Below are 126,936 nucleotides of genomic sequence, written 5' to 3' on the forward strand. Positions count from 1 at the left end.
AAGGTAGGAATTTAAAGTAAACTGTCCTGTCCACATCAACATAGACGCGATCGAAGGAAATCGAGTAGTGATAAATACTGCAAATAAGTTATTATCTGCCCCACTACTTCTTTATTTTTGGCGGTTGTACGTGACAACGAGTGAGGTCGCCTGTCCAACCTCGTGGGTTTTCTCCGGGTCCTCCGGTTTCCTTCCACTGCTAAAGACCCCTACGCGCAAGCGAATTATGGAAATAAAATTGAACCATGTATTAGTCCCGAAATGACCTAGTTTGTGTCGAGTGGACGTTAAACTCTCATTCTCTCTCTCTCTCTCTCTTTATTTCTGGACCAGGAAGTGGTCGTTAACCGCTACCCATCTTGTTCGTCTTGTTCTGGTGGTGACGCTCTTCGAAAAAGCCTACGGCTTCGCCAGTTCAAGTCAGATCGACATGAAAATTGACATGTTTGTTCTTGTAACAATTCTGCATCGATTAGATGAATTAGATTTTTGAATTTCATCCAACAACATGGCCAGTTCCTGGTCCATGGTACGATCGTACTTATTTTACAAAACACTGATCACTATTAACTGTACAAAACAATAAACCTGTCCTGCTAAACACAGATCCTATTTCGTTTCGTTTTTTATAGTTCAAAATTTCGTTTTCCTTGTCTTTACTACACCAGGGTCTGGAAGAGGTGCTATATAACCCGCGTTCTGGATGATGTGAGGGATTAGCCAATGAGGTTTTGGCGTGAGGTGCACGGAACTTTGGGTAAACCACTAGAAACATCAAGGCTGATTAATTAATGTCTACGGCACTTTACTCCCCACCCCTACTTTATCGGGATTGATATCGAACCTGTTGGTTACGGGCCAGCCCCTTAATTACTGACTCACCGTGGCTCCATCGCGATAATGATTAAAATATTAAGAAGTGGGTATAATGGTTTAACCCATCAATTAAAAAAACACCTTGTACACACTCTGAAATAATAAACGACCGGCCATGATATACGCAATCAAAGATGGGAATCGATACGGCGTGTAAAAATATCGTCTTTTAAAAATGCACCTTTACTCATCTATAGAATTGCAACATGGCGGATTCCTTTCAATATTTGCGTTGTATGTCTTCACCATAGCAATAGTCAATGTTGATATGGCTACTATTCTTGTTGTGAAATCATCAGTTTTAAAAGAGAAAATACAACATGTCTATGATAAATATTGATGTGGTTTTAATGTAAATAAAGTCATCATTGATTAAAGGCTCGAGGATACAGTTGTCGTACTAAAAACGATTTATGATTGCCATGTCGTGTAATTCTCCACACATCTTCCGTTTGTTTTAATCATTCAGAGATCAAAAAAATATACGATGAATTTTAAAATAAAAATAATATGCGTGTGTAATCAAGTATGTCAAGGAAATCCAATTTATGGCGACGAGGCGATAAAATGAAATTGGTTTGGGAAGATGCTAATTGAAGGCCGGTTCGGGAGGTTCGGGAATTTCCGGTCTCCACAATGGCCGCTTTATATAAATGATTATTTTGGAGAAAACTAACCCTAACCCTTTTTAGAAGACTGAACCCGGATCTAATTTATCTTTTACCTCTCTAAAAAAAGGTTCGGGTTAGGGTTAGTTTTCCCCAAAAGCGGCTAATGTGGACTCCGGAAATTCCCGAACATCCTCAACCGGTCTACAATTATAGCATCTCCCAATGGGATTTAAGGTCCTACTTTTCTGCTCCATCCGGGCTTATCAAGACTGGTTCATGGCGACCATATCAAATATTTTATTAAACATACATTTAGCAAGAGCTAAATCTGCATATTGCAGGTCTTTCTTTAGGCCTGAAATGTTATCTAAATGATTAATTAGACATTAATTAACTTATTCAGACCATAATCAACTCTCAATGTCATCGCTAACCTGCGATATTTACTGGGTTAGGATACGATCTGCTGCTCTACGCTCATTCATGATTAAATCAAGAAATGGATACTCGAGACTATGTATTTTATCGTACCGACGTTAGTAATGATGATCGAGGCTAGGCCCAAATTTCAATCACAAATTCTCGGTTCAGAGTGGATCAATTTGACTGAAATTTTCAGCAAATTCCCTTTACATTATCTAGTTTTTAACTATTATAGTGGAAACTGCCAGCTCTTTATCTAATCTCCCATAATGCCCTTTAATCAGTAGTCGACTTATTAGTATAAACTATAAAAAAGTGTATACTTGAACAAAATTAATTCTTCTCGCCCATCTCACCAAATATGCCCTGTCCACATGATCTGCCCCCCCCCCCCAAAAAAAACGCTCGTTCAGGGATCCGTCCCCGAGAGTTAAAGGCCCACTAGACACAAACTAGGTCATTTTGGGACTAACACATGGTTCAATTTTATTTCAATAGTTCGCTTGTGCATAGAGGTCTTTAGCCGTGGATGAAGAAAACCCACTGGGTTGGACAGGAGCCACAGTGAGGTTCAGATTATCTTTCCTATTAGCAATAAAAACCCTTAAACTAAATCTAAACAAATGATCGTCTCATTTCCTTTGCATCTTTCAAGAGATGTATATGTCATAATAAGACCTAGATGTCGTGTTACCAGGTAATGTACATCTAGTATCAATCATAGTCCATTCTGTATAATGACAGTTCATCACAACATGGACGGGAAATTAAAGTTTACCGATACCTAGAATTTTGTCGTTAAATATAGCCTAACACGATTCTCATACAACAATTATTGTCACTGGAGTCCTGTATCAAGGAAGTATTTGTAAACGGAAAGCCATCTTGTTGTAATAATTTTACATGGAAGTGTATGTAGACCGACGTTGTACTGTCGCCTATATCTGCCCATACTGTATATGATCTTCGAAATGATCTAGTTTGTGTCGAGTGGACGATAAACCCCATTTCTTTCTCTCTTTACCTTCTACATCTGCACTACGGGGGTTGGGGGGTGGGCGAGTGGTCTATATCAACTATCTACCCATGTTGTACTAACTACCCATGTTGTACTATTCCATGTTGTACTATCTACCCATGTTGTACTATCTTCTATATCTACCCATGTTGTACTATCATCTATATCTACCCATGTACTATCTATCCATGTTGTACTATCTTCTATATCTACCCATGTTGTACTATCTACCCATGTTGTACTAACTACCCATGTTGTACTATCTATCCATGTTGTACTATCTACCCATGTTGTACTATATTCTATATCAACCCATGTTGTACTATCTACCCATGTTGTACTATCTACCCATGCTGTACTATATTCTATATCAACCCATGTTGTACTATCTTCTATATCTTCCCATGTTGTACTATCTACCCATGTTGTACTATCTACCCATGCTGTACTATATTCTATATCAACCCATGTTGTACTATCTTCTATATCAACCCATGTTGTACTATCAACCCATGTTGTACTATCTATCCATGTTGTACTATCTTCTATATTGGCATGGACAGATATAGAATATAGTGCAATATATTTTAAACTTTCTCTTAAAACGGGTATAGGTCAACGTCAATCTGACTTTGTTTTAAATGACTGGATACTAATACATGTATAGGATAACAGTAACACAGAATACATTTTAATTTTAATTTTTAAATAGAAATAAAATACGTGCGATAAAAACTAAACTAAATCGACATTTTTTTTATTGTGTATATCAAATACATATTTTCCTGGATCGACATTTTCTTTATTGCGTAGACCAAATACATATTTTCCTGTAAATTGATGCTTTAATAACGTACTATCTTAAAATAGAAAAATCGATTTTTGAAAGTGTTGATCAATTGTATTCGTTTTTAATTTCATATTTAGACTGGTGATTTAGAAATAGGCCTACGGCCTGATGTCAGACTTTGATGCGATTTATGTTTTTATTTGTCCATTGAATATCAAGTCAATAAAATTTAAAAATTCAATTGATTAAAAGCGTGAAATTTATATTCGTTGTTCAATTGATTACTCTGCTTATATGATTGGGTTCATTCTGGTTCACTTAGAGTACAGGCAGGGTGGATCCAGAACCGAGCATGACGTCACCGCATCCATCTAGAAAATGTGAAGTCATATAAAAAAATCGTAGCCATCAAGCGATGTGCCATTGCTCAAGGAACAAGCATGCTAAATTTCACACCGATTGTACTTGAATTAGCGGAGCTTGGGGCTTTTTCGAAGAGCCCCCCCCCCACCCCGAGAAGAAGAAGAATGGTAGGACGCCACGGCTTCTAAGTGTTCGGATGGTACGAATACACATTGGCGAGCTCGTAAAAGAACGCCATTGACAGTAACCTAGAAATGAAACGCGGACATTAAATTCCATTCCATTGCATTCAAACGGTTATGGCATAAAATACTCAAAAAGCAAAATCATCCGTTTTAATAAAAAGTAAAAACAACATCGAACCATTTTGATATTAATAGTAAATACGACGTGCTCGTATGACCTGTAAGATTTTAATATAAAGTAAAACCAACATGAACCATTTTAATATAAGTGAAAACAGCTTGTAGGGGCCTACCATTTTAATATAAAGTAAAACAACATTTTAATATAAAACAACATTTTAATATAAAACAACATTTTAATATGAAGTAAATTAAAACTTCATTTTAATATAAAGTCGAACAAATATGTACAATTTTAATACAAAGTAAAAACAACGTGTATTACTTAATATAGAGCAAGAGAGAGAGAGAGAGGTGGGGTTTAACGTCCACTCGACACAAACTAGGTCATTTCGGGACTAACATATGGTTTAATTTTATTTACATAATTCGCCTGCGCGTAGGGGTCTTTAGCAGTGGGAGGAAACCGGAGGACCCGGAGAAAACCCACGAGGTTGGACAGGCGACCCTACTCCTTGTCACGTACAACCGGGGATTCGAAACCACGCCAGTCGACTCAATGACAGACTTTATGATACAGCGCGCGCACGCTAACCATTCAGCCATCCAACCCCCCTAATATAGAGCAAGCACAACATGTACCAATTTAATATGAAGTAAAAAAACAACATTTACTATTTCAATATGAAGTAAAAACAACTATTTCAATATTTGGCTTTGATTGCTCAGTTCTCCAGTGGTTCAGATCCTATCTTTCTGATCGCCAACAGTATGTCAATATTGGCGACTCTAACTCAGTGCACAAGTCATTAAATTGCGGAGTCTCTCAAGGATCAGTGCTTGGACCGATTTTGTTCACCCTCTACACTAAGCCACTAGGGAGTATCATCAGTACATCAGGCATTCTATATCATTTATGCTTATGACACCCAGTTGTCTGATAAATTCTCTGTCGAGAATCAGCATGAAATTCTTAATAAGGTGGAGCAATGCCTTGTATCTGTGAAATCATGGATGAGCAACAACATGTTAAAATTGAATGACAACAAAACAGAATCGATGATCATCGGTCCTTCAAGACGTCGAGAGAAAGTAAAGCGTGATGGTCTAAACTTTGATCAATTTAATATACCATTTGCACCATGTGTTAAGAATCTTGGAGTTTATTTGGATGCCTCCCTAAACATGGACAGACAGGTTTCGGAAATAGTGAGAAAGTGTTATTTCCACTTGCGAAATATTGGCAATATCTGTCACCTGTTGACACAGTCCGCTGCCGCAACCATAACCAGATCGTTAGTTATCTCCAGAATCTTGGAAGGCATCTCTGCTGAAAACATTCATCGCCTCCAAAAGCTTCAGCATACAGCTGCACGAATCGTCACCATCTCCAAAAATGATTGCCATGTTACTTCACTTTTAAAATCTCTTCACTGGCTCCATGTTCGACAAAGAATACACTTTAAAGTTCTAACCCTAACTTATCAGTGTATACACGGCACAGCACCAGGCTATCTATGTAATTTAATTCACAAATACGCTCCATCTAGATCACTCCGTTCTGGTTCCCAGTGTTTATTAACTGTTCCAAAGTATAACCTGAAAACTTTTGGCTGCAGATCATTTGTCTATAATGCAGCACATACATGGAACTCACTGCCACTACATCTACGGACTGCTCCATCTCTAAGCATCTTCAAACAAAAACTCAAAACTTACTTGTTTCAGTCTTCATTTTTATAACTGTTTCCTGTAAACTTTGTTAGCGCTTTGAGCAAACAGTACTGTTTGGAGTCTAGCGCTTTATAAGAACCCTTATTATTATTATTAAGTAAAAGCAACATGAACTATTGGATATAAAGTAAAAAAAAAAACAACAATATTTACTATTTTAATATTAACTTCAACGGAAAGGATAGCAATAAGCCCAACACACAACACAACAACGACACTATCCTTAAAGTAAGAGAGAGTGAGAAATGAGGTTTAACGTCCACTCGACACAAACTAGGTCATTTCGGGACTATTATATGGTTCAATTTTATTTCAATAATTCGCTTGCGTGTAGGGGTCTTTAGTAGTGGGAGGATACCAGAGTACCCGAAATACCCGGAGAAAACCCACGAGATTGAACAGGCAACCCTACTCCTTGCCACGTACAATTGGGGAATCGAAACCACGCCAGCCTTAAAATCAGCCAAGACTAATCCATTCAAGTAAATGCAATAAACTGGGTTTTAATTTCCAACTTTTCTACAGTAACCGGACGAATGAAAACGGTCGTTCGGTAGGTAGTGTTATGGGGGGGGGGGATTTTGCTAGGACAGCGGCATTTCCACCTATATTTCAACTGTTCTTTTACGTTCACGACAATGTGTTGACAGGGCCTCTTTTTTTTCCACATCTGAACTACAAGACACTACTCCTCGCCAGGCCCTCTATCTTGTACCTAGGTCTGTCATTGAGTTGGTACAGGCACGCAGGGCATTAGCTCCTAGCTCGGCTGGTAAAGACAAGTTGGACATTAGTTCCTAGCTCAGTTGATAAAGACAAGTTGGACATTACCTCCTAGCTCAGTTGATAAAGACAAGTTGGACATTAGCTCCTAGCTCAGTTGGTAAAGACAAGTTGGACATTAGTTCCTAGCTCAGTTGATAAAGACAAGTTGGACATTAGTTCTTAGCTCAGATGGTAAAGACAAGTTGTACATTAGCTCCTAGCTCAGCTGGTAAAGACAAGCAGGGCATTACTTCCTAGCTCAGTTGATAAAGACAAGTTGGACATTAGTTCCTAGCTCAGATGGTAAAGACACGTTGGACATTAGTTCCTAGCTCAGTTGGTGAAGACAAATAGGACGTTAAACCGAATACCATTTCATTTCACCCACAACACCAGATACCACCATTCAGTAATCACTGACAAGAAACAGACCATCAGTAAAATAACACACTACCTACATTCCAGCTGTAAACGTCGACAAAGGTCACTTTGCATAAGTGGTAATTCCAAACTACTATCAAAGACGGTCTAAGTAGGGGACCGTTAGAGTTTTTGCGTCCCTCTCAAGTGATCTTCATCACTCCCTAGTCATATTGTTTAACCAGTGTCAAAAATATACCCTACCTCATAGTCATATTGAGGTGGGGGGGGGGGGCTGGGTGGATGGCTGAATGGTTAGCGTCTGCACCTTGTATCATATGGTCTGTCATTGAGTCAACTGGCGTGGTTTCGATTCTCCGCTTGTACGTGACAAGGTGTAGGCTCGCCTGCCCAACCCTACGCGCTTGTAAATTAATGAAATAAAATTGAACCATATGTTAGTCCCGAAATGATCTAGTCTGTGTCCAGCCGATGTTAACCCCCCGCCCCAGGCCCCCCCCCCCCCTCTCTCTCTCTCTCTCTCTGGAGGTCGGTCCCGGTGTTGATTGGAAAAGTTTCCCGGAATTTTCCAGCGTGGTTTTCTTTCTCTTGTCAATGGTGCAGCGCGGAGGCATTGGCAAGGAACAGTGTCTAGTCGTTTAGATGGGACAAACAGCCGTAGTCCCGTGTACACATTGACGTGTACGTTAGAGAACCCTTGGCAGTTGGTAATAGAAATAAGAGGAGGCCACAGCGCTGCTTTGCGGGTAAAATTTCCCTCATAGCACACTCCGTGGCGTTACCACGTCTCCATTAGCTCAGTCGGTACAGAACAGTAGGACGTTAAACCCCATATCATTTCGTTTTATATCCAGTGATATGGTCGACTCGGGATATTTTTATGATGGCGGTATTGTTGTTAAGGGACGTGAACAATCTCCAACTCAATGATAAATATTTAATACGCGGCTATTCTGGCTGATCAAATATTAATAATGTATTGATGAACGGTGAATGGAGAAACTACCTGAGGGGACAGGTGAAATAACTCAATGAAACAACAGGTGATCAGTATGTCAAAGGTAAACGTGCATACATTACAAATAAATCTGTCTTTGGGTTTTAGTGTTTTCAGTAAAGAGTGCATTCGGGACCTCGGTTTTTCACAGCGTACGAACGACTAGACGCTGTCGTCCGTCCTGCATCAATGACCGCACGCCGGAAAGCAACCCTAAGACGAGAGAGAGAGAGGGAGAGAGATGGGTTTAACGTCCACTCGACACAAACTCGGTCATTTCGGGACTAACATATGGTTCAATTTTATTTCAATAATTCGCTTTCGCGTAGGGGGTCTTTAGCAATGGAAGGAAACCGGAGGACCCGGAGAAAACCCACGAGGTTGGACAGGCGACCCTACTCCGTGTAACGTACAACCGGAGAATCGAAGCCACGCAAGTTGACTCAATGACAGACTTTATGATACAGCGCGCACGTGCTAACCATTCGGCCATTCAACCCCTCTCCATGAGACGATACACGAGACTTGGATTTATCGTCCCATCTGAACTAATAGAACTGTTTCGGTCAACACCAGGACAAAACCGCGGACCTCCTGTTTAGTAAGCCAGTGCCTCAATCACTGGGCTACCACGACTCCAACATTAAAACTAAATCTTTCTCTGTGTTTTAGTTTCGCCAGAAAAAAAAAGCATTTCGTTATAAACGAAATTCTGTACAATACAGCTACGGATTATGTTGGCTGAGAAACGTCCGCGGGTTTATTTTCAATGTTGTTTTCCTGGTATGCTTAATATAGAGACCAGCGAGCATGGCAAACCAATTACCTTATTTCCGGTTTTAGTAAAAAAAATAATGAATTACTCGCTTACAAAAACTTTCTGGGTAGTGTAACATGGGTGATAATCTCTAATTATTTAAAACTAGAAGAATGCCCGGCTTCGCTCGACCCATGTTACTCCCCGGTCCGAGCTACCCGTATACCCCAAATTTCAGACTCGGGGCAGACCTAGTGTAGCCGCCAACCCCGAACAGACAGACAAAAGACAGTCACAAATATTAGTATAGATTTATGGAAACCTTGTTGAAAATCGCTGGTTAAGATGATGTTACAATCCAATTTCTTCTTTTGACTCAACTACATCTACAACTTCATTTTATTTCATGGCGTTAATTACACCCACCGCCTTTTGCTACGACCGTCCCACCACGCCGCTGTTTTCTAAATTGAGTTTTGACTAAAACTGCATTTTATTTTGATGCGATGTCATGGCACTGAGTAAAACTTGCACCCACCCTTCACCCCTTTACTACGACCGTCCCACCATGCCGCTGTTTTCTAAATTGAGTTTTGACTAAAACTACATTTTATTTTCATGCTATGTCATGGCACTGGGTAAAACTTGCACCATTCACCCCCCACCCTCCACCCCTTTGCTACGACGGTCCCACCATGCCGCTGTTTTCTAAATTGAGTTTTGACTAAATTTACATTTTATTTTGATGCGATGTCATGGCAGTAATTATAACATGCACGGATTGTAAAACACTTGGTTTGTCGTTTTTAGTTCATCAAATCTATGTCTGATCTTACAATGGAATATATAGCACGCTGCTTAACCGTAGACAAAGACTTTTATGTTTTTCAATAAACCAATTGTTTTTTTTTATCGCATACAATAGGTTATATAAAGTACCATTAACAAGCACAATGGCAGCTAATCAAATTCCTTATGTTAAATGTCGATTGGTTCAATGTTGCATCCAATGTTTCTATTGTTTCAATTTATATAGTCCTCGGTCAGCATCGCTGCGACACGAGCATTAATATTTGTATCTTTCATTGGTTGCTTAGCGACGAGATGATTTTAGTGGTTGTGTTGAATATTTTAGCTAGCATCGTTCCATTCTCTGAGCGTTATGTTGTTATAAAATCAACCATGCATATCATATATACTTCTGGTAATGGCCATGGGGTTCGATCGAGTTCGTTGTTTGCATAGATAAAATCATAGACTACCGTCTAACCGGTGTTAATGGATCCAGCTACGGGAAGTAAATGTTTGAGACTCCAAATGGATATTGGATCATGAGTTATAGTGTTTAATGATACAAAAGTTCGCCAACAATCACGGGCCACAACCTTATTTGCATCTCAGCGACCTGGACAAAAATTGAGCTGGCCTTAACTTTTAGATTTAGTCGTGTTAATGGATCCATCTACCGGAAGTAGATGTTTGAGACTATAAATGGTTACAGATCACTAATGATTTCCCCATTGACTTTAATGTTAATTCTCGGGCCTTAGACAGGCTATAACTTTTCCCAAAATTTTCGTTGGGTAGAACGCTTTCTACCACAGATGGAGCAACATGTGAACACTATTTGCTCAAAAGCAGGTATGAGGTTCACCATAGAAAACTTGAGATACACAAACTGAAGTAAAGATCACAAAATATGCAATTTTGCGCCCTACATGTCAACCTAACCAATCTCTCAACTCTCGTACCTCCCGTCTCAAAACCATGAATATTCACCAAAACCCGCCAGAAAATGTATTTTCAAACCCTTTTATTCGATTCTACACCAAAATAGCTTCAAAATGTAGACCAGCATGAAATGAAATGGGGTTTAACGTCTAATTTCTCGGCACCAACCGGAATAATCAAAATGGGCATAAGCCGTGCAGTGTGCTATGAGGAGAATTTTGCCCGGACAGCGCTGCGTGTAACTGTAAACAGGGTCCCGTTGTTCGTCCCATCCATCGACTCGACATTTTTCCGTGCTACACCACTGTCAAGTGGAAACCTGGAACACCCCAAGGGTCATTCTCGGCCATCACTGATATGTTACTGGACAAGGGATTGTGGTAGTCGGGCGGTCGGGTGGTCGGAGCACTGGGAAAAGGGACTGTGGTAGTCTTGGGGTCGGAGCACTGGGACAAGGGACTGTGGTAGTAGGTTGGTCAGGACACTCGGAAAAGGGACTGTGGTAGTCGGGTGGTCAGGAAACCGATTTCACAGATAGAATATGCGGGGTAGAATCGGGGCTTGGACTACTATGAACCTTCGCGATTGCTCACGTGTTAGGGGTGGCAGTTGTGGGGCTTACAGGGGAAATTATCCCTGGTCGTCCGGGTGGAACATAAAACATTCCATGACAGTTGGAAATCAAATCGAAGAATAGTAGACGAGAAACTCCGCTACCCGGAGAATCTTCTGATAACTCCACTTACATAGTAACCATATGGCTCAAAATGACCGCTGAATAGACACTCTTCCATATTTACTGAACACAGAACCCAAATTAGTTTAACCATTGGTCTTTCCCAGTGGAGTTCTTTCTTGCTTGGGCAATCAAACGATTATTTTTAAATCCCAGTAGAATTAAAAATTATTTCCTTCTTGTTTGGGCAATCAAACTTTCATTTTTAAACCCTGGACGAAAGATGTGCATGCCTAAGGACTACTCTTTTGCACCAACTGGGCTAATGAAGTGTGATCAGGTGAATTCTATCCGTACAGCGGCGCTACGAGACCAACTCTTATTTCGAATTCCAACTGGTAAGAGTTCTTTTACGTGTATATTTTCCATCCAATCCGGTACGTGACAAGGAGTAGGGTCACTTGTCCAACCTCATGGATTTTCTCCGGGTCCTCCCACTGCTAAAGACCCCTACGCGCAAGCCATGTATTGAAATAAAATTAAACCATATGTTAGTCCCGAAATGACCAAGTCTGTGTCGAGTGGACGTTAAACCCCATTGAATAAACAAAAAAAAACCCAGCTAATTTACTCAAACGAGAACATCATCGAAGAAAAAACTGGCGAATAAATACCATTTTGTTAAAAAAAACCCAAAGATCAAAAAAATATCCATAAACGGATTTTATATATTTAAAAAAATAAAAATGAAAATTACAAAAACAAACTTATTTTAATCTGTCCTCGAGTTAGACATCTTTAATTAACTGATTAAACCTTCGGGGCTTTTACTTCTTTGTGTATCTTCTCATGTACTGGTGGTTTTCCAGACAGGTTTTCTTTATTTATTGTTTCTTTTAAAATATCTTGATTGAAAGGCTTGCTTGAAAATCTTTTATTCTGAGCGTCCTGTTAACCATGACAACATCCAAATAATCCCCTCTGTTTATTTGCTACGGTTATCAACATTTTATGAGTTCTGCCATTAAAAAAACCCTCGCGTTTCTATTACTGACAATCAATTGCACCTATTAGCATCAATTTGTATAGAAGAGGATAGATTGTGTTTAAGGCAACGTCTGTAAGCTTCAGGAATTAACAAGACCATTAGTAGTAATTATATTTAGCTTACATTTATGAATATTAGGCGGCTTGGTATTTGTGTATAAATAAGGGGTTGGGTATGTTATAAATATAATACACTTTCGCGGGTTGAAAACAGGATTTAACGCCCTACTTTGCTGCGCCAAGGGGGTTGGATGATCGAATGGTTAGCATGTACGCGCTGTATCATAAGGTCTGTCAATGAGTCAACTGGCGTGGTTTCGATTCCCCGGTCCTCCGGTTTCCTCCCACTGCTAAAGACCCGTTCGCACAAGCAAATTATTGAAATAGAAATGAACCATGTGTTAGTCTCGAAATGACCTAGTTTGTGTCAAGTGGTCGTTAAACCCCAATTTCTCTCTCTCTCGCTCGCTGCACCAAGACGAGCATACAGTATAATATGTGCAGTGTGTTATGAAGCCAGTTTTTTTCACTTGAGGGGGGCGCAAAAACTCTAACGATTCCTTACCTAGACCTTCTTTGACAGTAGTCTGGAATTACCACTTATGCAAATTGACCTCCAAGGGAAGGAAGTCGACACCACATAGCTGTATCCAGTACCGAAATTACCACGCGGTAGGAGGAGGGGGGGGGGTGCGCTCACCAACTGATCTCAGCTAGGAGCTAATGTCCTACTTGTCTTTACCAACTGGGCTAGGAACTAAAGCCCTGCTTGTCTTTACCAGCTGAGCTAGGAGCTAATATCCAACTTGTCGTTAACAACTGAGCTTGGAAGTAATGCCCTGCTTGTCTTTACCAACTGAGCTAGGAAGTAATGGCCTGCCTGTCTTTACCAACTGAGCTACGAGCTACTGAAGACGTGCTTTTTTGGTAGATGGATTCTTGTGAACTGGGGCCTGGTTGAAGGATATCTGTTGCAGAGATTTGTGGGTGGTTATTGGCTGGAGCTGGCATGTGATTTTTGGTTTGATCATGGTCGCATGTGGACGGTACTACTGGGAGTTACTGGTGGAAAGATGTGATGTTTTGGTAGTAAAGTGATCCTGGTCAGTAATTAGTTACTGTAAGACGATTCCTAACGGACGGAATTTTCTGGAACTGCAGTTTCAGTTTTAGAACTAGGCACCCTGAATCAAAATTCTGAAACTCTGAACTCCGGTTGTAATTACATCACCCCACCCAATGGTCAGTAAAAGTCCCAGATTTCGGGCAATTCATTTAGCGGGATGGAATAATTTTCATATTTTTCCTTTTATATTCATTGGCTAATCCACCACATCAATCAGAACACGTCAATGATAACAACTCTTCCGGAACCTACTGTGGTAGAGACAAGTAGAATGAAATTTTGAACTATAAAAAACGAAACGAAATAGGATCTGTGTTTTAATCAAATTGCATTTATTATTGAACTTATGTTGTTCGAGGGCTGACTGAAAAGTTCTAAGTCGGAAAAGGATAGATGAATTGGGTTGAAACAAACTTTTGTCACCAACAAGTACAATTATTGAATGAATCATAGACATAAGAACTGCAACTGTAGTGTTATTATTGTCTTCGTACCAGACCATCTTGTGAACCTACCAACTGAAATTACCACAAAACTGGCTATAGAGCAGTCATCAAGTACTAGATAACAAACCTTAATCTCTCAACCCTCCGTGTTTCGAGATAAGACATGAGGCCATTACCGTCAACGTAGCACATGCGGGGGCGATTCGCACCCGGCATTTGTAAACAAAATTGACAACATTTTTAATAAAAACAACGATTGATTATTGTTATTTATAATATTTCTGCCAGACCCACCTACAATTAAGCATATAATCCTACCTGAAACGGGTACAAATCGTCGTTTTTAAAATCGAGACGTTAAGCTGTTACTAAGACCGCCATCTTTTTATAACAGCCAATCAATAGGGCAATCTAAAGCTCTGTAACTATGAATGGATTTCGATGGCGGTTAATGTCAGACAAAAACAACGCTTCATTAATTTAAACGCGAATATTTGGAGTTAGGCAACAGTTGTCCCACTACATTGGCCTCTGTAAATTTAATTAATCATAATAGCATAAACTTATCTTATTTTAAAGATGTTACATGCATTAATAAAGAAATTGAGTTTGTCACTTGGAACTAAAGGCATCCAATCGTAGCTAAAAACAACGACATCAGTATATCTCAACGTTTTTAGCTACGTTCTCGTAGCTAATCAAGTACCTGCAACTGAAAAGGACTAACCCCAACACAGATACGTGCTGACATGGTCTCCAATTCAGGGGATGATGCCTCTTCCTTATCCACAGTAATAAAGTGGATGATGATGCCTCTTCCTTATCCACAGTAAAAAAGTGGACTTCGGGGTTTAAGCGCGTCAGAAAGAGCCTTGACGATGACCCACATCCTGGAAGGCCATCAACAGCAACCATTTACGAAAACATGGCTGATTGACCATTCGACATATTGCCAGTGTTTTGGGTATTTCTCATGAGACGTTTGAGTACATTATCGCCAATGAGTTAGAAATGACAAAAATGTCTGCAAGATGGGTGCCAAAGCTCTTGACTGTGGATCAGAAACGTGTCAGATTCCTGACGTCCAGTGACAATCTGCACCGTTTTGAAGCAGATCCTGATAATGTTTTGGCCAGATTTGTAACCATGGATGAGACCTGTTTCCAAAAATGAAAACGGAACTAGCCATGATGACGTCAAATGGGCTGTGAACGACTTTTTCTAGGGTGGCTGAAGACAATTTCTTCCTGACCAGCACCCAGGCCTTGCAGCATAGTTAGCAAAAAAAAGTGTGTACACCTCGAAGGGGCGACTTTTCAAAGATAGGCTTAGAATTTTTTAGTCAGCTCTGGGGTTTAACATCCTACTGTTCCGCGCCGGAACATCCCGGGATGTAACTATCTGTAAATTTGATCTAGAATTTAATAATAAAGCTAAGATTATCACAATATTGCAAAGAAACTTACGCAATAAAGAATAATATAAAGTTTTAACATCTCTTCAGATATTGGGAGCAACGGTGGCTAAGTAGGTAAGACGCTGGCTCGGGATGTTCCGACGTGGTTTCTCCTTGTCAGTGGTGCAGGACAAGGACAGCTGTCTAGTCGTTCGGATGGGACGAAAAACCTAGGCCCCGTGTATACATTTGCATGCACGTAAAAAAATCTCTTGGCAGTTGGAATTCGATATAAGAGTAGGCCATAGTGCCGCTACCCGGGCAAAAATTTCTCTCCTAGCACATTGTATGGCGTATACCCGTCTTTATTAGCCCAGTTCGGGGCAGAACAGTAGGACGTTAAACCCCATTTCATTCATTTCATTTCTTCAGAAGTTTATTTGAGGTTACTTATATAATATTTATATTGCGACTGAATGAAGGGTGTGTCGTTGAAGCCTGTCAAGTGTGTGCTGTCATAAGGGTCACTTGCAATATGCATAAGACACGCCGATGCTTGCCTTCAGCGTGGCGCGGTAGTTTTAAGTGTCTTGTTTCATTTGCGCAGATCAATTCTAATCGAATAGAAACTACGGAACTCATGTAAATAATTTGTGAACGTTATGCACGAGTTGTTTTTACTTGTTGAAACCCCTCTTGACATATGGTGGTTAGTTCGTCACGGATGGAAGACATATTTTGAATGGAGGAAAACTGGTGATATTTTGTATAAAATACTGGCCATAGAATTCTCCCCCTTTCCACATCGGCAACAACAAAACGCTAGTTTATTAACAACTCTATATTCTTTGGCTATTTCCGTGTGAAACTATATTAAATGTTGTCAAACTAGTTTTGACGTTTATCAATAGACGCACACACAAAAAAAGCGAAACGAAAGCAAAGAAAACAGTGGAAACATTTATAGATTGAAGAAAGGGCGGCAGCTTTTCTTTAGAAAGGCATCTTGTCTGCGTCAGAATTATAAATTCATTAACATCCCATAGTAACGAAAGTGTTTTAAAAACAGTAACTGGTGGATTTCAAATTGATGTCTAATTGTTCCGATTGAATACGTTTGCTGCTGATTGGATGATAGTTGAGTCCCGCCCGTCAATTATCGAGAAATAACATATCATTTGTTATGGTGATGTTCGGGACGCTGAAGACATCCTCGGCTGCTTCTCACACTCTCTCTCTGGGCTCCATATTGCTTTTAATTGTCCGGACCATCATCACTTTAGGTGAACTGTAGACTAATTTTGTACCTTATAATACGCGGCCGTTAGCTCGTCTAGTCGCGTGATTATGTACAATCAGGTAGATAGATCTAATCAGAGAGATTTGACTCGGTCAGAGGAAAGGTGAAAAGCAGAAGTTTAAGATATACGTATGTATAGCTTAAAGCTATAAAGAACATGGCAAGACAGGTGAGTTTTAGACAAAACTAATTCGGTTCTCCATTCTACCCTATAAAGTAAACGGGCCGGTATATGTATATAATTTATGCTCACGTTTAGGTGTAAAATTGACATAACGTGAATCACACCGATCACCATGTCCAGGTAAACGTGCCATTCGGTATGTAAAATGAGTCGTGTCTTTGTAGCGGTGCCAAGCTGGTCAATGTAGACCTACTATCTGACCTTTCTTATATATATGTATATACTGATCTGTTTCGTTTATTTGTTTAATGGTAAACTGAAACGCGTGTTAAATCAATTGAATTAATTAACTGTTAGCAACCAATCTTTTGCTTAATCGTTGTGTGTTAGGTATTTATTTCATGGCTTCATTTTATACTCGAAGAAAACATGAATTAGCAATAGGCTAATCTCTTTATTTGCCAAATAATTTGGGTTAGGAATTTCCAGATTTAGGTCACTAACTTTCGGATATGGTTACCGTCATTTCAAATAAAAGATTTAAAATTACAATATTTTTTATGTAGTAAAAATGATGTAGGAATTTCTAGTTTTAGGTCACTATTATAACTTTAGGATATGGTTACCGTCATTTCAAATATTAGATTTAAAATTACAATATTTTTGATTTACAAGATTTAAAATTACAATATTTTTGATGTAATATAATAATGAATGACCATATGCTGTAAATCCATATGGTGCCATACAAGACAATAAATTGCTATGATTGATAATCATCATTATAAATCCAATCGTTAAATTCATAAACATTAAATTGGTAATATCTTAAGTGTTGATTATGGAAGTGTGAAATGAAATGGGGTTTAACGTCCGACTGGGCAAATGAGAGAGAGAGAAAGAGAGAGAGAGAGAGAGAGAGATGTTAATGTAAACCACCAGAAGATAATATATTCTAGGGATTAATGTTCGAACTTTTGTTTTAAATAGGTCATTTAGTGATAATAAATAATCTAGATAACATTATTGTGGTAAATTATCCATTAATAAAACAAAACAATGTTAGAGATCCATTATTAGATTATTATTCGTTTATTTGGGAATGTAATGTGAATAATTTTGTTTAAAGAAAAAGAGAAAAATAGTAAAAAGTATCCTTCATATTTCATACATTACGTCATTCATTACGTCATTCATAAAAAGCCACCGTCATCTAGGATGAGAATGAAGACATTATAATGTCGTGTGAGAAATTAGCATATTTGTTAGCCGTTCTTTGTTAGCGCAAAATTGTTTTTAATTTCATATGTGATTAAATTATACTACAATAATTGTACGGGAGTCTTAAAATTAGACTGCATCCAATATTTTAGACAAATCGGCATTGCTATCAGTCATAGAAATATAGACGTTTTTTCTTCACTTTACGAGTCCTAAAAAATATTTCAGCGACTGAACGAAGGCTCATGAAAAACACCTGCTCAAAGTAGGTCAAGACCCGCATTTTTCGATAATTAAATGAACACGATAATTTTGGATATATTTTTCCGTCTTTATTTAGCCCGGTTGGTTAAAAAAAGTAGGACGTTAAACCCCATTTCATATGAATCCTTTGGAATATTATTCATAATGAACTACATTTAGAATGAATAATAATTTTTATGAAATTATTCTAATTGAAATATATGACTTTTTTTGAGGCGGGAGCAGAAAAGTATAGTAGGACATTAACCCCATTTGGTGAGGGTGCAGTATCGTACAGTAGGACGTTCACCCCTATTTCATTTCTTTTTTTAGTTGGCGTGTCGTCACTTTAACCTCGCGGGACTCGTATAACAAGATATAGCCCATTTTATCTATAACGGTGTACTATATTTATAGATAAGAATATAGATCAAGAATGTTAGCGAGTTAATATTTTAATTTTAAGATTGTATTAACTGTGTAAATGCATAATAAGCTGAAAGTTTATTTGATAAATGACCTTTAAGGGGGCAAGGGGTTGGGGTACATAGGTGCACGCTAGAATAAATTGTTATCATTATTCAACCTTTTATCGTACAGTTGTTGAAAATGCATATTAATTTAGGGCGTTAGATAGCCAAATGGTTACCGCGTGCGCGTTGTATTATAAAGTCTGTCATTGAGTCAACTTGCGTGGTTTCGATTCCCCGGTTTATACGTGACAAGTTGTGAGGTCGCCTGTCCAACCAGGTGCGCTTTCTCCGGGTCCTCCGGTTTCCTCCTACTGCTAAAGACCCCTACGCAGAAGCAAATGATTAAAATAAAATTGAACCGTATATTAGTCCCGAAATGTATATCTCCAATGTATATCTATTTTTTTTTATGGTCGTCAATTTTTTCACGGGGGGGGGGGGCAAAACTGTTTGCAGGGGTGCGCCCCCCCCCTACACTCCCCTCCCCTCCTAGTTACGTGCCTGCTTACTGTAAACAAGCGTTTTTTGGTGACCAACCAATTTAAGAATTAGAGTATCCAAAGGTATAATATAATATGTCTAACTTCATGAAAAGACAACTCGTGATTGTTTTTTTTAAAATAAATTATTAATAATATTACTACTTTAACGATATTAATGGGGTCTTGGGCTGTCATAAGGAGTGTTTTTAATTATCTGTATTTTATTAAATTTATAACATTTCAAGTTGTTTTCTTTAGAAACTTTTATAACGCACCATACAATAAGCAAGGGTGTAGAAATATTTTCATTAATTTATAAAAACCAACCGCGTTCAGTCTTTGTTAAAGTAGCAATATTATCGTTATTAATTTATAGAAACCAACCACGTCCAGCGTTTGCAATGAATTAAAACATACAATATTAGAATCATGTGCAAACTTGTTGAATCTTACTACTCTTGAAATGAAATGAAATGGGGTTTAACGTCCTACTGTTCTGCTCCTATACTGGGCTAATGAAGACGGGCATACGCCATACAGTGTGCTGTGAGGGAAATTTGCCCGGACAACGGCACTACGGCCTACTCTTATATCGAATTCCGGCTGCCAAGGGATCTTTTACTTGCACGCTAATGTATACACGGGACCTCGGTTTTTCGTCACATCCGAACGACTAGACAGCGAATAGTCCAAATTAAATGGCAGTCTTTGGCGTCTGGTTATTCCAGTCTACACCAATAGTATTCTCCTGTGGGATATATTTAGCCTCGTTTATCGAGTCGCTCCATTACAAATGGCGCTCGAAAGCATTCTGCACGCGATTCGTGTGCCAATTTTAAAATGTTCATTGTGTCTAAAATATTGGATATCAGAAGCCCATCTTTTCACGGTAAGATAACAAAATCAATGTTGATTTAAATTGACCAATAAGTCGTGTTTACAATGTCGAAGACTGTGGGTGATATTGAGTTACAGACTTGCCTCCTTTAACGCGTGTTCTGTTCTTATGGATATAATGAGAAAACATTTCAAAAATACACCAGACATTTCTAGAGTGGCTCATTACCTTGAGAAAAACATTTTTTTACATGGCAAATTCTTAACTCAAATTCAAGACTACTGACAAGACTCGTAACTATGTGCCACGTCGGGTGGTTAACCTAGTTAATTCGTATACGACGGCATTTTAGACAGTTTTATCGCGTTGTATAATACGCTACATGCTGTCATCGACCATTTTTGACAGCTTAGACCGACTTCCTATTTGAGAAAACAAAACCGGAATATCAACTGTACAAAATCCCCGCCCCCCCCCTCCACCGACGTGGATTAAATTTGACTAAATCAAGGCCCATCGAAAATTTATGCAACAATTACAGGGGGCGTTGTGGTTGCCGAATGTCGCGATATTTTCAATGCAACATACCGTTGTATAAATAATAGGCCTACTGAACTGAAATGAACCCTTTTTTGGCTTGAGATTTATATTAAACTTGAAGATAAATATATAAGAGTGTGTAACAAATGGCTTCATCATGAACTCTTATATATCAAACTCAAGTTTACTAAATGTCATTGTGCTTGATAACGATAAGCGGATACTTGTCGAAACGTTGTGCTTTTAGAATAAAACCAGTGATTGTTTCCCATAAAAATTGTGTTCTGTTAATGAGATCCGACTTACATAATAATGGATTTAAAATCACCCAAATGGCGATCAGCAACTCTATACATAGAAATGTTCACAACTGAATGAATTTTCCTCAATTAATCAACGGTTTCTAAAATTGCATATCTTTTGGGTGGTTAATGAAATGAATTTCACCGCCCTACTTTTCTACAACCGCTTATTTTGGGTGTCAAAATTATGTAAACCATACGTAATATACAATAAAACATAGCCCACCTTTGCTTAACCAGGTGTAACGATTAAGAAAAGGGGGATATGATTTACAAACTGTTATATTATAGTCAGACATGGGTTTTTATTATAGTCGCTTGGGTTCGTGGAAAACACCTAAATATACCAATTCAACAGACATTATTCTTTTTCCAAATTAAATATTCTCCACCCAAATTTTAATTTCGTTTCTTTAAAATGTTATTTTATCATATTGAAATCAAAAGATTCGGAAGAGTGAGTGGGATGGGATATTTTGACAGCATTCAGACTGAAAATGGGCGAGGCACTTTATTTTTTTGATTCGGGTAATAATCTTTATTACAACCACTGAGTAAAAAAACAGGATTCTTTAGAAATTTGTTGAAACGAAACGTTTAAAACTTTAATCGAGAAACTGTGTATTATGAAGAATATTTGAGATATATCATCGAAGTTGTATTAGGCATCTATACGCCTATACACGAACCCAAAATTTCATATGACAATACTTTTCATAAATCTGAAATCGGACCAATTTTTAATAGTAATTGTCTGACCGTAAACCAACAGGCTGAATCTATTTATGAAGGTTACTGAGATGTAAATAAGGTTAGGGCAAGTGATTGTTGGCGAGATTGTATGTTAGGGTTAGGGTACATTGGGGCTAGGTCGAGAGTTAGGGTTGGGATTAGCGCTAGCCCTGTTTACATCTCGTGACCTATGACGAAAAATTGAGCTGGACTTATCATTTAACGTGATCCAGCATCCATTTTCGGAAATATTCCGTGATATATTTAGGTAGATACGGGAATAAAAAATAATCTTTATATTTAAAAAACAAAAACGGTAATATCTGGTTTACAGAAATATTGCCTTTCGACGTAGGGCTACTGTATAAACATATACTTGTCCGTTTAAATATATAGGCCCTACTGTTATCTAAAAATAATTTTCGAAAAGGGCTTTGAAGTTTTGGTGACCTGTTATAGATTTAACATTTTCTGTAAAATTTCCACTCATTATTGGCACCGCTCATTTGTCAGTAGTAAATATGTTAAAAAAAATAAAAACACGGGTTTTTTTTGTTATAATTTTTAACAAATATTTCTAAAATTACCGTAATTAGCGATAAAAGATCTGTTGAATAATAAATTAATAAACAGATTAGATTTAGAAAACCTGATCGTATGAAATGAAATTTAGGTCAATGGCCGATAAATTTAGATATTATGAAGATCAAGCGAATCTATAATGGATTTTTACTTTCATTGCAGATTGGCGGCAAGATAAAAACCCGACGTGGCAGTGGGCGGAATTAACAGAAGGCGCATCTAATCAGATAACGGCTATCCACCGATTGACCAATGAAATCCAAGAATAAAAATACCCCCCTCGAGTGAGTTCCTGCTTTCTGTGGAATTGATTGGTTCGTGATAAATGGCATCGGTTTAATGACATTTGAGGACACGTGGCCAATAAACGACCAAGTCTAATTGAAACTAAGATCTAATAGTTTGTATTCTAAAATCAAAATATACATAAAACACTTAAAAATTTTATTTAAAAAATTTGAAAATTAAACTTAAATATACAAAATAATTAGTGTAGTAATATGTATGATATTTAAGCTTTCTCCTCTCCCAAGGTAGGTATTTGTATTCGTATCCTATTTTCATTTACCTCATTTCAACTACATGTATTACGGGTTGTGGTTAGAATCTTTGGGTTTTTTTTGGTTTTGTTTTTTTAGGGTGGGAGGGGTGCATGTTTTTTTTTTAAAAAATGAGACGCATGAGAAAAATTGTGTGTGCAAGAAATGATATACAATATACAGCACCAATCTATATAACAACATAAGAAAATGATACGCTAGTGAAACTTGGATTTGTATTGTTATTTTATGCAAATAAATGTATATTTATATCGTTCTTCTGATATATTTTCCATGGCGATAAAAATATACATTTATTTTCAATGATGATAATGCAAATTCATTAACATTTTTGTTATCATTTTCTTTTGTCGTACTAAAAGCATGCATTATTTTAATCACAGCTAGATTACATGCATCTATCGCTTTGTTATTATTTTTAAGGCGTGGCGTGTTTTATAAATGAATATCAAGCCATTTTTGTTTTTTTACAACTTAGGTTATAATAAATAGGCCCATATAGGCCAAAGTCTAGAAAACGGTGAGAAACTTGAATTCATTTTGTAGGGCCTACCTTTAATTCAAATAATTTATTTTATCTCTCTCATTCTTGATATCATTAAACCATGTCACGCCTTAATCGCATGATTGAGATGAATTAGTCAATATTCAACCTTCTTTATGTAATATTATACTAGGGTGTTACGAGTTATCTCCCTTATATCAATAGTGTGCTGTTGGCAAAATGGCATACCTGTAACGGTAAAGGTAAAATATAGATAATGTCATTGGCTATTGGTGGATTGAGCTTTGTTAACATTAATCAGTATGATTCCGCTTGAATGAGATTTATATGAGCTATTTGGTAGCATTTAATTGCCTTCTCTCAGTGGTTAAATTGGTTTCTTAAATTCGAAAGTAGATTTATGACTTCTGGTGCAATTTTTGGAAATTTAATATCATTGGTTTTTAATTAATTGTGTGGTGTCTGTAAACCTATATTGCACTAAAATTAACAGTAACAGCACATCTGAACTCTGATTCAGATAATATGAGTTTTTAAAAAGGTCAATGGTGAAAAGGTCAAAAGATCAGCGAAGCTTCATTATCAAGAATATTGATTGGATCGTCATCTGTCAAACAACCAATAAGGACAGAGTTCTTGTACGACGTAGGGAAGTGTTTTGTTATTTCCAAGGCGCTGGAGATGAAAACAAATGTTAGTCATATAGTTTATATGGCAATTAGACATTAAAATACGTCTGTATTTGCATGTGTAAAAACATTAAGGCTAATATTATGTAAGAGACAAGTAAAATATGACGAAAGCTTAAATCCCTGAAAAGCAAGTCAAGCGTTTTATTTAGTTTTAAATGTGGCCTGATGTAAAGAACGTCTGACATGGCCGACATCGCACGTTCAGATTCCCCACATTTTAGAGATTCTAAGACTCAATTAGTCCAACAGTCAAATGAAATAAAGAAAAATGAATTGGAAGATAAGAACATTAGTTCGTTTAAGATTGACGTTGACACTGAAAAGAAATGTAAGAATATAAGTTTGCAAGAAGCATTTAAGAAATTCAGGAAAGCGAGACAGGTAGGATAATTTACCTGACTTTTTTTTTTTCAATTCGACATCTAAGTTTTAAATAGTCAATATCAATATTTATTTGACAACAAAACTTAAAATTCTTTATTTTAATTTAAATATCTTCGACCAACCGACAGTTTGTGAGTGAAAATTTGATTATAATTTATTAATGGGTTGTGTAATTTAAGTAATTAGTCTTAGGAAAGAATAGGCTGCACATAATATATAGGCCTAGTGTTTTATAGAGATGGAACTGTTATTCCCAGTTATGTGCAGTTGAATTTACGTGCACCTAATTATTTGAGTTTTGTAACCTACTGTAGTGTTTCTGTTTAAATTATAAGTTCCATGGATTTACAGGTTTTTCGTGGAATAAACTTACATGCAGCCAGAAACTCTCAGGCTACTTTTATATATAACTAGGCCTACACATTAAATAGTATTAGTAATTTATTAAAGTGATGAAAATTTTATGATGCATGGCATATTTTCAAGCTTAGTTATTTGATTGATGATAAGTGATCATAGTTCAACTGTCAATATACACTATGGCATTGATGGAATTCATTAATTTTTTTAAAAAGTAAATTAACTGACTGAAAAATTACTTATTTAGTGTAACATCAGATTTTCCCCCTGTATCATAAATACATGTAGCATTATCATTTTTCATGAATTTAAATAATTTATATGAAGTACCGGTACTTAAACTGATAGTCTTTACACTAAAAAAAATGAGTTAATTGTTAATTGATTAAATTTGCTTTTGACAGCACCATTTCCTACTGCAGGCAAGTAAGAAAATAAATCTTTTGATGATTTTCATGTTAGTGTAAAAAATTATCCAGAAATGTATATTTTCTATAATTCTTTGAAACACAGATATCTAACAAAAAATGCTGTATTTTGAAAACACAAAATTTCAATTAAGTATTTGACAGGCTTCTCTATGAAAGTACATCTTTTGATGGAAATGACAAGAAACAGAGCCCAAGACATGCAGGAAATTAAATTTTGTTAAGCTAATAAAACAGCTCCATGTATCATGGTTTATAGAAAAACGATAACCAATAGGCGCTATTACTTGCCATCCCTGGTTAATAAGCTGATTGATTTGTTGATGACAATGTGTGCGAACTGATGCGCTACCATTGTGTCTGGTCACATTGATATATAGTTGCTATGGTTACTTGAATCATCGCCATTTATAAATATATACTTAGATATTGGCATAGTTTATCAACGTTTCTTAGTAACACTGACAATAAATACTTTTTATTGCGTTAGCCATCATCTGTGACCATTTTTATACGATTGAACGCCAGTGAATGGGGGTGGTTTGTCCCATAAAAGGGGATGATATGAAAAGGTTGATGTACAGTACTTTTGTACGCCAACTGAAGTTGCGTGCTTCACCGATCACATTTGAATGACACCTTGAGTTTCACCAAAAGCCCTGAAGGAATAATGTTCAACGCATACCTGTTCGAATAGGACAGATTAGGCAGAAGCAAATATTGACGAAGAGAGATAGTCTTGCAAGCCGTCTTTTCTACTGTATCGGCCTGACCGCCGAGTTATGCGACCTTTTCAGCTACTCTTTCCATTTTAATGAAGAGGTGCCTGTCGAACTGGTTTTTACCGAGCTTCAAAATCAACAGTACAAGCAAAGAAACTAATGAATAGGTGTGGTTCAAAGGTCACCTATGTCCTCGTTGGATTCTGTTTGCATCCTATCAATTGTGTTCTCTCTCATCTCTGGGTGCGGTTGACACAGGATTGGTGAACAGAGAAGTGAAACTGTTGGCTCGTTGGATTTTAAGTATTGTATGCGTAGGCCGGTTTCACTGCTTGCTCACATGTCAGTTTCAATCAGGTATATAGTTAGAATTAGGACATAGCTCGTTAGTTGGTTTGGTATTTATCAAGGTAGCTGAGTGTGCTTACTGTAACCATTCATTCGTGTGTCTGTCTCGTCGACACAGATTTCATGTCAGTTATACCAGTCAGTGTGTTAGACGGTCTTACGACTGACAGTCATATAGTTTTGTTATCAATGACAGTCTACACAACAACCACAATATTTATGGATTTTTTTCTCTCTCTCTCTGATCACATGGTTGGCTATTGGTGTAGTAGGCCGGTTGTCTACCTTGTCACTGTCACTGATGCTAAACATGTACGAAGATCAGACAGATGTCATTGGCTGGTGTACTTTTCATGTACAGTCACGGTTGAATGTTCGTAGAAAAGGGTGGTGGATTTTATATTTGGATGTTCTCTTGATACCTCTGTGCTGATTGTGTTTGTTCATTATGAGTGATGAATACCTTCCAGCTGCTTGAGGGAGACCAAGCCTTGGTCATTCATTACCCGTTCACCCAACTGTGAACAGTTGTTTTAGATGGAAGATGAAAAGGTCCTAAGTGAATTATCACTAGCTAAGGGATGTCCAAGGAGAACGATGGCCTGTACATACGAGGAGGAGACACCATACACCATTTTGAAGTGGAGAGGGAGAGAGGGGGAGACTAAAACTGAACAATTATACATCTTTGTGAAATATTCTCTGGATTTGAGAACTATTGTTTTTATTTACTGATTTACAAGGACTTGTCAGATGTTAACTATTCTGATTATTCTGATTTTTTAATTTTTAAAAGTTGTTGAGGTATGTAATATCTGTAACAGGGAAGCCATATTGAATTCTGAGTTGAAATGGTTTGATATAGGCAAGAGTTTTTTTTGTGGAAAGATTTAGAGAGGTATATAATTGTTTATTTGATGATGCTACGTGTAAGTTGTTGAAAATAGAGATATTTCCTTTGCTCTGATGGTAATATAATACAAGATGTGAATATATGAGGATATTTGAAAAGGCTGTCTATCTAGCAGTGATCAATTGAATGTGTATTTGCCTCTTGGGAGTATTTGCTCAGTCATTATCATGTCTAACGCTTTCAACACTCACTCGGTAAATACGTAGGAGAGGTTCATTCGCTTGTTCCCTTTGAGTGATCGAGGTTGGGTTTTATTTTAGTAAAGGCAAATGTTTCATTTCTGGAGTGTGATGCCATGGTTTTTCGTTGGTATTTGTTTGTTAGGTTGTTTAAATACCGTGTCGAGATAAAACTCCTAACGTCTTGTTGATGGTGGGATTTACGGAGGGAATTACACAAGCTATGTTTGACTCACTGGGTATGGTAACTGTGTGTAATGTTGGTCAATGAGTAGCTGAGTAGTCAATTGATATAGGGGGCTAGTAATAGAAGGCATTCAGAAAGTTAAAATTAGGCTTTGATCTTACCTGTTGGCAATAGTGGTTATTACTGGATGTAGATATCTGATGCTCTATGTACACATTATCAATAGTTTTAAGGATTTAGGACATTTTATATTAGTTATTAGAACTATTGAAACTCAGTTTTTAACTGATTAATTTAAGACATTTCTGGGATTAGATACACCTGTAATATTGTTATAACTCAATTCTAGTTTAGGAATAACAGTTTTTCCGTGATTTTATTTTGCACTTCTTTTGTAACAAAAGCTTAATTGAAATTTGCACGTTCGTGGCTTTATTCAGCATTCTTCTATTCACTGTTCACTGTATCGCACCAAGCTGGCCGAGTCCAATCAGGAGACTAAAAGGAACACGTGAGAGCGAATTCTGATGTCATCTTACCTAACAGCATTAGACTTGTAATTACATTTTCTAATACTGTCAGGTAAAGATGTCCACAGAGTGCGCGGGTCATCAATTATGGGACACGATTTTAACAACGCCAGTTAATCTCTGTGGATCATCCAGCTGCACTATTCACATCTTTCTACAAAGATTCTGCACCTAAACATTGAAAAACAAAACAAATGACATTCTTCCAGGATTTTTTAGGAGTATAAACGTCAACCAATTACAACATCTCAACCCGAACTCGACGTCATAAGGAAGTAAGTATGTTAAATTGTGCCAATGTCAACAATCTGATGACAGTACGTTTCACACAGGATGAAAGACGCAAAGTTTTGTGATATGAATGTATGCAGTTATCATAACAAGTTTAATTCTAAGCAAAATATCGAAATATAACTTTCTTAAAAAATCTGAAAAATTGTTTAAAATTAAACAGAAAAACATTTGAAACTGCTCAAAAATGCATTATCAATTTATCCAAGAAAAGAAATTAAATTTATGTATCATTTAGAATATAACCTTATTGATTCAAATCTGAGAATTGATGAAGCCCAGCTTTCATTGAATTCCTTGAAAACAAATACCAAGTATGGACAAATTTTAACTTAACATGTCTGTATCAAATCTAAGGATTAGTTGAATTGTTTCAATTGTTTCACTCAGACGCTGAATTTAAGCAAGTCATGAATTTAGTGAAATCCGATTATGTCTAAAAAAAAGAATTATGATTTTATCAATGGTTGAAAATGCCTGTTTGACCTATTTCATATGATTTGGGAAATGAAGAAAGCGTTAAGGACCTTAACAAAGGAAGAATAAAATAGAAATGTGTGTTACGGTGAGCTTTATTGAATGAATGAATTCAAATACTTGAATATATTTATGGCCATTAGAGGAATAATGTTCACAATAAATGTGATAATAACACTTTCATTGATGATCAACATGGCATGAGTAAAACTTTCTCAATATAACTTATTTTTATAAAATCGTAATCACAAAGTCGGGTTTCCACAAACAGGATCAATAGAGATAATACTAATAGTCAAACATTATAAATATTAATAGAATAAATTATGGGTTATTTTAGATCAGAGACGACAAATAGGTAGGGTTTTTTCACCAAGCCTGTTAATCCAATCCTTAAAAAGTATACAGAGTATGGTTGGACAGTAATTTATGGACGCTAAACCATACCTTTTGGGGTGAGAAAGTACACATTGTCAATTGATGACCATTTACTTTGACTTTTATTATCCTATATATAGCCAATTATTATATTTGTGGGGTTTCTTGCTATAATTTCCCGGGCGATATACCTTAATAGCCATGGTGATCATTATAAAGAGCAATAAAACCATTAATATTCTCCATAAGATCAAAGTTCATGGCTTTTTATTCTAATTTAAAGTTTAAGACAGCTAATGAAAATCAAAATCTATCGAGTTCTTGGTTCGTAAATTGCAGAATTCATGAATATCGATTCCAATCATTGTTTTGAAGACTTTTTACTTATAATATTGATAATTCAAATTTCTCTAATGAGATAAATATCAGTGCTTTTAGAATTGATTATCGTACACTTGCTGTTTACAATCGATTCTTTTGCCGATAAATTTTGCGTGGTTTTCCTGGAATTATCTAATACTGGCCCAAAACTGAAATAATATTGTTTTATGTAATCTATTTTTGACATTCATTCGAGACATTTATTTGATCCAGTGAATATTTTTTCATTAAAAATGTAAATTTTTACCATTGGAAATTTAGATCATAATTGCAACATATTATTAGGGGTCATTTCCTGTTTTGACGATCCTTACAAAAAAACGAATTAATTCAGTGAATTTTCGTTTTTGCAAATGTAAATTTTACGAAATTTATATCATGGTAAAATTCAAATTAGAATTATAACTTATAAGAACAATTAAGATATTTCAAGATTTCAGCGTACTTTTGGCGATCATTTCCTGTTGTCAGGGCGATCCTAGCAACCAATTTATTTAAATTCAATAATGGAAAACCCTGAATGGCTGATAATACAACCGCTAACATTTCAATTCAACTGATAAAAAGTAAAATCTGTACGGGGATAAAGGTTGAATGGTTGTCATACGACTCATACTTGGTGTTTTGAAACACTGTGTTACAAATCTCGTCGGTGATATAGCAACATTCTGCATAGCAAGCTTTTTAAGAGCTGTAAATATATCAGTCGTAAAGGTTACAGCCATTACTTACACTGTGTTACAAATCTCGTTGGTGATATAGCAACATTCTGCGTGGCAAGCTTTTTAAGAGCTGTAAATATAACAGTCGTAAAGGTGACAGCCATTACTTCTCAGATGAAAAATTTAATATCCATATGCTTTAGTATCATCAATTCTTGTTAGATATAAAAATACGGATTAATATTGATCGTAAAAGTTCTTTTCTTTTTTCCCTGTTAATCAGGGTATGTATGTACTGGTAACTAAATATGGCCGACATGGAGATATGAATACATACATGTCGGTTTTATATTATTTAGCTACAAAACATGATCGTTATTTGTATGGTATTGAAAAATCTCAAGCCTACAAGAATGTTGAACACATTCTTCAAAGTTGCCTAAAGCTTTTTGATGTGTCGCTTGACTGATCAGACTTAAAAAGGAAAACTTTTATGTGAGGTGTACTGTATCGTACCAGTATAGGTAACTAGTATAGGTAAATTTACGATCACAATCTCAAATAAATACCAATCATATTTCGACTTTTTTTTAATGCATGTACTCGTGAAAATTCAACCTTCGCTTCGCTGAATTCATGTTTAAAAATAGACTCCTTTGTCTATAACATCTTCTGAGTACAAAAAATATTCTTATCAGAAATAGAAATGGCAGCTGTCCTGTTTGTTCCCCCCTCTATCCCTTTTAATTGTTGGCGTAATATATCATTTTTGGCAGGACATATGGCAAATGTAATAGGGTATGGGAATTATCTCAGATAAAATCCTCCATTTCAAATATTTAATTTAAAAGCAACACATCAGCAGGTGTCTCGGTGTAAGGTACATGTAGCAGACCGGTTTCAAAACTAAAGACAAATTTTGATTAATATCTGACAGAATTTGTAGGGTACACCGTGTGTGACCTGCCATCATGGCCTGAGGCATAAGATGCATACATTTGAATTTAAATATTAAGTATTTTATAATTAATTAAAACGTGGCCCAATAAAGATAAAATATTTCTTCTTCGAAAGATCCTTACTTTAAAATTACACGATTAGGTTTGATAATTATTAAGAATTTCAGTGAAGTCTATTTAAATAATTGTAACAGAAAATAACTGAAGGAAATTCTATCAGTTTGGGAAATAAAAGAAGTGTAAGAAATTTCCTTTGAACTTGAAATATGAGAAACTGTAATAATAGGCTAAGGCCTAATCCTAATCCTAAAAAATGTTAAGCTCGAGAGATATTTAAACAAAATAAAGCTCTTGTCACTTGAAAGATAATAGAATACAGCAATACAGCTGTAGTATACAAATGAAATATTGTGGAGTTATTTTTTTTTTTTTTACGTAAAATTGAAAATTACTTTGAAACGGAAAAGGAAGTCTGTTCTATTCCAAGTTTAACAAGCTCTCAATCTCATCCGTTGGTAATTATCGTATAAATATAAAATATTGTCGAGATATTTTTGGTGTTTTAATTTATAAAAATTACATTTGAAAAGAAATGTGTCCTATTCGTAGTTTTGATTGAACTTGATATTAGAGATGATTATAGATGCACGCACTATATCCACTTTTAGCTTCCTTGGTATGGATACATAATTAAAACTTGACTTCTGACGCAAAATTCAATTAAATTATTCGACATTCAGAGAGTTTGATTAGGGCAAAGGTAGAACTTGGATGTCTTTATATTCCAAACAGAAAACAGCGAAGACAATTTTCCAATTAACCTACAACAGAAACATGATAACTGGCAATAAAAATTAATTATTAAAAGTGACGGAAATAAATTGGCGTTGTATGTCGGTGTTGGCACTGAAGGCATAATTGATCTCTTTCGTTGATAGGCATAAATAAATTATGTATTTTCATTCGGAATGAATCATTAAAAAGCAGACTACTTGTGTTGTCAATGGATAAGAGTGTTAGCTAAATAAATTCTATATTAGGCAGACGCCAAGCTGATGCTGGCATTGAAAGATCATGAATATGTATTATTCCACTTCAGGTCTACCTCTTTGATATTTATCTGTCTGATGATATAAATCAGCCCGAGTTAAACTGATATGATAATATAATATTTATTACGGTTTAAAATTGCTGATCGTCATTTGCATTTATTGTACCATATCAAGTTTCTCACAACTTAATTCATGCTAAAATATATTCAAATTTATTGTTAAATATTATTTAATTAAAGATACATTATGGGAGATAAGATAAAGAGATGGCAGTTCGCGCTATAATAGTTAAAAACTAGATAGTGTAAAGGTAATTTGCTGAAAATTTCAGTCAAATTGATCCACTATTAGCCGAGAAAGAAGCGGGTGAATCTAATCCAGCCAACATCGAAGGCTAGCTTTGACATCGAGAGTTTATTATGGTCTGGATAAGTTAATTAATGTCTAATTGATAATTTAGATAACATTTCAGGCCTAAAGAAAGACTTGTTATAAGCAGACTTTGCTCTTGCATAATGCATGTTTAAGAAAACAAAAACAAAATATCAATGGTGGGTAATCTCCTGGCTTGGATTTGATTGTTTTTAGGGGGTGGATGGCCAAATGGTTAGTACGTGCGCGTTGCATCATAAGGTCTGTCATTGAGTCAGCTGGCGTGGTTTTGATTCTCTTTTGTACGTGACAAGGAGTAGGGTTGCCTGTCCAACCTCTTGGGTTTTTTCCAGGTCCTCTGTTTTCCACCTACTGCTAAAAAACTGATATTCCATTTAAAGATTAAACAATATCCTTCACATAATAACCAATAAAAATCATTTTAAAACTTTGAATAGCCAATAAAAACCAATGTGAAACTTAGGATAAGTAATAAATATCATTTTTAAAACTTAGGGTAATCAATAAATGATATTGTAAAATTTTCTTTGTTTTCATGTGAGTCACAATCTTGAAACTCCCTTTGTCAATTTCTAAAGAGCGTCGGTAGCTCTGGCATTTCACTTTCATGTTAGTGAAGAACATGGCAAAATTAATTTGGACGGAGATCCAAAATTCCGCGAGCAAACAAAAGTGTTTCTTTATCTTACGACAAGCGACTGTTTCAGTTAGCAATGGCAAATCATACAGCCAGGAAGCCATGATCAGTCCTCATTTAATAGCCTCGGCACGACCAACAAGAGACGTTATGTTTGCTTTGACTTGTATGAGGGATGGTACGGGGCAGCAAATTCCCTTAACACACTCGAGCAAAAGTTTTACATTCACCTCAAGTTGTGAGAGAGTAAACATACCAAGTACGTCTAAAGCAGACGCCAGTAGGACATACCTCCATTTTTACCTCCTTGACACCTTCTCATCCGTTTTAATTAGCCGCAATGTTGTCCAGTCAAACAAACGTCTGAATTTTAATGACCAAATTTGAACAATTCTTCTTGGTCGCAATTCTGTTATGCAAATTTCCCCAGTGTCAGTTTGAATTAAAATTTACTGTGGAAACACTTTTTCTTCATTTTTAAGGGGGAATTATGTAAGATTTAGATAAAGAGTTGGCAGTTCTCACTATAATGGTTAAAAGCTAGATATGTAAATGGATTTGTTGAATATTTCAGTCAAATTGATCCACTGTGAACCAAGATTTTGGGCCTAGAATCGATATCATTACTTAAGTTGGTACTTTTAAAAAAGCAGTCTCGATTATCCATTTTTGGATTAAATCATCAATGAGCGTTGAGCAGCAGATTGGATTCAAATCAAGTAAATATCACAGGATAGCGATGACATCAAGAGTTGATTATGGTCTTGTTTTGTTAATAAATGTCTAATTAATAATTTAGATAACATTTCAGGCCTAAAGAAAGACCTGAAGTAGGGAGATTTAGCTCATGCATAATGTATGTTTAAGCTTGAAATCTCAGATAAAAAGTTTACTATATATCTCTATAAAAGAGAAAGTTTGTGGGTGTCTTGACTATATAGAAAACCAAACAGTTAATTGAACTTATAAATTTAAAATAATTTCATCAATTAAAGGTTTTTGACAAGAATTTGAACAATGCTATTTATTTGGGACAGTATTTTATTACGAAATTGACAATTTAATGAGGGATGATAAAAATATTTGCTGAAAAACTCTACCCGTGCAATGCCGGGGGTAACACCACTAGTATAAAAATGAAATTGGGTTTAACGTCCTACTGTTCTGCTACGACTGGGCTAATGAAGATGGTCATATGCCATACAGTGTGCTATGAGGAAAATTTTGCCCGGGCAGCAGCATTATGGCCTAATCTTATATGGAATTCCAACTGCCAAGGGATCTTTTATGTACATGCCAATGTATACACAGTCCTCACTTTTTCGTCCTATTGAATGCAAGCCGAGAGATTATCTAGCATTAGTAATTTGATTCTGTTGTCTTGATTGAATATTAAATTTAAACATATACATGTATTATGCAAGAGGTAAATCTGCCAATTGCAGGTCTTTCTTTAGACCTGAAATGTTGTCTAAATTATTAATGATACATTAATAATCAACTCTCGATGGCATCGCTAGCCTGTGATATTTACTGGATTAAAACCCGGTCTGCTGCTCCTGATTAAATCAAAAAATGAATAATCAAGGCTATGCTTTTTACTGTACCGACTTAGTAATGATGATCGAGGCTAGGCCTAAATACTCGCTAAATACTTGGTTCAGGGTGGATCAATTTGACTGAAATTTTCAGCATATTCCCTTTACATTATGTAGTTTTAACTATTATAGTGAGAACTGTCAGCTCTTTATCTAATCTCCCATAATGTATCTTTAAATAATCAATCTGAGTACATAGTGTGTATTAATTTGTGAGAAATTTAATATTTTAGCGAAAAATGCAAAAGATGCATCATCAAGCCTTTGATATATCCATAGGTTTTAAAAGTCATATATATTTCTGTAGGGGGTTCAAACAAATTAGGTAACTGCTATGAATTCTGAAGTTAATTCACCATTAATTTTAGGATCTCAAACTTCTACAAAAAGAGCCGTAATTAAAATCCTGTTGATTTATGTGAAGTAATGAAATTTATAATGTATGGCAATAACAATTAAAATGTTGATCTATAAGATCATAAATTGAATTCTCTTAGGGGAAGGTAATAAACAGTTGGTTTTATGGAAGAAGAGATTTCAATGCCCAAAGCTTCAATATTTGAATGAAGAAATCGTAAATGTTATAAAGATCTATTGATGAAATGTTATTAGATCTATTGTACATCAGAAACGGTTGTACATCAAATCTTAATGGCGATATTTGAAATTCAGACTTCATACAAGAAGATAAATGGATTTTAAATGTACTCTTATAATTCAATGTTGAAAATTGTTTATACAAAAATACAAAATAATTGTTAATACAAAAATTCAAATTAAACATCTATTATGCAAGAGCTAAATCTGTCTATTGCAAGCCTTTCTTTAGGCCTGAAATGTTATATAAGCTATTAATTAAACATTAATTAACATGAAAAGACCATAATCATCTCTCGATGCCATCTTATGTGTCAGATTTTCATGGGATTTGAATCCCGCTCAACGCTCATTGATGATTAAATCCAAAAATGGATAATCAAGACTATGTTTAACGTACCGACTTTAGTAATGATGATCAAGACTAGCCTAAAATTTAAAAGCTTATATCTCTGTTGAGAGTGAAGTAATTTAACTGAAATTTTCAGCATATTCCCTTTACATTATATAGTTTTAAACTATTATAGTGAGAAATGTCAGCTCTTTATCTAATCTTCCATAATGTCCCTTTAAGCGATTTCCTCTTATTTAAAATATTTCAATGGATTTCCTCGTGTTTTGATGTTTCTAATAACATTAGGACCTGCCTTGACACACCTTAGATTAATAAAACTATTCATGATGATGATCGTCCATGGTAAATACAAATTCATTGTTGGCCTAAGCCTGTAGTTTTATCAATTTTCATTTGCCACACCTTAGTGCTAACAAAAATACACAGTTCCAGTAGCATAGAAACAAATAACCTGATAATGACTAATATTGATTGAATAAGGGATATCTAAGAAAATAATCCATAACTTGTATGACAGACATTTGTCGAGTAGGATTAGAGTTTAAATTGTCGTATTATCACAAGGTGTGACGACAGGGATATTTGTAACAGTTTAGGTGTATTTAAAGGGTTAATCCTATTGTTAACTTTACAATGACTATTGTATTGGATAATCTTATCGTTAGGTGTTTCTCTTGAGCCAGGTAATATTAGATGATTTCATTGAAAATTATACACACACCTAGAATTTAAAAAAAACAAAAACCATGTTTATTTACGAATTATTGAAATTATACAAATACCTAGAAAAAAATGACTGTATTTACGAGTTATTAACAACATTTCTCTCCAACCAGGTAATATTAGATGACTTCAATTTAAAATCATACACCTAGAATTTTAAAAAAGAAAACCCAACAAAAACCAAGTTTAATTATGAATTATTAAAATTATACAAATGCCTAGAAAAATGATAAATGAGTTAATTCATGAAAGAAACATAGGAAAAAAAAAAACGAGTTTTTATTGGGAGTTATTAAAAATTATACACACACCTACAATTAAAAAAAAAAAAAAAAAAAAAAAAAAAAAGTTTATGAGCTACTAAAAATTATACAAACGTCTAGAAGAATCCACAAAACAAGTTAATTTACGGAAAAAAAAACCACGTTAATTTACGAGTAACTAAATAGATACACACACCTAAAAAAACCCTAAGGATAATAAGGAGTGAATACAGCAAGGGGACTTGGAATACCACTATGCCAAAAAGGGCCAGCCCAATGAGGGTCCAAAAAAGTATGCCCAGTCGATGCAGAAAAGTATATTTTATAAAGTCAAATATTTTTCATATTGGATTATTTGTGCCTGTTGATTAGTGTAGTTTTGGGTTAATGATTTACAACTATTTTGGTCTGTAAGAAAGGCAATAATTCGCTTATGTGTAGGGGTCTTTAGAAGTGGGAGGAAACCAGATGCCCCAGAAAAAACCCACGAGGTTGGGCAATGGACCCTTTAACGTCCACTTGATGCAAACTAGGTCAATTCGGGACTAACACATGTTTCAGTTCGGAGAAAACCCATGCGGTTGGACCGCTTCAAATGAATCCGGGAACTACTGTATATAGTCGGTTTTAATCGAGACTAACATATGGTTCACATGATTTGGACGGTTTGAGGCACTATTGGAGTAGGTTCAGTCAGGACTAACATATGGTTCACATGACTGGGGTGGCTTGAGGCACTAGAGAGAGCAGTAGTTTCAGTCGGAACTAACATATGATATGACTTGTACGGTTTGAGTCGGGTAAAATGCTAAAGGGTGAAACAATATTTTGATCCGAATTACAATAATATGATTAAGATTGATGGTGACATATTTACTGAGATAAAAACATGCAAGTATACTTATATATATACATATATGTGTAGGAATGTTTGGGGCCGTGGGCAATGTCCCATTTGTCTCATTATTGGGAATGGCCCATTGGTGATCTTATTTATACTGTCATCATGCCAACATCATCTCGTATCCACTCCTTCATTGGTTTTCCCACGTGGCTAAGTGGGTAAGACGCTGGCTCACTAGCCTAGAGGTCGTGTGTTTGACCCCTGCATTAGTCGAGAAAGTTCATCAGGATTTCCGAATTGTTTTCCCCTTGTCAGTAGTGCAGGACCAAGAGCCTGACAAGCACAGCTGTCTAGTTGTTCGGATGGAACAAAATATCATGGTCCTGTGTACACATTGGAGTGCACGTAAAAGATCCCTTGGCAGTTGGAATTTGATATAAGAGGTGGCAATAGTGTTGCTGCCTGGGCAAAATTTCCCTCATAGCACACTGTGTGGTGTATGCTCGTATTCATTAGCTCAGTATAGGAGCAGAACAGTGGGACGTTAAACCCCATTTTATTTCATTTTATTTAGTTCAATCATATTATTAGTTCTTTATTATTTATTACCCCGGTTAATGCTCACAAGTATAGGATGTTAAACTTGATTTAATTTCATCTCCTTATTTCTTATTAGCCCATTTGGTGCTGGCGAGTCAAATATTAAACTTTATTTCATCATTTATTTATTATCGTTAACATTTGCCTAATCTTTGATCAGATTTGCTGTAAGATAATTTTGTATGTAACATGTGGGGATCAGTGGATATGAGAAGAGTATTTTTGATAAAGAATGTTTGTGTCTAAAAAGTAATATAGACAGAATAAGAATAGAATTACCATAAACATGGATATTATTATACAATCATCTTTATGTCATGACGTGGGTGGTCGTTGCATTTAAAATAGGACATTTGATTTCAGAGACATGTTTTTTTTTTTCACAGATCACAAACATCCTTTTGAATAGATTAAAACAGACCACGGCCCAAACTCCTTACAATACGAGCGTAGATTAAAACTGGGCTGTTATTTCATTCATATTTCCCGGTCCTTAACTGACTGACTGTAGAAATTTACCTGTCTTAGAATCTCAAAGAATTTTAACCTAGAAAAACAGTAAATACAGTTACTTACAGTATAGAGTTTTTTATGTACAAATTTAACACATTAGAATAATGCTAAAACTTTCACATCGCAATCTTTGGAAAAAAATATCTTGTTGATTTGAATTTAACACTTTGGAATAATGTTAAAATCTTTGGAAAAAATATCTCTTTAATATGAGGTTAAAAATTAGAGTTAAATTTATAGTTTTTATATGACGTATAGGCCTAAATATAAAAAATAGTATATGCTGAAAATTATCTATATTATGAAATAATATCCTGCTCATCCAGAATAAGCAAAATATATCAATCGTGGGCCGTAGATCCAAGGAAATATATGTTTCTATAAGAGGATGAGATTTCCACGTCAGCACATTTTACAAATCTCAAATCTTTTGTTCAAAGTAAACTTATTAAAACAGTGAATAAAGGTAAAACATTAAATTTTTGAATATTTGTTTGTTAAAACAGTATAGGACATGTATGAAATTTGTTTGTTAAAACAGTTTAGGACATGTATGAAATTTGAGTGAATGTGTGCAATATCTTTGTGAAACGTAACTGTCATGGCACAATTTATATACTTTTAAATTAAAATCCTGTCGAGACCATGAGAAGAGACGCTTGACTTGATGTACGACTTAGTGTCCGCTATCTTAACCTGGAGTGATATCACAGACTCTATGAAAAGAAGCTGGTTATTTCCGTCTGTATAGCTGTTGAAGTAAAGTTTAGTTTTAATTCCCATGTAAACTTTCTTCAATTTTGTTATACTGTACAGAAATTGATTTCAACTTGGAACTGGATTGCAGAAACCAATGTATTTGCTGACAATATAGAAATATTCTTTCTTCAAAATAGCAGTTTGCGTAACATTTGTTCGATGGTAATCAATCTTTAGACTACACCAATTTAAATTTTTGTTCTGCAAGAACACTTATTCAAAATTTTGCTTCTTTTTGTGTTTGGTTGCTCTTCCCAAAAACTTTTAGTACAGATTTTAAGTATTGAAATTTTAAACAAAACATTGTTTGCAATGCTCTAAGAGCAAGATTCTAAAAAACTAAAACTTATTTTGGTTTGGTCTTAGATAATTGGTCTTGTAAAGTTATTTTAGTGTAGTAGTTTATTCGTGTGCTTACTTACCTTGGAACACCTGATTTTACCTTTCATTTATTCAACACATTTTGTTGTTGGTTTCTTTTATTAACCAAAGCTGGTATATTTGTTATATTCTTTGTAATGTAAGTATTATTTTTTTTAATATCATTTTATTATTTAATATATTGATTTGTTCTAGATGTTATATAAAACTAATATTTTAGAATTTTTGACTCCAATATTTTAATTTTTAACTGAACTTATGTCCATTTTGTAATATGTAATATAATATTCAACTGAATTTATGACCATTATCATTTAATGACATTGATTGTTTTAAATCAATTATATTTGAATGTATAGATGCTTTCAGTAATAAAGATATATTTTAAAAATAGAAATGAGTTTTTATTGTGAACTGATCATTCTTATAGAAGGGCAGTGTACCAATGGCAGGACCTCTAGGCTTCAGAGCTTCTTTGGGCACCTCTATATCCCCTAACGCCCCTCTTCCCCCGACCCTGCACAAATTTCATGCTCTCCTTTAATAGCATTAACATTTAATTAGAATTCAGTGGCATGACCATAGTGTGAACATTTAACACTAAAAGAAAATAAAGGGTTGCGTGGGTCCCTGCTTTTGGCTTCAGCCAAGTTAGCCTTTAGGATAATACGACACTGCAGAAAGTGATTAATAGCGTGAACAGGAAAATTTCACCACACATAGAAACCTAGAAGTCAAACTGATAGGAAATAGAGAAATAGCCTCTGAATTTTTAATGTGACGATATTTGATAATAGCTGCATCAGATCAATGATTTGACAGTCATGGTACTGTACTGTCAGGAGTTCTTTTACATGCATGACAATGTGTAAACAGGACCTCAGGTTTTTTTGTCCCATCAGAACAACTATACATTGTCCAATGCTAGGACTATACATTGTCCAATGCAAGGAGCATACATTGTCCCATGCCAGGAGCATACATTGTCCCATGCCAGGAGCATACATTGTCCAATGCTAGGACCATATATTGTCCCATGTCAAGACCTCTGTCCTGCACCACTGACAAGGGGAACCATGCCAACACCGTCTCCACATTCTGGTACCGTAAACACTTGAATATCTGTTGCTGGACAAGCTAGTTAGTCACGACCAGCCTTCGGAACTAGGATCCCCAATTGGGAAATATTTTGGGGGCTTGCAATTAACAGTTAAGCTGGAAGTACGGGAACCCTTGGTAACTATTGGTCCAACTGGCGCAAAGCCAATCCCGTTCACATCATAGGTGTTTCAGTAAACCAAAGCAGTAGCAATTTCAACCTAGGCCATCCCGTTCTCAATGCGGGGCGGAGATCATATGATAAAGACTGGATGGACGATTAAAGCTCCATGGGTTGGGAATGAAATGAAAAAGGGTTTTCTAGACTAACTGGGTGAAACGCAGTGTGTTATGAGAGAAATTTTGTCTGGACAACAGTAGTACTCTTTCTGATTGGATGGAAAAAAATGAGGTCCTGTGTATGTGTCGACATGCACGCAAAAGAACCCTGACAGTTGGAATTTAATTGCTGTCCACCATAGTACACGTTGGTGTATGCCCATCTTTATCAGATTGGATGGTGCATAGAAATATTACTTAAACCCCCTTTCATTCATTTATTCATTCAATCATTCATTCATTCATTCATTCATTCATTCATTTATTCATTCAATCATTCATTCATTCATTCATTTATTCATTCATGGGGAAGAAAACATGATATCCCACATACCATATTCGCTGTCTATACCATGTTGCATTGTATAGTATAAACCTGTTCTAGCCAATCCCTGCAATGTCTATTGGTAGGGGGAGGAGGAATAACTGTATCATAGACCGGAGGACCATACCCATGACTCAATGTATTCTCTAAGAAGACTCGATTCTCAATGTCCAGGATCTTGCAGGATCTTGATTCGTAACCAGTGAAAAGGGTGGATTGTATTGGCAACAAAATATGCTGAGCATGCTAAAGTATATACGTCGTAAGGCTCTTCCTATCATTTGCTATCAATATCAGGTAACTGGAAGGATGCCCGGCTTTGCCCGAGGCCCAAAGCCCAGGGGTCATAACTCCGAAACCCAGAAGTAATAGGCCTATGTCCGAGGTAGCCCAATACATCATATTTCAGCCCCGGGACAACCTCAGTGTAGCTGCCAAACCTGAACAGACAGACAGAGAGACAGACAAACACAAACAAACAAACGAGTCACAAATATTAGTATAGATTATTGAGGAATATTATTGACATGAACTTTAAGCCAGTATGTGAATTAGATATGGAAATTTCGAGGAGCATCTATTTTTCTTTATATTTTTGTGGTTATGATAAATATTATTCATAATGGGATAAACTACATAACATAGGAAATTATTTGATGAAATTTGGTTCTTATTGACGACTTCTTGTGACCCTATACTGGCTTCTGCTAACCCCAAATTAAAATGTCCGACAGGGAAAGCTTTGAAATGGAAACCCTTGTCGAAAAGCTGTGTTGGAAGAGTGTTTCCAGTGATGATTTTAGAGCTATGCTGGACAGGCGATCCTACTTCTTGTCACATATAACCAGGGTATCAAAACCACTCCAGTTGACTCATTGATACAGCGTGCAAGCGCTAACCATGCGGTATCCACCCGCCATTCCAGAGAAAACTGCTGAATCATTTTATTTGGAATAATCAGGTGGCTAAGTGGGTGGGTAAGATGCTGGCACGCTAGCCTGGGGGTCACATATTCTATCCTTGCATTGACCAAGAAAGTTCATTTGGATTTTCTGACATGGTTTTCCCCTTGTCAGTAGTGCTGTGTATACATTGGTGTGCATGTAAAAGATCCCTTGGCATATATAAGAGTAGGCCATAGTGCCGTTGCTGGGGCAAAATTATTCCAGTCAGAGCAGAACAGTAGGACATTAAATCGCATTTTATTTCACCATTGTTCAAATATTTTCACTGATCTGGCGTCGACTTCCATCCCGAGAAAATTGCTGAATCATTTTGTTCTTGATCTTTCGGTTCTTGTGCAATCTGGTTATTAGGATCTTGTCAATGGAAATGCTTTCATAGGCTGTCTAAGCATATGACCTGCTGTCAGGCACGTGTTTCAATGATCACGCAACTAAGTACTTTCAATTAAAAAGACTACCATATTGCCTGTGTTTGTCTTGGGCCAGCTAAACCTAAACTAATCACATGGAATGAATATAATTCAGTTTTCATGCTTTATATGCAAGATCCGTCGTCTTCATTAGCCCATCAGAGCAGAACACTAGGACATTAAGTTAAACCACATTTTATTTTTTATTTCATTTTTATCTGCATTTATTTAATTATCAGGGGGTTGGATGGCCGAATAGTTTGTATGTGTGCGCTGTATTATGAGGTCTGGCATTGAGTCAACTGGTGTGGTTTCTCGAATCCGAATGGTTAGTGCGTGCACGCTGTATTATGAGGTCTGTCATTGAATCAACTGGCGTGGTTTTGATTCCGAATGGTTAGTGCATGCACGCTTTATTATGAGGTCTGTCATCGAGTCAGTTGGTGTGGTTTAGATTCCGAAAGGTTAGTGTGTGCGTGCTGTATTATGAGGTCTGTCATTGAGTCAATTGGCGTGGTTTCGATTCCGATTGGTTATTGCGTGTGCGCTGTATTATGAAGTCTGTCAATGAGTCAACTGGCGTGGTTTCGATTTCAAATGATTAGTGCGTGCGTGAGGTCTGTCATTGAGTCAACTGGCTAGGTTTCGATTCCCCGTCGCAAGTGAATTATTGAAATAAAATTGAACCGTGTGCTAGTCCCAAAATGACCTAGTTTGTGTCCAGTTGACCTTAACCCTCTCTCTCTCTCTCTCTCTCTCTCTTTCTCTATTTGTTTATGAATGTCAGACATTCTCTCTGAGCTGAGACCTACAGTACTTTTACCAATTTACCTTGGTGGGGACTAATCAGTTATGAGTTTGTGTATAGAATTCTATGAGCTTAGTGTGTGTATCTATCTACTAACGGTGTTCTGTTTACACAAGGTGGGACATAGTTTGGTCAGTCGAATACATCAACAGAAGCACTGGATCATCACCTCCTGTCTATTGACATTCCCTGCTTAATGATCTAGTCTCACTTTACCTCTATTGTTTATTGACATTTCCTACCTAATAATCTAGTCTTCAAACTCTCACTTTAACGCAATTATAAAACAGTAAAAGCCTGAGGCATTTGTTACATTCCGTCATTTTAACGTATTTCAGCTTTATCAGAATAATCATACCGATTACTGAATCGTGACTATGCGAAAATTTGTACTCAATACCAGATCTAACAGTATGTTTAATAAGCTTACATCCACGAACAAAACTATTTATAGATAAGTCTGAACATAAATGGTATAAATAGGAGAGATAGAGAAATGCGGTTTAACGTCCACTCCACACTAACTAGGTCATTTTGGGACCAACATATAGTCCAAGTTATTCCAATAATTGCATAATGCCTGTTTCAAAAACTGAGGTCCCGTATACACATTGGCGTGCACGTCAACGAACCCTTCGACAATTGGAAATCAAAATAAGAGTAGGCCGTCTGAGTAAAATTTCCTCCAAAGCACATTGTATGGCATATACCTGTCTTGATAAGCCCAGTCAGAGCAAAAAAGTAGGATGTCAAATCCCAATTTATTTCATTTTGAAATATGAGGAGGATATAGAAATTGTCACGATACAAACTGAAAAGAGAAAATAAGTATATTTTTTTATAGATGTTAACAACAATGAGATGATGATGTTGAAAGTGTGGTGAAGTGGTTCTACCAGGTACTTGAACTCTACTTAATACACATCAATTTACATATCAATATACATGTACACTTAACCTAGGTGTATCAACAAAAATACCTATACCGCTTATCTATATTTTAATCATTGTTTATATGAGAGAGAGAGAGAGAGAGAGGGAATGAGAGAGAGATGGTGGGAGAGAGAAAATCCACAAGGTTAGACAGACCACCCAATGCCTTTTCATCTACAAGCTGGGAATCAAACCCACACAACTTTATTGACAGACCTTTTGATCTAAAGTGCATGCGTTAGCCCATTCAGACACCAAAACCCTATTTAACATAAGATAAATACATTATATGGTGCTGTATTTCATAGTCGGTCTACACATAAAATAGCTAGTGTCATGTTAATTTATTGATAGGAAAGCATGTAATAATTCATAGTCAGCCTACACTAAGTGTTCGTTCACCTCATGAAATTGTTATGGTCACTGACATAAATATTTAGTTCAATTGATAGGAAAGTATATATATAATACATGATATAATTCATAGACTGTGTTTCAGAAGTTAAACACCCATTTCATTTCATAGTTTACTTACAAAAAGAATTTCGTCGGTGAAGTATCAAAAGGGTGTATCTCGGGAAATTAGTTAAATGCACTTTTTTGCATTTTTAAACTCTCCCAATTAATATGCACATTTCTGTGCACATAAGCTGTGTATCTCTACGCCAATTAGAACTGTTCTGGGTATCATGTGTCCAAATGTTGTATCTTGTTTTGTGGAAAATTTTGAAATGCAAAAGGTTCTATTTGTTAATCTTTAGAAATTCTTAGATAGGCCTACACCCTTTTGACACTTCACCAACAATTTCAATGTAATCGAATGGGAAGTATGTAATATTATTTATAATATAATACATAATCGGCCTACATTAAGACCTTGGCTTATAAAATATTCATGATCATTTATGCAAATATTTTGACCAATCGATAAGAAAATATATATAATACATAAAGAGAAAAAGACTAACGATTACCAAAACGTTGAGTGAGTGTATTTGAATGACAATGACCATGACAATGGTATGGGCTAGGGTCGTCAATAAGTCTGGTAGTATAAGTTTATAAGCTTACTATACATGTCTATTGTGTAGATTATAACCAAATAAAATATATATTTGTATTCTATTATTGTTTGTATATCCGCGGGATCAGGAACTTAATCTCGTATTCTCATTGATCATGTGTGTATGAAAAGATCTCTCAGTTTACGCCAGTTTTCAGAACTGAACCCATAAAAATAGCATTTTAGATTCACAAATGAACACTAACAATATTCTTTCAAAAATTAATCTGGACTATTTTATGGGAACTAACAATCGGTTGTCACACTGAAAGGAAATAAATCTTACTACAAAAAAAAGGTTGATATAATTTTCTAAGGATATGAAACCCGAGCTGGTGGTTGTAACTGTCTTTCTCTTCACACCAGTAACTTGAGCATATGGCAATGCAGTGTGCTTCCGACGTGGTTTCACCTTGTCAGTGGTGCAGGACGGAAGGCCTGACAAGGACAGCTGTTTAGTCATTCGGATGAGATGGAAAACCGAGGTCCCGTGTATACATTGGCGTGCACATAAAAGATCCCTTGACAGTTGGAATTCGATATAAGAGTAGGCCGTAAAGTGCCGCTGCCCGGGCAAAATTTTTCATAGCACACTGTATGGCGTATGCCTGTCTTCATTAGCTCAGTTGGAGCAGAACAGTAGGACATTAAACCCCATTTCATTTCATTTCATGCAGTGTGCTACAAGGGAATTTTTGCCCTGACAGCAGCGCTATTTCGATTTACATCTGTCATGGGATCTTTAACAACCTGCCAATTGTTTAAGCAGGATCTTGGTTTGTTGACATGTCGGAACAACTAGAACCATCTGTCCTTATAGAAGTATGTTTTTTCTCCTGATATTCCCTGGTTGTACGTGACAAGGACTAGGGTTGCCTGTCCAACCTCGTAGTTTTTCTTCAAGTCCTCTGGTTTCTTCCCACTGCTAAAGACCCCTACACACAAGAGAATTATTGAAATAAAATTAAACCATATGTTAGTCCTAATATGACCTAGTACAAGGACGTGGATTTGTCATAACTTTTTGGGGGGGGGGGCGGACGAACCCTGGAACCAAACCAAAATAATAATTACGAACAGTTTACCAGTGCTATTTCGATGAAAGCTGTAACTAGGGGTAATATGATGACGATATAGTAAAATTGACTACCTACAATTAAGGAGGAAGATATCGTGAAGATGGTTTACTGTGGCAGGACCCAAGGCAGTGGTTAGATAGCCTTCAAAACGGGACATTCATGTGGATATAAACTTGAAAATCTGTCCTTGTGATCAAAATCATGGGGGGGGGGGGGAACAGAGACCTAGTCGCCCCCCCCCTTACGATTCTAAGGGGGCGACCACGCCCATGACCTAGTATGTGTCAAGTGAATGTTATTAAACCATCTCTCTCTCCCCAGAGATTTATAACAATATGATTTTGGGACACAATACAAGGTTAAGGATTAGCTAACTATTTTATTGAAATGTGTTGGAAAGTTGACTAGACTGCATCTAGATTGTATCAGGCACGCTTGTACGTGACAAAGAGGAAATAAAAGTTGTGTGTCCAACCTTCTGGGTTTTCTCCATTTTTTCTTACTGTTAAAGACCCCTATAGTTTGTTATGTGTGGACATTAAACTTCATTTCCCTCTCTAATTAACTGTTTTATTGTAATGGGATTAAATGAATTGGAAATTTAACCAGACTTTATTTAGGTCATTAGGCAATTCATTCACACACTCTGGTACAAGAATCGTAATCGTTTATTCATCCTTTGTTGTTAAACACAGTCATGTTTTAGCTGACCCATGGAGATAAAAAAGAATGTCCTGTAAACCTTTTAATTTTTTTTAAGCTAAACATCACAAGCATGACAGGTGGTCTTTGTCAGGGGGTCATTCAACTCGGTTTGACAGTATAAAGCTTGTCCATCATGATTATAGATCGTATCATGTGATTATCACCTTCCTTCTGGGTAAATTGTCAAACGCTTTTTGTGAAAGGTCAAGGAGTCAGGGTTTGACCAAAGAATGATTTGTTCACGTTTTTATTTTTTGATCTAAAGGTGAGGTTAAGTTGAGTTTGTCAGTAGGTGCATGGTTTTCTCATTTACTAATAGTTGTTGTGTACTTCAAGTTTTCATGGAGATTTCTTTTCAATCGTTTTAAAAATGGAATAAAATCTCTCGTACTTCTGCTTTCTTATATTGATGTCTGCTCTCTCACTCCTTGCAACAGTTTTTAATCCTTCTTTGATTGGCATTTAGTAATTGAATATATTAACAAAAGGTACAATTTTATGTATACACAATTAGGCTACTGAGTTTAATACTAAGTGAAGTTTCGACATATATATATCTCGTCTTTATCAAGCAAATGATACAGGTATGTGAATAGTAGGCAAATATATACAGAATATGCAACAAAAATAACAATCAAATACAATTAATATCACTGCATTGCATTAAAAAGGTCAAATTGTTGTAAACTCTATGGGGATTGGATGGCCAAATGGTTAGCACATGCGTGCTGTATCGTAAGGTCTGTCATTGAGTCGACTGGTATAGTTTCGATACCCCGGTTGTACGTGGCAAGGAGTAGGGTCGCCTGTCCAACCTCGTGGGTTTTCTCCGGGTCCTCCGGTTTCCTCCCACTGCTAAAGACCCCTATGCGCAAGCAAATTATAGAAATAAAGTTGAGTCATGTGTTAGTCCCAAAATGACCTAGTCTGTGCCGAGTAGACGTAAAACCCAGTTCCTCTCTCACTCTCTGTAATCCACTGGTACTCTGATTTCACAATCTGTTTCATTAGTCTGGTAACTACAATCATTTCAACAAGGAAATAAATCTCTCGTCTCACCACTGCCTTGTATCAGTTTTTAATCCAGCAGCAACACAGATCTGATTGGTTTGTCTAGACTCTGCTTCTCTTTTTAAGATAAGGTAGATTTTATTGCATGAATACGCCCTACGGAGGGAGCAGCATACAATTACATAAATCACATTTTGACAATGAACATACACTTATATAACAAACAAATGTACGTAATATAAATACAATAAGATACAGCGATAATTTCATATTTTTAAGTTATATTTTTAAAATATATTAAAATAAAGCCTTAAAATAGATGGTATCTATAAACAGTCCTACCTTGTTAAAGAATAATCCTATTAATCCTATAATTCACTATTGCCAGTTGAGAAATTGGCAAAAATATCATTTCCAACTTCAGATTCAAACGTTTGAAGATAGCTGTTCCATGGGGGCAATCGAAACACAAGGGAGGTAATTGTGTTATTATTTCTGGGGTCAATGATTTTTAAGTGTGAGAATGATACCTATGATCATATAATAGTGAGTTGACAACCAATTGAGCAAAAGACATAGTAATATTATGTTTTGATTTTCTTAGAAAATATGAAATTCTCACTTTAAAGAAAATGGCTTTATGGGACTGTTTTGAAAATTTGTTGACATTCGGCATGCTCTGTTATAATCTTTTGATGGGCATCTTTTTATTCCTCCCGTAGGCCGAGAAGGACGTTAAAGATTTGTCAAGTCAGACCTCACTGGTCGAACCACCGAGAATCAAATTTCTACTCCCTTAGTCAGTTCTATAAAAAGAAAAGAAAAAAGGGGATTCTGGTGGCTCAGTGTGTATGACTTGCTAACAAGGAGGACCCGTGTTCGATCCCAGTGTTCCGGCGTGGTTCCCCCTTGTCAGTTGTGCAGGAGAGAAGACCTCAAAATGATCATCGTGTAGTTGTTTGATTGGGACGAAAACCTAAGGTACCGTGTACATATAGGCATGATTTTTAAAAAGTCCTTGGCAGTTGGAATTCAAAACAAGAGTAGGCCATAGCACGCTGTCCAGGTCAAATTTTCCTCATTGTATGGTGTATGCCCGTCTTCATTAGCCCAGTATGACATTAAACCCCATTTCATTTCTATGAAAGCAAACCGGAAAAAAACTGATGAAATTAGATGGAGATTATTCTGCTTATGTCCCCATTAACACATTTGGATACAGGATCAGACACAGTTAATCGGGAACCCATGCAAATATTCATTGTCACTTGATGAAAGCTATTCTTTACTCAAACAAATCAGCCATGTTTGTTTGCTTAACAAATTTCACCTAGGTGCCAATTACTTTCACTCTCATAAATTTGAATACCTTTGGCTGTATGTGTCATGAAGTACATGTACTTTAAATTTTGTATTCTCTGGTCGGTTGTTTATTTGGGGGAGAAAAGTGAAATAAATACAGTACTGGAATTTAATGTAGTTTTTTTTTTTTAGAAAAGTGAAATAAGTTCAGCTATAGAATTTAATGTAGTCATAGATGAACACTGGGGTCATTTTTTTTTTGTTTAGAAAAGTGGAATGAATACAAGCTATAGAATTAAATGTAGTCATTATATAGATGAAAGGTATTCATTAATTGTTAATCATGAATATGTTCATGGTTCTTGATTTTCTGGTTGACCAAGTCTACCGTGGGATATCATCCAGTGAATAATTAAGATGACTTTAGTGGACTAGGTTGAAAATTAGTTCTCTCCCACTCTCACCCTTCCTTTGTGAGTTGATGACATTTCATGCCTACAGATAAATGTATAAAATGTGTAAATACTTGTTGCATGCCTTTACTTTGAAGGTGAATAAAAGAAACAAGCTATATTTAGACATTGATTGAAAAGATGCTACTCCCACCAGGGTGTGGTTACTACGACAACTTCTACACAAATAATTAGATAGACAGCATGCAGATATTAAGGCCAAACCAACTTGATTCTCCGTTATTCTGGACCTAGATAAATATATAACCACTTGAAGCATGTGAAAGATGTTTTGTTTTAACTTTCAAAACTTAAACATTTGGAACTAAAAGCTTTTGAACAGTGCAACCAAGTACGTTTGGTGTTTAAATTAGTCTTTTTCTTGAAGAAATAAGAAATGAAATGCAATGGGGTTTAATGTCCTACGCTCCTATACTGGGCTAATGAAGACGGGCATACGCCATACAGTGTGCTATGAGGGAAATTTTGCCCGGGCAGCGGCACTATCGCCTACTGTTATATCGAATTCCAACTGCCAGGGGATCTTTTACGTGCATTCCAATATATACACGGGACCTCAGTTTTTTCGTCCCATCTGAATGACTAGACAGCTGTCCTTGTCAGGCCCTCCGTCCTGCATCACTGACAAGGGGGAACCACGCCGGAAAATCTGGATGAACTTTCTCGGCAGCGATCAAACACCCGACCTCCAGGCTAGCGAGCCAGCGTCTTACCCACTTAGCCACGTGATCCCCCTCAAGAAATATAAGAATTTTTTTTTAATGGTGATCCTGAAGAACACAAAATCAAATTGTTGTGGCTTAAAATCTGATTGACTGAACCAAATTTTTCTGTGTGAAATATTTTCTAAATGCTTTAAGGGCTTGATGCGTCATATATATGTCATATGCATTTTTGCTAAAATGTCAAATTTCTCACAGGGAGGTTGAATGGCCAAATGGTTAGCATGTGCGCGCTGTATCATAAGGACTGCCATTGAGTCAACTGGTGTGGTTTCGAATTTCCGGTTGTATGTGACAAGGAGTAGGGTCGCCTGTCCAACCTCGTGGGTTTTCTCTGGGTCCTCTGGTTTCCTCCCACTGCTAAAGACCCCTACGTGCAAGCAAATTATTAAAATAATAAAATTAAACCATATGTTAGTCCCGAAATGACCTAGTTTGTGTCGAGTGGACGTTAAACTCCATCTCTCTCTTTCTCTCTTTCTCTCTCTCATTCAAATTTCTCACAGCTTAATACAGGCTAAATGTGTAGTCAGATTGATCACTGAACTTTTGATTAAGAAAATTGACTTATCAAGTAAAAAACTTTTAGAAAGCTAGATATGAAATGATACCAATGTTTTAATACATAACATGATGAGAGCAATGGATGAACAGTGATTAATGCACTGGCATACTAACCAGGAGTTCCGCAAATCAGTCCCTGTGTAGGAGCCTCTAGATTTTCAAATCTGGTTTACCCTTGTCAGTGGTGCAGGATGGAGGGCCCGACTTGGAATAATGTCTAGTACTGTATATGTAAAATACTCTACCTTAGGGCCGAGCAACTAACTTAATATATTTATACCTGTCAGTCTTCATCTGGAAATGGAGACAGGTGTCCCAAGCTGTATTATACAGTGCCTGGATAAAACCAGACTTTTACTTTACAAAAATAATGTGTAGTTGAAATTTACCTTTCGTTATCAAGTACAGCCCGTGGTCAAGCAGAACACGTGGGTTAAGCACTGTATAGACCTCTAAAGGAACGGCAATAGATTATCAGGCCACCCAACGAAAAATTGACCTGAAATCTTGAAAGGGTTACATGTCCAGTAAAGTGGTTTTGACGTCCACGTCCAAGCGACTGAATGTTTTAAGTTGAAAGTTTGAGATGATTAAATTTCATACATATTTATTTTGAACTTTTAAATTCGGGATGGTCCCTTTAAAATTCTGCGGGATGTCCGATGTATTATTGAACATGTCACGCAATATGGTATTATGATAGTATTGCACAATCAGTCAATACTGTTACACTTAACAAAGATATCGGCAGAAAGGTAAAGGAATATTATTGATGAACAAACTGTGAACATAATGCAAGCGCTAATACACGATTTTGATTGCTATGTATTTGTTTATAGCAACAAGCAGTTGTCATATATAATCACACTAATGTATAGGCGTATGGAACTATTTGTGAGTGGGGGCCACGGTGGCTAAGTGGGTAAGATGCTGGCTCGCTAGCCTGGAGGTCATGTGTTTGATCCCTGCACTGGCTGAGAATGTTCATCGGGATATTCCGGCGTGGTTTCCACTTGTCAAGAGTGCAGGGCAGAGGGCCTGACAAGGACAGCTGTGTAGTCATTCGGATGGAATGGAAAACCGAGGACCCATGTATACATTGTCGAGCACATAAAAGATCCCCTGGCAGTTGGAATTTGATATAAGAGTAGGCCATAGCGCCTATGCCCGGGCAAAATTTCCCACATAGCACACTGTATGGCATATGCCCGCCTTCATTAGCCCAGTCGGAGCAGAACCGTAGGACGTTAAACACCATTTCACTTCATTTCATTTTACATGTATGGAACTATTTGATTTGCGGGGGTGGGGGCACTGGTTTTATATTTTTTTGTGTCTGGACACCGATTTAGCCGAATATATTCCAAAAAGTGACTTTCACAGTTTTTGAATTGCAGGATATAAATATTCTTGGTTCAATAGATCGGCATATTTTTCTTAGAGATTCGTTATGAATTTGACCCCTAATGTTCAAAAAATATTCAGTGCAATAATTTCCCGAATCTCTCAAGATGCGTTGACCGAATTTCAAGTCATCCCACGTATTTATTGCACTATGACCACCCACCAGCCACATCTCTGGCCTTTACGCGACAGCATTAAAGCATTAATAGCATAAATATATTTTTAAAAAATACATCATTAGCTCGGGTAAAAAAACTGTAGTAAATCGATTAATGAATAGGTTGTATGAATTTGTATTTAATATTTATTTTCAATACCGTAACATAATACTATTTAGCGTGGCATGATTTACTGTAAAAGATACTTTATTTAAACAAACTTCTAGATGTATAGCCTCACGTTTATAGCTTACTACATATATACTATACTATACTCAATGTTAAAATCTTTTATACTTTACTTGGTAGAAAGGCCCCTAAGTGCAAGCGACTTATTGAAATAAAATTGAACCATATGTTAGTCCCGAAATCACCTAGTTTGTGTCGAGTGGATGTTAAACCCCATTTCCTTCTCTCTCTTTATGCTATTGCAAATGTTAAAATCTTTTATACCATTACTATACTCAATGTAAAAATCTTTTATACCATTACTATACTCAATGTAAAAATCTTTTATATCATACTACATATTATACACAATGTTAAAATCCTTTATACCATACTACATATTATACACAATGTTAAAATCCTTTATACCATACTACATACTATACTCAATGTAAAAATCTTTTATATCATACTACATATTATACACAATGTTAAAATCCTTTATACCATACTACATACTATACTCAATGTTAAAATCTTTTATACCATACTACATACTATACTCAATGTTAAAATCTTTTATACCATACTACATATTATACACAATGTTAAAATCCTTTATACCATACTACATACTATACTCAATGTTAAAATCTTTTATACCATACTACATACTATACTCAATGTTAAAATCTTTTATACCATACTATATACTACGTACTATACTCAATGTTAAAATCTTTTATACCATACTATATACTACGTACTATACTCAATGTTAAAATCTTTTATACCATACTACATACTATACTCAATGTTAAAATCTTTTATACCATACTACATACTATACTCTGCTGTGTTAAAATCTTTTATACCATACTACATACTATACTCAATGTTAAAATCTTTTATACCATACTACATACTATACTCAATGTAAAAATCTTTTATATCATACTACATACTATACTCAATGTAAAAATCTTTTATATCATACTACATACTATACTCAATGTTAAAATCTTTTATATCATACTACATACTATACACAATGTTAAATTTTTTTATACCATACTACATACTATACTCAATGTAAAAATCTTTTATATCATACTACGTACTATACTCAATGTAAAAATCTTTTATATCATACTACGTACTATACTCAATGTAAAAATCTTTTATATCATACTACGTACTATACTCAATGTAAAAATCTTTTATATCATACTACATACTATACACAATGTTAAAATCTTTTATATCATACTACATACTATACACAATGTTAAAATCTTTTATATCATACTACATACTATACTCAATGTAAAAATCTTTTATATCATACTACATACTATACTCAATGTTAAAATCTTTTATACCATACTACATACTATACTCAATTTAAAAATCTTTTATACCATACTACATACTATACTCAATTTAAAAATCTTTTATACCATTACTATACTCAATGTAAAAATCTTTTATACCATTACTATACTCAATGTAAAAATCTTTTATACCATTACTATACTCAATGTAAAAATCTTTTATATCATACTACATACTATACTCAATGTAAAAATCTTTTATATCATACTACATACTATACTCAATGTAAAAATCTTTTATATCATACTACATACTATACACAATGTTAAATTTTTTTATACCATACTACATACTATACTCAATGTTAAAATCTTTTATACCATACTACATACTATACACAATGTTAAAATCTTTTATACCATACTATATACTACGTACTATACTCAATGTTAAAATCTTTTATACCATACTACATACTATACTCAATGTTAAAATCTTTTATACCATACTACATACTATACTCTGCTGTGTTAAAATCTTTTATACCATACTACATATTATACACAATGTTAAAATCTTTTATACCGTACTGTGTTGAATATGGGTTAATATTTTACTTTTCTACACCAAAGTGGCCTACTCAAGACCAGCACATGAGGAGAATTTTGCATGGCTAGCATACTATTTATTTAGATCTCCTGCTGTCGAATGCGAGACATTAAGTAATATATTGATATTGCACGAGTGCGATGGCACAAGGGCTATATCTATATATACTATTCAAAAAAAGTAGGGGATATTTGATTTTTAAGTGTTATTAAAGTCACCTAATGAAACTGACGAAGAAACAAATGACAAAATGAAATGAAGTTCACATTCATCGATTTATTCCAAATGATCGTTAGACTAAGTAAGGCACAGACTGACCATTATAAGGGTAAAATGATACCCGGGGTCAAACAGCAAAGTTACCACAGCATCACAACCAAGTCAGTAACGGGTAAATCCTCCTCTGTTTGCCAAACAAGCATTGATCCGACGTGGCATACTCCTAATGAGACGTCACATCTGAATTTTAACTGCACTTATTAGAGAATATATTAGAACAGTAGACTAGGAGCTTTCTGATTAAAATACAGGGACCTGTTTCTCGAAATCTGGGGGTTGGATGAACGAATGGTTAGCATGTGTGTGCTGTATCAAAAGGCCTGTCATTGAGTCAACTGGCATGGTTTTGATTCCCCGGTTGTAGGTGACAAGGAGTAGGGTCGCCTGTCCAAACTTGTGGGTTTTCTCTGGGTACTCCCTAAAGACCCCTACGCGCAAATGAATTATTGTAATAAAATTAAACCGTATGTTAGTCTCGAAATGACCTGGTTTGTGTCAAGTGAACCGTTAAACCCCATCTCTCTCTCTCTCTCTCTCTCTCTCTTTCTCTCTCTCTCTCTTTCTCTTTTTCGAAATCTCAACTAAAGATAAAATCCAAATATTAGTAGAAACTTCAATTTTGATTGGCTAAGCACTAAAATCAATCTAATATTATCCAATCAAATTACTAACATTTGGATTTTATCTTAGTTCAAATTTTGTGAAATAGGCCCCAGAATCCAGATCTATATTTCGTTTCGTTTTTTTATACTTTCGATGGCCTCTACTACATGAAGATCTGACCGGTTGTAGCGATAGGTTGCGTCAGAGGTCATACGACTGTCTTTTGACCATATGATGTCAGATATTTGGTTAACCAATCAGTGTTGATGTTTCTAGTAAGTAACCCACAGTTCTGTGCACCTCATGCCAAAAACATGTCGTAACAGACCATTTCATTTAGCTAATCCCTCACATCATCCAGATCCTAAGTAAAACGATATTTTGAACTATTTTTTAAAAATGAAACGAAATAGGATCTGTGTTTTAATCAGATTATAAGTGTATGATGAGATAAAGATGGTCGTTTAGTAGTACGATGTAGATAGTACTGTCGAGTAAATCGTGATCTGAAAGCTGTATCTCTTCAATATAAACACATAAAACTATATAGGTATATGATAGGTATAGGTTATAAATCACCTCAATATTTACTCAAACGTTGTATATAGGTATATATATTATGCAGGTATAGAGGTATATATATTATATAGGTATTAGGTATACAGGTATAGGAATACAGGTATAGGAATACAGATATATTATGGGTCATTGAGTCAAGTGGTGTGGTTTAGAGTCCCTCGATCGTAGGATCGTCTGTACAACCTTGTAGGGTTTTTCCAGGTCCTCCAGTTTCCTCCCACAGCTAAAGATCCCTACTATCAAAGGAATTATTGAAATGAGATTTTTAGTTCTAAAATGACCTAGTTTTCACTGAGTGGACATTAAACCCATAACCCATATCTCTCTGTCTCGCCTCGTGGGTTTTTTCAGGGTCCTCCTGTTTCCTCCTACTCCTAAAGACCCCCTACTAGCAAGCGAATTATTGAAATGAGATTTTTAGTTCCAAAATGACCTAGTATTTACTGAGTGGACATTAAACCCATATCTCTCTCTCTCTCTCTCTCGCCTCGTGGGTTTTTTCTGGGTTCTCCTGTTTCCTCCTACTTGCAAGCGTTTTATTGAAATGAGATTTTTAGTTCCAAAATGACCTAGTATTTGTTGAGTGGACACTAAACCCATATCTCTCTCTCTTTCTCTCTCTCTCTCTCTCTCTCTTGGGGGTTTGGATGGCCGAATGGAATGGTTAACACTTAACACGTGGGTGCTGCGCTGTATCATGCGGTCTGTCATTGAGTCAACTGGCGGGGTTTCGATTCCCCGGTTGTACTTGACAAGGAGTAGGGTCGCCTGTCCAACCTTGGGGTTTTCTCCAGGTCCTCCGGTTTCCTCCTACTGCTAAAGACCCCTACGCGCAAGTGAATTATTGAAATAAAATAGAACCATGTGTTAGTCCTGAAATGACCTAGTTTGTGTCGAGTGGAGGTTAAACCCATATCTCTGTCTGTCTGTCTGTCTGTCTCTCTCTCTCTGGTATAATATATTATAGAGTAGAAATATCTTACAGGTAGATATAATGTATATTATTCAGGTACATGTAGACATATCTTTGATATATAAATATTATATTGGGACATGTATACAGGTAAATATATCTTACAGGTGTGTATGTATACACATCAAATAGATATCCTCAGGCTCTCTCATTTACAAATTACTCTTTCTATATTCTTGGCCTATTTCATATTCAAATATTTCCCTCCTAGCCAATGGAATATACCTGTCTTCATTGGCCAGGTTGGAGCAGAAAAATAGGACATTGAACTCTGTTTCATTCATTCATTTACTTTTTGAAATAGAATATTCCCTGAGATGAGACTTATGTAATTGCATACTACAATAATTACAGATTTATACTCACTGTATATAATTACAGTGTTAATATATTATTAAATGATTTACATTTTACTTATATTACAATTCTAAAGGTACAGAGGAGGGTTGGATAGCCGAATGGTTTGCGCGTGCTGCATCATAAAGTCTGTCATTGAGTCAACTGGCGTGACAAGGAGGGGTCACCTGTCCAACATTGTGTTTTTTCTCTGGGTCCTCCGGTTTCCACCCACTGCAAAAGACCCATACGCGCAAGCGAATTATTGAAATAAAATTGAACCATATGTTAGTAGGGGTGATGATTTTCCGTTTCAGAAAATAGCAAATTCCGTTTTAAGTATTTTTAATTCCGTTATTTTCCGTTTCAGAGCTGACCATATTCCGTTTTTTCGAGATAAAATGTTATTTTATGAATAAATGAATAAAACATCTTAAAATGCCTTTTATTACAAAACGGATCATTTTAAACCAATGATAACAAATGTTGAATTGTGAATGACTTGTAATGTTCAATGACTAGTTATTCTTTAAACCTGTTTCCCGAATTAAATAACAGAAAATTACATCTTGTGAGCTCGTTTCATCTTTTTAGCAGACGAAGTCATGTTTCTCAGCTGCTAGGTGTAGTCGCGATTTATCCAGACATCTTCGTAGTTACTACCGTTTCTTCGAGAATAAGGGCTGGATTCACAAGGCTACGGTATATTTCTGATGTCACGTGGTTAATGCGGATAAACACGAGTCACGAGCCCGGCAGTAAAATAAGAAGTAAATGAAACGATTTTTACTTTTATGAAGTGACAGAAGTTTTTTTAAAGACATATATATACATTACAATGTTTAATTCAAGTTAAACTACAGAGTAATTTTATAATGGGATACATGAAAGACGGGTTTTCGTTTCGATTAAAATTATGATTCCTAAATGATGAAATGAAAGTAGCGAAATACTAAAATAGACAGTAACAAAACCACGCGATATCATTCAATATTTCCGATTTTTATGAATAAAAAGATAAAATACTTGGATAACTGCAAAATTATTTTGAGTTTGTGTTTAGTATCAGCAAATATCGGCTTTTCCGTCTTTTTCCGTGTGAGATTTCAAATTCCGTTTTGAGTGGACAATTCCGCGATTTCCGCGTTTTTTCCGCGATCACGGAAAATCATCACCCCTATGTTAGTCCCGAAATGACCTAGTTTGTGTTGAGTGGACGTTAAACCACATTTCTCTCTCTCTCTCTAAAGGTAGATCATGAGTGGCAAGGAGAAGGGTCTTCTGACCAACCACGTAGGTTTTCTCCGGGTCCTTAGTTTTTCTCCACTGCTGAAGTCCCTAATTAGGGCTCCTTAGACATCCCCCCCCCCCCCCGCCCCATTACGTACAAAGCTGTGGCGCACGCAAAATAGTCCTGTAATACAGAAAGCTATTCATGTGCATAAATTTAGCACTAATTTCTTTCACATACGTTTAATATCAAAGCTTTGCTAAAAAATTTATAAAAATTAATTAAAATCACCCAAAATTATCTAATTTGTACTTGTGTCCAGTTTAAAGCTGACTGATTAATTTTGATAATGAGTGTCCAATTTACAACTGTTTAATTTCTCCATCACTGTTAAAAAATAAACAACCCAATTAATTATTGATGTATAATGATTAATTTTTGAACAGTGGTCAGGACATTAAACACTTGTAAATTGGACACTCATTATCAAAATTAATCATGTGAAAGAAATTAGTGCTAGATACACAAGATGAAATGATACCCAAGTTACAGTGTCAACATTTATATCGTTATTTCCAGGAAAGTGTCAAAGAATCTAGAAAAATGAAGGAGAGACAAATGGATCTAAATTCTGACCCGGAACGCATGGAGTTATTACGAAACAAGTTTATAGAACAGACCAAGAAATATTTTGGTGTGCCTTATGCCAGAAAATACTGGGCACCAGACAGTAAGTGGAGAAGTTTTATAAAATATTTAGATGTGCTTTACTCAAGAAATTAAGTTGAATAAACATTTGGCTCACTGATATATTATGTGTCATTGAGTCAAGTGGCATGGTTTATATTCCCTCGATCGTAGGGATGTCTGTCCAAATTCGTGGGTTTTTTCTGGGTCCCCCTGTTTCCTTCCCAAAGCTAAAACCTCTCTCTCTCTCTCTCTCTCTCTCTCTCTCTCTCTCTCTCTCTCTGGTGGGGGGTTGGATGGCCGAATGGTAAGCACCTGCACACTGTATCATAAGGTCTGTCATTTATTTGTACATGACAAGGAGTAGGGTCGCCTGTCCAAGTTGTATAAACATTTGGCCCACTGATTTGATTTAAAGTGGCATTAGGTCAGATTAGATAAAAGAGCTGACAGTTCTCGTTATAATAGTTAAAAAATAAATAATGAAAAGAGAATATGCTGAAAAATTACTTCACTCTGAGCCTAGACACAACAATTATAGCCTAGCCTCAATTGTCAGTACTACCTTGATACAATAATAAACAAAGCCTTGATTATCCATTTTTACAGTAAATTCATCGACCACAAAACGTGTTTAAATCTACTTATATCGCAGCCATCTGATGGCATCAAGACTTAATTAATGTCTAATTAATAATTTATGTAACATTTCGAGACTAAAGCAAGACCTGCAATATCCACACGTGTGTGTTGTATCATAAGGTTTGTCATCGAGTCAACTGGCATGGTTTCGATTCCCTGTTTGTACGTGACAAGGAGTAGGGTCGTCTGTCCAGCCTCGTGGGTTTTCTCTGGGTTCTCCGGAAGGGCTGGGGTAATGGTAATTGGTAATGGAATGTAATCATTACATTTTTTAAATAATGGCCATGTAATGAGTAATGGAAGATTTCAAAAGTAATGAGTAATGGAAATGTAATTAATTACATTCCAAAAATCATGTAATGGTCAATTACATTTCAATTACTTTTCAATTACATTTTATGACATATATAAATATTTCCAATATGACAAGCCTCAAATTTTATAGCACCAAAGAAGTAATTAAGTGTATCTGACACAAATCCAATTCATTATAATTCTAAAAAAAAATGATTTAAATCAGTTTTAAAAAATTATAAGAAAAATAAGAAGGCATTAAACATTTTCTTTATTACTTTTTATGTAGGAACCTTTTTTAGACATGTAACCTAAGAAGTGGATTTCTGATAAGATGTATATTATAATTAAAGATTAGTACTAATTTGCAGCCAATCAATCAATCAACCAATCAATCAATCAATCAATCAATCAATCAGTTAGATTAAAAGACAATAAATAGTCTTACTGCACTTTAATCTTAATCTCAAGGCAACAAGTGACAAACCAAACAATGATCTTCAAGTATCTCATCATTTTATGGTTACTTAAAACTAATATATATTTTGTTTTAGAGTCATGCTGAATAATTTACCATTTATTATACAATATATTATAGAAAAACTATTTGGACTGATTAAATTTTTTTAAAAATTACTTAAAAGAAAATACAGTTAATTAACTATAGTTTCGATTCATTTTTCAAGTCATAGAGTGAAAATGTCAGTTTTTGTCACCACTGCCCGTCACTATAAAATTTGCCTTGATGTTATAATTGCTAGAAATAATAATTCATAAACAAATATCTATTAAGTGAATCAAAGATTATTTTGAGTTTGATTTTGTAGGTACTTCATGGCAGAAAAATAATGTTGTCTTTTTTATTTCTATGAAAATGTTTTTTTATTTATATAGTCATAAAGTAATGGGTAATGGTAATTAATTACTTTCAATGTAATGAATAATGGTAATTAATTACATTGCTAAAAATGAGAAAGTAATTGTAATGATTACATTTAAAAAGTAATGGTAATGTAATTAATTACATTGGCAATGTAATGGCCCCAGCCCTGTTCTCCGGTTTCCTCCCACTGCCAAAGACCCCTACGTGCAAGTGAAGTATTGAAATAAAATTGAACCATATGTTAGTCTTGAAATGACCTAGTTTGTGTCGAGTGGAGGTTTAATTACAACTTCAAAATGATGTTTAATAAGAATCATAATTACCAGTACAACAACTGATTTCCACTTTTCAGCCAAATTAAGATCAAATAAATACGATAGACTTGTATTTATTTGTCCGGGAGGCCATTTCAGAAGGACCTTGGTTCAATCGTTTTTACCTGAAATTGATTGTTCCACAGAAAGCTTATACAATTTGCTACCAGATGGCGCCATTAACTGGGGTTCGTTTTGTTTGTTATACTTTCGATGGTCTACACTACATGAATATCTGACCAGTTGTTTTAGGGGGTCGCGTCAAAGGTCATACAAGCGACTTTTGACCCTATGACGTCAGATATTTGATTAACCAATCAACATTGATGTTTCTAGTGGATTGCCCACAGTTCTGTTCAGCTCATGCTAAAAGCTCGCCGTAACAGACCATTTCATTGGCTAATCCCTCACATCATCCAGAACATGTCAATGATAACAACTCTTCCAGATCCTACTAAAGTAAAACGAAATTTTGAACTATAAAAAACGAAACAATATAGGATCAGATTGCATCAACTCGACACAAACTAGGACATTTTGGGACTAACATATTGTAAAATTTTTTCAATAATTCGCTTAAAAGTAGGAAGAAACTTTAGAAAACACACAAAGTTATGCAGGCGACTCTACTCCTCATCACGTACAAGCCTGGGAAAGAAACCATGCCACTTGACTCAATGACAGACCTATAGCACACACGTCAGCTCCTTCGATCACCCATGGCAACACGATCAATTGATTCTGATTAGAGATATGAGAATAAAAATGAAGAGAGAGAGAAATGGGGTTTAACGTCCACTCGACACAAACTAGATCATTTCGGGACTAACATATGGTTTGATTTTATTTCAATAATTCACTTGCGCGTAGGGGTCTTTAGCAGTGGGAGGAAACCGGGGGATCTGGAGAAAACCCACGAGGCTGGACAGGCGACCCTACTCCTTGTCACGTACAACCGGGGATTCGAAACCCAAAAATGAAGAGAACATTATTTGATTCTTTCAGCTCCCGAGTATAATTCACCAATATTTTTAGACTGCTGTGGTTTAGTTCGTCAGGTATTGCGGGATCTGTCCAAAGAATTTGGTTTTTATATCGGACCTTGGAATCAAGCCTACATGTATGATACTCTGCCCATTACCATTGATAAAGAGGAAGATATGAGACCTGGTGATCTAGTCTTTATGTCAGGCATTTATACAAACCCTAAAAGTAAGAAAATATTGTATTCTACTAATTTGATTTTAATTTTGAAGTCAGGTGTTGTAAACTTTTGAACCTTATCCTTTGTTTGTCATAATCAATATTTGTACCCATGTACCATATGTATCCATATACAATATGCATTAATGTACCATATGTATTCACATACCATATGCATTTGTGTACAATATGTACCAATAAAATAAAACCAAGTACGAACAATCCAAACCATAAGACAGAATTCTAAGTCCTAAAAAACGTTATAGGCAAAATAGTGTATTCAAGCAAAATAGTGTAATCAGCAAATGGACTGCTCCTCGTGTACAAATTACACGACAAACAGTGGTAACAGGTGTCCGGAAGAGTAATGTGACATATGTACAGTATGTACCATGTAATTACACCATGAATATCCATATTCCATATTTATCCATATTTATCCATGTACCATGTATATCCATGTACCATGTGTATCCATGTACCATATTTATCGATGTACCGTGTGTATCCATGTACATATACCATATGTATATGTGCCATATGTATCCAAGTATTCATGTACCATATGTATTAATGTACCATGTATATCAGTGTACCGTATGTACCCATAAATGTGTACCATATGTAGCAATGTACCATATATGTATGTCATGATGTACCGTGTGTATTTTACAGATAAGAAACAGCGACATGACATGACGCATGTTGAAATCTGGTTAGGTGATGGACCTAAAACCATTGGTTCTCGGTGGAACAACGGTAAAGTTCAAGTATTTGATAGTTACAGCTTCCAGGCCAAGAGTTTCCACAGCGAAAAATATTATTTTAAATCGATTGATACCTGGTTGATGGGGGTGTGTCACAGGTGAGAGTTTTAAAAATAATTTGAAAAAACTCTGAAATAAAGTTTGATTGAGTAAAGTCATGGGTGGGGGGTTTATTATCAATTATGAAAGCAGGAATAAATGTCTTACATGCAGTTATTGATCTTCAGAACCATTTCCCATACACAAAACTAATCACTTTCCAATATCAGATCACTCTCCTTAATTTCTAAATCATTATCGAACTGGGAGAGCGATTTTTTCAATTTGTTGATTAAGGGGAGCGTTTTTCGGCTCTCCTCTAAGATACAAATAACAACAACTGCACCATACTTCGGGCATTTTGAAGGTTTTATTTCTATTGTCGCATGCAATGATACAGGGGAGGAGGAATTTTGCACAAACATCAGCTTGTTTTGTTTTTTTTTACTTCAATCGTCATATGAGCAATGATGGGGGGGGGGGGGAAATTGCACAATCAACAGCTTGTTTGGGGGGTTTTACTTCTATTGTCACATGAGCAATGATCGGGGAGAATTTTGCACAATCAACAGTTTGTTTTTGACGGTTTTACTTCTATCATCGCATGTGCTATGTATGGCCGGGGGTGGGGCGCAGAGGTGCATGAACAGCAGCTTGTTTTTGAGGATTTTATTTCTGTTGTAGCATGTGCGATGATTAGGGGGAGGGGAGGGGGGGATTTTGCACAAACAGCTGCTTTTTTGTTCACTCTTTATTGTATGACCTTTATCATGTCAAGTGGACTTTAAACCCCATTTCACTCTTTGTTTCTCCAACCTCATGGGTTTTCTCAGTGTCTTTGGTTTTGACCCATTGTTAAGGACACATATGCGCTAGCTAATTTATGAAATGAAAATTGAACCATGTGTTAGTCGCGATATGACCTAGTTTGTGTTAAGTGGATGTTAATTCCCTCTCTCTCTCAAAGGAACACCATCTCAGTGTTTTAATACGAACTCTCTCTCTCCCCCCTGTCTCTCTCTCTCCCCCCTGTCTCCCCCCTGTCTCTCTCTCTCCCCCCTGTCTCTCTCTCTCCCCCTGTCTCCCCCCTGTCTCTCTCTCTCCCCCCTGTCTCTCTCTCTCCCCCCTTCTCTCCCCCCTGTCTCTCTCTCTCCCCCCTGTCTCCCCCCTGTCTCTCTCTCTCCCCCCTGTCTCTCTCTCTCCCCCCTGTCTCCCCCCTGTCTCTCTCTCTCCCCCCTGTCTCCCCCCTGTCTCTCTCTCTCCCCCCTGTCTCCCCCCTGTCTCCCCCCTGTCTCTCTCTCTCCCCCCTGTCTCCCCCCTGTCTCTCTCTCTCCCCCCTGTCTCTCTTACATTCATCATCTATCTTATATACAATTACGCCACTTAAACCATTAAATCAACTTACGTAATTAGAGTGTTTTAAAGAGTGTTTTAAACTGGGTAACCCTTTTAATGGTTTTTTCTTTACATCTGCAGCTGTCATTTTTATTGTGCATCTGCTTGTTGAGAAGTGTACGCAAGGAATTTATGAATTATGATACATTGCATTGTTTATTGACATAAGAGCCTGAAACAAAATTTGAACTGAAAATCATGTGATGCATACATCTGCATCATAAGATCAAAGCTATTTAAAAAATACTGCTGGACCCTTGGTTCTCCCTTGTCAGTAATGCAAGACGGATGGCCTGAAAAGGACAGCTGTCTAGTCGTTTGGATGGGACGAAAAACCAAGGTCCTGTGAACACATTGGCATGCATGTAAAAGATCCCTTGACAGTTGGAATTCGATATAAGAGTAGGCCGTAGTAACGCTGTCCGGGCAAAAATTTCCCTCATACCACACTGTATGCCCGTCTTCATTAGCCCAGTTCAGAGCAGAACAGTAGGACATTAAACCCCATTTCATTTCCTTTTATCCGTCGGCAGTGGAGAATGTCACAGGATTAATACATATATCAATATTGCACTTGCATATTTTATATCTGTGTATTGCGGTTGTCCATAGTTTGCTCTTTGTGAATATTTTATTATTGTTATTTTATTTAGTTTTTGTCCTGATCACCCATGGAAAAAATCAGTTTTTCAACCTGGGAAAAAATCCATCTTTAACCCTGATGATGAATTAGGTGATGAGGATGAAAGAGCAGGAGATTCAGATTGCGAGACAGATGTCGTCTGTGAAGCAGACGGAACACACAAAATGAAAAAAGAGATGTCAGCAGTAATATCTGTAAAAGCAGAAGATCGAGTACAAAACAACCAGAATCCTCGTCATTCGTGTTATCATAAACAGATTGATGTATCACATGGTAGCAGAAACACAGAGAACTTACCTGTACAAATAAATAAACCAACAGAGAACTTACCTGTACATATAAATAAACCAACAGAAGAATTAGAGGATCAGAACACAAAGACTAAAGCTACGGACACATCAGACACCTTTGATGTTGCAATCAAAATGTTGAACACATTTGAAAGTAGTGATAATTCACATAAAAATGATCGGACAAAGACTAAAGCTACGATCACAACATATACTTTTGATGAAATTGATGATTCAATCAAAATGTTTAACACATTTGAAAGTAGTGAAAATTTAGATGATGAAGATGATAGAACAAAGACTAAAGCTATGATCACAACAGATACTTTTGACCAAACCGATGATTCAATCAAAATGATTAAAACGTTTGAAAGCAGTGATAATTTAGATGAAGGTGAAAGAAAAATAGCTAAAGCTACAATCCCATCAGACACTTTTGACCAAGAGACAGAAACATTTGAAAGTTGTGGTAATTTAGATGAAGATGACAGAACAAAAGCCGAAGATACATGGAAGAAGATTCCAAAAGGCTTTGAGCACTTGAAAAGCTCAGATGACGCACTGCCTTCTCAAACAGTAACAAGAATTGATGACATCATTCTATTTGATTCAAAATTAGCATGTCAAAAATATGAAGGACAAGACAGGGAAATGTTTCATGATCATCAACAAGGAAGCCATTACTCAGAACCCTTGGACAACATAAAATTGGAAAACCCAGACATCAAAATAAAAGAAACATCAGAAGTGACAGATGACATCTCTGTTATCCACCCAAACAGTTTGAACCAGGCTAATTATTCATCTGTCATTCGAGATACACGCCAAATAATCCGTGATGACTGTCTGTCAAAAGGACAAGATATATCTCATTTCATTTCTTGGGCTGATAAATGTTCCACCACCAGTTCTACTAACCCACTAACAACATCTCATCACCATCAATCAATGCACATGCAGATGTCAGGTTCATACGAGGACAACAATGAATTGAAACATTTCAAACACACATCTTTAAATTGTGAAGTTAACTCTGATGTTCCCACAGTTTTAGATGAGTCCAACCAATTGAAAAATTTCCAATGGTCATCTTTGGATTGTGAAAGTGCTTCTGATGTTCCCACGGTTGTTAAAAGTCAAGAATTAAAACATTTCCAACACACATCTTCAAATTGTGAAGTTAACTCTGATGTTCCCACAGTTTTAGACGAGTGCAACAAATTAAAAAATTTCCAAGGGACATCTTTAGATTGTGAAAGTGCTTCTGATGTATCCACAGTTGTTAAAAGTGATAAGAATTTTCTGGAAGAGATTCCCGCGGACAATTTGTCTGTTTCAACTTATGACAATCAATCAATACACATGCAGATGTCAGGTTCGTATGATGACAACGAATTGAAACATTTCCAACACACATCTGTAAATTGTGAAATTGGTTCTGATGTTTCCATTCTTGTTAAAAATGATCAGAATATTCCGGATGAGATTCAATCTGACAATTTTTCTATTTCAAAGATATCTTCCGATGATGAGCAAATGTCTGTTAGTGATTCTGAAGATTTTGATTCTCCAATGTCGTCTGATTCTTGTTGCTGTAATTGTGAGTGTGACAACTGTCTTCAAGATGCTCCTGCATTTCAAGGAATAGAAATATGGAATGGCCTCACGTTTACAGAATCAGATGGCCATGGACATACTGATATGACTATTGACAATCCAACTTTCGCTAACAAAATGTACTGTTATGGATTGGATCTTAATTTGAATCAAGTTCAACCGTTGAAAAATGACAATGATGATGATGACTACTCGGTGCCTTCAGCTGATGGGAATCAAAAATTTATAAATGTTAACCAATCAAATGTGTGTATTAGAGTGAAAGAGCCAGGTGGAATCGTTGAATTTCCACAAATTCTAGCAGATGAATTTGGAAGTAAGAAAGTTATTGTTGAAAAGATCCAGTCCTGTCCAATTAAGAATGTCGCTCAAGATGAACCTGTAGATAGTGATAGAGGTGTTTCTGATGGTAGAACTTTTTCTTCCAGTGATATTGAAGCCAAAAACGAAGGTAAGCAGCAATACATCTTCTTTTTTTTAATAATCTTTCACAATGTATGCAAGTAAAGTGATTATCTCTGTTGCAGTAGAGGATCTTGGTAGAATCTATTTTCAAGTCGGTTTTAACAGGATAAAATATTCCGAACTTTTCCAAGGATATATTGACCAATCAGATGTTAGAAGGCAAAGTATATGTTTACTCCTAAGCTTGTAGATAGCTGGTTCACGAGGTCTTCGTAGAAATGCCTTGTTAAACAAGTTCTTTGTAGTGTCTTTCCTTACTTTTCTTGTTTGTTTGTAGAAGCAGATAAAGACTTGACTGTTTATTAGCCATAATTGTGTTTTTGTCTAGTGGGGGAGGCTAAATCTATTTGTTAAGGCCAGCCCAATTTTTGTGAAGGTTGCTGAGATGTAAATAAGGTTAGGGCATGTGATTATTGGCGAGATTGTTGGTTAGAGTTAAGGTGAGCATTGGGGCTAGGTCCAGGGTTAGTGTTAGGGTAGCCCTGTTTACATCTCGTGACCTATGACGTAAAAATTGAGCTGGCTTTATCATTTAGCACTAATTACCTAGTGGGGAGGTAAATGTTCCTTGAGCATTAACTTTGATGGAATGGTGCAGAATATACTATTCAAAAAAAGTAGGGGATATTTGATTTTTAAGTGTTATTAAAGTCACCTAATGAAACTGACGAAGAAACAAATGACAAAATGAAATGAAGTTCACATTCATCGATTTATTCCAAATGATCGTTAGACTAAGTAAGGCACAGACTGACCATTATAAGGGTAAAATTATACCCGGGGTCAAACAGCAAAGTTACCACAGCATCACAACCAAGTCAATAACGGGTAAATCCTCCTCTGTTTGCCAAACAAGCATTGATCCGACGTGGCATACTCCTAATGAGACGTCTAAGGTCATTTTGGTCCAGATTGTCCCATTCCTGTTGCAACGCAGCAGCAAGTTCTTGGACATTGGCAGGACGTTGTTGACGTTGACGTAACCTCTGTCCAAGCATGTCCCAGACATGCTCGATGGGGGAGAGGTCGGAACTCAGTGCTGGCCAAGGTAATGTGGTGATGTTCTGTTGTTGGAGGTAACCTGTAACGATCCTGGCCCTGTGACATCTTGCGTTGTCATCCTGGAAGATGAAACGGCGGCCATGACGTCGTGCGAACGGCACAACATGGACTGCCAAGATGTTGTCCCGGTAGTACTGGCCTGTAACACGCCCTGCAACAACATGTAAAGCCGTTCTTCCAGCAACAGTGATGCTTCCCCACACCATAACAGAACCACCCCCAAATCGATCATGTCTGATGACGTTAACGTCTTGGAAGCGCTCGTTTTGACGACGCCACACCCTCCTACGTCTGTCCAAAAAATTAAAAAGTGAACCTTGACTCATCTGAAAACATCACATTGCTCCAGCGTCGATTATCCCAGTGTTGACGATCCCTACACCAACGACGTCTTGTCTGAATGTGATGATCTCTCAAACAAGGGATCACGCGAGGACGTCGGGCGCGAAGGTGACCCCTATGCAGTCGATTCCGAATCGTCTGGCCACTCACTCTCACACCAGTGTCTGTTTGAAGACGAGCGCTGATCTGATTTGCTGTGATGACACGATTTCTCAAGGCCAAGGTACGGATAAATCGATCCTGGGCTTGAGTTGTCGACCTGAGCGTGGTCTGTCCTGTACAGATTGTGTATCACGGTATCTGGACCATAGCCTGCTTATGACAGACTGAGAAACATTCATCGTCCGCGCCACAACCGCCTGTGTTGTGCCGATCTGTAGCATGCCAAGGGCACGTAACCTTTCATTTTGGGTAAGCCGACGCATATCAAAATTTGTTTTCTGGTCACTAAAACAATTAAACTGATGTTTCCACCCTGGAATTCAATGCCACAATGACTGTAACATTCAAAGTCAGAGTCGTGCAAATCTTGGGTTGGACCCCCATGATGATCCCAAGCATCACCTGCATTCCATGCGGTAGCTATTGGTGCGTTTGGGCGTCACATGTAACTGGAAATGTTTCTTCTGTTAGGTTCTATAGTGACTTTTTTCGTAGTCATTTGCATATTTTAGTATTATGCCCCCAAAATCAAATATCCCCTACTTTTTTTGAATAGTATATAACAACTCGCTATTTTTTATGTGGCTAAGGTTAGGGTTGATTATTGAGGGTCAGACATCACATTATATCAATCCTGATAATGACCTGCCCAGCCAACCTGACAGATGACGTTACAATTCTGTCTGGTTCCTATATTGAATGAAAAGTACAAAATTACTTGTAAAATGAAACAAACAAGTTCTCGTTATGTTATTCTACTAGTGAAGAGAGAAATAAAACCTTTGTGAAAATCAATAATACGCTGATGTGTTTGAATTATATAGTGATATATAGTCTATAGGTTGTATTCATTATACTTGTTATACCATGCTTCGTTAACATGTTACTAATACATAGGGGGGCCACGGTGGCACAGTGAGTCAGGTGCTGCGGACTAACCGATAAAGTTATACCATGCTTCGTTAACTTGTCACTATTACATAGGGGGCCACGGTGGCACAGTGGGTGAGGTACTGGCGGACTAACCAATAAAGTTATACCATGCTTTGTTAACTTGACACTATTACATAGGGGGCCACGGTGGCTAAGTGGGTAGGGTGATGGCGTTATACCATGTTATTAATATACCACTAATATACAGGGGGGCCACGGTAGATCATTGGTTAAGGTGGAAGTCGGGTGTTCGATCCCTGCATTGGCTGAGAAAGTTCATCCAGATTTTCTGGCGTGGTTCCCCCTTGTCAGTGAGAAGGACAGCTGTCTAGTCATTCGGATGGGACGAAAACCCGAGGTCCCGTGTACACATTGGCGTGCACGTAAAAGATCCCTTGACAGTTGGAATTCGATATAAGAGTAGGCCGTAGTGTCGCTGTCCAGGCAAAATTTCCCTCATAGCACACTGTATGGCGTATGCCCGTCTTCATTAGCACAGTTCGGAGCAGAACAGTTGGACGTTAAACCCCATTTCATTTCATTAGTCCAGTCAGAACAGAACAGTAGGACGATAAACCCGATTTCATTTCATTTGGTTTAGTTTATGGAAATCATTTTTGAAATGTTATTCAGATGGTTGGTGTACTTCGGATTAAAGTACTACTCTTTGTTTATACACGTAATTTATTATTAAATAGGTTTGATTTACCCAGGATATTATATATTTATATTCGTTAATCGAATGTTAATAATAAATAATGAAGTGATTATACTCTTAAACCATTGAACTACGATTGACCTGAAATATCACTTCTACCTGCTTTTTCACTGGAGGCTGATAATTGATGCAGAAATGAGCTCCACTAATGAAAATTATGTCCGCCATGGAGAACATGTGTTATATTGTCCCAAGTGTGTTGGTCGTATTTTTATATCTATTGTCCAGTCTTTTGGTTGAGTGGGAATTGGCATCTGGAGATTTGTTTCATTCAATTTTTGGATGAATAGTGGTCAGGTAAAACAGGTAAATAGATACAGGTAGTCTTGTATTTAATGCAGTTTGTTAATCATGGATATTTGATTAAAAATTGTGTTCGGACTAATTTTGTATATTGATCGTTTCCGTGTTCATTCAATTTGGACAAAGTACTCTAGTTAATGTTCTATTGGGTGAGTTGGGTGGTTGGACGAATGAGTGACTAGGAGTAGGGGTCATCGGATTTCCTCCCACTACTTAAGACCCCTACACACAAGTGAATTAGTGAAATATAATTGAACCTTAGTTCCAAAATGACCAAGTTTATATTGAGTCCACATTAAACCTCTCTCTCTCTCTCTCTCTCTCTCTCTCTCTCTCTCAGAGCAGTGCTATGACCTGCTATTGTTTGGAATTCTAATGGTCAAGGTCTCATTTATATGCACTTTAATGTGTATATTGGATCTTGTTTTTTCTGTTCCATCCGAAGGATTAGACACTGTCCTGGTCAGGCCCTCTGTCCTACCCCACTGGCCCCCCAACCTGGATCCACCACCGATAGTGGATATTGATAGTCACTGTATGTAAATATTATTCTATTGACTATATCTATACAACAATATTTTTTTCATCCCAACATAAGAAGAAGATGTGCATGGATGCTTTTATTGTATGTTACCATGGTAATTAGTCGATCAACAAAAATATTTAGATGAGGATAATTGTGTTTGTTAATGAGTTATAAGAGTATATCTTTGTTCCTGTCATGTGATCGATATTAAATAGCATTAGGAAAGCACCGATTACTGGTTTTCTATATATAATTAGTTCAGAATCAATACATGCATAAATACCATTCTTGTTATATTGATATACATAAAGTATATTATACATGTGGGTTGTAAAAACTCTAGGGGTTGGGTAGCTGATTCGTGTACATCTCACAGTACCAAAGCTCTTTTATCCATTAAAACTGTTCAACTAGTCTCTTATGGTCAGTGCTCTTTTAGTTATCAAGCACCTGTTTTATGGAATAATCTACCATTTAGTTTAAGATGTTGTACATCTCTATATTATTTTAAAAAACAACTTAAAACACATTTATTTAATCAGGCTTTTAACTGACTAAGTATACAATCGTTAACATGTCCATAATTTTGTTGTTTATGTATGATTTACATTGTCACTTTGTAAAGTGCCCCTGAACATGTTATATGAAAGGGTGCACTATAAATATGCTGAAATAATAATAATTGTATTATACCTACATGTATGTGGGTAATAAAACCTCTAGGGGTTGGGTAGCTTTCTATTATACCTACGTGGGTTGTAAAAACTCTAGGAGTTCGGTTGCTTTCAATTATACTTATTGGGGTTGTAAAAACTTAAACATACATTATGCAAGAGCTAAATCTTCCTATTGCAGGTCTTTCTTTAGGCCTGAAATGTTTTCTAAAGTATTAATTAGACAATAATTAATGATCCAGGCCTTAATCAACTCTTGATGGCATCAGATTTCTCTGATATTAAATAGATTAGAATGGTTCAGCAATACTTTGATTTAATCAAATATGGAGGACCGAGACTTAGCTTCGATCAACCAGTACGGTGGTTGAAATTATTGCACACGTCTGTCAAACCTTCAAAGGCTAATATCTTCGCTTGCAATAAAGTAATTTGAATGAAATTTTCAAATTATTCATTTTACATCATCTACTTTCGAACTATTATAGCAAAAAGGGCTAGTTCTTTATCTAAATCTCACATAATGTATCTTTAAGTACCATGTATGTATTCCATATAATTGTGTCATGTGTTATAAGGTCTGTAGTTGAGTCCGCTGTATCATAAAACCTGTCATTGAGTCAACTGGTGTGGTTTCGAATCCCTGGTTGTATGTGACAAGTAGTAGGGTCGCCTGTCCAACCTCGTGGGTTTGCTCCGGGTCCTCCGGTTTTCTCCCACTGCTAAAGACCCCTATGTGCAAGCGAATTATTGAAATAAAATTAAACCATATCTTAGTCTCGAAATGACCTAGCTTGTGTCAAGTGGACATTAAACCCTGTTTCTCTCTCTCTCTCTGTAGTTGAGTCAGGTGGAGTCAAGTGGCATGGTTTCAAACCCACACTTGTTCATGACAAGGAGTAGGGTCGCCTGCCTGACCTTGTGGGTGTTGTCTGGGTCCTCCATTTTCATCCAATTGCTAATGACCCAACATTGGCCAACATGCAAGCAAATTATTGAAATGAAATTGTCCCACTATGTATTGGTCCTGAAGTCTGTGCAGAGCAGAAGTTAAACTCTGGTTTCTCCTTGTCAGTGGTGCCAGACGGAGGACCTGACAAGGACAAATGTCTAGTCATCCGGATAGGACTAAAAACGAGGTACTGTGCATACATTGGCATACACATTAAAGATGCATTGACAGTTGGAATTTGATATAAGAGTAGGCCATAGTGACACTGCCCGGACAGAATTACCCTCATAGCACACAGAATGGCGTATGCCGGTCTTCATTAGCCCAGTAGAAGCAGAACCGTAGGACGTTAAACCCCATTTCATCAAATCTCTCTCTCTCTCTTTCTCTATTAAACCTAATTTAACTGATCAATAAGATGGAGATTGTCTGTATTAATTAGTGATGAGTAACGACTGAAAATAAATAGTTCGATCTATTTAAACATTACTCCTAGTGTATGTATATATATAGTGGCTTTCTACTGTTTAATGTATACATGACTACCCGACTACCAGACTACTGTTTGCGTTGATAATAGACTAGATCTATTAGTGCTATCTTACAGGTCTCATGTTACCCATGACAACCTGGCCTTATTTTGTAAACAATGACAAAATATATGGTCTACTTCTGTATTTCAAGTCATTTATTTTATGAGGTCTTTTATCAACGGGGGTATGTTACCATTAAAATAATGTAAAGGACTGTAAGAGAAAGTAAAAAAAGGGGCCACTTGGGGATATTGTTAATCCTAAATAAAAACCAATGAGATTATGAGGACACGACTTGTTGAGAATTTAAGCCTATTATAATACTGAAGGTGATCAGAGCACAATTAAGTACTAACAGAAGACTTACATGAGTGGTATTGCCTTATTGAATAAATCGTTATACAGGCTATATGACAGCTTGGAAACCAAAGTTGTTATGAAGGTTACTCTACACATTATGTTAGCAACCTAAGTGTTTGTTTGGGACAGTCTCTACCTTCCATATGGTTGTTTTAAGTTAAAATATTCCCCATGTCAACAGAAAAGGGTAGGTTTTTCTGTGAAATATATCTATATACTAATAACAGTTGGAATGACATGTTTGTAGCTATTTAGGTATTTTTTCTTAGTTATGAAATATAATAATTAATGTGACTAATATCATATTTCTGATGTTATTTATAGAAATGTTTTAGAGTTCTATAAAAGATATAATGTTTTGTAAAATTATCTTTAACAATGTGCATTTATTAAATCCTTTATTCATCACATATAATTATTGTAATATGAAACATATGTGATAGATGTAATGGACATATTGATTAATATTTAATGGACATATTTAATAATATTTAATGGACATATTCAATAATATGTAATGGACATATTTGATAATATAATGGACATATTTAATAATATTTAATTGACATATTTAATAATATGTAGTGAACATATTCAATAATATGCAGTGAACATATTTAATAATATTTGATGGACATATTTAATATTTGATGGACATATTTAATAATATTTAATTGACATATTTAATAATATTTAATTGACATACATGTATTTAATGATATTTAAAATCCCTGATCGTCTTTTGAATCCCTTGTAAATATATTATGAAAGTTGAATCTTTAAAAGGAATATTAGGAATGGATTGTAAGTTTGTCAGTATTCGACATCCTCTGCAGACCATATAAACAAGCTAGCGCCACCTAGAAATCATTCAGTGGTACAATTTCGTGCAGTATTACAAAAAATATGTGATGAATTGGAAAGTTGTTAACATTCAGCATCCACTTTTAAACGATATATTTAGGATATGAATAAAACAAGCCAGCACCAACTATGTATTTCACTGAAATCTTTTGATGAGCCTCATTTTAAATTGATTGAAGAATAGTAGGACGTTAAACCCCATTTCATTTCATTTCATTTAAATTGATTGAATCGAAATTGTGAGACTTTCTACCCCTCGATATTGATTGTTCTTAAGTAAATGTTCAATAATCATTTTGAGTTCATTTTAGCCTGGAATTAGCTATGAAAATTTAGATACTGTTCGTAAAATGCCTGATCAACAACCTTAAAGATACATTATGGGAGATTAGATAAAGAGCTGGCAGTTTTCACTATAATAGTTAAAAACTAGAAAATGTAAAGGGAATTTGCTGAAAATTTCAGTCAAATTGATCCACTCTGAACCAATATTTTAGCAATTGAATTTTCGGCCTAGTCTCGATCATCATTACTAAAGTTGGTACGATAAAAAACATAGTTTCCATTATCCATTTGATGATTAAATCATGAATGGAAGTCGAACAGCAAATCGGATCCTATTCCAATAAACATTGCAGACTAGCGATAACATCGAGAGGTGATTATGGTCTGGATAAGTTAATTAATGTCTAATTAATAATTTAGATAACATTTCAGGCCTATAGAAAGACCTGCAATAGGCAGATTTAACTCATGCATAATGTATGTTTTATTGACATATTTATTTTACATGTATAAGAATTTATTGCAGAAAGACCGAAAGTTATAAATATGAGGGGGGTTGGGTGGCCGAATGGTTAGCATGCTCGCGCTGTAACATAAGGCCTGTCATTGAGTCAACTGGCGTGGTTTCGAATCCCTGGTTGTACGTGACAAGGAGTAGGGTCGCCTGTGCAACCTCGTGGGTTTTCTCCGGGTCCTCCGGTTTCCTCCCACTGCTAAAGACCCTTACGCGCAAGCGAATTATTGAAATAAAATTAAACCATATGTTAGTCCCGAAATGACCTAGTTTGTGTCGAGTGGACGTTAAACCCCATTTCTCTCTCTCTCTCTCTATAAATAAGAATCAAATAGAAAATACGATTTATTACAAAAGAGAGAAAGAAATAGAGGTTAATGTCCATTCGACATAAACTAGATCATTTTGGAACTTACACATGGTTCAATTTTATTTCAATAATTCACTTGTGTGTAAGGGTTCTTTAGCTGTGGGAGGAAACCGGAGGACCTGGACAAAACCCACGAGGTTGGACAGGTGACCCTACTGCTTGTCACTTATAACCAGGGAATCGAAACCACACCTGTTGACTCAATGACAGACCTTATGATCTAACGAGCATGCGTTAACCATTCGGCCACCCAACCCACCTTTATTACAAGATTATAGATGGTTAACAATTGGAAATTTATTTGTTTCTATCTTTTAAACAGTCTGATTAAAACACAGATCCTATTTCGTTTTGTTTTTTATAATTTTAAATTTCATTTTACTTATCGTTACTACACTAGGATCTGGAAGAGTTGTTATACCTGTGATCTAGCTGATGTGAGGGATTAGCCAGTAAAATGGTGACTTCTTGGCATGTGATGCACAGAACTGTGGGTATTCTACTAGAAACATTAATGCTGATTGGTTAATCAAATGTCTGACATCATAGGGTCAAATGCAGCTTGTATGATCCCTGACACGACATCCCACTACAACTGGTCAGATCTTCATGTAGTAAAGGTCATCGAAAGTATGAAAAAACCAAACGAAATATAGATCTGTATTTTAATCCGATTTTCTTTTAGACTAATATTCTACAAATATCAGTCTGAAATGGGTTGTCAATTGTCAATATTTGAGTATATCTAGTTCATTGGCTAGATTATCCTGTTTTTTATGCTATTATGTACGGAATCTACTTATTTCAGTTGAAGAGCCTAATAAGGGAGGTGAATAGATCTAAAACAAGATGTCGACACCCATAAAATTTATTTAAGAATTTCCAAAGTATTTGCATTGCCTGTTCAACATCTAACAGGTCTAAATTAATCTCTTCAAGGATCATACCTATGGTTTTTAGTAATCATTATTCATCCTCACGATTCATGTTTGTTGTATGATTCATGGCTAAGTGGGTAAGACGCTGGCTCACTAGCCTGGAGATCGGGTGTTCGGTCCCGACATTGGCCGAGAAAGTTCATCCAGATTTTTTTTGGTGTGGTTCCCCCTTATCAGTGATGCAGGATGGAGGGCCTGACAAAGACAGCTGTCTAATTGTTCGGATGGAACCAAAAACCAAGATACCGTGTACACATTGGCGTGCACGTAAAAGATGCCTTGGCAGTTGGAATTCGATATAATAAGAGTAGGCTGTAGTGCCGCTGTCCGGGCAATATTTCCCTCATAGCACACTGTATGGCGTATGCCTGTCTTCATTAGCCCAGTTTGGAGCAAAACAGTAGGATGTTAAACCCCATTTCATTTCATTTCATTGGGTGCAGCTGAGTCTCAATGAGTAAGATGGTGGCTCAGTAACCAGGTTGATCCCTTTCTTGACAGAAAAAGTTCATCTGGCGTAGTTCTCCCCCTTGTCAGTGGTGTAGTACGGAGGGCCGGGCAAGCTAAAAAATAGAACTGAGACAACATTGGTGTGCATGTAAAAGACCCTTCCCAGGACGGAAAGGATAATGTATAGTCGTTTGGATGGGATGAAAAAACGAGGTCCTGTACTGTATACACATTGGCGTGCACATAAAAGAATCCTTGACAGTTGGAATTAAGAGTAGGCTGTAGTGTTGCTGTTAGGGCAAACTTTTCCCTCTTTCATACAAATGTGATTGGTGTGCACATAAAAGAATCACTTCATAGTTGGAATTTGAAATAAGAGTAGACCGTAGCGCCACTGTTCGGGCAATATTCCCCCCATAGCACAATGCATGACGTAAGCCATGTCCTTGAATCGATGACAGATTGATTGTTACAGGGACACGGTATGTTCAAATGATTGTGGAATGTGCGGTTATTTATATTTTAAGGAGATGGACTAATTACTAGATCAATAATAATTTCTATTAATATCTGATAAAATATTTATAGACCAATGTATTGATGATTTACCTAACAATTTATTCAGTTTTAATTAGTAGCCTGGGGGTCAGGGGTTGATTGGCTGTATGATTTAACGTGTTTGCTAGCTTATATCTTGTCAAGTGTTAGTCCCGAAATGACCTACTTTATGTCGAGTAGATGTTAAACCCCGTTTCTATCTCTGTCTAACTATAACTGATTTACCGAAAAATTTATTTACTTTGTTTCCGTTCATAATCATAGCGGGGGGTTGGTTAGCACATGCTTGTTTTTTTATAAGGTCTGTCATTGAGTCAACTGGCGTGGTTTCGTTTCCCCTGTTGTACGGGACAAGGATTAGGGTCGCCTGTCCATCCTGGCAGGTTTTCTTCCACTGCTAAAGACCCCTACCCGCAAGCGAATTATTGAAATAAAATTAAACCATGTTAGTCCCAAAATGACCTCCCTCCCTCCCTCTCTCTCTCTCTCTCTCTCTCTCTCTCTCTCTCTCTCTCGGTTGAGAAAGTTCCTCGGTTTCCCCATGTAAGTGGTGCAGGACAGAGGACCGGGCAAGGACCGAGCGTCTACTTCTGATAGGACGGAAAGGATTCTGTGTACAAATTGTTGTGAACATGAAAAAAGAACCCCTGGCAGTTAGAATTCGCTATAAGAGAAGACTGTAGTGCCGATGACCAGGCAATCAATATTTTCCTCATAGCACACTGCATGACGTATGCCATTATTCATTAGCCTAGTATTAGCAGAACAGTAGATGTACTAGGGCGTTAAAACTCCATTTCATTTAATTTATTAGAAAATGTTAGATATTCAATTTGATACAAATTTATTTAAAGATGAAACGTTTGTAAGGCTGTCATAATAAATTAACAGCACTGGGCCTGGAAATAACAGTGGTAGATGTACCTGATAAAATGTCAGGCACTAATGAAATAATACCTGACATTTTCAACTTAGTGCTGGGCCTGGAAATAAAAGTTTTAGATGTACCTGACAAAATGTCAGGCACTAATTAAATAGTATCTGACATTTTCAACTTAGTGCCGGACATGTATTAATAATATCAATAAAAAAGTCAAATCAGTGCCGGACAAAATGACAGACACCAGAGGTTTTGTGCCCGACAAAGCCTGAATCTGTGCCTGACATTGTCTGTGACAGGTGCCTCATTTCCAGGCTTGAACAGCACTGGGCTCGATCCTCTCCACGATATTTATTAATGATGCATTATGTAAGTGTGGAATCGAAACTATAACCATGTATGCCTTCCTTAAAGATATTTTATGGGAGATTCGGTAACGAGTTGGCAGTTCTCACTATAATAGTTAAAAACTAGATAATGTAAAGGCAATTTGGTGAAAATTTCATTCAAATTGATCCACTATGAACCGAGAACCAAGCGACTGAAATTCCCATAAGCCTCGGTCTTCATTACTAAAGTCAGAACGATAAACAGCACAGTCTCGATCATCCATTTAATCGTTTAATTGAGAAGGAAAGTTATGCCGTAAATCGGCTTACAATCCACTAAAGATCGCAGGCTAGCGCTGCCATCTAGAGTTGATTATGGCCTGGATAGGTTAATTAATGTCTAATTAATAATTTAGAAAGACCTGAAATAGGCAGATTTAGCTCTTGCATAATGTATGTTTAATTTGCCCGCTTGTTGCAGTAGGACGTTAAAGTAGCCAAGTCTCTAACTCAATATCATCCAAAGTCTTCGACAAATTATTTGTCAATTTAAATGAACATTGATGTTGTGATTTTACCGGGAAAAGATGGACTTCTGATATCCAATATTTAAGACAAAATAAATATTTTACCATTGGTACATGAATTGTGTACCATAATGCGTTTCAGCACCATTTGTAACAAGGGACACGAAGAACGAGGCTAAATATATTCCACAAAACATGTCAGACGGTGAAATCATATTCTTATCTAGAGATATCTTTCAATTGAGACTTCTTGTGTATTTCGCCAAACATAAAAACAGAAAATGATTGTATGTAAATCAGTTTATATACATTCATGATACATTATTATATGCATTGCGAGTTGCGACCCATTTGAGTCATTTTCTACGTCCAAGATATTAGCGATTTAACTCCTTAAAACTCCATGACATGGTTCATGTCAAATCAAACATTACGTATATTGGAATTGGAATTGCACGATAAAATCGTTGGGTAGAATTAGACATTATCTCGTTTACATCTTGCGTGACCATAATATCGGTAAATGGCTTTGTTCTAGAAAATTGTTATGATACATTGACAATACGTAGTTGTTCCAGTAGTGAATGACTAACAATATAAATTAACTTTTATTGTTCTACTACCAGACTCTCATCATTAATTATCAACACAACACCCAGTATAATCTGTTGACGACTGTGTATACATACAACTTTATAACACAAGCCGTGAGATTATGTGGCTTCTATACGTGCGCATTATTCTGTACTGGCCATGCAATTTTATAGTTACATTGTGGAGGTCGATCGTAGCCATGTTTTGAAAAAATTGGTGTTTGAAAAGAAGGATATTTTCTGGCGTGCAAAATGACCAATGGGTCAGATCTAGTTACGGTCATTTTCCATAGCCCTTGGTCCCGACCGGCATATACGGTCGACGTAGAACCCATGGTTGCGACCCATTTGAGTCAATTTCTAGGTCCCAAATGGTAGCAATCTAGCTCCTTTAAACTCTGGGGTGTTGGATGGCTGAATTGTTAGTGTGTGCGCGCTGTATCATAAAGTCTGTCTGTCAATGAGTTTACTGGCGTGGTTTCGAATCCCTGGTTGTACGTGACAAGGAGTAGGGTCGCCTGTCCAACCTCGTGGGTTTTTTCCAGGTCCTCCGGTTTCCTCCCACTGCTAAAGACCCCTATGCGTAAGCGAATTATTGAAATAAAATTAAACCATATGTTAGTCCCGAAATGACCTAGTTTGTGTCGAGTGGACATTAAACCCCATTTCTCTCTCTCTCTCCCTTTAAACTCCATGACATGGTGTATGTCAAATCAAACATTATGTAAATTGGAATTGCACGATAAAATCATATGGTAGAATTAGACATTAATTCTGCTGCAGGCTATTACACTATTAGACTCAACACATTATGGATTTTATGTGTTTTTTGTAAACTAGACGTTCGATTTTAGATGGTTAGGCCGGTTTCACAACATATAGGTTAATATCACACACACACACACTTTAAAGACGTTAATCGTGAGCGTGCATTTTTCAAGTACCGGTAATATCTAGCGCAATGCATTGTTTGTATTTTCGCTACAATATTGAATTACTCATGACTTAATCCACGCTAATATTTACTCAGATTGATGAGTACATTAATTAAAACATACATTATGCAAGAGCTAAATCTATCTATTGCAGGTCTTTCATTAGGCCTGAAATGTTATTTAAATTATTAATTAGACATTAATTAACTTGCTAAGACTATAATCAACTCTTGGTGCCATCGTATGCCTGCGATATTTAGTAGATTTAAGTACTTTTTGTGGTGGATGCATTTACCGTAAAAATGGATAATCGAGACTTTGTTTATTATCGTAACAACGGTAGTAATAAAAATCGAGGCTAGGCTATTATTATATTGCCAATTATATTGCTCAGAGTAAACTAACTTGACTGAAACTTTCAGCATGATTGTTGGACCCTAGCTTCCTCGCGCAAAATTAACATACATGTATTCAGCTTAAATAAAGTACATTTTTCTTCAACATGCTAGAATCGGAGCCATATCGGCACGCAAGCGATTCACTGTGTTTCACCGCAAAACTCTGTGATCCACCAAGAAACTTTGTGATTTGGAACGCTAGCGATTCGCTAAGGATGTCCCACGAAACTCAGCATTTTTCCGCCGTGTCCTCGGCGATTCTAGTTTGAAACTCTAGCCATGTACTGTATGATAAGACCAGATAGGATCATCACAATTACTACACGATTAAAACCACGATTTCAATCGTAGCGCGAATTGTGATAGTGGGAGCTAAGCATGAGTAAGAAGATGGCACACATTTACCTAGAGGTCCCGTGTTCGATCCCGGTGTTGGCCGAGAAAATTCCACGCTTGTTAGAGAGATTATATTTGAGATGTATGTTTTGTTATTTTGTAGGAGTAAGTAGTGGTACTGGTGGTACTGGTGGTGATGGTAAGAGTGAAGATAAAGGTGGCAATAGACGAGGAGGTGGTAAGCGGACACCAGGTGGTAAAACAACTAAATTACCAGCTTGTTGTTTACCAAATAATATGATGAATACATTCTATATTGGTGGTGGTAATGGGGTCGCATTGTAAGTATATAATAACAATGACATGAAATGGGGTTAAATGTCCTACTGTTGTGCTCCGAAAGCTCAAGACCAAAATGATTCAGCAATTTTCTCAGGATGGAAGTAGATCAGTGAAAATATTTGAACAATGGTGAAATAAAATGTGATTTAATGTCCTACTGTTCTGCTCCAAATGGGCTAATGAAGCAGGCATGCTATGATGGAATTTAGCCCAGACAGTGGCTTCTTTGGCCTTATTTCGAATTCTGATTGTAAGGGTTCTTGTACATGCATGCTAATGTGTATGTGGGACCTTGGTTTTTTCCCTTGCCAGGCCGGGATCGAATATGGTGCCTCCAGATTAGCGAGCCAGTCATAACGTGATAAGGTGTCAGGTCACCTGTCCAATCTAATTGTTTTTATCAGGGTCCTGTGGTTTCCTCCCAACGCTAAAGACCCCTAAGGACTGCTGCCCAGGCAAAATTCTGCATAAAAACACTCTGAAAACTAGGGCATTAAACTCCATTTCATTTCATTTGATTTAAATTTGAATTTGAAATGTACCGCTACTGGTGGTATACATGTAAGCTATCCATTTCATTTAAATTTGAATTTGAAATGTACCGCTACTGGTAGTATACATGTAAGCTGTCCATTTCATTTCATATCATTGAAATTCGAATTTGAAATGTACCGCTACTGGTAGTATAAATGTAGACTATCCATTTCATTTCATTTCATTTAAATTTGAATTTGAAATCTGTCTGTACCTCTACTAGTAGTATACATGTAGGCTATGCATGACCAAATATTAAAGTTGTTAAAGGGACAATAGCACTCTTGCTGGCTTGACAGCTCCAGAAAATAAATAATACTAATAGCCTTATTCTAAGTACTAGATGTTTAAGTGTCCTACCTGTTGTCTAAATTATCCATTACACCATATTTTACTTGTCCAGAGGGTTCGAAAATATTTTTAAATCAAAGTCACATTTGAAAAGGTTTACGTTAGACTTTTCAAATCATTTAGTTGGATTTTTCCAATTTTTTAATTTAGGTGTGTTAAGATGAAATTTGTATCATCAATTAATTGGAATATTGTGAAATAGTGCAATTTGTTGACCAGAATAAAGATTGGGACATATTATTCAGTTACAACAAGAGTGGTATTGAGCCTTTTATAAATAAAGTGTCTACAAGACAAAACCGGTCTGTGGGTTAAATATATCGACATCAAATTGCTTTGGTACTTTCATTTAGTTCCCTAAACTATTGTCAAGCAGAGAGGTTGAATGTATTTACTTACTGCAATCGCAAATATGTTTTAGTTATAAATATTAATTGGAATTAGCTGAGATGTGTGGCGTGTAAATACAGATTAACATTTAAATAAAACTTTGAATCGAGGAAAAAAAATATGGTGACTCAAATTTGTCAATTATGTGAGTGAATCACAAAAATACCAGTTCTGTTAGCATAACCATTTATGGATGTAGGTGTTCTCTTCATCAAATAAAACATGAGATGGTATTAAGAGTTTCATTAACTATATAAAGAGCCCTTGCTCGATTTTATTTTGTTCTAGGTTAGTTCAAGTGATACACTAGCCCTTTAACGTTGGTGTGCCCATTATATTGTGAAATATTATAATATTCAAACAAACTCCCTTCTGTAATTTCCTGCTCAATGTCTATTATTGGTACGCACGAAGAGTGGAGACCCTTTCTTTTTTATCCCTTTCAAAAACATTGTTATGACCGAAAACATTTAATGAAAAGGGAGAAAGAATAATATCGTTCTTTATGATGGTATGTCAGCCTCATTCACCGAATGAATGAAGCCAAATTTGTAACTAGAGGAGTTTCTGAATAGCAGCCCCAATTTATATAACATACGGTTTAAAATCCCAGGGATTCTGTACAAAAATGACATCTCTATATTTAGGAGAGAGCCGTATTCAAGGTAGACATTGTAGGTTGTTTTAGATTGATACAAGCTAATTTGGTTTCATGATGCGAATAGTAAATACAGTTTCTTGTATGGTAATGAAGTTGGCTCCCACCTATAAAGTAAACAATATATAAAATGTACCTGGTATTCACTGCTATATATTGACCGACGTGGTGTATACCCCGCTTAAATACTTAATACCACTCTTCAAAGAAATGTCAGCCCACGGTCGGCATCCAGGCACACAGTTTATAATTAATTATACCTAGAAACTTTTCCTTAGTACTAGTTGCATTCTTATGAAAAAGACAAAAATAGGCGTTGCCAGGCAAAGCAACGGAACTTGACCACTAGCCCATGGTCTGCATCTAGGTGACGTCAAATTATGTATATGATTTGTAAAAAGATTTCACTTAGTTCCAATACTGGTTTTATTCTTATGAAAGAGAAGAAAAATATGTGTTGCCAGACAATTCAACTGAGCATGACCGATAGCCCATTGTTTGTATCCAGACACAATATAAAATTTATTTTATCTAGAAAACTTATACCTAGTACTTGTTTTATTGTTATGTATAATAAAAAATAGTTAAGGTAGTAAATTTATCTGGGTTGTATGTTTTATGAAGAAAAGAGAAAACCCCTACCCGCAATAAAATTGAAATAAAATTGAACCATATGATAGTGTTAGTCCCGAAATGACATAGTTTGTGTCGAGTGGAGTTAAACCTCTCTCTCAGAGCTTGACAAATTGTATGTATAAAATCTTAAAAAAACTTTGTTCCGAGGGCCTTGCATGTGGTACTGTGGTAGGATGAAGGGGGATGCGTGTGGGCGTGTGTTAATTCATTTTTAGATTTACTGATATTTTTCAGAGTGGAAGGTGCTTTACTGAATCTTGGTTGGAAACGAACTACAGATAAATATGACGAAAGATTTAAATTAAAATGGGTTGAATGTAAAAGTAGAATTAACTATCAGTCGTTTAGAGAAGGTGAGTTTATCTATATAACACTAATCATCAGTCACAGAGAGGGAGGGAGAGAGGGAGGGAGAGAGGGAGGGATGGGGGGAGAGGGAGGGACAGAGAGAGAGAGGGACAGAGGGAGGGACAGAGAGAGAGAGAGAGAGAGAGAGTTTATTCAGTAATTTGTGGGTAAGCCTTATATATATACCAGAGAGAGAGAGAGACAGACAGAAAGACAGACAGACAGACAGAGAGAGAGAGAGAGAGTTTATTCAGTAATTTGTGGTAAAACCCAATGAATTTAGACAGGACAGGTTGAACTACTGGTCTAACACACCACCACCATTGATAGCTGTCATGTTTTTTCATGAATCTTGAATGATGTAAACTAGTGGTCTTAAGCCATGTTGACAATATCAAGTTGGAATAATTTACTATTACTTATTTAGAGAAGGTTAGTTCCAGAACATCTACAGATGACGACCACCATCAAGACTGGTCTCATGACGTCTTCTTGTAAATCATTGGGGTTTTGAGTGAAGCCTGTAGGCCTATTATTACAGGCCCAGGGCTGTATAGCGCATTGGACGCTTATGGCTCACCCCCAATCTGATTACAATACAGATCTATATTTCGTTTTGTTTTTTTATACTTCCGATGGCCTACACTACATGAAGATCTGACAAGTTATAGGGATATGACGTCAGGCATTTGATTAACCAATCAGCATTGATGTTACTAGTTGATTACCCACAGTTCCGTGAACACTCTTCATGAGCAGCTGGTCTGGGAATAACAACCAGGGTTGAAGCTGACGAAATGTCTGACACAACTGAACTACTATTAATAATATCAATAAAAATATTGACAAAAGACAAACACTGTGCCGGACAATATAACAGGTGCTAGAGAAATTGTGCCGGACAATGCCTGAATTTGCGTCTGATATTGTCAGTGACAGGCCAGGTACATATTTCCAGACTTGTTTGTCAGTCATTTAGAGAAGCTTTATTCCATAACATCAACGTGGCAGTGAGTGGTGTCACTGCTACCATTGCTACCAAACCTGTGACAGTGATTGGTGTCATTGCTACCATTGCTACCAAACCCCTACATGCAAGCAAATTATTGAAATATAATAGAAACTTATGTTAGTCCTGGATAACCTAATCTATGTCGAGTGGATGTTAAACCCTCTCTCTCTCTCTCTCTCTCTCTCTGTTTCTCTATCTATAAATATAACATTAATTATCAGTAATTATGATTTATTGTTAAACCTATCAACATAACTACAGGTGTTCAGACCAATAACCTACATAATTATTCAAATGATCAATAATCAATGACTGGATGGCTCACGAACATTGGATTCTAGAAGATATTTTTGATTAGATATGCATGTAGACCAGTATCTTGGTGGCATTTCTCACCCCCAATCATCCGAAATTCCAATGAATGGATGACCCTGATCATTGAATTCTACAAATAATTTCTGTAATTGAGGAATGTTTTTGATAAGCATGAAAGCGGCATGTTGCCTTGTGGCATTTCTTTTCCCTGATCATCCTGAATTTGAAAGGAGGAAATATTATATTTTGAAGGATATTAGAAGAATGACAGTTATGGTTTTACTGAAGGCATTAATTAGATGATATTACATCGTTAACAAATCTTAAGATATATGACAAGGTGTCTGCAACAACCCACACATTAAATGATAGAAAAAGATGATATTACAATATGGTGGTTGATAACATTTTTCATTGAGAGAAAAACCACGCTCATATAATCCTAACAATAGAGATAAAATGACACGTCTGTCTGACTTCCAGCAGACGGTCGTTATTCCTTATTAGTCTTCTTTCCAATGATAGGTGTATCATTACCTATATAAGTCACAGTACCTGTAAAGGTATGCTATTTTCCAAAAGCTGCGTTAAAATTTACCTTGATTAGCCTTATACGGTAAAATATAAACCCCTTTTTTTTTTTGTCAATGCAGACGTCAATGTATGAATGGAATGTCTGATGTATGAATAGTGTAGGTGTATCATACCATGATATCACTCTGTCAACATTCACCATCAATCTTATACACAATTACACCATTTTATACATTAAATCAACTTATGTAAGAAGAGTCCTTTAAAGTGGAAGGGTTTGGAAAGCTCAATGGTTAGCATGTGCACGCTGTATCATAAGGCCTGTCATTGAGTCAACTGGCGTGGTTTTGAATCCCTGGTTGTATGTGACAAGGATTAGGGTTGCCTGTCCAACCTTGTGGGTTTTCTCCGGGTACTCCGGTCTCCTCCAACTGCTAAAGACCCCTACGCGCAAGCTAATTATTAAAATAACCTAGTCTGTGTCGAGTGGACGTTAAACCCCATTTCTCTCTCTCTCAAAGTGGGCAAGCCTTTTAATATCCTACATAGACAGTTTTTGTTTTTTTTACATCTGCAGCTGTCATTTTTATTGTGCATCTGCTTGTCGAGAAATATACGCAAGGAATTTATGAATTATGCTGAATTTATGAATTATGCTACGTTGGAATGTTTATTGACATGAGGCTGAACGGAATTTGAAAAGTTTTATTAAACTGAAAATCATGTGATGCATCACATACATCTGCACCGTAATTTCAAAGTTATATCCAAAAATACAGCTCATACGGTTTGTCATTGAGTCAACTGGCGGGGTTTCGATTCGCCAGTTGTACGTGACAAGGAGTAGGGTCGCCTGTCCAACCTTGTGGGTTTTCTCCGGGTCCTTCGTTTTTCTCCCACTGCTAAAGACCCCTACGCGCAAGCGAATTATAGAAATAAAAATTAAACCATATGTTAGTCCCGAAATGACCTAGTTTGTGTCGAGTGGACGTTAAACCCCAGTTATTAGATAATTTGTTAAAGGGCTGGGTTAACCTCTAAAATTTACATCAAGTATGTATGTACTAAAAGGGTGTTAGTTTAAACGTACCCAATAAAATAAAACGCAGAAATAATTGATAATATCTGATTAAAATGAAAAAATAATTGATAATAAAATACATATTTCATTATAAACAATTCCATATTTAATAGTTTGTTTAATGTAGAAAGTAAGTTCCAGTGCATTGTCTAATCTGCTTAAAATACAGATCTCTATTCTGTTTCATTTTTTTTTATACCTTCGGTGGCCTCTACTACATGAAGATCTGACCAGTTGTAGCGGGAGTTCGCATCAGAGGTCATACAAATGGCTTTTGACCCTATGATATCAGATTAACCAATTAGCGTTGATGTTTCTGCTAGGATACCCATAGTGCCGTACATCGCTATGCCAAGAACTTGCTGCAACTGACCGTTTTATTGGCTAATCCCATACATCAACCAGCATTCAGGTTATATAACAACTCTTCCCGATTCTAGTGTAGTAAAGACAAGTAAAAAGAAATTTTGAATTATTAAAAATGAAGCGAAATAGGATCTGTGTTTTAATCAGATTGTAATTGCTAATATCTTAGATATTTCTCAGATTCATTTGACTGATTGGTGTTTTAAAGTTTATTTAATTTTTATTTCCGTTGGTCCGTCATGCGATAACTCGATAGGCTAATTTTATCATTCAGATGGAAATTTATACATAGTGTTTATGTTCTTGAGTCAAAGAAACCTATTTACTGTTAGAGTTATACTATAGCCCTTGGTGACTTTGAAAAATCTTGGGGACACTTTGATTGACTTTAAATTTATACACAGTGATTATGTTTATGGGATGAAGAAGCCTATTGATTTGCAGCAATTTATTTATTTGACTGATGATAAATAGACATAATCATGGTGGTCATCTAGCCATTGTGGCTTAAACTAGGTCATTTTGGGACTAACATATGGTTCAATTTTATTCCAATAATTTGCTTGCGCATAGGGGTCTTTAGCAGTGGGAGGATACCGGAGGACCCAGAGAAAACCCACGAGGTTGGACAGGCCACCATACTCCTTGTCACGTACAACCAGGGACTGTTGAGGGTACGTATAGACTCGCATGCTTTGTATGGGTGGTACGAAGAGTCCCACCGTATGTTGTACTTTAGTTTCTTTAAATCTATTAAACGTTATAAACTTAGCTTGTTGTTTCTTATAAATAATACCATCAACTGGACCATTCTGGCTTAAGGGAAGACCGAGGAAAAGACCTAAAGGTATAAAGTGAACTTTAGTGGTGATATATATACAGAGGTGACAAACAAATATTGCTATGTTTAATTTACCTGTTATAATGGGGGTTGGGATGGCCTAGTGGTGTAGAGTGCCAATTTTGACCTCTAGCTGGACGGTCACCTCTGGGTTGCGGCTGTGGTTTCAATCCCTGGTGTGAGCGTATGTGACTTGGAGATAGGGGTGCCTTTTCAACCTCGTGGGTTTACTCCGGGTACTCCAGTTTCCTCCCACAGGAAAGACCCCTGCGCGTGCACTAAGATAATAAAGATAAAAATAAGACTTGTCTGCGATATCACCTTCGGTGGAAGCGGACATTAAACACTAAGAACAACAACAACCTATTATAATATTGAGATAGAATTTGATTTATTATTAACATTATTATATGATAATACATCTTATCACATTCTATACTGATTACAATAAAATTCTATAATACTCCTGACAGTTACACTAGAACGTATCAATTATTATATTGCCATGTTGATCGGTTAATATGACTGACATTCTATTATCAATACAATCTAATAACATGAACAATTAAAACTGACTATAATACATCCGTCTATATTTACTGTGTTCAATCAATGAAATGAAATGAGCTTTAACAATCTATATTTCTGTACCAGTCAGTTTCCTACTTATCAGGGCTCAAGCTGTCGGTCGCCAAAGTTGCAATTTGCGATAAAAAATGAAAGTGGCCAAGTCGCAATTTGCGATAAAAAAATGAAAGTGGTGATTAAAGTTTGATTTTGTCGATGTTTTCGGGTACTTGTCATTCTTTTTGAGATGTGGCGAAAAAAAATCTTAAAATTCTAATCGTATTCTAGATTAACCATTACATTGAGTGTCAATCACATGACGGGATACTATAAATTAATCAACTGGCTGATAATCTGGATGGCGTCAATGGGTAATACTAATCACTTGTCTTGGATTAATGATTAGTTGATTGATAATGGCCAGTGATATATATATAAAGCCTTTCTCAAGTCATTATTTAATTGTAATAATTAATTATTCAAGAGGTGATTATTTGATGTTTTTCTTTTTGTTTTAAAAAAATAAATGGAAACAAGGAGGGCCTGCGAAGAATAGTGACTAGTCGTTTGAATGGGAAAAAAACTGATTTCCTGGGTACAGTTTAGCGTGCACAAAAGAGATCCCTTGGCAGATGGAATTTGATGATAAGAGTAGGCCATAGTGCCGCTGTCCGGGCAAAATTTCCCTCATAGCACACTGTATGGCATATGCCCGTCTTTATTAGCTCACTCCAAGCAGAACAGTAGGGCGTTAAACCCCATTTTATTTATTACATGCACGGCAATCTGTACACGGGACATCTGTTTGTAAATGTTCGTAAGGTGAATGTTGAGACTGAATTTGATGATATAAAAAATTTGATCCATTGATGCTTAGGGACATGATAACTTTAATTCTATGGAAGAAGAGAGGATAGCTTGAAATATTTTGCCATCTGTGTGAAATTTTTTAATTCATGACTTTGCAAATACTGAACTGAATTGAACCATTTCAATTCAGACGCATAATCCCTTCGCAGATTAAACACAGTTTACAAAAGGATTTAAAATACATCTAAAGATAATCACCTTCTTTATGCCTTTAGCTGCATAAATGATTTTTTTTATAGAAAACTGATAAAAACCTATAGTTAAACTAAAATAGAAATATTGTCAATAATTAATGAAGTGAAATATTGATAAAATATTAATAATTGATAAATATGTCTTCGATATAATCAGATTTATAAAATAAAGGTAGATAACCCATGTTGACAACAATTTACAATTTATAACTTGAAAATGTTTAAAGCGTCGGTTCCAACTAGAAACTACTTTGTAGACTTTCAAATAACAGCACGTTTTGGGTATTTGTCTCTATAATTTCGCACATTTTCGTATAGATGACAACAAAATAATAATAAGGAAATCATATATTTTGATAAAGCATGCCAGAATGAAAAAAGAACTATAACTCGAAGAAATCTAAAATACAAAATACATCATGTCTTTACTCTTCCTGTGGGGTAGGACGGGGAGTTTTTTTAAAAAAAAAAAATATAACCTCAACCAATAACTTCTAATATCAGGAATACTCAATTGAACGTTCTGGAATTATATTGTAAAAATAGTGTTAATCGAGTCAAAGTAAGAATTTTTGAATACAACGCATGGGCCGACTGCATAAAAAATATCTCAACCAATCATGGCAAATGAAACATATTTGTTACTTAAAATACGTCACGATTCTACTCACACCACCTCAGCTGTCGGGACTGGCAGAACTGTGACAGGACTGAATTCCGTATCACTTGATTGCAATTCTGTCAATTCGGGAAGTTCCGGAATGACAATCGAGCACCCACCTTAGATTAGTGAAAAGAAATAAGGCGTGGTTTTGATTCCCAGCTTGAACAGGACAAGGTGTAACCTTCCTAACTTTGTGCGGCTTTTTCCGGCTCTCTGGTTCAGACCACCCTATCAGTTTCAATATTCAAAAAATGTGTCGAGTGGACATTAAACCCCATTTCGCTCTCTCTCGTCTCTGGTACACGACATATCAGTGAATAGGGGCTATTAAGGCTGAATTATATACCGTCTGGGAACACTGTAACTCTATATTTTATTAAGGGGGCCGCGGTGCGTCATTGACTAAGATGTTGGCTCGCTAACCTGAAGGTTCCATGTTGGAACCCTGTGTTGACCAAGCAAAATTTCCCGGATAGCACACTGTATGCCCACCTTAATTAGCCCAGTCGGAGCAGAACAAAAGGATAAAAAAAAATCATTTCATATTTTTATTATAACAAAAATCAAAGAGGCTAATTAGTGCCTTCAAGATATCTTTTGAAAATTTCTCGATAAAGTTTTTACCTCTCCAGTTAATTAGATTATGTTTATTTCAGGCGATCAGCTTGTCAATCATATTCCCAACTGTCACTTATTGACCAATAAAATGGGCCTGTTAAACAGTTTACAAGAATATGAAAGGGTTACTTTATCAACTAAAGGGAGACCACCCCGTCTGAAAATGGTAGATATTGTACCAGAGACGTATAAACTAGATGATAAAAATGACAGAGAAACTTTTTTAGAACAATATAAAGGTATGGGATATTATTTTACTTTTTAAGGTAACTCAAAGTAATCCATTTGAGGTGCCCCACCCTTGATGCCCTGTGTGCTTCAGATGCCTTGCCAAATGCCCTGGGTATCAGGTAACTGATCAAGATCCTAAACGGTTGACTTACAATTAGCTAAGTTAATATAGATATCTGATGTATTATTAGCTAAGCTAATCTAAGTTAATATATATATAAGCTTATCTTAACTGAGTTGATATAGATATTACCTAAGTTGAAGTTGATATAGTTCTTGGTCGGTTATTATAGATATTAGTATATTGAAATAGATATTAGCCAAGTTGACATAGATATTATATATATTAGCTAAGTTGATGTAGATATTATAGATATTAGCTATGTTAATATATTTGCCAAGGTGATAAAGATGGGATATTAGCTAAGATGATATAGATATTACACTATTAGCTAAGTTGATATATTAGCTAAGTTGATGTATTACCTAAGTTGATATATTGGCTAAGTTGATATATTAGCTAAGATGATATAGATATTAGGCTATTAGCTAAGTTGATATATTATCAGCTATGTTGATATATTAGCTATGTTGATATATTAGCTAAGTTGATATATTAGCTAAGTGAATGTACTAGCTAAGTTGATATATTCAATATATTATTATAGATGGTGAAATGTGGATATGTAAACCAACTGGCATGAATCAAGGTAAAGGTATATTTTTACTCCGGTCTAAAGAAGAAATCGACAAATTATTGTCTGAACGCGAGGAGAAACAACAACAGCAACGAAAATCTACCAGGCCACTCATGTCAAGAATAGTTCAAAGGTTTGTTCATTTACAAGCAGAGAAATGGGATTTATTGTCCACTCAACACAAACTAGGTTATTTCGGGACTAACATATCATTTGCTTGGGCGTAGAGGTCCTTAGCAGTGGGAGGAAACCGGAGTTCCCGGAGAAAACACACGAGGTTGGACAGGCATCCTTACTCCTTTTCTAGTACAAGCAGTGAATCTACACCACACCACTTTACTAAATGACAGGGGGGTGGATGGCCGAATGGTTAGAAAATGAAATGAAATGGGGTTTAACGTCCTACTGTTCTGCTCCTAACCTGGGCTAATGAAGACGGGCATACGCCATACAGTGTGCTATAAGGGAAATTTTGCCCGGACAGCGGCACTACGGCCTACTCTTATATCGAATTCCAACTGCCAAGGGATCTTTTACGTGCACGCCAATGTGTACACGGGACCTCGGTTTTTCGTCCCTCCCGAACGACTAGACAGCTTTCCTTGTCAGCCCCTCCATCCTGCATCACTGACAAGGGAGAACCACGCCGGAAAATCTGGATGAACTTTCTCGGCCAATGCAGGGATCGAACACCCGACCTCCAGGCTAGCGAGCTAGCGTCTTACCCACTTAGCCACGTGATCCCCACCCGAATGGTTAGAGTGTGCGAGTTATCATAAGGTCTGTCATTGAGTCAACTGGCATCCTTTCAAGTCCCCTCTTGCACTGATGATAGATAGAGCGAGAGAGAGAGAGTACTAGGTCATTTTGGGACTAACATGATTTAATTTTATTTTAATAATTCGCTTGCCCGTAGGGGTCTTTAGCATTGGGAGGACACCGGAGGACCCCCAGAAAACCCAGGAGGTTGGACAGGCTACCCTACTTCTTGTCACGTACAACCGGGGATTCGAAACCACGCCAGTTGACTCAATGACAGGCCTTATGATACAGCCCGCATGTGCTAACCATTCGGCCATCCAACTCCCCCACTAACAAAGAGACACCAGACAGGAAAATCCTGAGACTTTATCACCCGTCACCAGGATCGAACCAAAGACATCGTGATTAGTCAGTTACTGCGACGCCTTGTCGATGGGAAGCCACTGTGGCTCAGTGAGTAAGACTTTGGCTCGCTTACCTGGAGGTTCCGTCTTCGATACCTACGTTTGCCGAGAATGTTCATCAGGGTTTTTCAAGTATGGTTCTTCCTTGTCAGTAGTGTAGGATGGAGGACCTGACAAAGGACAATGTATAGTCAATCGGATGAGATGAAAAACTGAGGTCCCATGTACACATTGGAATGCATGAAAAGAACCCTTCAGAGTTGGAATTCGATATAAGAGTAGGCCATAGTGTCACTGTCTGGGCAAAATTTCCCTGATAGCATACTGCATAGTATATGCCCGTCTTTATTAGCCCAGTTGGAGCAGAACAGTAAGACGTTAAACCCCATTTCATTTCATTTCCCTGTCTTGATATTTGGTCGTTTAGAAAAAGTTCTCTTATCTGCGATTTTCAACCTATCAACCTGGCAAATATATACGTAACCCACTGTTATTAGATTCCTATATTTTTAATGAGTATAAGTTTTATTTATCTTGCAGATATACCAGGATACGTAACCGACCGTTATGATATTTGTATATTTATATTTAGTATATTTTATAAAGTTTTATTTATGTTGTAGATATATACACAATCCACTATTATTAGATGGTAGAAAGTTTGATATTAGAGCGTATATGTTGATAGCTAGTACTACACCTTTTCTTGTGGTTTATCATAAAGGTTATGTACGATTATCATGTATGCCATATAACGGAGAGGATACCAATCTAACCACCCATCTTACCAATCAGGTAATAACATTTATATTGTACATCTATAGCTCGGGAGGGATTGGGTGTTTCCCTGTATCCCAGTCGGGAGAGACAGAGAGAGAAAGTAGATAAAGTACAAGTAGTTCTTTGTTTACGGTAGATAAACACATAAACAAATAAAAAATATGTCTAGGTAAAAATTGCCCGACTTTACTTCATTCTGACATACATTAAATCCATATAAGCTAGCTGTCTGCCTTCTATAGGCGTCTTCCGATATTAATAATGTCTACAAAATTTTGAAATACCATACATATATGTATATATTCTTAGAATAATAGATTTCCATAACAATGGATTATAAATAATATTAGGTAATGTACAACAAAAGTTTAAAAGTATATAATACATAACATGACATTAATCTACATTGTCTTCCTGGTATATAGTTTGACAATGGTCAATACAGAAATAATAATATGAAATAAATGTCCATAAATCAATTATGTAATCTGGCTATAAACTTAACCTCTCATTAATTTTTTGTACATGTAATTAGTAGGCCTATTATTAATAGTATATATATTATGATAATATTATTTCTAGTATATATATTGTGATAGTATTATTTATAGTATAATATTGTATTAATATTATTTCTAGTATATATATTGTATTAGTATTATTTCTAGTATAATATTGTATTAATATTATTTATAGTATGTAATATTATTTCTAGTATAATATTGTATTAATATTATTTGTAGTATATACAGAAGAAAGATCCTAATTATCAAGAAGTAAAGGAAGATACAGCATGGAGTATGGATAAATTTAATGATTATATAAATGAAAAAGTTGCTCCTGAGAAAAACTTAGAACCGGACTTTGTTTATAATTATCTGACGGTAAGTAGCTTGTTTTTAATATCTCCACCTGGGCTCTCGTTTTGGACAAGGAGTATGGTCACCTGTCCAACCTTGTGTGTTTTCTCCGGGTCCTCTGGTGCATTGGCCGAGAAAGTTCATTGGGATTTTCCGATGTGGTTTTCCCTTGTCAGTGGTGCAGGACGGAGGGCCTGACAAGGACAGCTGTCTAGTCATTGGGATGGGATTAAAAACCAAGGTCCTGTCTATATATTTGCATGCACGTAAAAGATCCAGTGGCAGTTGGAATTTGATATAAGAGTAGGCCACGGCATATACCTATCTAAATTACCCTCATAGCACACTATATGGCGTATGCCCGTCTTCATTAGCCCAGTCGGAGCAAAACATTAGGATGTTTAGCTCCATTTCATTTCATTTCAATGCATGAATTTGATGTTTTGTAAATTTTCAGAAACAAATGCAGAGAGTTATGTTACATTGTTTTAATAGTGTAAAACATAAATTACAATCTAAGATGGGATATTTTGATTTATATGGATTAGACTTTATGATTGATACGGACATGAAGGTAAATACATCGTTTGTTCACTCCTAATACTAGCTTCACACTATCACAATTTATATGGTTTAGACTTTATGATTGATACGGACATGAAGGTAAATACATCGTTTGTTCACTCCTAATACTAGCTTCACACTATCACGATTTATATGGTTTAGACTTTATGATTGATACAGACATGAAGGTAAATACATCGTTTGTTCACTCCTAATACTAGGTTCACACTATCACGATTCGTGCTGCGATTGAAATCGTGGTTTTAATTGTGGTGATCCTATCAGGTTTTATCATATATTGAGGTCAGTTGTACTGTATCAATCGTCTTGATTGCATCAAAACGTATATGAGCGTATCTGCACGTACCATATCTTGAACTCAATAGGTACAATACTATCGTCACGCATCACACGAAATTGGGAACCTATCATAAGGCTTCAACCTTGGGTAATATTCCTGAGAAACTTGACCAAGGAAAAAAATAATAGGCCTAGTCTAGCATAGGTAGGAGACGCAAGATCGATTAGGAGGCCTATTCAGTTTCCTTTTGGTAAAGATACAGGGTAGCGTCCAAGGTAAGTTCATCCAAAGGACTGGTGTTTGCTCCTGGTTAACACTTTGTACCATGTTCGTTATAAACAAGGGGGATTCGCCAGGTCAAGTGGTCTTAATGCCATTTTTTTAGAAAATAAGGTCTGTCATTAAGTCTAGTGGTTTTGATCCCAACCAGTACATGACAAGTAGTAGGGTAGCTTGTCCAACTGCTAAAGACCCCGACGCCCAAGTGAATCATTAGATAAAATTGAACCATGTGTTAGTCCCAAAATAACCTAGTTTGTGTCAAGTAAACGGTAAAACCCATTTTTTATATATTCCTAATAAGACATATAGAAGTAGATTTCACAAATTAAAACCACCTGAATTTATTAACTTGCTATGTATTGATACAGATATCATATAATTTGCTTGATAACAATATCTGTATGTGTATCGAAACCTAGCATATTAATTAATTCAGAAGTAATATATCCATATAAGTGTTTTTAATTAATTTTTTTTATATATTATTTATAGGTCTGGATGATAGAGATTAATGTTAATCCATCGTTGAGTACGAACTGTGAAGCATTACGAGAAGTTATACCATCTGTGGTCGAGGAATCCATTAGTAAGTTATCGGTATTTTGATAACCACATATTTACCATACCAAATCCTTAGATCAACGTTAGGGTTGTACTAAAATATGATTTGATTGGATAGTTAGCATAAATTATTACTATCGTAAACAGATCCCTGCATTGGCCGAGAAAATTCATCGGGATCTTTCGACGTGGTTTCCGCCTTGTCAGTGGTGCAGGATGGACGGCCTGATGAGAACAATTGTCTAGTTGTTTGGATGGGAAGGAAAACGGAGGTCCTGTGTACTGGGGTGTACGTAAAAGATCCCCTGGCAGTTTGAATTCGATATAAAAAAAGGTCACAGTGCCGCTGCCCGGGCAAAATTCCATTCACAGCACTGTAGATAGTATGCCCGTCTTCATTAGCCCAGTCAGAGAGAGAGAGAAATGGGGTTTAACGTCCACTTACATAATTCATCTATATGAACTTTGCTCAAAATAAAATAATTTGACAGAAATCAGGTAAAATCTTTTAATGGGTCTGTTTACGATAGAAATGAAATGAAATGGGGTTTAACGTCCTACTGTTCTGTATGGCCGAATGGTTAGCACGCGCACACTGTATTATACGTTCTGTCATTTAGTCAACTGGCGGGGTTTCGATTCTCCTGTTGTACGTGACAAGGAGTAGGGCCGCGTGCCAACTTCGTGAGTTTTCCCCGGGTCCTCCGCTTTTCTCCCACTGCTAAAGACACCTACGCGCAAGCGAATTATTGAAATAAAATTGAACCATGTGTTAGTCCCGAAATGACCTAGTTTGTGTCGAGTGGACGTTAAACCCATTTTCTGTAAAATATAAAATTTCTCACTGCTTAATGTACGCTAATCTTTTTTCCTTTTCTTCTTCCAGATGTGTCAATAGAATGTTTTGAAAAAAGTCGAAAAAATCAGGCCTTGATGCCGTTGAATTCTTTAAAAGGATTTACTGTGCTTTATTGTGGATCTCAACCCAATGCTGTTCAATCTCGTCAACCACGTAGTATTTCACCTGCTAAAGACACACCCGAAAAAAATCCTAAAGTTACGCAAGTGTCACCCAACAAAAGAACTGTTTCACCTTCTCGATCTTTTATTCCTAGAACGAACGCTACCCATAACATGCCTCCAATACAGTCCAAGTCTGGAACTGTGAATACTGAAGCCGAACTGTTCGCCAAAAGTCCTTACAGTCATGCAATTACACACCCCAAACCAGTGAATTTTCAAAATAAAATGACTCATCCGAAACCAGTAAATAAACCAGCGACAACGGTCAAGACGGCGACGGCACCTCAAAACGACCCGACGAAAAGCAGTAAATCGCCACTAAAATCCACACCTCCCTCTATTACCCCTCCAAAATCTACACCACTCTCGAATACGTCTCCAAAATCTACACCACCCTCGAATACTTCTCCAAAATCTACACCACCCTCGAATACCACACCTAAATCTACCCCCTCGAATTCCCCACCTAAATCTACGACCCCCTCGAGTACGCCTCCTAAATCTACGACACCATTGACTATCCCATCTAAATCATCTAGTCAAGGTAGCTCTCCTACAGGAGACGAAGTTAAATTAAAAATGGTGCATAAAAATTCTGTAAAACTTAAAACCGACGCAGTGACTAATGACAGAGGTAACTGAGTGGCCAAGGCTAGAGATAAAACCGGCAGACATTTTTGAAGTTGTAAAAATGGTTTTAGACTACATCAAAATAGAACTGACGCACAAATTTAAAGCGACAGTGATTTTTGAAGTTGTAAAAATGGTTTTAGACCACATCAAAATAGAACTGACGCACAAGTTAAAAGTAACAGTGATTTTTGAAGTTGTGAAAATGATTTTAGACCACATCAAAAGTTAAAAGAATCTGATTGTCATTTACATGTTTCTGACAATATTTTATGTGATAGCTGTCTTCTATTCACCAATCGATTCAGGGTTGTTCTGGTTCACATTATCCTTGAGATAATCAGGGAAATCCCCAAAGAGGAACGTGATCAAGTAATTGACCATTTTGTGCGACATTACAAGTTTACTTCAAACACTGTGGAGGCCATTTGGAAAGAACATGACTTTTATGCAAATCCACCAACATAACTGAAACTTTAGGGAATGATCGTACACAGACTGATGTTTAAGAAATTTGTTGGACCTTTGTAGGACTCAATAAAAATTTTATGGGTTCTGTATTTTTTGGGGTCACCTTGTATTTAGTCATGCATGGTTGGAGTTAATTTTTTTTATGAAAGATACATGTAAGAGTATCATAACATTAATTGATAGAAGACCTATAATAAAAGTAGTAAATCCTGAAAGTTGTAGGTGTTATTATAAATGTTATACCTCTACTGATAAATGTCATTCCATCATATCTCTAATAATTAGTTTGGTATCTAGCCCAAGATCACAAATCATTATTAGACTTAAGTTAAGAATTTACTCAACTTTTAATCACTGTTTATGAGAAATATCTTTGACTCAGAAACACAAAACTTTGTACATAGTTTCTGATTGATGTATTTGATACATTAAAACAGCAAAAGTTTTATAAAGGGCTATATTTTAGTTAAAATAAGGCGTACAATCTTCAGTAAATTCTTTACTTAAGCCTGAGAATGCTTTGTGAACTGGGGGCCTGATATGTTGTCAAAATATTGTTTTACTCAGAATAAACATGTGCCAAAATTGTGTAATTACTGAAGTAATAAATTCAGTAATATTGGTAGTAAGTAGAGATTTCTGTGTATTCAATAATATCTGTCAATGGTTTGATATAGTATTGTGTATGTTTTTTAAAATTGTCATTCAAAAGCAAATAGAAGCATTAAAATTTATTTAATTTTTGGGAGCCAGGGTGGCTCAGCGAGTAAGGTGCTGACTTACTAACCAGAAGAGTTTGGGGGACATTTTTCCTGAACACCAGTGCTATGGCCTACTCTTATATCGAATTCCAACTACCAAGGGATCTTTTACGTGCATGCCAATGTGTACATGGGACCTTGGTTTTCCGTCCCATCCGAACGACTAGACAGCAGTCCAATTGTATGGGACGAAACAATCAGCGTGCACGTTAAAGAGCCCTTGACAGTTGGAATTCGATGAAGAGTAGCAAGTAGACAGAAATCCTGCTGTCCAGACACTTCATTAGCCCAGAAATTAGGCCGTTAAACTAAGATACAATCAAAATTATAAGAAATACTGCAATTCGATTGGCTGACCAGTAAAATCAATTTGCATATATCCAATTTGCATATTGGTCAGCCAATCGAATTGCAGTATTTCTTAAAATTTCGATCGTATCTTAGTTTAAGTTTTCGTGAATAAGGGTCCAGGTATATTTACAATAACCAGTATTAAGAATAACAAATAAAGGTCCATGGAGTGAGTCCTGTCTATGCTTTATTCTTATAGTTGCTTGAAATCAAAATTTAATTTATTGTTAAGTGTATAATACATTGTTTGTGAATAGATTATAGTTTTAGAATTTTTTGTTGTGTTGAAATGAGGTTGGGTGGCCGAATGTGATTGAGTCGATTCCCCACTTGTATGTGTCAAGGAGCAGGGTTGGCTGTAAGCGTGTGGGTTCTTTCTGGATCCTCAGGTTTCCTTCCTTACAAGTTGGGTGGCCGAATGTCATTGAATCGAGTGTTATGGTTTTCGATATCCCACTTGTCCGTGTCAAGGAGTAGGGTTGCCTATCTAACCATGTTGGTTCTCTCCGGTTTCCTTCCAAACTTTCTGCTCAAAATATTGGGCAGTTTTTGTATCGGTTGACTTGTTATTCTCTTGTTTATTTGAACACCGTCCATTAGAGATATATTTTAAACAATAATAAGTGATGTATAATTTATCTGTGATACTATGTTTTATTTGTTTAATATTGTTATTATAAAATATTCTTATTTATATTTACACAATCATTTTGTTGAAGAAAAATAAATAATTTTGTCAATTGACCTTTTGGTTTGTTTTATTTGGTGGGGAGCCTCGGTGGCTAAGTGGGTCAGATGCTGGTTCACTAGGCTGGAGTTCGTGTGTGCGCTCCCTGCATTGTCTGTGAAAGTTCATCTAGATTTTCTGATGTAGTTTCCCCTTGTCAGTTGTGCAGGATGGAGGGCCTGACTAGGACAGCTGTCTAATCATTTGCATGGGACAAAAAACGAAGTCCTGTGTATACATTGGCATGCACGTAAAAGATCCCTTGGTGGTTGGAATTTGGTATAAGAGTAGTCGATAGTGCCGTGCCTGGGAAAAATTACCCTCATAGCACACTGTATGGCAAATGCCCATCATCATTAGTCCAGTCGGAGCAGAAGAGTTGGACATTAAACCCCATTTCATTTCATTTTATTTCATTTTATTTTTAGTGGCTGAATGTTTTTACGCATGCACTTTAGATTATAAGGTCTCTCATTGAGTCAAGTGCCGTGGTTTCATTTTCCTGCTTGTATGTGATAAGGAATAATGGTCATCTGTCCAACGTCTGGGTCATCCTGTTTCCTCCCACTGCTAAACATTAAACAGTGAATGGAGGTAGGTTGGTGCCCGTTGCATCATAAGGTCTGTCCAACTTTTCTGCTCCATACCATCTAATGAAGATGGCCTACTCTTATTTCGAATTCTGGACCTCCGTTCTGCACCACTGACAAGTGACAAGGGAGAGAGAGAGAAATGGGGTTTAACGTCCACTCGACACAAACTAGGTCATTTTGTGACTAACACATGGTTCAATTTTATTTCAATAATTCGCTTGCGCGTAGGGGTCTTTAGCAGTGGGAGGAAACCCCAGGACCCTGAGAAAACCCACGAGGTTGGACAGGCGACCCTACTCCTTGTCACATACAACCGGGGAATCGAAAACACGCCAGTTGACTCAATGACAGACCGTATATGATACAACTCAGCGCGCACGTGCTAACCATTCAGCCATCCAACCGCTCCCCCCCCCCCCCCACTGACAAGGGAAACTGCGGCAAAAATTCCTGAGGATCTTTCTCGACCAACACCTGGAGCGAACCCGAGACCTCCTGTTTAGGAAGCCAGTGTCTTACTCAGGTTTCAAATCCCTGGTTGTGCGTGACAAGTAGGGTTGCCTGTCAAACCTTGTGGGTTTTCTCCAGTTTCCTCCCACTGCTAAAGACCCCTACCTCAAGCGAATTATTGAAATAAAATTGAACCTCGTGGGTTTTCTCCGGGTCCTCCGGTTTCCTCCCACTGCTAAAGAGCCCTACGTGCAAGCAAATTATTGAAATAAAATTGAACCATGTTAGTCCCGAAATGACCTAGTTTGCGTCGAGTGGATGTTAAACCCCCTCTCTCTCTCTGCAAGGGCTCAGAAGAGAATCCAGATTGTTTTTGTTTCCCAAGGATAAGGCATACAGAACTGACAAGAAAAATGTTTCAAGTCAGTTCAATGGGACGAATAATTTTGGTATCCATGTGAATTAATCCTTGACCGATGATATTCAAAGAACTGTGCAAGAAACTGCTTGTTATCCTCAAAATAGTTCCACAATATTCATAAATCTGACAAATGTTTATGTAATAATACATGCAGGAGTGACTTGTAAAAAGTTTCATGTCATTTCAATGTGCCGAATAACATTGGCATTCATGGGCTAAATTTATTTGTTAAGGCCAGCTCAATTTTTGTCCAGGTCGCTGAGATGTAAATAAGGTTAGGGCACGTGATTGTTTTCAAGAATGTAGGTTAGTGTTTGGGTAAGTATTGGGGCTAGGTACAGGGTAAGGGTTAGGTTTGGGATTAGCGCTAAGCCATGTTTACACCTCATGACCTATGCCGAATAATTAAGCTGGCGTTATTTAGCACTAACCAGCGTTCATGTGAAAGAAACCATGAACGGTATAATACCAAGAATAGTCATGAGAAACCACTTGTTCACCTCCAAATAATCCACAATATATATAAATCCATGACAAATGTTTACGTAATAATCCATGTATTTAATACATGTACACACAATAAATAATAGTATGTATTTTATAACCATTTATTTAATACATGTACATTCATATATACACACACACAATAAATAATAATAGGTATTTTATAATAAAATATTTACATATTTTCAATAGACATTGACAAATGCTTTTTTCTTTATTACAAACCACATATTCACATTAACATTACAGTACAACAAAGTTAATTTATCCATGTTCAGGGCTCCCTGTGGTAATACGTATAACATCACTGAACCTCATCCATGATCAGGCCCCCCTGTGGTAATATGTATATGTATATTATCACAGAACCTCATCCATGATCAGGGCTCCTTGTGGTAATTCTATATTATCACTGAACCCCATCCATGTTCAGGGCTCCATGTGGTAACATGTATATTATCACTGAACCTCATCCATGTTCAGGGCTCATTGTGGTAACGTGTATATTATCACTCAACCTCATCCATGTTCAGGGCTCCTTGTGGTAACATGTATATTATCACTCAACCTCATCCATGTTCAGGGCTCCTTGTGGTAACATGTATATTATCACTCAACCTCATCCATGATCAGGGCTCCTTGTGGTAACATGTATATTATCAAAAATAACAGTCCTCAGTAATATACAGACCCATGGAAAGGGGGTGCAACCAGGACATTGTTCCGGGGCCCATAAATATCTAAAAAAATAATTATGTTGGCATGGTCGAAATTTGTGCCACAGAGCCTCCGAACCAATTCACGATTCTTTACCCAGGCTATGCAGGGGTAAAGCTAGAAACCTTATATTTTACATAATTATTGCACGGGTGTGTGAGGGGGCCGGGGCAAAATTTGTCTAACTCTCATTGACCCTGGTATATATATCTTTATTTTTTTGCACAGGGTTTCCTGCTCCGTTACATGGATGCTATCACTGAGCCCAGAAATAGGATTAAATAGTAAAGCCATTTTATAATATACTTAACAACAAACAATGTATTGGCACATTTAATAAACTTCTTAATATTAATATTTCATAATTTAAATATATCACAATATATACTGTTAACCAAATCTTAACGGAAATAGAAAATCATTAAAATGCAGTTTGTGTTAATAAAAAGAGAACTCTAGCCTTTGATTGAAGACTATTTAAGTCTGTGATGTATTGTTTAATGGTCGAGGGCGAGACATTAAGTAATATATTTAACCGAGTGTTTTTTACAATATATTACGCAATGTCTTAAGTTCGAGACCATTAAACGACTTAAAATACAGACACTCCGCACGTGCTTTTACCGGTAGATTGAAATACGTCATGCGAGTCCAATATTTCACTAGTATAAAAAATGTACGATTGGCAAGTTGCCCGTACGATTATTTGAAATAATGGTACGCCAACATCAAAGGGTGACGTCAGATCTGTATTTTAAGTATTATTAAAAGTAAATGACAGTGCCATTTGGTTTTGTTTATTAACAGGGATTGACAGTTCTTATAGGCGTGACAATAGGAACTCAACAGTTTTTGATGATTCTTAACGCATTTTCCAACAAATGGTTTGAAACTTAACACTGAATACAGAAACTCCTGATAGAACAACACAACTACATGATACCTGATGAAGTGTAAACAACAATATTATACAGATCCTAACAGGAACTCGAATTGTTAATCAAAACAGAATTCCTATCCTGCAACAAGAGGGCACAAAAAATAAAAAATGACAATTTAGAGAACCTATCTCCATAATTTAATGACCCCATCCCTGGAAGCTGTCAATCCGAATTCCTATCCCGTAACAAGATGGCAAAAAAATAAAACATGATAATTTAGAGAAATTATTTCCACAGTTTAATGACCCCGTCTCTGGAAGCTGTAATAACTAAACATTGTGATCTCATGAGTCTTTTACTCATATCAGAGGCCTGTTTCACGAAATTTTAACTAAGATAAAATCCAAATTTTAGTAATTTGATTGGATAATATTAGATTGATTTTAGTGTTTAGCCAATCAAAATTGAAGTATCTACTAAAATTTGGATTTTATCTTTAGTTAAGATTTCGAGAAACAGGGCCCAGAATTCCTATCCCGCAGCTAGATGCACAAAAATAAAACATGATAATTTAGAGAACTTATTTCCACAGTTTAATAACCCCATCCCTGGAAGCTGTAATAACTAAACATTGTGATGATTGACATATACCGATATCACTTATCATGTTATGATGAGCTGTAGATGGCGCTTCAGGTCCTCGGTGTGGAATATCTTCGCTACTTGTCTGTTTTCGGTTATATACTTCCTGTACTACATCTGTACCATCTATTAACTGAGATCTGAAATAAAACGGAGGTTTAAAATCTTATGTTTCTGCATCAACACGGCTAATTAAGAAGGGTATACGTCAGTGATGGGATTCCATCCGTATATTTCGGACATGTCTTACGCTATTTTCCAAACGTCTAAAAACGTAGCCATGAAGTGTGCCGATAGAACAGTTTTGCCTCGATGGCAGAGCTACGACCTATTCTAATTGATTAGCGCTATGGGATACGATAACTTTGATTCTAATTGAATGACAGCCATGAAACCTGGTGTATAGTTTAACATGCTATTGCTTTTCATTTACCCAGTCGGTGCAGATAAGTATGCAAAGCTATATGGGATTTTTTGCCTTGACATCGCTGCTACGTCCTACTCTTATTTCGAATTACAACTTTTAAGAGTTCTTTTACGTGCACGACAATGTGTACATAGGACCTTGTTTTTATGTACCATCTAAACAACTAGATGCTACTCCTTGTCACGCCTCCTTCCCATGCTGCACCAGTTACAAGATAAATCAACTTTCTCAGCAAACACTGGGAGCTGACCGAAGATTTCTCCTGGCTCGAAGTTCACAAAGCATTCTCAGACTTAAGTTAAGAATTTACTCAAAATTGTTCGCCTTATTTGAACTAAAATATAGCCCTTTATAAAACTTTTATTGTTTTAATGTATCAAATACATCAATAAGAAACTGTGCAAAGTTTTGTGTTTGTGGATCTAAGATATTTCTCATAAACAGTTATTGAAAGTTGAGTAAATTCTTAACTTAAGTCTTAGAATGCTTTGTGAACTTGTGGGCCTGGTTAGTGAGTCAGCTCCCTCATCGCTGAGCCACTGTGGCACCCTGCATTAACTCCCTCCCTCACCAATCTAAAACCATTGTTTGAAAAAGTATTTTAAAATATAATATTGACTTACTGGTAGGAGACAGCTGTATTGGTATATTCTGTAGCTGGATGACTCATTATAAAAGATTTAGAGGGCGTCGCCAAGTCCCAATATCTAATAGTCATATCTGTACCAGCAGTTAATAGAAATATTTTCTGATCTGTTGAAGCTATGTGCATTCCATGTATAGCGTGATTGTTAGTCTGTAATAAATGAATGAATGAATGAATGAATGAATGAATGAATGGGGTTTCACCTCCTACTTTTCTGCACCAACTGGGCTAATGAAGACAGGCTTACACCATAACACGACACAATTATACCGAATACAAGTTACTTGAAGGATTTATTTCAGCGATGTTGAGAAAGATGGGATTACCCTGGTCGAAAATCTTTCAAGTAACTTGTATTCCATATAATTGTGTCATGTGTTATTTTCATCCAGTTACTCAATGCCACTTAAACAATCTAGCTTAGCTTACAGCATATAGTGTGCTATGAGGGATTCCAACTGTCATGGGTTCTTTAATGTGCATGCTATTGTGTACACAGTACTACACAGGACCATGTTTTTTTGTCCCATCCAAATGACTAGACACTGTTCCTTGTCAGACACAGAAGAAGAGAGGAGAGAACTGTACATAATGTTAATCAAACAAATGAAAAGAAAAAGACGCAATTTTAATAAGATCGATTTATATGTTTTGCTGAAATTATTTTTTTGTAAAACCAGTGAAAAATATTTCCCTTAAAACAAAGTAAAAGTACAGTGAAATGAAATTGGGTTTAATAGCCTACTGTTCTGCACCAACCAGCCTAATAAAGACAGGCATACACTATGCAATGTGCTACACAACAACTTTTGCCAGGACAGCGGCACTGTGGCCTACTCTTATTTTGAACGTGTACATAGGATCGCGTTTTTTTGGCTCATCCAGACTGCACCCACAACAATGGTAAACAACGCTAAGGCTAAAAAATCCAGAAGAACTATCTCTGCCAACAGTGGGATCGAGCATTGAACCTCCTAATTAATGAGCCAGTGCGATCCACTGTGGCCCCTGTCCTTTACAATAAGTGAGAATGTTATAAATATGAAAAACATGAAATTTACCTGATTTAAAGACAAGGGAGGAGATTTACTGGCCCATAATACTTTCTGTCTGGAACCAGTTTCTACATCCCACATAGATACTTCATTATTCCACTGTGGTGCCGATAAAATCAACGACTGTTCATGTGGATGCATTATTAATCTTCTTACTCTCGCTTCTAAATATAGAAATAATAAAAACATGACGAGTAACTCAAATATATTCAGTCATTAAGTAAATAATATTATCCTATTCATGAATAACTTGAGCATATTCAGTCATTAAGTAAATATCAGAAATATTTCTGCTTATCCTAATGATGAGTAAACATGGTGAAATAATTCAACTAATCATGAGTAAACATATGAAATAATCCAACTTATACTATTCGTGAGTAAACATGGGGATATATATGAAATAATCCTTCTGATAATATTCATGAGTAAACATATACTATTCAGAGTAAACTTATAATATTCATGAGTATACATATAATATTCATGAGTAAACTTATAATATTCATGAGTATACATATAATATTCATGAGTATACTTATAATATTCATGAGTATACTTATAATATTCATGAGTATACTTATAATATTCATGAGTATACTTATAATATTCATGAGTAAACTTATAATATGAGTAAATATATGAAATAAGACTACTTATAATATTCATGAACAACCGTATACTATTCATGAATAAACTTATACTATTCATGAGTAAACTTTTACTATTCATGAATTAAAATATTAATCAGTAAACTAATGAAATAGACAGAGAAATGGGATTTAGATTTAACGTCCACTCGACACACACTACGTCATTTCGGGACTAACATATGGTTCAATTTTATTTCAATAATTTGCTTGAGGGTAGGGGTCTTTAGTAGTGGGAGGAAAACGGGGGACCCGGAGAAAACCCATGGGGTTGGACAGGAGACCCTACACCTTGTCGAGTACAGACATGGAATCGAAACCACGCCAGTTGACTCAATGACAGACCCTATGGTGGTATACTTACTTTCGAACGACAGTGTATGAAATAATTCAACTATTCATGAGTAAATAAATGAAACAATCCTGTTTATAATATTCATAAGTAAACTTATGAAATAATCCAAGGTCTTAATCTGGCCCTGGAAGGGTGATGCAGGTAATGTAATTTGTTTGGGTATATAGAGTCGAGTAGATTTTACAGGTATATTACTTACGAGCAGGATGTTGTATAGTATTTAGACCAATCCGTAGTTGAAATCTCATGTCCCAACATATATGTGTTCCATTACTCGTACCTGCAGCTAACCAACATTGTGTCTGATGTACAGCAAAACTTGTTATTAACCCTACAAATAATATACACAAACAATTACTTATAGAAAAATGGAGCAATTTTAGTCCTCGACTAATTCATCATTTTATACAGTCTTTAATTTAAAGTCGCGCATCCTGATCGTGCATTTTTCATACAATCTCTAATCCATGTTAAATTAATAAAACCTAATATCAATGGCAGATAATCTTGCAACTCAGATTCAATTGAATCAAAAAGTGGTTATTTATCTATATCATCTTTACAGGATGCAGAATGTTGCAAAATATTCAATTCATCACAATTTTATAAATTTTAAATGAGTAGGGTGACCCATGTACTCACAGAAATACAGTCCACCGCTGATAGTTCGAGACTACCACTGAAGCGTGCACATTCGCCGTGCTGAGACCAACTTTCTGACAGTATGATACTATAAATAGCCATGGCACGTGCAATTCTCTACAAATCTATCAACTATTACAGCCGTAAAAAATTTATTGTTGACGATTTTGAATAGCAGTAAAATTATTAAGTACAACATGATCGTTTATTTAGTGACTATAATTGTGTGAATCTGATTTGAGGCTTGGCATATATATAAATATTGTGGCGTAATTGTCGAGATATATGGAGATATTTATTTATGGTGGGTCACCCTAAAATGAGACTGGATTTTTGACTAATATTACTCTTACAGATTCAGCTCTTACAATATTATAAGGGATTAAAAATCTCTCATACGATGTTCAGATTTGAACAAATATCTACCTGCTCTAGGTTCATTTTTAAGTTTCCATGTTGGTTCTGGTGATCTAAGATCCCAACCTACGATATAACCATTGACTGTAGAATATGTTAATATAGACTGGGACCCTGAAACAAATACAATAGAAATATGATCCTGAAATAAAAACTACCAGAAAATCTCAAAATGGAGTGGCATATCTGCCTGGTTAGTAAGAGAGAGAGAGAGAGAGAGAGAGAGAGAGAGAGAAAGAGAGGTGGAAGGTTTAAAGTCCACTCAATACACACTAAGTCATTTCAGGACTAACATATGATTCAATTTTATTTCAATAATTCGCTCGCCCAAAGGGGTCTTTAGCAGTGTGAGGAAACCAGAAGAACCGGAGAAAACCCACAAGGTTGGTCAGATGACCCTACTCCTTGTCAGGTACAACCAGGGAATCAAAACCACGCCAGTTGACTCAATGGCAGACCATATGACACAACTGGCACGCGCTAACCGTTCAGCCATCCAACCCCCCATGGTCAGTAGGTCTACACCTGACTGAGCCATGTGGTTCTTAACTATTATGGAAGCAGATTTTAACCACCAAATAGAGAACGAGTAGTTTATGTATTCTTGGCTAGATTTAATTTAGAATTAAAATCCTTCAGTCCTAATCAGGAGAATATTGTCACCAAGGAGTTCATGTTTAATCAGGAGAATATTGTCACCAACGAGTTCATGTTTAAGGTATTCGATTGGCAAGGGCTGAGAAATGAAACACGGTTTAAGATCCTACTTTTCTGCACCGACTGGGCTAATGAAAACAGGCTTACATTACACAGTGTGTATAAGAGAAATTTGGTCCTGACAGCGGCAACATGGCTTACACTTATTTTCATTTCCAACTGTTAGAGATCTCTACCGGTAGGTGCTTTTCTTTGCAAGTCCCTCCATCTAGCACCAATGACAAGTGAGATACAATCTGATTAAAGTACAGATCTATATTTCGTTTCGTTTTGTTTTTTTATTCTTTCGATGGCCTACACTACCTGAAAATCTGACCAGTTGTCAGGGGTCATACGTGCAGCTTTTGACCCTATGACGTCAGACATTGATTAATCAATCAACGTTGACGTTTCTAGGGTTTACCCACAATTCTGTGCAGAGCATGCCAAGAAGTCGCCGTAACAGACCGTTTCATTGGCTAATTCCTCACATCCAGCAGAACGCCTGTTATATAACAACTCTCTCAGATCCTAGTGTTGTGAAGACAAATAAAATGAAATTTTAAACTATAAAAAATGAAACGAAATAGGATCTGGGTTTTAATCAGCTTGATCAAAGATAATGATTTAGTAAAATGATTGAAAATGTCTGACACCTACGTCCTACACCAAGTTTGAACATTCTAGCTCAATTAGAAGGAGAGTTATTGTGTCCCAAAAAGTGTGACGGACGGACAGACAGACGAACCCATTTTAATAGTCCCCTGCTTTCTTCGAAAGGCGGGGGATAATGAATGATTTAGTAAAATGATATTGTAAAATGGTTGATATACCTGTATCAAAATGTGTTATATCTGTAATATTACCATAGGTATCTACATCTATGTTTTTAACAGCTTTATTTCTCATCTCATCTAACCTAGAAAAATATACAAATTATTATATCATATTCCATACCTGAAAATATACAAATTATTATACCATATTCCATACCTGAAAATATACAAATTATTATATCATATTCCTTACCTGAATATGAGAGAGAGAGAGAGAGAGAGAGAGAGAGAGAGAGATGGGGCTTAACGTCCACTCGACACAAACTAGGTCCCGCAGAAAACCCATGAGGTTGGACAAACGACCCTACTCGTTGTCATGTACAACCAGGGAATCGAAACCACGCCAATTGACTCAATGACAGACATTATGATACAGCGTGCACGCGCTAACCATTCAGCCATCCAATTCCCTAAAAATTATAGTCCAAGAGCACAAAATGAAATGAAATGCAGTTTAATGTCCTACTGTTAACAGTCAATCTGTGTGGAGTTGAGCTGTCATATCAGATTTTGCCCTAAATTCAAATCGTAAAATATATTCTAGAAATAAAATGACAATATTTAAGCCACCGTTTCAGAGATTGGAAAAAAATCTTGAAACTGAGCAGCTTTCTGACTATGGCTAAATCTATTTGTTAAGGTCAGCTCAATGTTTGTCAAAGTCACTGAGATGTAAATAAGGTTAGGGCTAGGTCCAGGGTTAGGGCTAGGGTTGGGTTTAGCGCTACCTCTGTTTACATCTTGTGACCTATGACGAAAAATGGAGCTGGCTTTATCATTTAGAAATATAACCTCCTGTGTCATTAAATGCAGCCAGCCTTATCATTTAGCACTAACCTATCTCCTGTGTCACGAAATGTTTATCATCTCTTGTAAACATCAATTCTTGTATTATTCACTAATTACTTATAAAGATACATTATATAAGAACTACAGCTGTCTATGGCTAGTCTTTTTATTTTAGGTTCAGATTATTATATATAAATTATCATTTAACCATTTATTCACCCGACCTCGCTTATAATCATTTAACCATTTATTCACCCGACCTCGCTTATAATCATTTAACCATTTATTCACCCGACCTCGCTTATAATCATTTAACCATTTATTCACCCGACCTCGCTTATAATAATTTAACCATTTATTCACCCGACCTCGCTTATAATCATTTAACCATTTATTCACCCGACCTCGCTTATAATCATTTAACCATTTATTCACCCGACCTCGCTTATAATCATTTAACCATTTATTCACCCAAGCTCGCTTATAATCATTTAACCATTTATTCACCCGACCTCGCTTATAATCATTTAACCATTTATTCACCCGACCTCGCTTATAATCATTTAACCATTTATTCACCCGACCTCGCTTATAATCATTTAACCATTTATTCACCCGACCTCGCTTATAATCATTTAACCATTTATTCACCCGACCTCGCTTATAATCATTTAACCATTTATTCACTCGACCTCGCTTATAATTAACTCTTTTGGATTGAAACATGTGCACCATTTAATAATTTAATGATAGTATGGATAATCAAGACTTTGCTTGGTATTGTAACAATGGTACTTGACAATTGAGACTATATAGTCATAACTTCAAATACTCATAACTTCACTTAGAATAAAGTAATTTGACTGAAATTTTCAATCTATTTATTCCTCATTATCTATTTTTAACTATTACAGCAAGAAAGGCCAGCTTTTTATCTAAATCTTACATAATGCATATTTAAATAATCTTACTTATAGACATGTATTGTTCAATCTTACATCATGTATATTTAAATAGTCTTACTTATAAACATGTATTGTTCCATCTTACATAATGTATATTTAAATAATCTTACTTATAGACATGTATTGTTCCATCTTACATAAAGCATATTTTAATAATCTTACTTATAGACATGTATTGTTCCATCTTACATAATGCATATTTAAATAATCTTACTTATAGACATGTATTGTTCCATCTTACATAATGCATATTTAAATAATCTTACTTATAAACATGTATTGTTCCATCTTACATAATGCATATTTAAATAATCTTACTTATAGACATGTATTGTTCCATTATCTGATGCTGAAGCTAATGCTGTAGAATTTTCACAGAATGTTATTGACTTTATACGACCACCTGTAATAAATTCATATATAGGAAGGTAAATATACAATATGCAATCCAATCTAGACCAGATATCAATTTATTGCAAACAACAATACTGTGAAAGTTAAATCTCTAAAAGTAAATGAAATGGGGTGTAACCACAGAAAAAGAGGAACAAAGCCGGAAAATCTCAAAGAAATTTCTCGACCAACGCAGGAATCGAACACAGGACCTCCTGGCTAGTGATCCACCATGGTTGCCATCTCTAAAATTTATATTAGTCCAAATATGGTTCACATGTGTTCAGTATTTACAAAGATATGATGAATTGAAAATTTATCAATATTCTTCATCGTCGGATATACTACCTATGATTGCCACTGAATCTTTTGATGAGCCTCTTTTTAACCTAACCCTAACCCTGGAGATATCCAAACTGATTAAAACACAGATTCTATTTTGTTTCGTTTTTTATTTAGTTTTACTTGTCTTTACTACACTAGGATCTGGAACAGTTGTTATATAACCCACGTTCTGGTTGATGTGAGAGATTAACCAATGAAACATCTTGTTACGGCTAGTTCTTGGCGTGCGGTGCACAGAACTGTGGGTAAACCACAAGAAACATCAACACTCATTGATTAATCAATGTCTGACGTCATAGGGTCAAAATCTGCCCATATGACCCCTGATGTGACCTTCCACTACAACCGTTCAGATCTTCATGTAGTGTTGGCCATCGAAAGCATACAAAAAACAAAACGAAATATAGATCTGTATTTTAGTCAGATTGTCAGATATCCACCTTCGATATCTGGATTTTGTTTTCTTATTCGAAATCAAGATATATTATTTTACCTTGTTTACTAAAGGTATGTTTTGATCTGTTTAATACACTCTTCCCTTCTAACCTACTACATTCCCATAGTTTTACACTTCCATCGTTAGAACAACTAGCAAAATAACTATGATCTTGACAAACTTGTATTCTGTAAAATATAGAATCATTACTCCAAATAGTATGTTAAATGGGGATAAAGAAAGGACGAACAACACTCCATATATTGAGTTAAAATCATTGTTTTTATTTCAAAATAAAATCTGTTAAATAAATAATTTATATTTAAATAATTCAAAAAATAAATCAAATTCGGATAAAAGGATGGACAAACAAATCAGATCTGTGTGACTAGTGTAATATTATCAATTGATACAGACAAAGAGAAAGACAGAGAGAAAAAACGCCTGATAGCAGATGATAGCTTTAGTTGTTCTGAAATCTACTGAGGTGTCTACTAAAGACACTGAGGCGCAATGTTTTAAAAGATTTTACACTGTGGGAGAGATCTTGTTTTGTAACAACCTGTTTACATGATCCACAGTAACTATTGTCAACATATCATGCAGACAAGGGGGATAACTCTTATCAAATTCAATAAGGGGAGATAACTCCCCAGTTCTATGTTTACCACCTAACTACGGGGGTGCTCGATTGTCAGTCCGGAACGTCCCGAATTGACAGAATTGCAATCAAGTGATACGGAATTCAGTCCTGTCACAGTCCAGACAGCTGAGGGGGTAGAATCGTGACATATTTTAAGTAACAAAAACGTTTCAGTTGTCATGATTGGTTGAGATATTTTTATACAGTCAGCACATGCGTTGTACTCCGAAATTATCCTTTTCACTCGATTGACACTATTTTCGGAATTGAGAGAATTTAATTCCGGAACGTTCAAATGATTATCCCCAAAATGTTCCTGTAAACATACACAAGGGGGGAATAACTCTAACCCAACTTTAGTAAGGGGAGATAACTCCTCACTTCTAGTTTCAGTACTAACTACTAATAACCAACCTGTTAACAGCTGCTCTATGTTCCTGTAAATGTGCCACTAGTTGACCTTTCGGTTTCCAGTTATCGGGTGGAGGACGACTATCCCATGCTATACCTTCTAATAAATCTTTAGTTTGTACATCTGTTACATATTGTTCCCGTCTCTTGTGTACCAAATTACGTAATTCCCATTTACAATTAGCATAACGAACTAAAATATAGTAAATCATATTGATTATAAGGTTTGAAAGTGATAATTTTAGTTGTTCTCGACAAAATGACAGACAATAAAGAACAAGTACCAGATATTTTGCATTGTGTTGAATATTTATTAACATATCCATAAAAACATTAACATGACAGCTACCAAAGATATTCTAAATGCAAATGAGAGAGAGAAATGGGGTTTAACGTCCACTTGACAAAATCTAGATCATTTCAGGACTAACATATGGTTCAATTCTATTTCATTAATTCGCTTGCACGTAGGGGTCTTTAGAAATGGGAGCAAGCTGGAGGACCCGGAGAAGACCCACGAGGTTGGACAGGCGACCCTACGTATAACCGGGAAATTGAAACAACGCCAGTTGACTCAATGACAGACCTATTGATACAATGTGCGCACGCTAACCATTCAGCCATCCAACCCCATAAATGACACATCGATACTTTAAAATATTACTTACTTCCTTTTTCTGACTGTATAGAGCCATCATTACTAATACCCACTGATTGGCTAACGTTAACTATACTACTTGAAGATGATTGGCTAGACGTGTTTAACGTTGATGACGAACTTTTCTTGTCTAAACTATCATGTTTTTCGGGGGTTTTATTTTTAAGAGAAGCTGACCTATCGGTATCCATTGATCCAAACATCTTCTTCCAATCTTCATTCTGAACAAATAAATGAAATATTTTTAAACCCCTTGTAAAAAAGATGAGTTTATACAGGTGACGTAGTAAAGAATGTGTGCTTGTGCTGCAGGTAACATAAACAAGCCATTGTTACCGATAAATATTGAGTAAAATATTCTGATATATTGTTTACCGTTGATATATTGATTTTGTATTCTTAATTAAATAATTAAATTGAGTATATTTTAAGGGCCGTCACGAAAGTTCAACTTGGTTGGTGGGCTGAACGACACCTCGGATCGAATATTGAATCAAGAACGGAAATAGTTTAACATTTTATTAGTCCGTTGGTGTTTTGAGATTTATCTGCTGGTAATTCATTTGGATGCAAGTGTTGAAATTTTGTGAGGGTCTTCAAGCCACAAAGTATTTGAATCAAATATTCTTACTTACCATAGCAGCTGATATTGGTTCTAATGATGCCATCTTTTTACGTCTTCTACTGTAACATATAAACAATTAAATTGTTTACAGCTAATTTAACGAACTCACTAAAATGCTTTGATATTGACTGAACTGTCAAATGACATCTCCACTAACAAAGATGTTCATATGCCTACCATAATTCGAAAAAGAGTAGGTGGTAACGCTTCTGCCCAGGCAAAACTTCCTTGATGACAACGTGTTGCTGTTTGGGCAATTTGATTAAAATAAAGATCTATATTTCGTTTCACTTTTTTATACTTTCGATGGCCTACACTACATGAAGATCTGACCGGTTGTTGCGATAGGTCATGTCAGACATTTGATTAACCAATCAGCATTAATGTTACTAGTGGATTACCCACAGTTCCATGCAAAATACGCCTAAAGCTCGCTGTAACAGACCGTTTCATTGGCTAATGCCTTACACTATTCAGAAAACGTCAATGATAACAATTCTTCCAGATCCTAGTGTAGTAAAGACAAGTAAAACAAAATTTTGAACTATAACAAACGAAACGAATTAAGATCTGTGTTTTAATCAGATTGCTGTCTGGGCAAAATTACCTCATGGTCATTAAATAAAATAAAATAAAACTAACCTGTTTGGAGAGGTATGAGTTTCATTTGTTTTTTCACTGTAACTTTTATGTAGGTCAGCATGTCGTCTAGTAATGTTTCTCTGTCGGGCATTTAAAGACGTCAGATTTAACGAACCTTTTTTACTGGAATCTAAATCGGCACTATTTTCATTGGACCTAAAATAATAAATTACATTTTTATTCCACTCATAATATTATCTAAACTTATTTATCTTACCTTCATAACTACTTAAAGCCGCTGATTGGCATTACAGATATTGTGCTTGATAATGATAAGAGGTTGTGCTTTCACTCGACACAAACTAGGTAATTTCGGGACAAACACATGGTTCAGTTTTATTTCAATAATTACCTTGCGTGTAGGGAGGACACCGGATGACACGGAAATAAATCATGAGGAAGGACATGGTGACCCTATACCTTGTCACCTACAACCGGGTAATCGAAAACCACACCAGCTGACTCAAGACAGACCATACGATTAAGCGCACGCGTGCTAACCATTCGGCCATCCAACTCCGTGTTGAATCAACGAATACAATGTAACAATCCCAAAATGGCTTAGTTAGTATCTCCTAAACCTTAAACCTCTCTTTCTCTCTCTCTCTCTCTCTCTCTCTCTCTCTTGGAGATGGGGTTTAATATCAACTGGACACAAACTAGGTCATTTCGGGACTAACATATGGTTCAATTTTATTTAAATAATTTGAATGCGCGTAGGGGTCTTCAGCAGTGGGAGCAAACTGGAGGACCCGGAAAAAACCCACAAGGTTGGACAGGCGACCCTACTCCTTGTCACATACAACCGAGGAATTGAAACCACGCCAGTTGACTCAATGACAGACGTTATGATACAGCGTGCACGCGCTAACCATTCGGCCATCCAACCCCCATGCTTTTAAAATTGTTTCCCAATCGCTAAAGGCCACTAAAAGATTATTATCTAAACGGCTAACATGACATCAAATATTTATAACTTACCCTGATCTAGCTCGATGAACTTTAATTACATAATCTTTCATAGCCTGAAATAAAAACAATTTGTCAATAACAAGATCCTTGCTTAATTTCTCGATATTAAATTCCCAAATGTGGTTTAGAAACTTTCTTTTCTACACGAACAGTGATAATAAGACAGGCATACTCATGCAATGTGCTATGAGAAAGAGAGAGAGAGAGAGAGAGAGAGAGAGAGAGAGAGGATTTAACCTTGACACAAACTAGGTCATTTCCTGAGTAACATATGGTTCAATTTTATCTCAATTATCTGCTTGCACTTAGGAGTCTTTACCAGCAGGAGGAAACCAGAGGACCCGGAGAAGACTCACAAGGTTAGACAGCTGTCCTTGTCAGGCCCTCCGTCCTGCATTACTGACAAGGGGAAACCACGCCGGAAAATATGGATGAGCTTTCTCGGCCAATGCAGGGATCGAACACCCAATCTCCAGGCTAGCGAGCCAGCGTCTTACCCACTTAGCCACGTCATCCCCTAATTTCAGAGATACCTGCACGAGATAACGATGTGGCTAACAATAAAGAAATATAAAATCTTAGTATAACAAGAAAGGTAAAACTACTTACTAATAATTTGACTTCATGGTTTTCATTCATACCCAGTGATGTCAGTTTTCTAAATACCTAGAAATAATCAATCACAAACCTTACAAAAACATATTTTTATTTTATATTTAAAATACATCATTAACATTTATTTGATAAAATTTGGCCTGTGAAACGGATAACAAAAATAACCGATATGAGAATGCTAAGCCATTTCTCTTTCTTTAAAGTTTCAAAATAATCACTATCAAGAGAGATATTCATGCACCTTGGTCAAACATACAAGAGTTATTCCCCTTAGTCACACTACTATCGGGAGATATTTATTCAAGTAACACAACTATCTATATATTACCAGAGTCAGACTAATGTCAATTATTATCGGAGTACTATTAGTATACTACCAAAGTCAAGCTACTATTATTATACTACCAGAGTCAGAATACTATTATCATACTACCAGAGTCAAAATACTATTATCATACTACCAGAGTCAGACTACTATTGTCATACTACCAGTCAGAATACTATTATTATACTACCAGAGTCAAAATACTATTATCATTCTACCAGAGTCAAAATACTATTATCATACTACCAGAGTCAGACTACTATTATCATTCTACCAGAGTCAAGCTACTATTATTATACTACCAGAGTCAGAATATTATTATCATACTACCAGAGTCAGAATACTATTATCATACTATGAGAGTCAAAATACTATTATCATACTATGAGAGTCAAAATACTATTATCATACTATGAGAGTCAAAATACTATTATCATACTACCAGAGTCAAAATACTATTATCATACTACCAGAGTCAAAATACTATTATCATACTACCAGTCAGAATACTATTATTATACTACCAGGGTCAAAATACTATTATTATACTACCAGAGTCAAAATACTATTATCATTCTACCAGAGTCAGAATACTATTATTATACTACCAGAGTCAAACTACTATCATGATACTACCAGGGTCAAAATACTATTATCATACTACCAGAGTCAAAATACCATTATAATACTACCAGAGTCAAAATACTATTATCATACTACAAGAGTCAACTATTATTAATTTATTAGTAGTCACACTACTACCAATATATTTACCCAAGTCACACTACTACCAATATATTTACCTGAGTCATACTACTGTCTAGTGCTTCATACGGAGGACTGCTACATTGTCGACTCATACTTCGAACTTTTTTCCGGTTGTATAGAACAGTCAATACGCTATCTACTGAAGATGATCGTAAAATATAATCAAATACAGGTCGAGGTATACATTCATCTAAAGCATTCAATAAAACAATCTGAAAAAAAAAACAAGAAGTAAATAATTTATTGATTTTGCCATTTGATCCATACTAATTAAGATATATACTCAAGTACTCAACAGATTTTACCTAATATTTCTGAGTGGGGCTAGAGGGGCTGGATGGCCGAATGGTTAGAGCGTGCATGTTGTTTCATAAGGTCTGTCATTGAGTCAATTGGCGTGTTTCGACAACGAGTAGGGTCGCCCGTCCAACCACTACTAAAGATCCCTATTTGCAAGCGAATTATTGAAATAAAGTTGAACCATATGTTAGTCCCAAAATGACCTGGTTTGTATTGAGTGGATATTAACTCCCATTTCTCTGTCTCTCTGTCTCTGGGTGAAGCTGGCTTGTCTATATCATCTGGACAGGATGCTGCATTCATTCCACCTTTGTAAAGGCATATAATGGCATACAGACATGTCACAGGAAGGCACTGAATAGTCCCCCCCCCCCCCCCCAAACATCAAATTTGAACATATATCAAAAAGAAATTATTTTTCTATTTACAAATATACATCTTGGATACTTTATCAAAGCATAGAATCTTTTAAAAAGTTTACATGTCTCTTTGTAGTACTTTATGTTTAAGTCTACTCACCTCTTTGTCTAATTGTAGTACCTAATGTTTAAGCCTAATGTTTTTGTCTATTTGTAGTATTTATTTTTAGACCTACCCATCTCTTTGTCTAATTGTAGTACCTAATGTTTAAGCCTAATGTTTTTGTCTATTTGTAGTATTTATTTTTAGACCTACCCATCTCTTTGTCTAATTGTAGTACCTAATGTTTAAGCCTAATGTTTTTGTCTATTTGTAGTACTTGTTTTTAGACCTACCCATCTCTTTTTCTAATTGTAGTACTTTATGTTTAAGCCTACCTACCTCTTTGTCTATCTGTGGTACTTAATGTTTAAGCCTACTCACCTTTGTCTAATTGTAGTACATAAAGAGGGTGGTGGTGGATGGTCGAGTGGTTAGCTCGTGTGTGCTGTATCATAAGGCCTGTCATTGAGTCAACTGGCGTGGTTTCGTATACCGGGTTGTATGTGACAAGGAGTAGGGTCGCCTGTCCAACCTCGTGGGTTTTCTCCGGGTCCTGCTAAAGACCCCTATGCGCAAGCGAATTATTGAAATAAAATTAAACCATATGTTAGTCTTGAAATGACCTAGTTTATGTCGAGTGGACGTTAAACCCCATTTCTCTTTCTCTCCTTAGTACATAATGTTTAAGTTGACTTACCTCTTTGTCTATTTGTAGTACTTTATGTTTAGGCCTGCCTACCTATCTCTTTGTCTATGTTTAAGTTGACTTACCTCTTTGTCTATTTGTAGTACTTTATGTTTAGGCCTGCCTACCTACCTCTTTGTCTATGTTTAAGTTGACTTACCTCTTTGTCTATTTGTAGTACTGTATGTTTAGGCCTGCCTACCTACCTCTTTGTCTATGTTTAAGTTGACTTACCTCTTTGTCTATTTGTAGTACTTTATGTTTAGGCCTGCTTACCTACCTCTTTGTCTATGTTTAAGTGGACTTACCTCTGTGTCTATTTGTAGTACTGTATGTTTAGGCCTGCCTACCTACCTCTTTGTCTATGTTTAAGTGGACTTACCTCTGTGTCTATTTGTAGTACTGTATGTTTAGGCCTGCCTACCTACCTCTTTGTCTATGTTTAAGTAGACTTACCTCTGTGTCTATTTGTAGTACTTTATGTTTAGGCCTACTTATCTCTTTGTCTATTTGTAGTACTTTATGTTCAAGCCTGCTCACCTCTTTGTCTATCTGTAGTACTTTATGTTTAGGCCTGCCTACCTACCTCTTTGTCTCTCTGTAGTACTTTATGTTTAAGTGGACTTACCTCTTTGTCTAATTGTAGTGCTTTATGTTTAAGTCTACCAACCTCTGTGTCTATCTGTAGTACTTTATGTTTATGCTTACTTACCTCTTTGTCTATTTTTAGTACTTTATGTTTAAGCTTACTCACCTCTTTGCCTATTTGTAAAACTCTATGTTTAAGCCTACCTACCTCTTTGTCTATTTGTAGTACTTTATGTTTAAGGAATGGTGTAATTTGTGGTAGAAGATAACAATGTATATCAGCTATATTTAATATAGTAGCCATAGCTGATATAAAACCAACAGCTCCATGTCTCACCCATATACCCTGTAATATAGTAGAAGTGTAAAATTAATGTATAATTAATATGGTTTAGCCTGAATTTACTGTGACATCCTCAATCAGACAATCTTTAATGTAAATTAGTTCCTGCTTTAAATAACGTTCCATTCTCTGATTGTACATGACAAGGAGTAGGGTCGCTTGACTAACCTCGTGGGTTTTCTCCGGGTCTTCCGGTTTCCTACCACTACTAAAGTCCCAATACGTGCAAGAGAATTATTGAAATAAAATTGAACCATATGTTAGTCCCAAAATGACCTGGTTTGTGTCGAGTGGACGTTAAACCCAATTTCTCTCACTCTCTTTAAATTAACTCAGCAAACACTGCCTGATAAACCCAGATGTCCGATGTTTGATCCCAGTGTTGACTGAGAAGGGGCTTCAGGATCTTCAACCTGGTTTCCCTATTTGTCGGTGGTACAGAATGGAGGGGTTATGTCGTTGGTAGAATATTAAAGATCCTTTGAAATCAAAATAAGAGTGGGCCATAGCCCTGCTGTTAATGCGAAGGATGGTGAGATGACCTAGTGCTCTAGAGTGTAGAGCTTAGAGCTCTAGTTGGCCAGTCACCTCTGGCTTGCGGTCGTTGTTTCGATCCCTGGTGTGAACATATGTGGCTTGGAGATATGGGCGCCTTCCCAACCTTTTCCTCCATCATAAAAGACCCCTGCACGTGTGCTAAGCAAAATCAAATAAGAGAACTGGTCTGTGATATCACCATTGGTGGAAATGGACGTTAAACAATAAGCATTTAAGGCAATTTTCCCCAAAGCAAACCCCATGACGTATGCTTGTCTTCACATCATTAGTATTAGCCCTTTGGGTCAGAAAAGACATCAAACCCCATTTTAATTTGTATCTTATGTGTATTGTAAATCATGAAACATATTTACCGGGTGAGACAAGAATGGAACTATCTCTTGTACAAATTCTTGTAACATGGATTTCTGTAGTAGGCCAAGTTCAGCCAGAGCTTTCAGAGCACCTAGTGCTTTGTGGAGAACATATTCTTCTGGATCAGATAAACCCTGGAAGAAAAACACATGTGATTTAGACAACACAACTTCATGATTTAACCATATAAGTGGTTTATTTGTTTTTTTTAAAGGTGGAGCCATGGTGGTTTAAGTGGGTAAGACGCTGGCTCACTAACCTGGAGTTCGCGTGTTCGATCCCTGCATTGGCTGATAAAGTTCATCAGGATTTTACAGCATGGTTCCCAATTGTCAGTGGCGCAGGCAGAGGGCCTACCAAGGACAGCTGTCTAGTCATTCGGATGGGATGATAAATCGAGGACCTGTGTATACATTATTTCATTAATTTGTGGTGCAGGATAGCTGTCTAGTCATTTGGATGGGACGAAAAACTGAGGTGCTGAATATACATTGGTGCGCACGTAAAAGATCCCTTGGCAGTTGGAATTGATATAAGAGTAGGCCATAGTGTCCCTGCCCAGGCGAAATTTCCCTCATAGCACACTGTATGGTGAATGCCTGTCTTCATTAGCCCAGTCAGAGCAGAACAGTAGGACTTCAAACCATATTTCATTTCATTTCATTATAAGGCAAATTTCTAATTATTTAGAATAATAAAGGTTTGTCTATTATACTTGTTATAGTAAAGGTTTGTCTATTATACCTGTTATAGTAAAGGTTTGTTTATCGTACCTGTTGTTGTAAAGGTTTGTTTATCGTACCTGTTGTTGTAAAGGTTTGTTTATCATACCTGTTGTAGTAAAGGTTTGTTTATCGTACCTGTTGTTGTAAAGGTTTGTTTATCGTACCTGTTGTTGTAAAGGTTTGTTTATTGTACCTGTTGTTGTAAAGGTTTGTTTATCGTACCTGTTGTAGTAAAGGTTTGTTTATCGTACCTGTTGTTGTAAAGGTTTGTTTATCGTACCTGTTGCAGTAAAGGTTTCAACATGGCTGAACTCTGCCATCCAATATACGCTGCTACACCGACTATATTATCAAAAAATGATCCCCGTAACTGCCAATCATACTGAAAACAACATTATTCAATATCTCAAATATGTGAGAAAACACAGTATATAAAAAATTGTAACGAGTTACTAAGCAACTCAGCGTTTAGTCTCTACTTTCCAGGGGCTATATTCTTGAAATTTGAATCTTTATGATGTTATAACTCATTATGGAGAGAATCAGAAACTTGTTTTGAAAAGAATTTCTTTGATGATGAGTTGGTTTGATCCAGTCTTAATTGTTGCTTATCCCATTTACAAGGCATAAGGACTTGGATATAATAAAACATGCACACGGTCATCCTGGTTAATTTGATACCACATATGTAGGGGTTGAGCACAGCGACGAAGTGTGATGGGTGAACATACATACACACTTTGTTTTTATAGATTTGAAATTAGAAAAAAGACCTGCACTGGGCAGATTTAGCTCTTATATAATGCATCTTTAATAAATATTGTTACCTTGTCATTGAGAAACGTAATCATATGTGACAGTAAGACATCGCTTGCTGAAAAATACAAAAATTATCCTAATTAATTCAAATTAATGAGATATAAAAATTTGGCCATAATAGAGAGAGAGAGAGAGAGATATGGCTTGAGAGAGAGAGAGATATGGCTTAATGTCCACTCGAGCAGCAGAACAGCAGGACATTAAACCCCATTTCATTTCAACACCTTTGGAGATAATAAATGGTTATTAACACCCTTGGACACTGTAACTCTAAAGGTACGATTGCACCTTTAACTATGGAAATGGAAGTGGTACAATTTCTTAATCGTTGATCTATCATTGACCTATGCTAGACGAGCCCCTCACTAACCCTGATCTATCTCTACCCTATACTTTACTAGCCCCTCACGAACCATCATTTATCTCTGACCTAGACGAGCCCCTCACTAACCCTGATCTATCTCTACCCTATACTTTACTAGCCCCTCACTAACCATCATCTATCTCTGACCTAGACGAGCCCCTCACTAACCCTGATCTATCTCTACCCTATACTTTACTAGCCCCTCACGAACCATCATTTATCTCTGACCTAGACGAGCCCCTCACTAACCCTGATCTATCTCTACCCTATACTTTACTAGCCCCTCACT

General features: G+C 36.3%; 2 protein-coding genes and 1 long non-coding RNA gene across 4 annotated transcripts; 2 read left to right on the forward strand and 1 right to left on the reverse strand.

Annotated features, from left to right (window-relative positions):
• Nucleotides 1–23,982: 23,982 nt before the first annotated feature.
• LOC126828115 (uncharacterized) lies at nucleotides 23,983–64,296 on the forward strand. Its single transcript, XR_008788762.1, has 4 exons — nucleotides 23,983–24,417; nucleotides 60,002–60,152; nucleotides 63,248–63,454; nucleotides 64,121–64,296. It is a non-coding gene; the product is annotated as an uncharacterized LOC126828115 (long non-coding RNA).
• A 3,611-nt stretch (nucleotides 64,297–67,907) lies between these two features.
• Nucleotides 67,908–102,947, forward strand: LOC126827110 (protein polyglycylase TTLL10). 2 transcript variants are annotated; one of them, XM_056102326.1, is made up of 10 exons: nucleotides 67,908–68,647; nucleotides 83,367–83,544; nucleotides 86,349–86,467; nucleotides 93,563–93,763; nucleotides 94,424–94,586; nucleotides 96,243–96,414; nucleotides 97,143–97,283; nucleotides 97,717–97,833; nucleotides 98,899–98,992; nucleotides 99,854–102,947. In XM_056102326.1, exons 1-10 carry the CDS (start codon nucleotides 67,942–67,944, stop codon nucleotides 100,630–100,632), a joined length of 2,670 nt encoding a protein of 889 aa, XP_055958301.1. In that variant the 5' UTR covers nucleotides 67,908–67,941; the 3' UTR covers nucleotides 100,633–102,947. The 2 variants fall into 2 exon arrangements, with proteins under 2 accessions (XP_055958301.1, XP_055958302.1); XM_056102327.1 differs by lacking the exon at nucleotides 67,908–68,647 and adding an exon at nucleotides 75,262–75,413.
• A 2,039-nt stretch (nucleotides 102,948–104,986) lies between these two features.
• Nucleotides 104,987–114,695, reverse strand: LOC126827147 (phosphoinositide 3-kinase regulatory subunit 4-like). The gene is made up of 7 exons (XM_056102499.1): nucleotides 114,675–114,695; nucleotides 112,860–112,945; nucleotides 111,340–111,444; nucleotides 110,471–110,602; nucleotides 109,273–109,430; nucleotides 108,189–108,361; nucleotides 104,987–107,278 (listed from the first exon to the last, which is right to left on the reverse strand). Exons 2-7 carry the CDS (start codon nucleotides 112,933–112,935, stop codon nucleotides 107,077–107,079), a joined length of 846 nt encoding a protein of 281 aa, XP_055958474.1. The 5' UTR covers nucleotides 112,936–112,945; nucleotides 114,675–114,695; the 3' UTR covers nucleotides 104,987–107,076.
• Between the last annotated feature and the right edge of the window lie 12,241 nt (nucleotides 114,696–126,936).

This window comes from Patella vulgata, chromosome 7 (genome assembly GCF_932274485.2).
Source record: "Patella vulgata chromosome 7, xgPatVulg1.2, whole genome shotgun sequence".
NCBI classification, from domain to species: Eukaryota; Metazoa; Mollusca; class Gastropoda; family Patellidae; genus Patella; species Patella vulgata.

Coding starts and splice junctions, on each gene's coding strand:
- LOC126827110 (XM_056102326.1), top strand. CDS start 67,942: ATGCAGATGTCAGGTTCGTATGATGACAACGAATTGAAACATTTCCAA. Junction 93,764..94,423: donor TTTTTTAGAACAATATAAAG/GTATGGGATATT, acceptor ATATTATTATAG/ATGGTGAAATGTGGATATGT. Junction 96,415..97,142: donor CCACCCATCTTACCAATCAG/GTAATAACATTT, acceptor TATTATTTGTAG/TATATACAGAAGAAAGATCC.
- LOC126827147 (XM_056102499.1), bottom strand. CDS start 112,935: ATGAGAAATAAAGCTGTTAAAAACATAGATGTAGATACCTATGGTAAT. Junction 111,445..112,859: donor TATAACACATTTTGATACAG/GTATATCAACCA, acceptor TATTTGTTTCAG/GGTCCCAGTCTATATTAACA. Junction 108,362..109,272: donor CTCCCTTGTCTTTAAATCAG/GTAAATTTCATG, acceptor CATTTATTACAG/ACTAACAATCACGCTATACA.